At 51.1% G+C, this 134064-nt stretch overlaps 10 protein-coding genes across 19 annotated transcripts in view; 6 read left to right on the forward strand and 4 right to left on the reverse strand.

Annotated features, from left to right (window-relative positions):
- GMIP (GEM interacting protein) overlaps nt 1–24681 on the forward strand; it is a 25315-nt gene extending 634 nt beyond the window's left edge. Inside the window, exons 2-22 of one of the 5 annotated variants that reach the window (XM_074810736.1) lie at nt 918–1055; nt 10812–10905; nt 10991–11066; nt 11928–11991; nt 12623–12748; nt 13015–13079; nt 14162–14272; nt 14519–14599; nt 16418–16606; nt 16725–16862; nt 17304–17494; nt 18057–18178; nt 18424–18510; nt 18624–18722; nt 18808–18947; nt 19218–19406; nt 19488–19625; nt 19733–19929; nt 20458–20752; nt 22267–22387; nt 22847–24681. In XM_074810736.1, the coding sequence (XP_074666837.1) occupies nt 918–1055; nt 10812–10905; nt 10991–11066; nt 11928–11991; nt 12623–12748; nt 13015–13079; nt 14162–14272; nt 14519–14599; nt 16418–16606; nt 16725–16862; nt 17304–17494; nt 18057–18178; nt 18424–18510; nt 18624–18722; nt 18808–18947; nt 19218–19406; nt 19488–19625; nt 19733–19929; nt 20458–20752; nt 22267–22387; nt 22847–23343 (3158 nt within the window). In that variant the 3' untranslated portion in view covers nt 23344–24681. Of the gene's footprint in view, nt 1–917; nt 1056–2462; nt 4261–10811; nt 10906–10990; nt 11067–11927; nt 11992–12622; nt 12749–13014; nt 13080–14161; nt 14273–14518; nt 14600–16417; nt 16607–16724; nt 16863–17303; nt 17495–18056; nt 18179–18423; nt 18511–18623; nt 18723–18807; nt 18948–19217; nt 19407–19487; nt 19626–19732; nt 19930–20457; nt 20753–22266; nt 22388–22846 lie in introns of those variants that run through there. The other 4 variants (XM_074810738.1, XM_074810737.1, XM_074810739.1 and 1 more) reach the window with 4 other exon arrangements.
- A 9010-nt stretch (nt 24682–33691) lies between these two features.
- LPAR2 (lysophosphatidic acid receptor 2) lies at nt 33692–44977 on the forward strand. Of its 2 annotated transcripts, none has more exons than XM_074810683.1 (3): nt 33692–33705; nt 37789–38531; nt 43165–44977. In XM_074810683.1, the coding sequence occupies exons 2-3, from the start codon at nt 37799–37801 to the stop codon at nt 43464–43466; spliced, it is 1035 nt and encodes a 344-aa protein (XP_074666784.1). In that variant the 5' UTR covers nt 33692–33705; nt 37789–37798; the 3' UTR covers nt 43467–44977. The 2 variants fall into 2 exon arrangements, with proteins under 2 accessions (XP_074666784.1, XP_074666785.1); XM_074810684.1 differs by having other exon boundaries at nt 43316–44977.
- Nucleotides 44978–53925: 8948 nt separating this feature from the next.
- On the forward strand, nt 53926–68621 carry PBX4 (PBX homeobox 4). Of its 2 annotated transcripts, XM_074810767.1 has the most exons (10): nt 53926–54252; nt 57636–57709; nt 57853–57891; nt 63985–64226; nt 64584–64774; nt 65030–65165; nt 65419–65575; nt 65785–65891; nt 67252–67338; nt 67786–68621. In XM_074810767.1, exons 1-10 carry the CDS (start codon nt 54044–54046, stop codon nt 67876–67878), a joined length of 1335 nt encoding a protein of 444 aa, XP_074666868.1. In that variant the 5' UTR covers nt 53926–54043; the 3' UTR covers nt 67879–68621. The 2 variants fall into 2 exon arrangements, with proteins under 2 accessions (XP_074666868.1, XP_074666869.1); XM_074810768.1 differs by lacking the exon at nt 57853–57891.
- Nucleotides 68622–68760: 139 nt separating this feature from the next.
- Nucleotides 68761–73068, forward strand: DSN1 (DSN1 component of MIS12 kinetochore complex). Of its 3 annotated transcripts, XM_074810770.1 has the most exons (11): nt 68761–68893; nt 68969–69014; nt 69342–69671; nt 70111–70184; nt 70379–70451; nt 70815–70902; nt 71797–71856; nt 72293–72364; nt 72445–72592; nt 72695–72782; nt 72876–73068. In XM_074810770.1, exons 1-11 carry the CDS (start codon nt 68801–68803, stop codon nt 72962–72964), a joined length of 1161 nt encoding a protein of 386 aa, XP_074666871.1. In that variant the 5' UTR covers nt 68761–68800; the 3' UTR covers nt 72965–73068. The 3 variants fall into 3 exon arrangements, with proteins under 3 accessions (XP_074666871.1, XP_074666870.1, XP_074666872.1); XM_074810769.1 differs by having other exon boundaries at nt 68786–69014; XM_074810771.1 differs by lacking the exons at nt 68761–68893; nt 68969–69014 and adding an exon at nt 69068–69236.
- A 22-nt stretch (nt 73069–73090) lies between these two features.
- Nucleotides 73091–75184, forward strand: MVB12A (multivesicular body subunit 12A). Its single transcript, XM_074810772.1, has 9 exons — nt 73091–73304; nt 73399–73494; nt 73600–73687; nt 73782–73908; nt 73995–74129; nt 74280–74362; nt 74701–74765; nt 74842–74892; nt 74982–75184. Exons 1-9 carry the CDS (start codon nt 73227–73229, stop codon nt 75042–75044), a joined length of 786 nt encoding a protein of 261 aa, XP_074666873.1. The 5' UTR covers nt 73091–73226; the 3' UTR covers nt 75045–75184.
- A 272-nt stretch (nt 75185–75456) lies between these two features.
- ATP13A1 (ATPase 13A1) lies at nt 75457–91455 on the reverse strand. Its single transcript, XM_074810773.1, has 26 exons — nt 91086–91455; nt 90259–90348; nt 89760–89950; nt 89333–89405; nt 88858–89013; nt 88638–88707; nt 87884–87990; nt 87127–87256; nt 86790–86845; nt 86051–86177; nt 85640–85777; nt 85039–85159; nt 84262–84419; nt 83311–83486; nt 82805–82915; nt 82098–82223; nt 81671–81779; nt 80949–81148; nt 80330–80426; nt 79171–79352; nt 78764–78878; nt 78279–78475; nt 77720–77862; nt 77062–77173; nt 76696–76839; nt 75457–75864 (listed from the first exon to the last, which is right to left on the reverse strand). Exons 1-26 carry the CDS (start codon nt 91434–91436, stop codon nt 75754–75756), a joined length of 3591 nt encoding a protein of 1196 aa, XP_074666874.1. The 5' UTR covers nt 91437–91455; the 3' UTR covers nt 75457–75753.
- On the forward strand, nt 90914–95812 carry CHCHD5 (coiled-coil-helix-coiled-coil-helix domain containing 5). 2 transcript variants are annotated; one of them, XM_074810774.1, is made up of 4 exons: nt 90914–91095; nt 91724–91864; nt 91996–92147; nt 92824–95812. In XM_074810774.1, the coding sequence occupies exons 1-3, from the start codon at nt 90929–90931 to the stop codon at nt 92144–92146; spliced, it is 459 nt and encodes a 152-aa protein (XP_074666875.1). In that variant the 5' UTR covers nt 90914–90928; the 3' UTR covers nt 92147; nt 92824–95812. The 2 variants fall into 2 exon arrangements, with proteins under 2 accessions (XP_074666875.1, XP_074666876.1); XM_074810775.1 differs by lacking the exon at nt 90914–91095 and adding an exon at nt 91608–91653.
- Nucleotides 95813–100700: 4888 nt separating this feature from the next.
- On the reverse strand, nt 100701–126451 carry LOC141917461 (LIM homeobox transcription factor 1-alpha-like). Its single transcript, XM_074810662.1, has 9 exons — nt 126256–126451; nt 125718–125795; nt 122033–122219; nt 103628–103860; nt 102993–103150; nt 102834–102911; nt 101947–102079; nt 101433–101591; nt 100701–100855 (listed from the first exon to the last, which is right to left on the reverse strand). The coding sequence occupies exons 1-9, from the start codon at nt 126449–126451 to the stop codon at nt 100701–100703; spliced, it is 1377 nt and encodes a 458-aa protein (XP_074666763.1).
- Nucleotides 126452–128092: 1641 nt separating this feature from the next.
- On the reverse strand, nt 128093–131400 carry LOC141917470 (hepatic lectin-like). Its single transcript, XM_074810672.1, has 7 exons — nt 131393–131400; nt 131253–131310; nt 130212–130319; nt 129812–129886; nt 129270–129421; nt 128772–128884; nt 128093–128452 (listed from the first exon to the last, which is right to left on the reverse strand). The coding sequence occupies exons 2-7, from the start codon at nt 131293–131295 to the stop codon at nt 128317–128319; spliced, it is 627 nt and encodes a 208-aa protein (XP_074666773.1). The 5' UTR covers nt 131296–131310; nt 131393–131400; the 3' UTR covers nt 128093–128316.
- A 2023-nt stretch (nt 131401–133423) lies between these two features.
- Nucleotides 133424–134064, reverse strand: part of FBXL12 (F-box and leucine rich repeat protein 12) — a 2612-nt gene continuing 1971 nt past the window's right edge. Inside the window, exon 3 of the mRNA XM_074810669.1 lies at nt 133424–134064. This exon is cut by the window's right edge and continues 1043 nt beyond it. The gene's annotated coding sequence lies outside the window, so the exon portion shown is untranslated.

The raw sequence follows: 134064 nt of genomic DNA on the forward strand, positions 1-134064 counted from the left end.
CTCGAGCTGGCGGTGGGAGCCCAGGCGTGTGTCACAGCCTGGGAACGGGCTCCAGAAGTGCTGTGCCTCCCGGGCGCCGGCGCTTTCCCTTTCTCCTCGTTTTTCCCAGGATAATCTCTGTACTCGCAGGACGCTCTCCAGGCTGGAGCCCAAGTCAATAGACCTGAGAATTAAGACAATGGTTGTCACAGGCTCGGTGCTGCTCTAGAAACCCTGTCCAGCATGGCAGCGTTAACAAAATCCCTTCAGCTACTTGCTGGAACAAGGAAGCTCCTGGAGGAGTGCCACCCTCTCCACCAAGGCACCCGGAGTTCCCTGCGATCCCAGTCTCCCCACCCACGGCCGCAAGCTGTAGCTCCAGGTGACGGCGACTGCCCTACCCCAGGCACGCCGGACGGGTTGGGTCGGCCACGCTTCCGGAGCAAACTCCTGACTGCGGCGGTGCTCTTCGCTTTTAACAGCCCCCAAACAATGCTGGCTGCTCACGGAAATTAGACCTGCCCAAGCTGGTTCTTTTGCCAAGCATCTTTCCAAGCGCTCAGCATAAGGCAGCGTCTTGCTCTTGGAGGTTGGCCTTTGGGTGTAAAGACACAAAGATACACGATGCCGCTGCAGCTGGAATTGCAACGTTCATCGCTTGGGCTCATGGAGTAAAACCTGGACAAAAAGCAGCAGGGAGCCTCATCAAGGGCCCTGGCAACTAAGGACTGGGAATTTCCACGGCCATCCCATCACTGCTTGAGGGTTTTTTGGTTGCTTCCGTCTTCAGCGTTTGTTGTTTTCTGTTTTGTGCAGAACATGAGTAGGAACAGCCGGGTACGTGTGCGGCTGTGCTGAAGCGAGTTCATCGTGGGAAAGGTGAGGAGGAGAGTTTATGCATGCAAAAAAATGGTAATTTTTCTCCTTCTTAATTTTAGGAGAAGTTATTTCAGCTTCTGCTGAAGCCAAGCTGGCAGATTTACAGCAAGCCATCTCCTCCTTCCTGAACACCTACCCTGCTCTGACCGGGGATGCCATCCAGCCTGCGGTAGCGACCCTTGTCGCCAATATCAATGGTAAATCCATAACCTTAGAGAAGGTAACGAGCGCTGTAGTTATTGCCCTCTGCTCAGTGGGGGCGGAAAAGCTTTCAGCCGGGCTCAGCACAGACACACACGAGTGTCCATGTGCACAGAAAGCACCCGTCGCTACCGAAGCTGAGCAGAAGTCAGTGACCATCAAGGCTTATTCGTACCCAGCTCCCAGCGTTAGGGAAGATGGTGCTTTTAGAATGCGTGAGAGCAAGATAAAGGCTCAGACGTGAGAGCTTTTCTGTTTAGGTTGGCATCGTGCTGGCAAACGGCACCTATCTGTGTGTTTTCCACTTGTGAAGACACACGTTCGGATGGTCAAACCAAAGAAGGGAAACGCACGGCTCCGGGGAGCTGTTCTTGGCTTGGTTCTGTTTGTCGGAGCGAGCAGACACGTGCCGGGACGTCTCTCAGCGCCGAATTCCTGCGTAACCCTCTGCAAAATGTTTTCAGGTGTTGGCTAGTCCGTGCGTGGCAGGGAGGTAGAACTCGACTGACCCACAGGATGTTGCTTTACAGAGCCCTTGGAGGTTAAGGTAGTGCCCCGCGCCACGCTGACCCTGGCTGGGGGGTGGTTAATGCTCTTTCTATCCCTGTTTTGCACGTTGGTTTCTTGGGAGCTCAGATACCCTTAAATCTAGTGGAAAATCCTCACCTGAAAGCTGGTCTCAGCCTCTCCAGAAGAAAGGCACAGTGGTTCCTGGCCTTTGTTCTGGGAGTCTGATGAGCTTCGAGAGGAAGCACTGAATGTCCTGTCCCGATATTGGGTGTGTGAGCAGAGCCAGGGCTGGCACGAGGCTCTCAGCAGGGGCTGGAAGGAAGGAAAGTGCCCCAACCACGCCGCTGCTATCGCTCCCGGTTTCTTTCCTCCCCTGCCTTCAAAAGACTTACCGATGTGGAAAGATATTTGCCTTGTAAAATAGCAGCGGTGACGTAAAGGCGAGTTTAACGAGACCTCGTAGGGGGCTGCTCCTGTGTATTGTCTGCAGTAACTTGCCATTGTGCTTGTTCTAAAATAGTCATTAAAAAAAAATTCACCTGTTGGAAATGCAGGAGGAGTTTGCAGGCTGCGCCGGAGGAGCTCAGAGTCAGGGGAGCAGCCCTGTGCCCAGCACCCAGCCGGCTGCAGCCTCTCGTTAGAGGACCTCGTTACTGCCCTGTGTCACCTTGGAAAATGGGCCGTTTCTCAAGAATTCCCGTTACTTCCCCTTTGTGAGCCTCTGATCTTCAAAACAAAGTTTAGGGTTTTACCATCTCGGCTTTTACCAAAAAAAAAAATAACCAAACCCCAACCAAAAAAGGGCACAGTCATTCCCCAAGAACGTCGAGGAAACTGCTCGAGACTGGGAATTGGGATCCTGAGTGATGTTTCTGGTAAATAAGGAGCCCCACCCCTTGTTCTATGTTGGCTTTTATTAGCTTTTTTTTAAAAAAAATTAATTAGAGGGTGTTGCTGTACTATGTTGCAATCCTTTTGTCTATAAATGCCTTTACACTAGAAAAACCCTTTTTATAGCGCTTCTCTGGGAATAAAGCCCTTTGCAGCAGGGTATGACAATTACACCGGCACTAAACACCCCTGGAATTATACTGCTTGATCATAAGAAACCGAGACGCAGACTGGGGAAGATCTGCCTGGAGGATGTCCCCGGGCTGGCCCCTCGCCGATCCCAGCAGCGCTTTGCCATGGGGTTTTTCATCCCGAGTCTCCTGCTCCCTTCTGAAAGTCACCCGTTCCCTCCAGAGTCGGGGCACAAACTCTCCCACGTGCCACGTTCGCTTGAGCCTGAAACATTCGACGCTGAAGCGGTAACTCTGAGAGTCTAGGATTATTTAATTTTTTTTTAATTAAGCGTTGATGATAGAAAGCTCAGCTGACTTAGCTCTGGCCCGGGTCTGGCTGCAGTCGGAGGGACAGAGGAGCCTGTAGCTCTGCCACCGAGTCTGCGCCGCGACCGCAGGCAGAAATTTCGCAGAAGAAACGTAGCGGCATTACTTGAGTCTCCAGCAGATGCTGAGGAAAGAGAAACTGTGGGTTTTGGGAGTCCAGGGCCACAAACGTATTTTTTCATTGCATGAGAAAGCATAGATTTTTAAATTATTCATTATTTAGTGAAGAAAAATGAATAGCTTGGCTGCTGAGCATGTTTGTTTGTTGACTGTCACATTTTTGCTGTTGGTTTCTCTAATATTTGCAGAAGGAAAAAACTTCAGTTTCTGCTCACTTTGGTCTCTAATCTTTGAATAAATGCTTTCCAGTTCCCACAGCAGAGTTTCATCGCTAAATCACCACCAGTATTCCTCAACTGAAGGCAAAATTCACCAATTTTGAAGCCGGCAAGGCCAGCTCTGCGCTTGAAGCCAGTAAATCAGTCGCTTGTGGGCGGGAGAGCATCATCCGGCATGGGTGGGCGTTGGGATTTAAAGGTCTGCACCCCGGCCCACCATCTGGAGAGCACTCCCAGGCTGAGAAATATCTTGACGCGAGCAAAAGCTTTTTTCCTAGCTCATCAAAAACGTATAAAATCAGGTTTTGCTGAGCAGAGGTCGAGCAGGGCTGCGAGCTCCCAGGAGGCTCCGTCACACTCACGCACCGGCGAGGAGAGCAGAGGGCCAGGGGTCAGGCAAGGGCGGCTGCTGGCCCCTCCCTGCCCCAGGGGCTCATCCTCGCCCTTCTCCTGTCCCCTCTTTTAACCAAACAGCCCTTTCCCCTCCCCACCGGCAGTTTCTTGGCGGTTTGTTCGGTCTATTTGGAGGCACGGGTGTTTCTCGGGAGGCAGAATGTGCTCCCCGGGTAGAACAACTGTGGCTGCTGCGATAGCGACACGCGCTGAAGGCCAGGAGGACTCAGAAACGGTCCCTTTGCTATTTACCACGACACATCTGAGTTATGCAAATTGCACCATCAAACCAGCGCGGGCTGCGCAGTTCCCCTGCGCGGAAGAGTGTCTGCAGGAAGCAGATTTGGCTCCCGCGGCCGCGCTCACCGACAGCCACTTCTGCCAGTGATGTCGGGCAGGTCGTCTTCACACACAGCTCCCATGGGCTTCTGGATAATTCCTTCACGTCTGATCTGATCAAGGAGTCGTGTTTTTACTCAATTTGGCCGTGATTCAAAGCGGGGTAATTTGGGATTCTGCTGCTGACCAAAATACTGAAGATTCAGCCATGGGAGAGCCAGAACCAAGTGGTATGTGACGGCGTTTGAAATGAGCTTTTATCCTGTTTGTAATGTCAGCTTTTGGGGCTTGGTGTGATGTGTGAAGCAGATCAGCCTGAGCCACCTAGGAAATACGGGTGCTAGAAAACAGCCCTAAGTTCCTCTAACTGGGGTTGCCATGAAGATCCCACCTGCTCAGTTCTTTAAGTCTTTCTCTGCCAGATGCAGTTCTGGGATGCATTTGTACTGGGCATTGACTTTTGTAAGAGGAAAGGATGCAACCCCCTTCTTCAGGAGGTGGAATGTGCAACATTTTCTCTTAAGAGATCAGAAGTACATAATGCTGGTACTTGTACACCCTCTGCTCAAGTCCCTCGGATAAAAATTTGCTCTAAGTCCTTGTTCTCAAAGGCGACAACCTTAATTAAGAACATAATCCGTTTGAGTCCGAGTAACACCAACCGAGCATCTGAGAGGTCTCTGTGCCACCCGAGAGCACAAATCCCCTCCTGCCAGAGCCCCACGTTCCACAGGGGCCAGTCCCTGGTGCTTCAGAGAGAGGAGGGAAAAAAAAATCTCACTGGCTCAAGGAAATGTGGAAAGGAACACGAGTCCTTTCCCTGCTGTCACATTCAAAGGCATCGTTATCCCTGTAGCTAGAAAACTTTATTTCAGCTTGACTTTAGGCAGCTGGATCTTGTCATGGCTTTGTCACGAAAATCAACAAAACAGTAGTTAACAGTTTCTGTAGCTCACAGTCATACTTGGGGATAGTTCAAGGACGGCTCCATGTCTTTGATAAGCTGAATAAACTGAGCTTGTTTAGAAATGAGACGAGTTTTCTACCCCCCCCCCCCCTTGCCCTACAGAGTGTTTCTGTGCCTTCAGCAACGTCTGCACAACCCCCTGTCAGCACCGACACCCAACGTGCTCCTCGTCCAGCGTTGCTGGAGCCTCTTTCTGCTCCCTGTTCCCCTTTTGCCCGTACCCAGGGCTTGCAGCCGGCTCTTTCCGCGGCATTGCGTGTGAAGCTCGTGTTAGGCGACTACCCCTTGTGTCCAGCTCTGCTTTTCAGGGCAGAGGCTTCCAGCCTCCCTCTACAGCTACCTGAAAGGAGGGTGCAGACAGCTGGGGATGAGTCTCTTGAGCCAAGGGACCAGCGGCAGGACAAGAGGGAATGGCCTCAAGCTGCGCCAGGGCAGGGTCAGACTGGCTCTTAGGAAGGATTTCTTTGCAGAAGGGGTTGTTGGGCGTTGGAATGGGCTGCCCAGGGCAGGGGGGGAGTCCCCGTCCCTGGAGGGGTTGAAGAGCAAGGTTGACTTAGCGCTGAGGGATATGGTAGAGTTGGGAATGGTCAGTGTTGGGTCAATGGTTGGACTAGAGGATCTTCAAGGTCTTTTCCAACCTGGACGATTCTGTGATTCTGTGAAATAGCTGCACCTGATTTGTGGATGTTCAGCTCTGCGCCGCCGTGGAAGCAAAACCGTTTCTGAAGGCACTTAAAGACCAATAAACAGCTCTCTGCCGGAGTGTTGGCCGACGCTCTTGGTCTCATCAAGCACTTTGGCAGGAGAGATGATGACGATACAAATCTGATCCTTTAATAAACCCACCAAAGAGCAGGAATCTGTTTCTGAGATCCCACTAGAAACAACAAATACATCGATTTAAGAGGTATTTTTAGGTTTGTCTGTGAAACTGTTTTTAACATGTGACCAAGGGTACCATCCAGAACGTGACATGACTGGAAAAGGCAAATGCCCCCAAGAAATCCAAGTGTGCCATCTCCACAGCGTGCCTTTTGTCAACAAAATCTCTCTGTTAAGGAGGTTTATCTGGCAGCTCTTTTGAAAAACCGAGATGACTGGTGTAAATTATTTTGTTCAGACTTGGTTTTTAGCCACTCATGTCCTAGATTCATCCTTCGGTCGCTAACTGGGAGGTCCTTTTACTGCCTTCCAGGACTGGAAGCATCTGCTGTGCTTCACTGTCAGTTTAAATTCTTCTTACCATCGCTAACACTTCCTTATTCTTAATGTTGAACTAACAAACCACCAGAAGTTTAATGTAGTTGTACTTTTCTTACTTAAAAAGCAAGGTTTGTTAACTAAGAACTGCAAGGGGCTGCCAGCTATCAAGTCTGTTTTACTAATATTTTCCTCTAAAGCTGGCGATCACCTCATTTTTTTTTGGCAAACTAACGCACCTGTGCTCAGTTTCTGCTGGCAGACATCTCAAACATTTGCCATGTGCACACTTTCTTTTTCTAATGAATTGATGTACAAAGTGGAAATTCTCCACACGCACACACCCCCCCCCCATCCTGCCCTGGAATGTTTAATTAATCCCCTCGTTAATACAATGCTATTTAGGACGCCTGACCTTGCTGTATTTCCTGTCAGTTGTGGGCGATCGCCCTGCTCGGCAGCAGTTCCAACCTCCTCAAAAACGAGCTGATTTGTAAATGCCGTTTTTGCCAGGGCCTTTGTTCCACTGAAGGAGGAAGAGGAGAAATCAGAGTGACAGATGGGAAGTGGGTCTTGGTTTTGCAAAACCGTTGTCAAGGAACTTGGATTATTTTGTTCCAAACCTGTTATTGCTCAGGCAGAGAGAGGTGCTGCCCTGGGCAGCGGGCGTCCCTCGCTGCCAGCCGTACCCGCAGCCTCACGGAGGGACGACGTGGTTCGAGAGGGAGGATTTTGTGCAGGAGTGGCAGACGACAATTTGAGAGTTCTCAGACTTGTTTGGCCCAATTTGCTTCGAACTGTGTTGCGGGTTAGCGAGCGGGGGAGTTTCCGCTAAGAAGCGTGAGCCCTTTTATGCAGAAATGGGAGATTTTCTCCAGTGGAAAAATTCAGATGTTGTGTTGTAAAGCGCAAGACTGAGCGCAGAGAAGGGGAAGGTGGTAGCGAGGAACAGACTCGTGATACTGAGGTTTAGCAAGGGTGCCACACCGAATGAGGGGTTTAGACATTTACCTCATTTCACGGTAACTGCAGCAGAAAGGGAAGCGACGCTTCTGCTGAACGGCAGAACAAGAGCTTCTCCTGCTAAAAATATCCTCAGCGCTCCGCACACCTACCGCTGGGGGAGTGCGCCCTCCCCGTCACGGCGGAAAAAGGCAGCGAGAAGCCGTGAGCTTCCCTGAAGGTCGATGATGGAGATGAGATGAGTCTTGGCCACCCAAGGAGGGGTAGAACTCTGCTCCGGTGCGAGCGCTGCCTGGACAGGGTGCTCGCCTCGGGGATGCGGGTCTAGTGCCGACGCTGGAAAGGGTTTCTGCTGGAATTGTCTAAGATAAGAAGAATAAGGATACTCTGTCCTTCAAGAAACAGATGGGTTTTAATCTCCAGAAGAGTGAGTTTCTAGATCAACCTTCCAGTTGTCGTCAGGTTGTCCAGTGAGATAACTGGTTTGGAATGGCAGCACCTGTGTGGCAATGAGGCTGCAGAGTTGTAGTGACCAGACAAAGGGCTGAGCCCGAGTCTCTCCAAGTCTGCAGTCCCACATCCCAGCGCCGCGGCGGATGCTCTGCTCCCTCATCCTCACCGGCCAAGGCTCTGAGCGGGATCTGAAAGATGAATTAGTTTATGGATATTTACGGGAGCCTCTGCAAACCTGCCAGGGGCTCCATTTTCCTTCTTGTACAGGAAAGTGGATACAGATGTTTATGGATTTCGCACGTGGGCAATCAGGAGCGCATGGCTCATCAGGAAGGGACACCCTGAAGCTGTCCCGACGGCAGCTGTGACAGCGAAGAGCAATACATTCGAGGCGATTCCTTTCCTTCATGATACACGCACGAGGCACGTGAATCATTTGGCCCAGACCTGCACATGTCAAAAAAGATTTCAAATAGATGGGACAAACTGGCACAGCTCCCGAATGACAAAGGGGCTGCGTAGAGGGAAGCGCGTGTTTAAACTTGTGGGAATGCAGCTAACAACATCAGCTGCAAGGCCAGGGAAAGTTTTCATGTCCAATTTTTCCTCCGTCCTACTTTTATAGTGTTACATATAACAGTATCTTAGCGAGATGAAGCAAAAGACTTGCAAGAACCCGAGGTTCTTGCTTATCTTACGGTGCCTCAAGAGCTGCTTTCAAAAGCAGAATGTTTCATTTCGCCCATCACCAGCGCTGCTCAAGTTGAGTCACTTCTTCCTGTTGTACAATCCTCTGCTAGTGGTAAACAAGAGCAATTAAAGCTGTCCATCTGCTCACACAAAGTAACGAGAGTAGCTAGGATTCACATTAAATTAGTAAGCCTTGGATTTGTTACATCTTGGATTGTGAACAATTTGGGCCCCTTACAGAAAAACCAGGCTGAGATGTTTGGTAAACTGCCTGCCCCAGGTCAGCCACGGAACGGGGGTTTCTCAGGATGAGGCAGGGCAGGCGCTGGGCACAGTTTGCAGCTCTCCGTGAGCAGCATCGGTGCTTTTCCGTCCCTGCCCCGGGTGCCCCACGCGTGGGGTCTGGCGGTTCCCCGCAGCTCCTTCAGACCTCGGTGGTTTAGTGTAAAAAACCCAAGGGCGTCTTCACACATTTTCAGCGTCTCCTTTTGCTTTGGAGTAAAACATTCAGAAAACTTTTAAAGAACGAGGGCCAGCCTAAATCCAAATTATTCACTCAGCAAAGGCAAGTGAGCCCGGAGCGTTCCCAGCTCGTTTGGTGATGCAGAAGGGACGCAGCCCCCAGCCCGTGCTGCCCAGTGCCACCGCAGTGTCCCACCCGCCTCCTTCACACCTATTTCTGTTTTTAAGGTGGTGATGGGGTTAGATCGGTTGATGTTCATCGCTTGAACACTGTTACTATGTGACTGTCAGAGAGCACTTTTATTTGACACCAAACAAGGAGATTTGTGGGAAAAGATCCCTAATCCTTCCCAGTCTTTCTCTTAATTGCAGATTCAAATACTTTCTCTGCATTGTTTGATATCATTCTGTAGTTAAACCCCACATGCTCCCTGAGTACAGACGAGCCAGTCTTGTGCTTTTCTGCACCGTTTCGGCTGGAAGGGTGGACGATGACCTAATCAAAACCTGACTTGAAAAAAAAATCTGTATGTTGCAGGAGTGAGACAAGGCCCAGGAGTAGCTCGAACTGAGACACAAACTGACTTTTCTACCGAGCATCATTTGAGCAACATTTACAAATACTTGCTCACTGTCAAAAACTCGACTATCAGTGAAGCAACTCTAGATTTAGGTCAACCACATCCTGTTTCCTGGAATGTCAAAAGGACAAAGAAGAGTGAAGTTTGCTTTTGTTTTTAACAATTGTGCCCAGTTTCATATTTTAAAACATTTTTCCTTTGTTTTGTTTTTTTTTTTTGCAGCAACTTTCAGCCTGAGTCAATTTTAGTTTCAGCCCTCAGTGACAAACACATGACAGAGCGGAAAGTGAGATTAACGGCATGAATGGCCCCGTGCAAGATGCGTGTGCTCACCTGCACCCTGCTACACGTGCAGCTGCGGGCAGAACACGCTTCGACCCGACAGACGCGTGGCAGGAGCGTGTTGCCCCTCAAGCAGGGCCAAGCCCATTTTATATTTCACACGCCCAACAATTTGTACCTGCTGGGGACTGAATGAGGTGCAGGGTTTCGTAATGGAGGTTATCACCATAAATAAGCACGGAGAATATTGAGAAACGGTCCCTGCACATAAAATATTGCGACACACACACACGCGTGCGATGCACAAGGAACAGGCAACTTCTGCACCAGCGGGGTGCAGCGCTGCCTGATGCTCTCTGCACCCCCCACTCTGCCCCACGGGCTGCGCAGCGCACGCCCGGGTTTTTTTGGGGTGCCAGGCACGCTGCTGCACCCCGTGAACCCCCCCAGCGGGGCTGCCAGCGCTGAGCTAAGGACAGTGGCACGACTTCAGCTCGGTGGCTACCATAAAGGTCTCCACGGCTGATTGCAAGCCCTAAAATCAGCTTAGATGTCTCCCCTGGACATCTGCAGACTCGTTTTCTGGGGGTTCTGCCCCAGGAACCTCGATGAATCCTCTGGAGAGGAGGAGGCTGAGGGGAGACCTCATTACCCTCTACAGCTGTCTGAAAGGAGGTTGCGGAGAGCTGGGGATGAGCCTCTTTAACCAAGTAATAAGCGATAGGACAAGAGGGAATGGCCTCAAGTTGCGCCAGGGAAGGTTTAGACTAGATGTCAGGAAGTATTTCTTTACAGAACGGGTTATTAGGCAGTGGAATGGGCTGCCCAGGGAGGTGGTGGAGTCCCCATCCCTGGAGGTGTTTAAGAGTAGGGTCGACATAGCGCTGAGAGATATGGTGTAGATGGGAACTGGCAGTGCTAGGTTAATGGTTGGACTAGATGATCTTCAAGGTCCTTTCCAACCTAGTTGATTCTGTGATTCTGTGAATTTGTCATTCCCAGAGTTTCCTTTGGAATCCCGTCTCACCCTCCCCTCACTGCGCTTTGCCAGGCCATCGCCCTTTGTCGCTCCCCTGTGGATCTGCGCGGGGCTCAGCCGCGCTCCCCTGCACCTCTAGAAACCATCCCGCTGACCTCGGGGAGCTTTTGGGTTTCAGTGACATGATTTCTTCTCCAACTCCAGGTCTTGACAATCAAGAGAGGACCCCTGAAAACAGGAAGCGGTACAGTGAGATATTCCGGAGCCTGGATGCCATCGAAATCTCAATTGGAAACGCGTACGTAGAGAAAATGGGGCTGAACCCGTTTTCTGGGTCTTTGGAACCGCAATTTATTTTATTGCCTTTTTATTTTATTATACAGGACCGTTGATATGTTCATCGGTGATGCTGACAGCACTGACGACACCGACCTGAGCGCAGAGAAAGAGGTCGTTCCGGTAGGCAAAGAATGAGATCCATTTTATTAAAGCAATTATCCATGTCCATTGCCAAAGTGCATGATTCTATCTTATTAAATTCTATGTCACTAAAATTGTTTTTTGGATGATCATCCCCCTAAAAAAAAAAACCAGCTACAGCTTACTTGAATAGCCAGAACTGTACACCCCTTGGTTCTACCAGTGATGGATAATAACAGAGCTGATAATATTTAGTGGAAACATTCAGGTATTTACTGTTTGGATTTATATTTTTCTGAAAAACAAGATGTAGAAATTGCTGGTTTAAGTTCTGCATGCTAAGAAAAAGATCAGACAAGACAGCAAACCCAGAATACATTCGAGAGTCATGCTTCAAAAATCTCTAAAATTTTGGTCTCAAGAAACAAAAGACCCTCAAAATAGAACTTAATGTTTTTTCACTTGCTTTGGGCACTATGGGACTTTTGGGGATAATCAGCCTCATTTCATGCTTTTCTGTATGAACAAAGGGGCTAGAACTTTGTTTTTCTCTGACAGCGATTGTGCTCATGTAATCATATTATCCCATGAGCTAAACTTGAAAATAAAAATCAAATATTTTGTGATTTATAGGATGATTTATAGTAAAATAAGAGCTGCCCTTTGGAGCCCTCTTCCAGCCTTCATCTCTCTGCCGTAGCCGCGTGTTTCCTCCCTGTTTCTGCCTGTGGCAGACTTTTACCTTCCCTCTGACAAATCTCAGGCTACTATTTGAGCTGCACTGGGATGCTTAGCTAAGCCAAATCAGCACCCCAGCTGGCCTTTTTTGAAAAATCCTCCACATTCCTGAATACTCATTTTTCTTTCACCATTTTCTTTTTTTCTTTCCCCTCCCTACAGCTGAGTGAAAGTTTCTGCAAGAGCAAAACCAGTTCAGAGAGGCAAGTGCAGGCAGACATAACAGGTAACATTGCTAAATAAAAAAAAAAAAAAATCAAAGAGGTGACATGAGAACACTTGGTCACTCACCTGGCGACAGTCCTGGCAGCCTGATGACACGGGTGGAGAATGCCGGTGTCTCTGCCGGCGTCGGTCTCACCAGCTCCGTACTTGTCGCATAAAACACAACGTAAAATTGTTTTTCTTCATCTAAAGTCCCCGTGAAGCAAAACCCATAAAATTCTAAGCTGCTTTCTCACAGATTTCAGCCTGAAATGGTTTTAGATTTGCTCGCTGCAGTATGATAAACCTGTATTAGGTTCTACCCAGGAACAAGAACACTTCCTGCAACTCCCCGGTAACCCCTTAGGTCCTTCACTTTTGGATTTCAAAACAAATTAAAGAAAAATATTTAATTAGAAGTGGAGGGCAGAGGAATATATATGTCTAAATTACCTGGAACTTGCGTGGTTCCATGGGCAGGGCTTCATGGGGTCACTGTGAGTAGATCACATTGTTCAGTGAAAAACCTTTCTTATGGCTGATATTTGAGTATTTTGCAGCACCAACTCTTAAGACTCCAATTTTGCCACTCTTGGGGGGAGCCTCTGTCCACCAGCCAGAGCCATTCTGAACCCGGTTTTATTCTGTTGCAGTTCAGGAGGCAGATGAGATGCTGATTAAATGTGAAGGTGGCATTGACGCAGCCCTCGAGTACGCCAAAATGTGGTGCAAATACGTCAAAGAGCTTCTCAGCTGGATTGAAAAACGTCTGAGTTACGGTGAGTCTGTGCACGGAGCCAGCTGGGAGTCTGTAGACTTTTCGATAGCTTTTTTTGAAAAGCTAAAACCACACAGTTGCAAGCAGAATTACAGCAGCGAGAACCCGGCCAAAGACGAGCCCTTTTAGATGCTTTTTGCATAAAGACATAGAGTCAGAATTTCTTCTTCCCTGCATGATCCTAACTGACTGGAATGGCCTCTGGCTTTGACAAACCCACCCCTGCCACCGTGAACCTGGTGATTAACCTGCTCTGCCCTTTTACAGAGACAGAGTTTGCCAAAGGGATGGTGAAGATCGCAGAGTCGGGACGAAACGCCATCGTCCAACAGGTACGGGACCTCACAATGTCCCTGCTTCGCTGCGCGGGGTCCCTGAGGAGGGGGAGGAGGACGGGAGCCCTGCGCGGAGCAAACGGGAGGCTGTCCCCACACAGGTGGCCAAGAAGGCCAATGGCATCCTGGCTTGTATCAGCACCAGCGTGGCCAGCAGGGACAGGGAAGGGATCTGACCCCTGTGCTCGGCACTGGTGCGGCCGCCCCTCGGTGAGTGGGTTCAGTTTTGGGCCCCTCACTCCAAAAAGGCCATTGAATGACTCGAGCGTGGCCAGAGAAGGGCAACGGAGCTGGTGCAGGGTCTGGAGCACAGGTCTGATGGGGAGCGGCTGAGGGAACTGGGGGGGTTTAGTCTGGAGAAGAGGAGGCTGAGGGGAGACCTCCTGGCCCTCTGCAACTCCCTGAAAGGAGGGTGCAGAGAGGGGGGAGGAGTCTCTTGAGCCAAGGACCCAGCGGCAGGCCAAGAGGGAATGGCCTCAAGCTGCGCCAGGGCAGGGTCAGACTGGCTCTTAGGAAGGATTTCTGTCCAGAAGGGACTATTGGGCGTTGGAATGGGCTGCCCAGGGCAGGGGGGGAGTCCCCATCCCTGGAGGGGTTGAAGAGTCGGGTTGACCCAGCGCTGAGGGATCTGGTAGAGTTGGGAATGGTCAGTGTTGGGTCAATGGTTGGACTGGAGGATCTTCAAGGTCTTTTCCAACCTGGACGATTCTGTGATGAACCAGCTGGAGTGAACTCCAGCTTCAATCCAACAGCAAATATCCCTCCAAAACCGTTCCTAAACCTCTCAGTATTGGAGTAGTTCCTTTTTTTTTTTCCCCAAGGACTTATAACATGGAGTTATTGTTTGGAAAATTAGAGGATTCAGCAAAGCAAGGGATGGAGTCAGCACAACACTGCCCAGCATAAAACTCTTCTGCCTCCAGCATCCTGCTGTGTTGTCTGAAAAAAAAAAAACAACCAGTGTAGACACTCTCACCTTTCTGTAACAGATCTTGGCCATAGCTACCAAAAGCTCTTAAATTTAGGAAAGCTGCAGTGATTATCCATCATTTTATAATTGCTTTTTTTGGTTTTTGCAGTACAACATGCCTCTCCGGGCGCTCTATACGATGGTCCTGGAACACGACATAAAGATTGGAAATTCGGCTAGTGAGACTGCAGGATTGCTCCAACACAAGGAGTTCTACCAGGTACTTTATTTCTCCGTGGATTAAGACAAATTTGCTGAAAGATTAGATGGGAGCATCACAGAGACCTAACGAAGGGATTTATGCTGGTCTGAGGGGGTGGAAGGGAAGAGAGAAGGAAATGCTCACCAAGTTTAAGGGAAAAAGAGGCACCTTGCAAGGCTTGCTCTAATGTCACGCCCTCGGCTGTCAGATACTTTTCCTGCCTCGTGAGGAACTGTTGCCATCCTGACTATTATTCCTCTGCAGCCTCTGTCAGCCAAGAAGAATGAAATTGAGAAGTGGAGGAAAGAATTCAAAGATCAGTGGACAAAGGAGCAAAAGAGAATGGTAAGAGGCTGATAGATGGGCATAAACCACTAAACCCAAACATTTACAAATAAGCAGTAACTAAATAATGTAATATGCATCCTGCTATTGAATAAAAGGACTTTTTTAACGAGTACAGGGAGGGGAGCGCTTGCAGCGTTCCTGTGCCGTCCTGGCCGTGCTCCCTGCTGGACCCCGTCACCCCCTGGCGACTGCGGAGGCCGCAGAGCGAGGGCACAGCTTGGGTTTGCACACGCTGGCACCCGGCTGCCTTCAGCCAAGGGGGATCCCCTGCAAGGGGGGGGCTCTGTGCCTGTGGCCCCTCCCCAAACCCCACCTGCACACGCTCTGCTAGAACTTCACCAACAGCCCTTTTCGCCAGGGATTCCTGCTGGGAGGAGGGTGCTCCTGGGCACCTTCATCCAGGACAGCCGGGTCTCTACTCAGCTGTAGAGGAAACCCAGGGGCTCCCTTAGAGCTCCTGAACTTTGGGAGGAGAGGGACAGAGAATCACAGACTGGTTTGGGTTGGAGGGACCTCAAAGATCATTTAGTCCCACCCACCCTGCCATGGGCAGGGCCACCTTCCACCAGCCCAGGTTGCCCAAAGCCCCGTCCAACCCGGCCTTGAACCCTTCCAGGGAGGGGACAGCCACAGCTTCTCTGGGCAGCCTGTGCCAGGGCCTCACCCCCCTCACAGCAAAGAATTTCTTCCTTAGATCTAGCCTAAATCTACCCTCTTTCAGTTTAAAACCTGTTAACCCCTCATCCTATCCATACACCCCTGATGACAAGTCCCTCCCCCCTTTCCTGTGGCCCCTCTCAGTCCTGGGAGGCCACTCTAAGGTCTCCCCGGAGCCTTCTCCAGCTGAACCCCCCAACTCTCTCTGCCTGTCCTCACAGGGGGGTGCTCCAGCCCCCCGAGCATCTTCGTGGCCTCCTCTGGCCCCGCTCGAGCAGGTCCGTGTCCTGATGTTGGTGCCCCCAGAGCTGGACCCAGCACTGCAGGGGGGTCTCCCGAGAGCGGAGCAGAGGGGGAGAATCCCCCCGCCTCGCCCTGCTGCCCACACTGCTCTGGGTGCAGCCCAGCACACGGGTGGCTTTCTGGGCTGCGGGCGCACGTTGCTGGCTCACAGTCAGTTTTCCACCCACCAACACCCCCAAGTCCTCCTTGGGGCTGCTCTCCAGCCACTCCTCGCCCAGCCTGGATTTGTGCTTGGGATTGCCCCAACCCATGGGCAGGACCTTGCACTTGACCTTGTTGAACTCCACAAGGTTGGCATGTCCCACCTCTCCAGCCTGTCCAGGTCCCTCTGGCTGGATCCCTTCCCTCCAGCGTGTGACCGCACCACACAGCTCGGTGTCTTTGACAAACTCACTGAGAGTGCCTCAATCCCGCTGTCCATGTCCCCAACAAAGTTGTTAAACAGCGCCGGTCCCAACCCCTGAGGACGCCACTCTCCATCGGACATCGAGCCACTGACCCCAACTCTTTGAGTGCCACCACCCAGCCAATCCCTGACCCACCGAGTGGCCCGTCCGCCAAATCCACGTCTCTCCAATTTAGAGACAAGGATGTCATGCGGGACAGCGTCAGATGCTTTGCACGAGTCCAGGTAGATGACACCAGTTGCTCTCCCCTTATCCGCCAACGCTGTAACCCCGTTGTAGAAGGCCACCAAATTTCTCAGGGCTGATTTGCCCTTCGCGAAGCCGTTTGAATGACAATATCCACGGGAACCCAGAGACAGGCACTATCCTTGTAAGCGGAGCACTGCTGTGACTTGTTCCTCCCACTGCCTCGCCAGCCTTCCTAAACCTGTTCCTTTTCCTATTCCAGAACGAATCCTTGTCATCCCTGCGCAAGTCCCGCCTGCAGTACCTACAGCGCTGCGAGGAGCTGGAGAAAGCAAAGCACCTGAGCGCCAAGGCGGAGGACGAATACCAGAGTGCAGCCGCCGCCAACCCCGGCAGCGCCAACAAGCAGCTGGAGAAGCGGCGCCGTTCCTGCGAGGAGGCACAAGCCAAGGTGAGGAGTTCAGACCAGGCTGCTGGCGTTTCGAGCCATCCCACACGCCCTCTGACGGCATCTTCCCACCCACCCCGGTGACTTTCTCCTCCTTTGCTCCGTTTCTGGTCGCGCACAGGTTCAGGAGACAGAAGCTTTGTACAAGATGTGCATCAGCGATGCCAACTTTCGGCGACAAGAGCTGGAGAAAGTGCGAGCGCGGATCGTCTCCCATATCCGGAAGCTCATTTACCAAGGGGACGAGGTGCTGACGTGGGTACGTGTAGTCTTAAAATTTCTCCTCTAATCCTCGTTTTGGGGAAACTGCTCTTTGGGATAAGACCTCTAGGCTCTTCACTGCTGAACCACCCTATAACTGACCATTCTCAAGTAGTTGAAGTCAGGGGAGTGCTCTGGACATTGCTACCAACCTGCTACTAAAACATCTCAGATATATAATCACATTTTCAATTACTAATGCTTTGAGAACACAAATATCCATGGAAAAAGTCTAGGGGGGAAAAAAATCCTAGAACAAGAAACAGTGACATAATTTTTATCTGACCTGTTAAGTAAAATTATCAATAAGCAGAAGTGCAGGTAATTGAGTTTGGGTAATGAAAAACTGAAAAGTAGTGAATGACTGAGATCCAGGGGAGGAAAAAGCACCTGAGCTTTCACTAGCACTGAAGGTTTTTTTGGTTTCTTTCCCCGTAAGGTCACGTTAAGGATGTTCAAGCAGCGGCAGACTCAGTCAGAACAGATTCCAGTGGGATACCAGTACCTGTCCGAGGTCTGCAAGCCGTACAAAGCGGGTGAGAAATACCTGGAATTCATTCAGGCTCTGCAGAAGAAAGACATTCCTATGGAATTGTTTGAATTCGAACCACTCACTTCCGGAGGGCAGAGGTAAAAAAAAAAGTGGAAAACTCACATCCTAGCTGAAAGGTCAGAAATATATAGTGCACAGAGCAAAAAAGTGTTTAAAACATGTTTATGAAGTCCCCAGCAAGGCTGCAGTGGGCAGTTGCTGAGCACAGAAAAGCCACAGGCTCAGCTCTTAGGGCCTTCTCCGTGCACGGCTCCGCTAACGAAGGACAGATCTCTAGAGATGCGCTTGGGTCCTTCTGCTGAGCACGGGACCAACATCACTGAAAGGAGGGCGGCACTTTCCTACCACGTCCCTTCAGCTACTTCTATCATTTGCCAAAGATTCAGATCGCTCCTTTCTCACACGGGTGCTGTCTGATTTCTAAATTTTCCCTGCAGGTAGAAGAGGTGAAATTGTATTGAACAGATTTGTTTCCCTAGTTTTGTGCACGTGGTTATTGTAGTCTCCTGGAGAACTCGGCTTACACCTGTGAGCTGCCCGAAACAGATGCTTTGCCTCAGGTACCCATGAGGCACCTCGGTGATGCAGTGTTGTCCCTTACTCTTCACTGCTGGAAAATTGTTTGCAATCCCTTCTCAGGTCCCCTCCCAGCAGCAAAAAGAAGATGGTGCTGCATTCCACAGGACCCTCCTCTGCAGCAAAGGACGCGAGCACGCCAGAAGATACGTCCAGAAAGCAGTTCTCCCCAAACGGCGAACAGAGTAGGTTGAATTTAATAAGGACGACCCCATCTTCTCTCGAGCCGCTGTAGTTTAATTTAGATTAGTAGCCAGAGGTGGGATAGGTCTCAAACTGTTAGGGCAGTGCTTAAAGCTTTGCTCAGACTGGGAGAAAATATTGACAAGTTTTTACGGATGTTCTTGGGAGCTTGGTTTGGACTTCAACCCTGTGCTGAAGTGTCCCAAGAGCGCTCGGGCTGGTCTGTCACCGTATCCACCTTCCGCAGGTGCGAACAAATCCCTCTGCAGCGACACAGAAAGCCTGGGTGGGAGTTGTGAATCCCGGTCCCTGGACTCCCCCAATTCCAGCCCAGGTGAGAGCCGCAGAAATTCTTCCCTAATATTGCCCCAAACCCTAAAAATGGGAATGAAGTCTACACTGAACCACTTTGTGCATCATGAGGACGAGATTTTCTCTCTTCTCAAGGAAACTCTAACAGGAAATTGTTGAAAGCTTCATCCACCGGCACCATGTCGTCCTCAGATGATTTTGAAGAGAGAGACTCCTTGCAAACTTTTGAAAATGGTGAGACACACACACATTTGACTCGCTAGGTGGAAACCACGCGCACGTATCTGCTCCTTTTCACGCTTTAATGCTCTTTCTGCAGAAAACGGTACATCCCAGCAGCAGTTTAAGAACATCCTCCTCTCCAGTGCAGCGCAGACCCACCGGCTCCGGAAGCTGCGGGGACCGTCCAAGTGCAGGGAGTGTGACACCTTCATGGTCAGCGGCTTCGAGTGCGAGGAGGTGAGGGCTGGGACGGCACTGTAGACCCCCTGCGCGGGAGCCTGGGGCGACCGTCGTCTCGCTGAAGGTCTGCGGGAACCAGGGGGCCCCTCTGCAAAGTTCTGTGCTTTTTCTTCCTCTGCATTACACAACGTGTGGTTTTCTGTCTTTGAGCACCCACTTGCCCAAAACACCCCCCCTGGGCTTGGTGGGACTCTGGGCGTTGAGGGAACAGGAGTTGTTCGGCCTGTGCTGGACCACAACCAGACCGTAACTTGGGTTATTTTTCAGTGCTGCCTGGCCTGCCACAAGAAGTGTCTCGAGAACCTGCTCATCACCTGCGGCCACAAGAAGCTGCCCAACCGAGTACCTCTTTTTGGCATTGACTTCACGCAGGTTCCTCGGGATTTCCCGGAGGAAGTTCCCTTCATAGTGGTGAAATGCACCTCAGAAATTGAAGCCCGTGCCCTTGGGGTGCAGGTGAGTAGTTGGTTGTTCTTGCTTTGATCTTCTCTTCTCTGTATCCAAAACTCCTGACCTCTCCCGCTCTGAACCACGCAGGGCATCTATCGGATAAGCGGCTCCAAAGCCCGGGTGGAGAAGCTGTGCCAGGCGTTTGAGAACGGACGGGGCCTGGTGGAGCTCTCCGAGCACTCCCCCCACGACATCACTGGGGTCCTGAAGCATTTCCTGAAGGAAGTGGGTACCAAACCTCTGTCGGGAGGGCAGGTCTCAGCCCACCTCGTTCCTCGGCGCCAGAGCAGCAGGATGAAGTAACACGCTGTTTTCCTCTCCTCTCGCCGCAGCTTTCGGCACCGGTGCTGCTGTCCCAGCTCTATAACGATCTCATTGCACTCGCCAAAGATTTGCAAAAACCTGGGGAAGAAAAATTGGACTGCGCCGGCTTCCCTTCCGATCCCATCCAGAGCATGAAGGACTTGCTGAGCAAATTGCCTGGAAGCAACTACAACACTCTGCGGCACCTCGTGGCGCACTTGTACAGGTGAGGAGCGTGCTGGCTGTGCCGCTGGTTAGCGCCGGGGCCGGCCGCAGGAGAGCCCTGCCGAGACCTCGCGGCCAGAGGAGCGGCTGGCACAGCACCAAAGAGCATCCGGGCTTCCTTGACCTGGGAGAGCCAAGCAGTTGAGGAGGGTAAACAAATTCATTCATGGAAAGGATCATCTTGCAGCAATTAAAGTCTTAATGACTAAGAAGGACCAGAAGGTCCTTAGTGATAACGCTTCATAAAGCGCAGAGCGAGAGGGCAAGGAACAACGTGGCTCAAGCCCTCTTTCACCCGGCTCTGAGCGCAGGTCACAAGAAACAGCCACTCTCGTTAGGGCTGCACCATCCAGACAGACCCAGGCAGCTTCTGAGATTTTCCTCCGGAGTTTCTCTGCACAGACCAGAGCTCTGTCCCCCATAAAAAGATGGGGGTTCTCTCTCTACTAGGAAATGGGGGTTTTGGTGCACTCAGTGCATTCGGGTTGCGAGCTGGGAAGCCCCTAACAGTCCTGTTTCCCTTCCCCAGGGTGGCAGAGAAATACGAAGAGAACAAGATGTCCCCAAACAACCTGGGCATAGTATTTGGGCCAACCCTGATCCGGCCAGGCTCAGGGAGCGATGTCTCAATGTCGTGCCTTGTTGACTCTGGGTATCAAGCCCAGATTGTGGAGTTTCTCATTCAGAACTACGAAAGGGTGTTTGGGATGGATGACCTGCCTTCATCCTTATCCCTCGGATGTGAAAACCCTTCGCAAGAAGCATCGACAGAAAAGGATGAAGGACCTCAGAGCCCAAACACAGTCCAGAATATAACTCTAGAGGTAGAGCTCCCAGACACTGAGCTGGGCTTACTGACCCTGCTGTAGAGACTGACCCTAGTGATTAAAGAGAACTTTTTTCACAGATAACAAAACCATTTCCTATCAGAGGGTTATTCCGAGAGGAAGGAGCAGAGAGCCTGTTGCACGTGGAGTGGGAGAAACAGCAAAACCTATAAGCTACAGATCACTCAGCACCTTCTCAGACCGATCTGGATGATGGTTTTGCTCCATGTTTTAGATCCCAGTCAGTCTGCAAAATTGGGGGGGTTCTCCATGTTAAACTGCTTCTACAACTTTGGAAGCAGCTACGTGCACTTCAGACCCCACAGATCCCCCCGTGCAGCCCCGCGGGGCTCTGCTGCATCCCCAAGCAGTGGCCACAGGCCCTGTTTTTTCCTTGCCTTGCTACTGAGTGTTCTGCATCCTTCCCAGGCTCCACGGCTCTTTCCTCACAATATTTCACAACCTATTTCACACCACTTTAAGAACAAAAACGGGCATGGCATCCCTGAGCTGGGACATGGGGTTTTTTTTCCTTTTCACAGCAGGTTTGATGAGTGAGAAAGAAGAAATTACTCTCCTAAAGTTAAGCCAAAGGGAGGGAGATCCGGGTTCGGGGATTCTCTGCCTCCTGATTTTGAGTCACGGGTGCTTATGTGCAAGACCAAGTGTCTGTGATGACCCCACCCATGTCTGACACAGAGTAACACTGCTTCCTCTACAGGGCCTGCTCTCTGAGGAAGCAGAAATTAGAATAACTATGGTTACAGATGAAACAAAATCACCAGGGTAGACACAGTTAACTTCTTGCCTGCAGAAACCCTAGAGGATGAATGAACCTTCACAGAAAGCACTTGGAGATATACACAACTCTTGCCTTTGACTATTTCCAAAGCCATTTTTACCTGCTTCTGCAGCACGACTGAATTCTGCAGAAGGGGTCGCAAACCCTTAAAAAAGCGAGTTGCTTCTAAGGGCACTTTTGTTTTGCCGTTAATAAAACCACTCTTGAGCCTCTGCCCAGGTGACCTTGTGCACACTCACACGAGTTCCAAACCAGCTACAACTCCCAGGCACTCCCATGTCCTCCACTCATCCTCCCATTCGCATTTGACCATAATGACCGTGCTCCACTTAACAGCTCGGTTTCTGACTTTTCCCCTTTTTGTTCTGAAATGGGCTCCCTCAGCATCCCGCGGGACACAGGAACCCGCAGAGAGCAGCTGCTGCTTTCTGGGGCAAGTTTTGTGGCAGCTGTGGTCTGCCAGCATGGATGCTGGAGCCGGCAGGTCTTGAACTGTAATTTTCCTCTCACGGCCCTGCCCTGGGACTTCCTGCAAGCTCCTTCCTTACTCCCCGCAGTACAGACGATCTAAGGGAAATCAAGGCATTTTCAGCCCAAGCTGTTGCCTTCATTCACTCGGCTCTAACAGCAGTTGGGGTGAAGTGGGAGTTGACAGTATCTTCATGACAAATAGGAGTCCTGTATAAACACTCATGGCTTTTTCCAACAGAATTTCCCCTCCAAGCACAGTTTAAGTGTGGACTGTGTGTCTGATAACCCGTCTTCCAGGGAAGCCATCAATGAGCTGACTCTGGAGGGAGCCCACAGTCCGTTAAGCGCGGATGCCCCAGGTAAATGAAGCGGGTGATCGTGATGCTGTTACAGGTTGTCTTGTACCACGCTTGCAGGTTCTCACTCCTCCTGCCTGCCTCAGTAAGCCGGGCCCTCCTCGGCGTCGCCGGTCAGTCTTTGTGCAGAGGAGCTGCTGCAGAGCGACTGCCACGTAGCTCGTGTGAAATCCCAAGCGCATTTTCCACAGCTCAGGAAGGGCTTTTCCCCACTGCGGCCTCAGCTCTCGAGCCCGCAGTCACCTGCCAGCTCGCCCAGCTTTAAGAATATAAACCTGACTCATATCTTACACCTCTTTCAAAAGTGTATCTTGCGATTGCTCCTGATTAATGACGCTGTTAGAGGGAGGTGTTTTAGCCTGCTAATTTCTTCCTAACAGGAAAAGCAGTCATCAGCCAAAGTTGTTTGTCGGAGTAACCTTGTCTCACTGTTCTAAGATAACTGTCTAATTTTTTGTTCAGAGATGAATGCAAGTGTTGGCTCTGAGCTGGAGGACCTGGAGGACTCTGTGCAGGAAAAGACAGACAGTGACTCGGACACGGTCCTGGGGACCCAACCCAGGTGCCATTTCAGCCGACAACCTGTAAAATATATTCGAGCACAGGCAAAAACAAAACCGGTCATTCCCAAGTCTTCCAGTTTGCCCTTGAGGACTACCACATTAGTCAACATGGCAATGGAGTCTGGTGCAGAAGGCAATCCTGCTGACAGCAGCTCCATGACAAAGGACGTCCCGGAGGAGAGCACGAGGAGAGGGAACAGCTCGACCGACACAAGCACACTCAAGCACCGCTCAGGAGGGAGACAGCAGCTCAAACATTTTGAGATCACGCAAGAAACCGCCAGGATTGTCTCAAAGTTTAACCTCGATGACACTTCTGCATCCCCTGAGCCTTCTCTGGAGAGCGTGGGGTCAACTGAGAAAGCAGAGGACCTCAACCCAGGGACATACCTGTAGAAAAGCCCCAAGGGGTAACAGATGATAGCAACGGGAAAGGAGAGGGGACTGAAGCCCCACACCTGCTGAAGGAAGGAACGGCAAGGGGGTAAGAAGAACGTCCTGTTTGTATTTACCGTGCAGGCTGAGAAAAGATATCTGCTGTGAACTACCTGGCAGGCTTTCAGCTAAGCCAGGATTTGCTCTTTATTTGTTAACGAACCCACAGAAGCAACAAGAAGCAAGCCCGATGGGTCACTCTCTGCTGAGCATGAAGGACAACGTGAGAAGCAGAGGAACCACAGACTGCAAGGCTAGAAAGATGTAGCCAGGAAGGAGGCAACGGAAATGTAGGACAGTAGACAGAAAACGTTCCCAAAGGGTCATTTTCTGGCAGCTGTAACAAGCACTGATTTTTGTCATTTTTATTTCACAGCATTTTTGAGTGTAACAGAACAGAGTAACGGGCAAAGCTCATCTACTCTGGATCCTTCTGCTTCTGTTACTGGAGCTTCAACTTGCTCATCAGCACAAAACCATTCTGTAAAGGGAAGAGACACTGCCCTACTCTGAGCCGGGCCCCATTTCTCCAAAACATTAATTCTATTTCCCTCAAAGCACATTGAGCTTCTGCAATACTCCCACGGGAAGCTGCTGCCGTCGTGCAGGCGGCAAAGCCCTGAACTCCCAGCGGATACGAAGATTTCTTGGGTCTAAGCCCAGCTTGCCCTGACTTGCTGGGTCTCCGCCTCACCTGCCCGTGGGTTACCCCAATGCTCCTCTGTGCCTCCCGGCAGCGGATTTTCTGTCCAAATTTTAGCATGAGGACGGGGAGAATTTTGTCCTATAGTGCCATCTCGTGACACACGCGTGGGGAAGGCAGGGCCTCCCGTGCTGCTCGCTCCTGGGGACACCTCTGCGTTCTAGCACGGGCAGTGCTCCAGATTGCCTTGGCCACTGGTTGTGTACAGAGCGTGAAATTCAGACAACAACGGAAAAACCTCTGCACAGGGGCAGATTTCTGTGCGCACCATCCGCTGCAGAGGCACAGGGAGGTGCATAGAGACACCAGAGCTAAACCCTAAAGGAAAACATTACACTTCCCCCAGAGAGCTCGGGACCTTAAGCAATCTGCTTCACAAATTTCTTTCGTCTCATCAACAGACTGTGTTTTGTCTTGTTTCTTACCAAGGCTGTAAAAGAAATGCTAAGCATCTATTGTTTGTGTTTGTACAGTTCAGGCTAAAGAGAGCTTGCATCTCTGGAGCAATGTATATTTGTTAATATAGTGCTTGGAATTCTTGAATACTAAATTATCTTTTACTGTAGAACTTCGGTAATAAATTACTGGCTGTTTTATTATAAGCTTATCCTGTATTTGTTAAATGTGAATAGGGAAGCCTTGAGTAAACACTTACTGGACTATTATTAACAGTGCCAAGTTCACTCTGGTCTCTCTAAAACCAAGGTAATGCTTGCCCACAGGAATTTATAATTTGAGGAACCAGCAGAGCTAGAATAATACCCCTGGTAAAACCCCTCGTTTCCTTTTCCTGGTGCACGCTTAACTTAGAGATTCACTCCGGGCAGAAGTGCTGGGGTTTGTACAGTGCAACTCCTGCCATCCACCTCTGCCCTCCGCTTCTCCTTCCAGCGGGCCAATACATACAAAAATGCTATTAGAGAAAACAGGCTCGCTCTTACCCCGTAACTCCTCATTACTCACTGCTTTCCACAGAGCTGGTAATTTGTTGAGGGAAGGAGCTGCCAAAGCAGCGCTTCCAGCCGGAGCTGCGCGACCGCCAGGTCCCACTCGCGCCGGGAGAGCTCGGGCGCGGAGTCTGAAACATCCCTCCTCCCGCTCGGGATGGGGATTTTGTGTCACCCAGCCACAGCCAAGATGGTTTGATTTGGAAACCGAGATGCTGAATTTCAGAAGAAACTTGGCAGAGAGGGCAGCATCATTTCCTTAATTCCTCTCACCTCCCTGAGGCTGCATCGTCACTTCAAAGGACCAGACCTGGCTCTATTTACCTACAGCAAGGGAGAGGCAACAGTCCTGTGAAGCGCTAACGAGGAATAACCTCATTTCCCAGTTCAAAGTAGGAGCAGAGACCTTACAAATATCTTATTTTCACAGCAGCACCTTACACCAGTAACCGCCTGACCCCCCAACGCAGAGCCACACCACAGAGGATGGCAGCGCTGCCCCGTAACTGCTACACAAACCCAGAGCAACCCTCCCACCAAACCTTTATGAGCCAAACAACCAATAAACCGATTTCTTACTCCAAGCATTTTGTTTTGGTTTTTTAAATCAGCCAATGTGAACTCAGAGCACAAAGCACCCAGCTCATCAGCCAGTCAACATGCTTCTGAGCATCGATCACTCCTCATCAAGTAAAATAAAAGCCCCAGGTCTTCACAAACACAGGTCTCAGCTGGGCTGCATTAGCCGGACTCGGAATTGAATGAGGGAAGTTCAAGCACCTGATAATTTTAGGCAGGGACCAGAAGATTCCTTTTTCTTGGAAAAACTAGAGTTTGTAATTTGCTAATCAGTGTTTAATTGCAACCAGGCTAGTAACAATTCTGCCCCAAATTTCCTGCCCTCAAAAAAAAGGAGCTCTTTAGTTTGCCTTTATCCTTCTGAAAACAACCAAAGCAGGTGGATCTGCAGGTATCAGGAGTCTTGAGGAGAAAACCTGCCAGGTATTTCCAGCAGAGACTGCTGAGCGATCACGTTTTCAATGTTCCAACAAAGCACAAAAGAGCAAGGTAAGAGGCATTACATTTTTTTTAAGGACCCCGAGGCTTTGGTTGGATTCTTGATCCCATCCTTCTCTTTTTTTCCTTTTTTTTTCTCCCAATTTTTCAGTTTTGTGCTGTTGTTATTATCTCCTTGGAGAAGCTAAGTGGAGATTAAAACACACCTGTCAGATATTTCTTAAAATTACCTCCAGAAGGAGAGTCTTTGTGAAAAAACAGACAGTTCAGGCCATTTCTTAGCTGGGAACAGGCTCCATCCACAGGCGTTTCCTTCTGAACCATTAGTGCTGCCTCACCTTTGACCCAGCACCCCTAGAATATAAAGGCAGAGACCTCAGGTCTGCTCTTGGCCTGGGGCTTTGATGGAGGAACATGGGAGTTCAGTGGGTTTTATTTCTGCTTTCCCAGGAGCAGGTGCTTCCTAGGAGATCTTATGCTTTGTAGTATCTCTTCTTCAAGGGTAAGAAATACTCAGTTCTTAGGGTGTGCCTCTCAAAGTGTGATAGAGGGGTTGTTATTTGTTAAAACCAATCCAAGTACTGGGGAGCATCCCAAGAAGCTGGTGTCCCTTTGGAGGTTATCTGCTGCCTGCCCCGAGGGGTCAGGGGGTGTATGTGCTCCCAGAGAGCCAGATCTCTGGGTAGTGTGTATGTATGTGCACCCCTTGAGTATGTGGAGTGAACGCTTGCAGGGAGGTGGAAGCATTTTTTTACAGAAGGGGTTGTTGGGTGTTGGAATGGGCTGCGCAGGGAGGTGGTGGAGTCCCCATCCCTGGAGGTATTTCAGAGTTGGGTTGACCCAGCACTGAGGGATCTGGTGTAGTTGGGAACTGTCAATGTTAGGTTGATCGTTGGACTGGGTGATCTTCAAGGTCTTTTCCAACCTGGACGATTCTGTGAGGTGAGTGGCTGCTGGATGTCACTGTGAGCAGGTAGGAAAGGCCTTTCCTTGAGCGTGAGAAGCTATTTATGGATTATATACAGTTATAAAACAACAAGTGCTGTCATCCAGCAGCCAGCTTGGGCACAACTCGGGCTTGGCTTTGGGTGGGAGGTTTAATTCCTCACGAGTGAGCAGCGTTCACGTTACCCTCGTGCAGGGTGCTTCCTCGCTCGGTTATCGCTGAAGGTCAGCGTAGGCCGTTACGTGCTGCCTCGCTGCTCTAGCAGTTACCAGGAGGTACCACATTTACTCTTATTCCTCCTAAACTGTTTCGTTGTCCCACCCTATAGCAGCAGGAGTTGCTGTGTATATTGTTGTTTAGCAGCAAATGGGATTATTCCTATCTATACCTTGGCTGTTAACACATCTGGAATACTGTGGTGTATCAAATAAGTCAGTAATATTGCATTCTTGTTTTATTTTACTGTGGAAGCTGTCGCCAACAGGCAATTAGCAGAGTGGATGAGGTAGTGAAAAGTGAGCTCCTCTGCATGTCTTGCTGGGAGTTCACGCTGCTGCAGACAAACAGCTGTTGTTTTCCTCTTCTCTCCCCATCCTGCCCCAGTATGTTTTGCAATATTCTTGGTTTTGTGAATTTAGAGAGTAACGGTACCTATAACATATGGGAGAGCAAGTAAACCAGGCAGGCAGGTTTCTGATCAGCCAAAACTCCCACATCTGAAATTTAGAAAACGCTCTGCTCGGGGGATTTCTGCTGAAGATGCCTGGTGACAATGTGCTCCCGTCCCCTCCTTTGTGTCACAGCAGGCGTGCCCGCAGGCGTCCTACACCTCGGGGCATCCAGGAAGAGCATGTGCGAAGGAAGGTCTGGAACGAACCAAATCAAATATGCATGTCTACCCATCCAGGCCCACAGCTTGGGGCTGGAATCCTTTCAGGGCACTGGCTGCTCTCCTCTATCATTTATTTTAAAAAAAAGCTGTGTAGAGCTGTAATTCAAGCTTTGCTTAGACAGCGAGTTTCAGATACTTGGCATCCAGGGCTCTGGAGAACAGTCAGTTTTGTAGGTATCTTATAAACGGGTTTCAAGGGAGTTGTATTTTTCAGTATAAATCTGTTTAATAAATGAATGTGTAGACTTCCTATGCCCTCTGCAAGAATGACTTAGCTCTTGCTACTTCTTAGAAAAATATTCCCTTAACTTTCTTCTTGCTTTGCAACAGAAGGCGGCATCTGAAGTAATTCGTTTTTTCCACTAGAAATGTGCCTAAAAGCTGAAGGCGTTACGAAGTTAGTAAAGCATCACCAAAAATGATCAGAAGTTCAGGAATTAAGCAAACAAAAGTAGAAAAGCCCGTTTCATTTGTAATGGAAACCTTGAATGTTACGGGCCAGACTGTGGCATGAATACATCAAAATTATTTCGTTACCTCACACTTACTAACAGGCAAAGGGCAAAGAGAACCCAGGCTCTGGTGGGGACGGCAACAAAAACTGGGTGGTTTGGGCTGCTGAGCGGGCAGCTGGGTCTGCCTAGGAGAGCCTGTTGTTAGGCCAGGCCTGCAGGACCAAGGTAGAACAGGGATGGTTTGATAGTTGTTGCTGGAATGTGTTTGGGGGGGAAAGGTCTGTAAAGGAAGGCTTGTGCTGAATGTAACTTTTGCTCATTTAAAGTGGGGGGGGTGTGTCATTTTTTTTCCCTGTGACCTCACTCATGTGGGAGCTGATTCTTGAGGAAAAAAATTTAAAACTTGATTCAGTCCATTGATGAAGCAGTTGTGGGTATAATGAAACATTCCCAGAGTGAGCTGAAATCTTCACCTAACTGGGGAAAAAGCCACGTTGCTGAGGATTTGCCTTGACCGAGACTGCCCCGGGGTCACCTCTCTGGAGGAAGTCACCTTTCTTAGAAGGGCCAGATATTCCCTTTTCTTCCTCGGAGCAGCTGTGCGTCAGTCCCTGATGCTCTTGTTCAAGATAAAGCTGCCGTTGTGCTGCATCTGCTTCTTCTGTAGCTGGAGGCTTTTCTGAATTGGTTTTGTTTTTTCTTTCTAGACTTAAGCAGAAAGGCATGTTAAATGCTTTTTATGACTCTCCAGCCATAAGCTGCAGGCATCTGACATTAAACCCAATGGAGACACGGGGGAAGTGGGTTTTCAGAAATAATCCCTGTAAAAGCAAAGGCTGAGGCACGCGGAGCGCGAGTGCCTGTAAAGTTCCCCGACTTTCCAGCGAGTGCCAGCTAAAGAGGGAGACTTCATCTCGCTGGGTGCCAGCCAAGATCAGGGGAGTTCGGAGCGAGGCAGCGTGCGGCCGCCTTGCAACCGGAGCCTGAGCCCAGGGCTGCCGGCATGTGGTTCACAGGAAGGGAATTTCCACCCGGTTTTGTTTTTATTGACAATAGTGTGAAGTGCCAGATGAAATTATCTTTGGGTGAAGATGAGGCTGAGTCCTCCTTCAAAAACACAGCATCCCGACTTGATTTTAACCTCGCTGTGGCTTCTAATAATGTGACATCATTCAGGGGCCAAGCTAGTCTTTCTCTGAACTGCTGCTTCTGCCTTCAGCGCTGCTTGTCTCGAGTAGGATAATCTCCTTCTTCCTGTGTGAATTAGGAGGAGCAGCAGCAGAGGGGCCCCTAGACCATCCCGACTCCAAACAAAACACCGCTGCAAATAACCCTCTTCCCTCCCCTACTCTGTTTTCTCTCCACTGCTGCAGAACAAATGTTTTCATCTTGGGGTAACTGTGCAGAGGAAGTCAGCCCACCAAAATCCCTCTCCAGGGTGGTTGTTACCTGGGGAAGGTCAAAGTGCTGTTTGCCAGGACCGGAGTGTGTTGAGGGAATATCCCGGCTGTTCTCTCTCAGCTGTTTTCCCATCTTGTCTGATAAGGCAAAGGTGACAAGCACAATGTTCTGTTTTGCTTCAGCGGTCTCCCCACTTCAGTTTAAGGTGTTGTCTACAATATGGAAATACTTTTAATTCAAAGTGTCCAAACACAGCCAGAGCAAACCTCGGGAAGGTGAAAGGGGGAGAGGAATTTTCCAGGTTCTTTGTGATTTATTCTGGAGCAATTGATTGTAAATGGTCGCGAGCTTGTTGGAGGAAAAGAAAATGCCTGTTGTAGACAAGGCTGCAGCGGGCATGGATTTCTTCCTTACCTCTTTGTTGAAAAGTATTCTTTGATGCTGGAGGCTTGCAAACAACAGCTCTGCTCCACCTCGGAGCTGGCTGCGTTTCAGCAGCAGTGGGTGTTATGAAATTCCTGCATTTTTAACGCTGATGTATACGCTGCTTCCCATCGAAAGCTCTGGTGGTTCGCTGGAGCTGGAAGAGCGGTGTTGTTGGTTTGTTGTACTCCAGGGAGTGCTCCTCACTGAGGGACTGGGAATCTCTGGGCCAGTTGGGACTTGGGAAGTATTAATTTGAGCAACTGGTTCTCTGCAGAGATCTGCTGGGGGGAGACGATGACATGACTCCTTCCAGAAGGTTTTTAACATTCCTGGGATTCCAGGAGAGGGGTCTTGGGGAAGAAAAAAAACCCTTCAGATTGTCATCTGCAGGAACAGTCACAGCTATGAGCCTTAAAGAAAAATATTGGCTTTAGGCTTGTTTGAAAATGCAAAATCTACTAAAACAATTAACTTCACTTTGAAAAATAGAAGTGTAATAAAGGGGAGGGAACCATCTGTTGTCTTTGGAAATGTTTCTCTACCAATTCTCTGCTGGGCACCAGAATGTCATCAGATCTGCCGGCTGCATCAAGATCAGGTTACCGGGGGCTCTGAGCAGCCTTTTCTGCTTGGGGGGACAACACTGCACAACACCCTACGAGCCCCTTCGGAACTGGTGGAAGTGGGGAAACTCACAGAGTGACTGGAGGGGAAGGGGGGAGACAGAGGGGCTGGACACGATGGGTGTGTGGTCTCCTTGGTCCTGCCTGTGGCTGGTACTTGATCCCAGGAATATCGTTGTGGGAAGATACCTGAGCTCAGTCTGTAGGAAATCACTCCATGGTGGCAAAAGCTGATGTGAGGCTTTCAGGTGGAATGATTTTTGACTTTGCTGGTAGCACCCTGACAGGGTGTGCCGGGCCCAAACTCCCGCAGATCATATGGCTAGAGATGAGCTAAATGGGTCTTGGTTCTTTCAAATATCCCCAAAACCTGAAAATACACAGAATCCCAAACTTCTGTTATGTAGAGGGGTAAAGTTTTTTTTTCTAGACAAAGGGATTAGAAAAACTGATGTTAACATCAGGACGTTGAAACCTGAAATATTCTCTCACCCCCATACGCAAGCAGATACCGTTTGTGACAGGTTTATGTGAGCCCCGGCCTGATCCAGTCTGACAGTTCTTGTACCCCCTTTGTCCCCACTCCGGTGTGTGGGGACTGAGTTGCAAAAGTGCTTCTGACCCTTCGTCAGCGCCGGGTGCTCGAACTCGCTGGGTCTGTCTGACGTGCTGAGCTATTGTGATGGACTGTTGACACTTCAGCTGAAACCAGTTACGCTGGGCTGTTTCCCTGATTGCTCTGGGTGTTTCTTTATGAAACCATCGCCTCTAAAGCACTTGCTCAGTGCTGCTTTGGAACCTTAAAGAAACGAGTAAATCAAAAGTATTTTTAGACTGCTGTCATCCCAAACTGCACGTGCAGCTTCCTAACTGCCCAAAGCCTATCGAAGCCAGTGCTGCAGCCAAATGGTTGCTCTGACCTGGGTTTGGCTTCTCGTGCACAGGCGTGGAGCGTTGGCTCAGCGACTTAAAACCATTGCTGGCAGCACAAGTGCTGGAGCAGACCAAAAGCGGGGCTGGAAAAGTGTGTGGGGGGCTGTTTTATTGCAGCTTGGACTTGGGTCTCTTTGGTCTTAATAATGTAACCAAAAGGATAATAAATACCTCGTGGGAAGGTGAAGGATCTGCCCTGTGTCACTTTAAGATGCTTCGGATTTGAAATGGCTTCTTGTACCTGTAATATTGTTGTAAATCTGTCGAGCTCAGTAAGAACTTCTGGCTCGCTGTGTTACGACCGGACTTCTTGGTAACTTGGTTGTTTTCTGAGAAAGCAAGCTTGTTAACTATAGATTTATATTTTTTTTCCAAGAAAAGATACTCTGGGATACCTGTTAGTACAACTTTTTTTGCTGCTTCTAAAAACACATACAGAAGTCTTGGGAAAGGCCCCTGTGTCTTGTGGGTGGCATCATCAGTCTGAAGGTGTGCAATTTGTAAGCGGGTGGCAACGATGGGCTCTTTCTGAGTTTTTGGAGCCCTCATGAGCTTTCTGGCACGACTCTGCCCTTTGGAGGCTGCAGGGGGTAGGGGCAGAGTTTAGGGAGCCTGGTGCAATTTTCAGTTTTTGCAGGACTCGGTAGTTGCCCCCCTGCTATCTCAGCCTGGCCTAGTGACCCGTCTTGTCTTCTGGCGGTGTCACTGCTGCTCTGCTTCCCCTGACTGGCTGCCCTGCTCTGTTAATGTGTCCTTGGCTCCTCGGGCCTATCTCCTTCCCCTTTGTGCTGGGCTCTTTGTAAATCCCCTGCCTGTTTTACATAACACTGCCGGGCTCTGCCAGGCTCTACGGTGGATCTGACTGGCAGCAGATTAGGGTGGTGCTTGGTGATAACATTGTTCCTTGGGAAACCCATGATGGTAGGAGGAGGGTGGGAGAGTAGGAAATTGGAGTGGAATGGGAATTGCTGGGGCCTTTGCAAGAGCAGCAGGCATAAATCAAAATGAAGGGATGCTGTGAACTTGGTGGGATTTTTTCCTTCATAACTTATACAGCTCTGGTTCGTTAGCCCTAAATGTGCTGCTGGTGTTTGCACAGTACTCAGCAGGTGAGATCATCTCAGATGTGTCAAGGACTAGCTAGACTGCCATATCATAAACATGAGCTCTCTTTCTAGCAGTGATATATTTTTGCCACGTTATAGCAGGAAAATCCTTTCCACTCTGTGCCTCAGTTTCCCTTGTGTCTCACGACATCATCTCCTCCTCCCAGCTTCTTCCCCATTTCAGGGTTTTTTGCGTTGCTTGGGGCAAGCGTGGCTGCTGTCGTGGCTGTGGGGGGCCGGATCCTGACCTGCCAGCCCACTTGAGGTGTGGGTGCTGTAGCTGGAGGCTACGAACCAGCCTTCTGGTGCCAAGGCACGACAGCTCCTCCAGCATGGGATCAAACCTGGTCGGTGGGAAGATCTGTGCCCCTCCTGCGGTGGGACGAAGGCTCTGGGGCAGCAGGTGAGCGTGGGAGAACCAGTACGGCAGGAGCACTGGGACCAGAGGGTGCCAGTTCCCACAGAGCAGCACCTTGCCCGTGGGATCGGAGCTAACTCGTTCCGGCCAGAACCGGAGATGCTCGGAAAGAGGCTTTGGCCTCCATGAAGGCGGCAAGGACTCGGGTTACAGCTCCTGGGTCTCCTGGAAGGACCCGCCTAGGGGAGGACCCAAGGAGGGACGGGCTCATCAGAGCTCTTGCAAACTTGCCTCCCAGGAGCCAGTGTTTCCGAGCGGTCCGTGATGGATTCTGGGGCTGGAAGGCTTGTGTGAAACTTTCCTGTAAGGCACTTGGCTTTTTTTTTTTTTTCTTGCTTGGAAAGCACCTCTGCGCTCCAGAGATGGGGATCTCCTCGCTGGATAGCTGCGCTGGTGTCCTGTGGCGGGGAGACCAGCGCTGAGTGTCAGGTTTGGATGCGGTGGTTGTGCTTTCAGGTAGGATCCCTGTTCTTTGGAGTCAAAGCTTGTACTGTTTGTGGCTTAAAAATACAGCGGTGGGTTGAATGTTTGGCCATGTAAATCCGTGCGCGGTGGACGTGGGGAGAACAGGTTGGATTTGAGTCCCTGTGAGCCTTCACAGAGCCATTGTTCTGTCTTGATTGACGCTGATTGTGGTTATTAGTGGGAGCATAAATTCAGCCATTCATCCCCGCTCACCTCCACACTACCCTGGCTGGCGGTTGTTAACAAGTGTTGAATGTCTTCCCAGCTCTCGAGGAGCTGACTAGCATTTTCCACTTTTGCAAGCAAGAGGAAATGGAGAAGGGAGGACACTTACACCTTTACTTTCTGTGTTAAAGGACTCTGAACTTGTGAACCTGGGGCAGTAATTAACTGAGTAAGAAGGGAGACGGCGCGTGCAGACGAGAAAAGGTTCATTCTGCGCTGATTTTGTGTGGTGCTTCCGACCAAACTGCAAAAGCTGTACTCGGTTTTAAGGGGGAGAGACTTGGGCAGAGTTTGAGGTAGCGTGATTAGAGAAGAGGCTGTGTTTGTGTATTGCTCAAGGAAAGGGGCTGCCGAATTGTTGCAGCACGTAACTAGAGTCTTGTTTTACTGAGTAAACAATGCTGGTAGGGAAAAATCTTGTCAGATCCTGCTGGGGAGTGTAAGGCCACGGAAGGGGGTTGCTCGGACACTGAACAATAGACTCATCCAGCTCCTTTGTGCATCATGGCACCAGCCTGACTTTCTATCTGCTGGCTGCTGTGGGCAGGGTGTTCCTCCTTCCCCGGCACTGCCTGGTAAATTCTGATTTGTGGCGTTGTCTGCCCTTGATGCCAAGCTCCAAGGTCGGTTTTCTAATTGCAGGGTAGCAGTGAAGTGGCGCAGGAGCTCCCAGAGCCAGTCACCAGCATTAACCTGTCAGTCCCTCCTGGACCCCACCCAGCTCAGGGTATTGCACGGGTTTAGGTTGTAACCTACGCGCGTTTCGGAGGGATTTGCAACTCTCAAACTTCTCCCTGGGCTCTGATCGGGTCTTGCCTAAAGAAGCATTTCAGACGTTGTCATTAGGACGAATGCTGAGGGACTCTTTCTCTAGATCAGTGTTACCCGTGCAGAACACAGCTCCTTTGTGGGTCCACCCAGCTCTAATCCCCATCCCAGTAAACTCCCATTGAACCAGTACTTGCATAATGCTCTGAAAAAAGTTTGCTGTTTGCCAGGAGGAAGTTTATGGGGCCTGTCATAGCTGTGGAATCTTTAATATTTGCAACAAAATAAGATTGGTCTCCATAACTTCATGGCAATTTTAAAGCTAGTCTTACCTGGATTAAATTTGTCTTGGTGTCAGCTCAGAAATTGGTGAGGATAAGATATATAGATCCATTCACACATTATTTCACTGTAGTATTTTAATGTTCCTGAAAAATTAAATCATAGTGTGAGCTTTGTGCTACATTTTAGTTGTGTTATGATCTTCATTGTAGCAGTAGAACTTTGATAACTGAGGGGGGAACACTTGTGCTACTCCACAGCAAAAATGTGAATGGGATTAAATGGCATTTGAAATCTGCTTGTTCAGAGGCTGGACAGTATTTAGAGCTCTCTGAACCCTGATACCACTTCAGATTCTCTCCTTCCTCCCCTTTCTTCCCTGGGCATCCACAGGTGTAATCTTAAAAAGGCGATTTACCTAACTTCAGCAGCAATTTCCTTATTGCTTTGGGATTAAAGCTTTCAAAAATGTTTAGAGGAAACTGTTTTGCATAAGAAAGGCCTGACCTTGGATTTGGTGCCTGCCCAGATACACCCTGTGAAGGTGGGCACTACTTGCCTGTGATTCACAGCCACGTTTGGGCTGTTCTGGGCTTGTTTCCCTTCCTCGTTCCTCCACTGTTTTCCCCTGTTTGAGCCAAACACTCCCCAGTTACCTGCCGGGTCACCACACGGTATCTCTGCGGACCCCACTCGGGTGCTTTCGGCGCCTGCGCTGTGCTTGGACCTCACGACTCCGGAGCAGCCCTAAGCTCGGGATCCACAAACATCCCAGGAGCTGAAAAGAGAGGAAAGATGGACTTGTTACATAGCACTAGCCTGCGACTCCATCCCCTGGGGCAGCATCTGCTGCCTCCTTTTCCTTTTTTCCCCACCAATATTTGTAAAAATAATAATTCCTTATTCAGCAGAGCTTTAAGGCGCATTAGTTCAGCTGTAGAGCTTTCTCGCTTCGCTGTCGAGACAGCCGCAGGCCGATGCAGAGCCCATTAGGCAGCGGAGATCAAAAGTTCAGCTGCAGGTACAATCGGGTTTCCCGGCACAACCCCCTTGTTTGCCCAACTTGGCGTGTGCGCGGGCAGCCGTGGGCGCGGCGCAGGTGAGGATAAGCCTGCCCGCGTCGACGCGCCTCCCTGGTACCAACAGCAGCCTCGAGAGCTCCTGCTGCAGCGTCCTGGAAAACTCTGCTGCCTCCAGAGTGGAGGAACACGCAGCTAATGAAGGCCCCCGAGCTGTGTTTTGGTTTCGGGAGGGGATTAAAGTGAATTGTGAGTCAGGCATTTGGGGTTTTCTCCCTGTCTGAAGAGGACTGCACTCTTGCTGTGTGGTCTGCGTTAAGCTTTCTCTAAAATGACGGTCGAGCTGGTGAGAGGACAGGGAGAACCAGGGACTCCATGTGCAGAACACACCAGGGTAAGGAAAAACTGTGTCATTTTTCAGCACCTCAGTGTCGCAGGGAAGGAGGCTCCAAACTGGGTTTGCCCATCCCGGCGGGGACCGCAGCCAGCCCTGACCAGAGGTTTCCAAGCTCTTGGTTAGGAAAGGAACACGAACATCTGCTGTGGGGTGTAACGATCGGGCTGCTGCTTGTCCCTCCAGTTTGTTTGTGGTGCTGTAATTTTTTTTTTTCACTTTGTCATTTATTTCATGGGCAAGTAACACGAGTCAATTACCAGGTTTAAATTCTGACTCTGTAAGGTAAAATATCCTTTAACTTAACGTGCTGCTGCATGCTTGGCTGGCTGTAGGACAGGAAGTCGGATTACCAGAGGTGCTTTGCTAATTAATACTTCACATTATGATCCAGATGAACGGCTTGTCTGGTCTTGCTCCCAGCAATGCCCAGTGTGTCAAAGAAATGTAAAAAGTCCTTCTTGAGACATAAAGATGTCTTCCTGTCAAGTTTTTCTGCTGAGTTCAGGCAGTTTTTGAATTGCAGCCTTGTTCCAGACCTGCAAGGGAAGAAGGGAGTTGCTTCCCTTGTTGCACAGGTGACTTACTGGGTGACACTCTGGGTGCTGACTCGCCGGTGGTTGTGTAGCCTGGAAGTGCTGCCGGACTTCCAGGTGATCCTGCTCTTCCAGAGATCCAGCCCCGGGGTTGTATGTGCTGACTTTGTGCTGCTGTTGACTTGTCTGGGCTGAGGAGTCTGTTTCTGCCCAGCTCTACGTGCTCTTTGTCTCTCGGCAAAGTTTGGGGAGTGCTCCCCTGTTCTGGAAGGATTGGGAAGCGCTGCCTTCGGAGCGGTGTTCGGAAGCAGCTCTGCATTACCCTGAGCAATAAAACTACTGGGGAAGGATGACCTGCGTGTGCTCGCTGAACCAGGAGCTGGAGTCCTGGGGACTGCAACAGCTGCAGAGGCTCCCAGTCTTCATCAGAGCCTTGTTTAGTGACTGACTGATAAACCCTCTTTGCTGCCGCTTTGTTTTTACATTTCTGAAGTAGGACATCTGGGACAACAAGAATAGTTTTGTCTGTTGTCCCCATGAAGCTGCGTGGGCTGGACAGGGAGAATCTCTTATCAGATCTGGCAAACCTTATCTCTTCCCATGAACATTCAAGGCTTTGCTGCATCCTCACTACAGCTTTGAGGACAGATGAGGACTCAGCCTGCGAGACGTGTAGTTCTGTCTTTGAGTCCAGAAGTGGTTTCCTGTTGCTTGTGTGGTTGTTCATGTGTTTCAAGCTCTTCCCCGCCTCCATCTGTGTCAAGGGTATTATCATAAGGCTCAGCATCTCCCTGGTTTGTAGTAGTTGTGTGTGCAGGCACGAGCTAACACCACTCTCGTCCCTCTTTAGGACAGCAGCGATGAAGCACTGTTTTTACAATGAGACTGTGGGGTTCTTCTACAACAACAGCCGCAAAGAGCTGACCACGTACTGGAGGACGAAGGATGTGCTGGTGGTGGCCCTGGGCCTGACAGTGAGTGTCATCGTGCTCCTGACCAACCTGCTGGTCATCACCGCTATCATCATCAACCGCCGTTTCCACTACCCCATCTACTACCTGCTGGGGAACTTGGCAGCTGCCGACCTCTTCGCTGGCATCGCGTACATGTTCCTCATGTTCCACACGGGGCCCAGGACAGCAGAGCTATCCCTGAAGACCTGGTTCATCCGTCAGAGTCTGCTGGACACCAGCTTGACAGCCTCTGTGGTGAACCTGCTGGCAATTGCTGTAGAAAGGCACCAGACTGTGTTCACCATGCAGTTACACAGCAAAATGTCCAACCAGCGGGTGATGATCCTCATCTTCTGTATTTGGGTCACGGCCCTGCTCCTGGGGCTCATCCCGTCCTACGGCTGGCACTGCCTCTGTGCCCTGGACAAGTGCTCCAGCATGGCACCGCTCTACAGCAGGAGCTACCTGACCTTCTGGGCCATTTCCAACCTGGTCATCTTCCTCATCATGGTGGTCGTCTACACGCACATCTTCATCTATGTCAAAAGGAAGATGACACGGATGTCCAAGCACACCAGCTTCCACCCCCGCTACAAGGAGACCATGATCAGCCTTGTCAAGACGGTCACTATTATCCTAAGTAAGTCCCCTTGCTCTTATCAAATCTAAACGATGCTTTGGGCTGCATGGGGTTGGCGAGGGACGACGGGGAGCGCTGGGAAGTGACGTTCTGCTGCCCTGGTCTCTGAAGCTGCTGGGGCAATGGTTGGGTTTGGCTGCTGAGGAGCTCGGCAGTTTCAGGACTCTGCATGAATTCCGAGTGAGCTGTAATGGGAGTGACCTGGCAGAGGGGAGACCTCTCCTGAGTCTCTTGCCCTCTGAGATGGCCACTCCTCCGCTTAGCAGAGACTAGAGGATCTGTTAGTAGTGGGACGTGGTAATACCCAACTGCTGCAAGTGCAGGTGCTTTGGGCACAGAAGCGGCTCTTTTATCTGCTCAACTCCAGTCTGCTTCCTTCATGGAAGGGTGGCATGGAATTAGGAGCTGTAACTGGGCCTTAATCCAGCAGCAGCACTTGGTACATCCTTTATTAAAGGACTGAGAGATTTGGGGCAGATATTACAAGGAGATGAGGAAAGAATGAAGGAGTTGCCTCCAAATTCCGTACTGTTGACTGGAACAAAGCGCTGAACTGTGTTCAGATTTTTTTTTTTGAGCAGCTCAGTACCAGGGCACAATCTGCTCGGATAAATACACCCCTGGAAGCTCTCAGCTCTTAGCTCGAGCTGCTCTCCGTGAGCACGGGATCTCCAGCAGAGCGCTAACTGTCAGGCTGTCTGCATCCACAGTCTGTCGTGCAAATAGGAGCAGATCAGTAACTGGAAGTGGTCGGCGCTGAGGCTCTGCCTCTCCAGAATATTTAACTTTATTTGGTTAAGTGCATCTAACAGCGGAGGCTGCTGTGTCCATTGTGCTTCCAACAGTTGATCGCTCCACGATTTCTTTAATCTGTTTTTGCCTCGTGCTTTAATGGTCTAACAACCTTCCTTTAAAGTGAAATAAATCAACATGCTCAGATCTTCCGCAACTCAGCTCAACTCTGGGTTTACGGTCACAACCTCTTGCAAATCTTTCCTGATAAGCACAGAATTTGCTCTGTCAGGGAAACCTTGTAGCTGCAAACAAAGGCTACTCCCTTGTGAACTGGCGCTGGCGGAGTGGGGCTCAGCAGGGGAGGGGAGCAGCGGGGTGGGAGCAGGATGGGGGGGCTGGCGGGCTGCTTGGTGTGTCCCTGCTCCGGGGTGCGCTGGCTTGCCGGCTCCTGTTGCAACTTGTGAGCATCGAAACCGGAGTTTTCTGCCTGTTCCTGCCTTTCCTGTGATGTCTTCCCCGCCTCGCAATCTCTCCATCTCCTGTGTGCAGCTGGGAGTTCGTTACTGCCTTGGAGCTGGTCAGATGCTGCACAGAGTCAGCGGGGCTGAAGAATGATTTACTTCATGTATTTTGCACGGTCCTCGGTGGAGAGAAAAGTTTTGTTCCCTTTTTCTTCCCCTTTTCTATCAGAGGATCACCCCATGGTGTCGACAGGATTGTTTAATTTTATGGGGCTTCACACCATCAACTGGAAGAGGGTTGGCGGGGTGGGGGTGCTGCTGAGGAGGACAGTTGTTTTGGGAGATCCCTTTCCTCTCAGTGTCCCCCCTCCTGGCTTGGCCTGCCTGCCTTTGTCCTCTGCCTTGGGTGAGGGAAGAGCTTGGCTCCGAGGAGGCTCTGAAGAGCTGCTGTGGTTTTGCAGGGAGTTGGGACTGGTGTCTGGGGACGGACAGAGTGGGGAGGAGCCCAGTGTGGGGGCTTAAGGGAGGATGAGGACTCATCAGGCCTCTGGGACTCTTGGAACCGGAGGGTTTTCCCCTTCCTCTGCGGGGCAGTGCCGGAGGGAAGCAGCGGTCAGTTCTGTACAGGTCCCTTGTGTGGGAGGGAATTGCTCAACTCGGGGAAAATACCTTTCCATTCAGACTCAGTGTACAGAGAGTTGAGTCTGCAGAGGGTTTTCTCCCTCCCTGTGAAAGTCCGGGTGTAATTCCTTCTCCACCCTTGTTCTCTAGCCTTCTGCAAACTTGGACTCTGCACAGAGGAATATTTTGCGCCTTATGCATCCGAGGGTGTAGCTGGTGAGTGTGCGAGGAAGTGGAGGGCGCGGTAGGAGCTGTCTGTGGGTGCCGCTTCGTCGCAAGGCCAGCCTGGCTGGGGTTGATAATCCTGCAGGTCTTGGGCATTAAGAACAGGTCTAGGACCTGACCTGGAAACCAACAGTCAGTCCAAGGTACATTTGGAAACTAGTAGCAGATTTTCCCACAGACCAGCTGAGTGACACAGGATGTGATGGTGACCAAACCGCAGGGCAGAGTTGTCAGTGACCATGTGGTGCTGGATTATTAAGAGTTCAGGCGGTTTCCTGAATACTTTAGCTTCTATTAAGGAGCAAGAAATCAGGTGGATTTGCAGGTGAAAGCCCAGAAATTTTAGGTACCTCTTTTTGTTTTTCCCCTCTCATGTTCAGTCTGCCTCTGGCTTTACTTAGTGCTGCTGGGAGCCAGACTCTAGAGGATCTGGCTTGCCTTGTGGTTGCTGAAAACCTGGCTTAAAAAAAATTACATCACTAAAGAAGGGAGTCCCTTTCCCACAGGCTCACTCAAAATAGAAGTATTGGACCTTCCTTCGTGACAGCCAGGAATCTGTTTTGTATATGTGCTAAATTTAAAGGGGGCAGAGCTGTGTCTGCAAGTGTGGGGAAAGCTGCCTGGCCCCGATGTAGTGGCTGTGCTGACCACCTGGGAGCAGGATTCGCTTAAACAAAAAGGGTTACGCGGTGCAGTGGCCTGAAATCAGCAGGGAGCCCTCCTGGAAACCCAGGAGATCCCTCCCACGTGTCCCTTTGACTTTTCCCCCATGCAGCATTTCACTCAGTGACAGCTTTAAATTCAGCCTCTCGGTTTTGGTGCAGCTCTTCTGGCTGTTGTTCTTTCCTGAGGGATGTATTTCAGTAAAGGGTGTAGCTGCGAAGTTCCCAGCAAGTCTTGTTCTTTTCCAGCCTTTCCCAGAAGACACAGCGGGGCGCAGCTCCTGTGCGTTAAGACACAACCCTACGCGTGACCTCCAGGAGCACTGTTGGGCGAGTGTTCCGTTTACGTCAGCCTTCAAATCATGTCTGTAAAAAGGGGTTTAGGAGCCGCGGGCACCTCCCACTCCGTCATGCAAAACAGCAATTACTCTTTTGCCAAGGAGCTTTGCAGGTGGTGGCAAGAATGTAGTGTGAGCCCGAGTGAATCAGTGGTGGACTCCGTCCAGCTCAGGCCTGCTGTTGGCCAGCCCATTGCTCAGCTATTTTCTGCTCAGCGTTTAGTTGTGTGAGAGACTTCACCAGCCTGCCCGAAGTGTTGGCCAGGACTCTAAACTCACGCTGTTAACTAAACCCCCATAAACTCTATGGGCGGTGGAGATTATTTAGTTCAAGATGTATCACTCTGACTCTTCCCTAATTTTTATGGCCTGTTCCCCTTTTTGGAAGGAATGGCACATAAATAGGAAACATGGACATTTTATTTTTGCTCTGTAAATGCAACGATGGGATGAGGGGGGGTAAGTGAAAGTATTGGAAGTGGTGTTCTGAGGGAACGGGGTGGGGGGAAGCCGTTGGCTCCGTTTTTAGTATTTTCTGGTTGGATCCTTGGTCTTCCTCCAAAGCAAAAATACAGAGTGAAACTAGTTGTTTTTCTTTCCCCCCCGTCGTGGATGAAAGTACTAACACGGTGATGGTTTAGCAGGAAATCCAGCTTTATTAATAACTAACAGCAATTTATTATTACAAAATAATTCAGAAATGTTGAAAGAAAGAAAAGCGACTTATTTACAGATTCTAAAATGACAAGATTCACACTAATTTAATGGTGCCTTAACTTATACATATGTACATGCACATACACAAAACATACAAACACACACACAGAGACAGAAGTGTTTGGATCCAGTGGAATAAGTCCGTACCCACACACCAATGAGCAGAGAAAGAGCGGGTGAAAGAGAAGCGAGCTCAAAGGAAAACTTCCCTCTCGCGTTTAGAGTAAATACTCCCAATGCCTTGGCATTCCTCAACGGGTGATAACTGAGACTCGAGCGGGTGGACTTCGCCCCGGCCTGCCCTCAGCTCTGGCAGCAGATGACACCTGAAGGGTTTGGTACCTGAGAGGCTCCCAGCTCAGGGGAGATGCTGGTCACAGGCCGCTGGGATCCAGGAGAGCTCCAAGCGTCTCCCTTGTGGTCGCCATTTATAGGGTTCAAGATAATTGACTTTTGTCAGATCCCTTCTGGGCCTTCCAGCAGTGGCACAAGAACTTGATGAATGTGCAACTCTGTTCTTGTTCCCATTTGACCCCACCCCAGGCACAGGTGTGCCAGGCCCTTAGGAGATGATGGGCTGTTATAACTGTTTCGGAGCAAGGAGGGGCAGGAGCAAGGCTCGTTAAGGGGGTGCCTTAATGTTAGCAGTTAGCAGTCCTTATCTCCACAGATTGGTGTACAGCTCGGGGGATGTGGGTGGAATCACACCAAGCAGCCCAACAAGGAGGGGCGGGGAGGGGTAAGAATTGCACCACCACACCCCCATTTAACTTTTTTTCACAAGATGAACCACCAGTGATCCCATCTTGCTGGTGAGTGACTGGGCAGGGCCAGCAACCTGCTTTTTCTCTAACAGGGGTTCTTCTCTCCCCAGGTGCTTTTGTTATCTGCTGGACTCCAGGACAAGTTGTGCTCCTCCTGGATGGCTTGGGCTGCAAGAGCTGCAACGTTCTAGCGGTGGAGAAATACGTCCTTTTGCTGGCAGAGATCAATTCGTTGATAAACGCTATTGTCTACTCTTACAGGGACAACGAGATGCGTAGCACCTTCCGGAGGATCCTCTGCTTTGTCTGTTACAGGAATTCTAAATACACCCCCACGGTGGTGAAGTTAAACACCACAGACCGCAGGACACTTTCTCAGAACGGGCACTTTACCGTGGATTCCTCCATTTAGCTCTTGATCGGCGAGACCAGCACGGCGCTGAGCAGCGGCCGCTTGGGGTGAAAGAGGAGAGGCCGGGAGCGACCTGCTTCTAAAGCAGTAGAGACTTCTTTTATGTGCTCAAGCATCAATATTTCTCTAGAATACCTGTCATCGATGAAGGACAAGATGCTTTTAAGGAACTGCTGGATGGTGCGTTATTTAGGCCAAACATACTTTGAGTAGCGTTCTTATTAAAGACTGCTATTTCTAATGCAAAGTTGATTTAATTTGGCAGCATCTAGGAGCATGCAATGCGCAACAGGAGTCTCACGTGATCTCTCAACGAGCAAAGTATTTTCTCGGTACTTCAGTATTACTGCCTTCAGAAAGAGTCGTTCCAGCGGTAGCGTACTCCAAAGAGCTCTTCAGCTTTACGCGTTGCTTCCTAAACAGAGCTGCTTAGTGCTTCCCCAGAGAGCCTTATTCAGGTCGTGTTCCACGCGCTTCGGAAGGCACATTCTTCTTAAGGCCTCTTCCGAGAGGAATCTGTTTGAATTGCTTCCTGAGAAGCAGATTCCCACTTTCCTAAGTGTCTGTTGCTGAATTTTAAAGTATTCCGGGCTTTTGGAGGATGCCTTAGGAGCACCTAATTCTTTCCTAAAATGGAGAGTGGTGCTGTAACTAACTGCAGTTGTGTTTGTGTTCTGCTAAGTGATACCATGTGGCGTTCACAAGTTCATTGCCTATTCATAAACGCGGAGTGAGTCATGCTCCCATTAAACCATCCCTCCACTCACTGAAAGCCCTTGGGGACAGGTTTAGGTTAGATTCCAAGGCGATCAGTATTTTGCCTTGGGTTTTAATGTGCAGTTTGTACCTTAATACTCGACTGCCCAAATAATGTGTTAACCGTCTGTTTGAATGTAGTCTTGCTCTCAGCAAAGCACCATAAGAAATTAGCAGTATTAATTAATATTAGTGCACGTAGGAGCTAGTTTTCTGAGTAAGTCCACTTGCTGCATCTGACACGGTGTCAACTGTCACCCTGGATTGGGAGGCCACGGCTGGAGGGCAAAGGCTCTGCTGGTGGAAGAATATTCACAGCTGAGAAACTGGAAGTACTTCTCCAGGTTTCCTTCTCCTTCACGCTGTTAAACTTTAACAGTGTGAACGTGCCTGTGACAGTCCAAAATCCGGAGTTAGTTGTTTATCTTGGGCTTCTGTGAGAGCAGGGAGAGGCCAACAGAAGGCAGGTTTTGGAATATTGTCTAAATTTTTAATTTCAGAAGTTTTTAATAAAAGGGCACTGTTCTGTCTGATGATCAGCTTCCTGGCTGATCCCCTCGGCTGGCTCTGCAGAGGAGACAACGTGCTGGAGGCATTGTAACTCAAATCTGTGCGGATGGACTTTTTCTGGAAAAAATGGTCAGGAAGTGAGTGTTAAGGTGACAGTCTCCTGGACTGACTAACACAGTCTTGGAATATGGTTCCTGTCTCCGTGTCCCAGAGACTTTTTGAATAAATACTTTGTCCTGGGTTTTAGAAAAGACGACTTGGAATTTTTTCCCCTATTTCCCCATTCGGAAGCCCTGGGAAGTGCCATCCTCCAGAGGCGTGTGGCGACGTTGGGAGGGAGGGAGGGATCCCGGCCTTGGTGCTTGTGGCCGCTGTGACTCGCGGTGCAGTGGCCCTGCTGCTGATCTGCCTTCTAGGTGGGTTGTCTCCGAGGCGCTTGTAGGGCTCTGCGGGTCTGGCTGGGGGGGCTGTAGCCTCCGGAAAGGCCGTGAAGAGAACTGGAGGAAGTAATTTTGAGCCAAAGCAGGGGGTGAGACTACAGCCTTGGTCTGTTGCTGGCAAACGGCAGACGTGGTTGGTGTGGGGACCTTTCACACCATTAAAGCGTACCAGGTGGTAGGGCTAAGAGAAGGCATAACTTTATTGCCAAAGACAACTTCTAGTTTTCCCTGGAAAATATTGTTGGGACACAGGTACACCCTGCAGTGGGAGCAGGAGGTGGATTAGCAGTAGCTGAAGGAAGACTGGAAAGGTGTTACAGGGAGTGATGGAGGGGACAGAACACGCTTGAACTTTCCTTTCTGCTTTCCTGAACATCCCCAGAGCAGGAGGTGCACGAGTCCTACTTCATACAAAGCTACTCTGACAATTCAATACATGCCAAGCTCTGCTTTTATTAACAAAAGGGGAAGGAGGAAATATAAAAGTTCACACCGCTTATGGTGTGTGATTAGTGCTGGTCTGATTTAACCGGGGGGGTGTGGGTCAAGAATTGTCTGTGCTCATTCACACTGGGTGTGAATGAGTCTTTGTAGTGGGCGAGGTGACACTTGGCTCCCAAAAGAACTGCAGTTGGCTTTCAGGCCCAATTGGGGCTTTAATAAGCTGTCCACGTTCTTCCTGGAGGGCTCTGGTAACAGCCTGACCTCAGCCCTCTGCCCCTGCTTCTCCAGCTGCCTCTCAGCAGAGCTGTCCCGCTCAGACAGGCGCTTCCATGTAAGTACCTGCCACAGGCAGACGTCAAGTCACTGACAACAAACTCTGGCTGCTTTATGATCACCGGATAGAGAGGATTGTCTGAGGGTTTTTTCAGTGTTTTAAATGACTTATTTAAGTTTAGACTAACTGCAAAACCATTGTACGCAACACTGATGGGAAGCGTATCAAGGACTTGAGCAGTTTGTGCCAGGCAGAACATCCTCACTCCCCAGAGGCTGTCGACACTTTCCGTATAAAAACAGCCTCTGGATAACGGTAACAATGTCCAGATGCAGCTTATGGGCTTCAAAACGCCTGATTTCACAAAGGTGAATAGCAACTGATTAGTGTAAGGAGAAGAAAAAAAAAAAGTCCCAAACCCTTAATGGAGCTTGTCTGGGTGAGGGCTGGCACCCGTTGGGGGTGGAGGTGGGTCGCCTGGAATTCTTCAGGGGATTTCTCTTCCCAAGTGACTGGGGACCTGCAGATTTCTAGTTGTTTCCAACTGGCTGCAACAGAGGAGAAAGCAGGAAATGAGGAGTCATCAAAACTAGCCCAGAAAGTGCTGTTTTCAGTGAGATTTGAAAAGAAACGGTGAATCAACGAGGCAGAAGAGAGAGGAGGGGGAATTTAACAGCCTCCCTGGCGATGAAGATGGGAGAGGGGGAGACATAAATGGTGTTACATAGAACGTGCATCACAAAAAAGAGGGGTTTAGGCTGTGCAGTATCCCACATGACTTTACTTTTAGTTTTATTTGGAAACACAAAGCCTTGTCTAACTACATGGAGGCAGGAACCACATCACACTGTTTTCCACTTGCTGTGGCCTAAACAAGATGCTGCCGAAAAGGGTGTGGTGTTACCTGATTACATGTTCGTTTTCCAAAGCTGCTCCAAAGCCTTTAAATATAACTTTTAATATTGTATACAGAGCTGGATGCTGCCAGGCTCTTGGGATAGCTTGCTTTTTTTAAATTCATGATCCATAACCTATGGTGTGTCCAGTTTAAATGTGGCAATATCCCTCTTTCCAGTTTGAGAAGACCCCCTGCTTTTTTTTTTTTTTAAATCACAGTATGAAACTGCCTTTGAAGGGTCATTGCTTGTTTCATCAAGCTTTTATTTTTAGGAGGAAATCTCCCTGAAATTAGTGTGTGTGGGTTTTTGTGGTGGGTTGTTTTTTTGGTGGTTTTTTTTTTTTTTTTGAGGCATGTGAGACTGTTCTAGACTTATTGTGTGTTGGGTGGGAGGAAGGAAGAGACACCTAGGAACTATTTTAAAGGGATCAAATGTGGGACAAGGGAGAACACACAACTTGATCAAAGATCGGCCGTATGGCTCCAGGAATGAAGGGTCATGCCTTGCTGACTGGTTGGAATTCCTTAAGCAAGCTGCTGCCAAAAGTAATATGGATTTTGGTGTGTTCTTCGGGGAGGGTAGAACTGGAGACTAATACTGTAGGGACTGATGGACTCCGAAGGTTTATTTTATCGAAGAAAAAGAATCCAGCAAAACCAACCTGCAGGAAGGGGAAAGACAGAATAAGGGGGAAAGTGAGATTAATAAGGGGAGGCTGGTGATGGTTTTTCTTTGTTTTTAAACTTCAGTTTGTCATCCCTCTGACCTACTGAGACATGGAAAACGAAAATCAAAGTTTCTGCTAGACTGTAAGTGCAGCCAATTCAAAAGTTAAACTTTTTGGAGTCAGTTATGCTTTTCTGTCTCGGGCATGAGTGGAATATCCAGGCTGAGAGCTTATTTTTCATGTGCAAGGATGAGTGGTGTGGCACCCGGGGCCCTGGTCTGCGTGATGGTGGTAGTTTAGGGCCCACCCCTATGTTTGCGTTGTGCTCCCCCAGCCGAAGGCCGGTGAGGAGACAGCGAGCACCCGGAAGCTTTTATGGGGTGAGTTCTCCTTGGCTTAGGCCACCAGCAGGGCAGTTGTGAAGTGAAGCCCGATATCTCTCTGCAGCGGGTTGGCACGCGTGTAGCCAAGGTAATGTAAGAAAGGTCACGCTGGTGGTGTAATAATGAGTTCCCATGGTATTTCTGTGCAAAGCTTTTCTATAAAAGGCACGATGTTTAGCAGCAGTGGTTGGGTTTCCCAAGTCCCTGCTCCCACACGGTGTGGGAGTGTAACTTCTGTGAGCAGAAGGGAGAAGCAGCCTTGTCCCGTCTCATCCAAAAGCTCTTACAGCCCCAAGTCTAGCTTCAAGCAGAGTTTCTGGAAGATGTTTCTTTTTTCAAGCTTGGTCTTGCCCAGGTTTTGTCCTTACGCTGTGGCTGTCCCAGAGAACAGAGCGGGCGCCAGAAGGAAGAGGTAAGGAGGGGATCTGACTTGCCTGCATTTCCCAGCAGGGAAAATAAAACTATCCTTCAGTTGCTTGCGCTCATTTCCCAATAAATCTCACCTCAGGCTCTCCTGTAGTGGTGACAGAGCATTCACCTGGCTTCTGCTTGGCTTGCATCTGGAAAGGAGCATTTGCTTCAGTTGTGTTGACCCTTTTCAGCCTTACTCTGTAGGCTTTTCTTTGCTCACCGAAAGCAAGGAATACAAACTGGAAAAAATGCGCCTAGGACTTCCCAGAAAGATTTTTTTTTTTTTTTTTTTTTTTAAAAATCTGCCTGTAGATACCAATAAAGCTGCAAAGTGTCCTGAGCACTACACGGGGAGAAAGCCCCAAGGCAGCAGGAGAAGATCTTCCTCCAAAGTTTCATAATCATGGGCTCATCCAGATTTTGGTGCCACCAGCCAGAAGTAAGAGGAGCTCGCACACTGGATTTTGTTCTGCTATAGTCATTTTTCACAAAATTATTTTTTTGGTGCTACCCACCTCTGATTTTTAGCACTTAGCACCCACTTTTGTCTCGGTAGGAGTAACGCAGCGTGGTAGAGCAGAGGGCTGTGGAGACAGCGATGGCTAATTTGCTGCTGGGGTGTATGGTGGCAGGGAAACAGAAATGCTTTTGGCACTGCTGCTTTTCTCTTCTTGCTGTCTCTGTGCCTTGGGGACCTTCACTGAACTGGTGCCTGCTCTTATTTTCTCTCTGGCTGTCAGGGAAATCACACTTTTTATTGTAAATAGAGATCAAAGATGCATCTTTATATCTTGATGTTTTCTGGCAGGGGCTGCTGTGAGTGTAATGCAGCTTTTGGTGCTTGATCAGTTTTATTTTACTCTTTGTTTGATCTGGCTGTAACGAGCAACTTCATTCACAGCCCAAATCAAAGTAAAACCCATCAGTGTTTGGAAATGACAGAAACCAAAAAGTCTCCAAGAGCCACTTGACAAAGCTGAAGGCCAAAGCCAGAGCGTCCCAGCTGAGCACGGGTGGGGTGTCCTCGGGGTAGCGATGGTGACCTGTGTCACCCGGTGCTGCGCGTGCTCCGAGGCACAGACTGTGCGGTGGTTTCATCCGTCGTGGCAGCACCCTGACGTTCCTCAGGCCGTCGCAGCGGCGGCCAAGGGATACGTGAGCAACTGGCGGTTGGAGCTGCGGGAATAACCCCAAGCAGAAGGCGGGAGCAGTACGGCTGCGCACACGATGGGATGCAGCTCTCCAGAGCCCACGGAGATCTCTGCGAGTGCTGCTTGGAAATGGCGCGTGGATGATTCTCCTTGGAAGTAGCTCACGAGTCCCCTTACTGGCAGGAAAACCTCGGCAGCTGCTGCGGGGATGAGGGTGGCTGTGGGGCGGCGTGCTGGAGCCTTCCTCCGCCGGGAGGCAATGTAAGCCAAGCTTTTCTTTCCCTGCACGTTTTCCTGGTCTCTGCCTGACGCTCAGTGGCCCCTTGTCCCATCAGCCAGCTGTCCCAGTGGCACTTTTTAACGCTCTCATTGGCACCGTTCAGTGCTCTGTGGAGGGGCTGTGCCCCCCGTGCTCTCACCAGTACACGAATCCAGGAGTTTGGTGACGTTAGTCGTGGCCTTGGAGCCTGTTTCCCACAGCTTCCCTGTTAGTTTGGGGCTGAGCAAAGCCTCCGACTGATCTGAGAAACCCATTTCACATGCTCCAACTGCCAGGACACCGACAGCAAGCAGTAGTCGCAGATGCAAGAGCAAGGCAAGTGCTTCTGCCCCGATGAACAGCACGCAGGTATTTTCCCACATGTACCTACAAATTAATTATCTTATGAGCAGAGGCACTGACAAATAAGTCTGGCCCCGATGAGCTCTGAAATACAGCAGGGGAGCAGGCAGGCTTCTTGCCTGGGAGATCATCATTTCTGTGCCGCTGCCTCCCCCGCAAAAGCAGCGATGCTGGGTCTAGTGGTTAATTAATCCCATCATAACACCAACACCGGTTTGAGCTGTAGCTCTTGCTGTGGAAATGCCTAGAGCTAAGGCAGAGCCTACAGTGGGGGTGAACCTCCCTGGGAATTTATGCTCTGTGGGCTTCAGGCTCAGTTTATAACTTGTCAGTTGGCATCTGAAGTCCTGGGTTTAGTTTTAAAATGAACTCTTCCCCCTCACCCCCCTCCTTTTTTGTGCTGACAGGAGAGAATTCACTTGCTAATTATACCCCAGTCCATTTCCAATCGAAATGCAGAGGGCGATTTATCAGAGAGCTGGAGACAGCTCTCCACGTTCCCTTGGCTGCATCAGCAAGAACTTTTGCAAGACAATTTAATTTCTTGTCATCTTCTAATCCAGCTCCCTTTCCCCCTATAGTCAGCCTGTGAATGAGAAAAGATAGTTTATTAATCATTTTAGCAAAAGGCTGAGAAATACAGCGTTTCTTCAGTGGTGCTTGCTCTGTATCTCATCAGTCAGCATTCCCCGAGCCACAGGGTCATAAACATTCAGTCCTGTGACATGGGAAAATTAGTTCCCTCGTTGTGAAAACCTGACACGTGTGAACACAGGGAGCCAGGTTTTGCTGTCTTTGGGGTCTTAAAGGCTCTTACTCAGAATTGCATTTGGGCCCAGCCTTTTTATGCCAGAACCTGCTTAAAATAAAGCCTGAAAAAGCCATGTCTGTGTTATCGATGTTCCAAAGTGGGGATCGCTGGGTTGAGGGGGAGCTTATAGCTCCTAAAGCCAGGCATGTGCCCAAATCAAGGTGTTACGTTGGAATAAAGGGAAGACTGCTGGATGCTGCAGAACTTTTCCACTAAGACCTGAGGTGCTCTAATCTCTCTAAAGCTGCAGGATAAATACCACTGTCATTATCACTTAGGGGGGAGCTAGGATAACACAGGAGGAGCGGGGATTGTTTGGAGCCAAGGCACAACCCTGGGACTTGCAATGTTTCTGGTTCCTCTGTCACTGTCGTGTTCTTCCCTGTCTCTCCTGGCTCTGTCCTCACCCTGCTTCTGCTCTGATGCATTTCCAGAGTTGTCCCTTCCTTGGGACGCTTTCTGTATTATTCCACAGGAGTTTCAGCTAAGATTTCTTACCTCAAAGGCAAAGCATCTAAACCTACAAGTCCAGAACCAGAATAGATCTTGGTTTTCATTATATATAAATGTTAGAGCTCAGTTTGAATTACTCATGTTTGGAAATTTTAACAAATAAGCTGCAGTTTGCTGGCCAATCCCCTAATGTGGTAGTAACGGTGGAAAGTATTAGCGTGAGCAAATGTGTGGCTTGGCCCTGCAGGTGTTGTCCCTCTAGAGCCAAAGGCAGGGAGTTGGAAAGCCAGGGTTGCTCTAGCACCGAAGCTTCATGATAACCCTAAATACACACACACACACACAAATATATATGTATACATAAAAATAAAACAGTAAGAAGCTGTTCTGTTTCTGGGCATTAATGCTGCTTCTGCTTCAAGTGCTGCCCAATGATTAAAAAAAAAAAAAAGGTAAATATACCAAGATTGGGTCGATTGAGAGTGTTACTGTGGTTATTGTTTTCCCCTCTGATTTAAAGCTTTGGTCGGTTCAATCAATAAATGCACCAGTACTAAGAGAATAGTAATGCTCTGCCTGGAAACCATATCTCATGATCTGGATGGAGGCGAGGGGAGTTCTGGGAACTCGGTACTTACATGTTTGTGTTCACAGATAACACCAGTTTCTTGGACATTTTCTAATGTAACAAAATTTTGTCTTTTTTTCTTAACACAACAATTACCCCCCAAGCTAAGACTTCTGACCGTGACTCTGCGCTGATTATGGTTGTAGCAGAGCCTGGAATGTCAGTGGGTTTAAGAGGTACATGGTGTTACAGGGGAGAGAGAAGCTAAATGGGGTGGAGAAGGAGGTTTCCCTGCTTTGTATTTGGAGAGGGGCCCTTGTCCAAGCTTCGCTGGGACCCCCGAGGGGCCCTGCTGTCTTCCAGAGTCACGAGGACCCCTCCACGTTACCATAATTGATGCTTTTAGTAAACTTTTTTTTTGCAAAAGCGTCAATGCGTTTGCTGCAGAGGAACAAAAAAGGTGTTTTAACTTTGTAAGAGCCCAGCAACGGCCCAATACGCTGCACTCGCTCTGCTGGGAACCCCCTTGGAGGGGAAGCTCCGGGTCAGTTTGCAGCACTTTCATCATTCATCGTGTTGTCTAGCAGGGAATATTTTCTTTACAGAGATTTTGCTGAGCAGCGGGAGAAGCTGACGGGCCCGGCTGACACCGAGCCCTGGCCACCCGGCGTCTGAGAGAGGGATCAAACCCGGATTTTGTGTTCCGAAGCAGAAGATGAATGTCACCCACCTGCTTTGGAGGAGAAAAGCAACATTTCGTATTTGCAGAACTGATATTGTTATTTTAAACAGCACTAAAACTGCAGCACTGAATGTTAAATTACCCTTGCCTACGAGGTGACGGTTCAAGCGTTGGGGCGGTAGCAATCAGGAGCGCGGAAGATGCTTCTACTTGAAATGCAGCTGTAAAAGCACGTAAATCCTGGAAGCACGTTACGCTGCTGGACTGCAAAACGCTGAAGGAGGTGGAGAATGATGACTGATGCTGGCAGCTCTGTGCTTGCACAGAAGCATTTAAATACAGAATCTAAATTTGAGTTTTTCTCCTTTTTTAACTTTTTTAGGCAACCCTAGGTCTAGCTGTAGCGCTGTAACTTTCAAGCAGCAGCTCAGGAATATACCCAAACTCCTTGCAAAGCTGTCTGGGTGACCCTCTAGAAAAAGCAACTTTTTCTGCTCCGCTTTGGACCCACAAACGTTTTTCAGCTGCAAACACGCGAGACGCGCAGCAGCTTCGCTGTTGAGGCCTCTGCACGCTCAGAGCCACCCACGGTGACATTAAAGCATCTTTCCAAGGTGACAAAGCAGTGAGTGAAGAGGAGCTGAGCCCGGGCAGGCGCCCGTGCTGCCCGCTGATGGCAGAAGGCCGTTCTGGCACCGCTTGGCACTCGTGGTGGTGGTGTTTCAGGTCCGTAGCTGGGCAGAATAAATCGCTTTAGAGGTGACAGTTTCCTCAGGTTGCTCATAAACGCGAACAGTTTTAGCAACAAAGAAAAAAGATACAGTCTCATTCTTCCTTCAGTTGTTTCTTACTAATGAAACCCCCTTAGCACCAATCTGAATAATTCTGCGCTCTTTGAGTATAAAAAGCAGAGAATCGAGATGAAAAATGGTGTTTGTTCGTTTGATGCTTGGCCTGACATCAGGTACATACGATGAAGAACGGAATCTTTGCACCGATTTAAATGCGTATTTGCATGTTCAGATTGTTTATTGTCTGCCTTGACAAAACAGAGGTCAACCAGGCGGGGAACCCCAAAGCTCATCTGAAGATAGTTTTATGAAATGGCCGATGAAATGTTATGGCGCGGATTTGATCCGGTCGGTTCCTTGGGAACCGCCGGCGATAATCGGAGCGAACGGGGCCGCCGGTTGTGCCCGGCGAACCACGGGGCAGCAACCGGGAGGCGGCGGCGGCGGCACTAAGACCCCGGGCGGGCGGTGTTGGGACCCGGGGCGGGCGGCGCTAGGACCCAGCGCGAGGCTCCCGGCGGCCCCGCCCCCAGCGCGTGTGGGCGGGCCCTGCGGGGGGCGGGGCACGTCGCGGCGTGCGGGGCGGGGCGGGCCGGGACCGGCGGCGGCGGCGGCGGCGGCGGGGGGGGCTGCGGGCGCTGGGCCCTGTTGTGTGGGAACCGCTGGGGCCGCGGCGCTGCCCGTCCGCGGCGGACCGGCCCCGCCGCCCCCCGCCATGGAGGACCCGTCGCGGCTGCTGGCGGCGGCGCACGGCGCCGGGGTGACCCTACCCGGTGGAATCCCGCCGCCCCCTCCGCCCACCGCCGGGGATCCGGCCGCCGCGCCCGCACCGGGGCCGCCACCGCCCGCGCACCACGACACGGGCGACGTCCTGCAGCAGATCATGGCCATCACCGACCAGAGCCTGGACGAGGCCCAGGCCAGGTACCGGCGGGCCCGGCCGCCGGGCGGGGAGGGGGCTCGGCGCGGCGGGGCTGCTCGGTACCGGCCGCCTTCCCGCGCAGCTCGGCGCCGTGACTCAGCTCGGCGCGGCGGGACACACACACACACACGCACACGGTCGTTCCCGGGGCCGTGGCGGGGGGAGGCGGAGCGTCCGGCGAGGAAACGGGGTGTTTCGGTGGGAAATCGCCCTCCGGAGGCGGAAAGTTCCCCGTCCGGTCCCCGGTGATTCCGTGTCTTCCCCTCAGTACCGGCCTCCCGCACCGGGAGGGTCCCCCCCGGTTCCTCGTCATTAATTTCCCGACTCTCTGTCCTTCTCGCCGCCCGGGTGATGTCAACACACTGAAATTGCAGCCGTCATCCCCGGTGGAAACGGGATTATCCTGCCCGATGTCACCGGGAACGGGCAAACCGGAGCGGCGGTTTCCGCTGAGGGCCCGAGTTTGCTCGGGAGGGGAAGCGAGAGGAGCTGGGGGGTTCTCGGGGCACCCCCAGGCGCGGGCGCGAGGGGATCTGAGGGGTTTTTGCCGCCATCAAGAAGTTTCTAATCACATTTAACAGCAAAAAAAATTACATTCGGGCTTTCCCTGGCCTGTTGACTTCGGTGGGGTGTAAATAATTACATGGCAAAATCAACCCAATTCAGCATCTTCTGGTGCGTTTTTTGCCCCCGAGCTGCGTCCGGCCCTGATTGGCACGGTGTAATTACACGTAATTACACGCTTCGCTCCCTTGGCGTGCGCCAGGTGGGCAGCCCCCGCCACGAGGCGGTTGGGAAGAAGGTGCAGATTTACGGAGTGGGTTTATAAAAAACCACAAAATGGGGTTCTGGCCTTTTTTCTTTTTTTTTCCCCCCTCCTCGGTAGGGTGTTGCGTGTGGTCGCCCCTCCCTGCCCGCGCCCCGATTTCCCTATCGCGGCGATGGCGGCAGTGCCGATAAAACTGTGTTGGGTTTTTTTTTTTTAATCTCTGCCCTAAAGTTTTGCCAGTTTTGGGTACGCCTGTTGCTATCGCGCGCTGACAGCGAGCGGCGCACCGAGGCGGCGGTGTTCCTGGGGCCAGGTACCGGATTCCTGACGGTTGAGCGGATTCTATGAATATGAGGAGAAACTGGGCATTCTAAGAATGTCATAATTTGGGTTTAAAGTCGACTCTTTCAGGTAACTGAGCTGCAGCCTGGAGGGCAGTGAAGTCCGTGTGCGCTGTGGGCCACGTGTAGGACTGTTGCTCCTTCCCCAAAACTTCAGTTTTTCTCTCCTACCGGGCGCTGTATCGCAGAAACCGCCCGCAGCTCCGAGGGATTCTGTAGGCGTGGATTTGGCTCTGTGGCATTAGGCCTGCAGTTTTCTCTCACAACGTCCTATTTAAGATAATCTCGAGCAGGATAAATTTGGCGGGAACTTTAGTTTCAAGTAAGAGTTGAGGAATGGGCTTTGAAAAATGGCCTGACCATTGTTTAAATTATTTTAACATTGTCTTAGAAACGCAGTCAGACTCCAGCTGGAGCACAGCAGGCTTTGAAGGCCCCCACATTTTAAAAGCACTTTTGGTGTATTTTCACGTATTTATGCATAAAAGAGGCTTTTGTTTTCTGGACAAGAAGTTTGTGGGGTTTTCTTAGACCTCCCTAAGAGGGCGTGCTGCTGAGGAAGTAAAACTCAGGCCTGGTTAAACCCATCGCACAGGTGATGTGGGGACGTGGATGGGGGGCCGGGACGTCTCGCACCTCAGGAACACAGCGTTGAGTGCTGTATTTGGGGATTTCTTTTATTCTTTTGTATTAAAAATTGCATGTTGCTGTGGTTTTCGTGTATTATTTTAATGCTGAGTGAACGTGGAGGGTTCTTTCGGTGCAGGCAACGAGAATTTTTAAAATCTAAGTTGAAAACTTGGGTGAAAGTTTCATTGAAAGGAAATTAATCTGCCAAGGATGAGTTTAGCGCTGCTGTTAAACATGTTACGTTATACCTTAGTCTTCTTCACGAGAGTTCATGGCCATGTTAATTATGCAATTATCCCTGGGTCTGGTATTCACTGCCCTGTACCTAAACACTGCTTTTCAGACCCGGGTGGAGAGTACAGTCTGAAGGCTTGGGATTCATTTTCTCTCTCCCTCTCTCCCCCCGTTTTTTCCCTCATCAGGCAAGGACAATAGGCTGCACTAGGCTGTCTCCTCAGCTGCCTTTGTTCTCAGGCTGTTTGTCTTGGGCTTGATCTTATCAAACATCTCCGTAGGCGAATGGGTTTTACACTTCTTGTGGCCATGTCATGCAGGAGAGTGGCCCATCGACTTCAGCTTGTGGGATTTTTGTTAAAAGCTTGCGTTCTGATATTCGCTGGCAGCTCAGCAGTAGCTGGGAGGAAGCCGAGCACCTGTATTTGCGCCGTTCCCAATAGCTGGAGAAGTGCCTGGCATGCAAGGAGGAAGGCCAATTTGTATTTATATAAAAACCGTGTTGAAACCCAGCTATCACGGCGATTTAAATATTATTTCTGAATTACAAAAGCGGTCACAAGCAGCAAAAGAGACTTTCTTGGCGGCATGTGTTGCAGCTAGATCCTTCTTTCCACTGGAAGTCAGTGGAAGTTCAGCACCTGACTGCTGCCTGCCCCTGAAAATCGGCGGCGGTTGGGTGAAACACCGCCCGCCCGCTGGCGAAACCTCGGCTCCCGCGGTGCTCACCACCCTTCGGATGTGTTTTCAACTCAGAAAAAGATGTAATTCTCTGTTTTGATTAGACATTAGGATGGATTCTGTGTTAATGGTGTAATTAACATTGTCTCTGCCTGGAGAGAAGGGGGAAAACGAAGCAGCAAACACCAGAAGAGCTTCAAAAAGGCAAAATTAGGATGTGTGGTAAAACTTGTACTAAAATGCTGTTAAATACAATGTGCTTTTCCTTTGAACCATGGCCACTCATGTGAGCTGGGTGAGTCAGGGAGGGGCACTTGGATTCCATGTTGTTCCCACTGTTCAGGATCTATATGCTCCAAAACAACTGGTTTTTTTCTAAGTTTTGGAGGGATTCCATGATTAGATTTTATAGAAGCGTACTAACTCAAAAAGGAACTTTTTATCCCCGCGTATAAAATAGGCTTTTGGTAGAACCGAAGGTGCTCACGGTTCCTATAAGCGAGGCAGAATTTTCAGTTTTAAGGCCTGCATGTTTTTACAACCATTTTCTCCTAGTGATGGCAGAGCGTGGCACTTAAATGAAATATATCACCAGAATCTGCACATTTCTGTCTTAATCTTATGCGCTAACCTGCGATTACTGAAGCGCGATCCAAGATCTCGGTAGGTCTTGGCGTCTTTCGCCGCCTCTCCTGGTGGCGTTCACTCATTCTTCCTTCTTCCGTTTCAGAAAACATGCCTTGAACTGCCACAGAATGAAGCCTGCTCTTTTCAGCGTGCTGTGTGAGATCAAGGAGAAAACAGGTGCGTTGGTGTCTTTTCTGGCCTCAGCTTCCCCAAACCCCCCCCAGTCACTCATCAGCTTGGCTCTCCTTTAACGTGGCCCCTATTTTCCCTGATAGACTCTACAACTTAAAGCTATTTTTGGTTTTTTTGCTTAATCACAGAATCATTTAGGATGGAAAAGACCTTTAAGATCATCTTCTGTAAGCTGGAAATTGCTTTGATGTGTTTTTTACAATGCTGTCTGCGTGCAGGTTTGGCGAAAACTGCTGCTTATTTGAAGGAGTGTTGTGGTTGTGTGTGTGTAAAGAATCTATAGGTGGGGGGGTGATGTCTCTAGATACCTAGAGAATCCTGAATAATCCTGCTGTTATGCTCTTTTTTCCTTTAAGGAATCAGTACCCAAATTGTGGTGGTAGTAAGAGTTCAAAGTTGACAAATAACTGTATTATGGAGAAAAAGAGACAGTAAGGCAGAACGGTGGCGGTACTGGGAAACCCAGAAGTAGCAGGAAATGGAGTTGGTGCTCACGCAGCTTTTTTTGAGGAGCAGAAGCACTGGGATTTCCATTTTGAATTACCCAGTATATGCTCATACATGGACGCTTAAGCAGTGTTGTTTGAATATCTAATTTCTATAAACTCTAGTGAATTTTGATGGGGTTTTTTTAGAGAATAACTACTTTCATTATATGTAACTAAAATGGTGGCGTGTTTGTTTTTTTTTTTTAACTCACAGCTATATTAACGTTTAACATCGTAAACCTACCTTTGTAGTATTTTTTTTTTTTTCTAAAACACGGAACCTTGCAGTGCTCCTCACTGTGCTGCCAAATGAGGGACCGGAGAGGTCCGTCCTCCACGGTGCCCTTGTCACGGGAGGCAGCTTGGAGGCAGACATTACATGTTCATTTCAGGAGAGTTTGGTTGCATATACTGCCTTCTCGTGAGAGCACTTTGCTCCTGAAGAAAAATGTTGTGGTAGTAAGTGCTGTCTGGGTGTGTTTTTATGTCTGTCTGTCTGTCCTTGGAGGATTGCTGTCCTTAAAGAGGGTCTTTCGTCTGTTTTTCTACACCGAAAGCTGCCTTCTGCCTTTTATTGATTGAAACTGTGACTTCTCGGAGCTAAATACACTTGCAGGAACAGACCCTGGCATGGCGTTATGCTGGATTTGTTTTGGTCTCATAGGTTTTTGAATGTCTGATGGTCTGTCTATTCCTTATTTAAATTATGGGGAGCAGATGTTATGGCTTCAAGCAAACAAAAGCCTGGACATACTGTAGCACAAGGTTTTGGGCTTTCTTTGTGACCCAGGCACACAAGCTTCTTTTTCTAGCTCGGAAATCAGTTTCAAACATGTTCCTCCCCCCCCATCTTTCTTTCGTTCTTTGTTGGAGCGCCAGTATCATTCACAATAGCTCAGGATAAGCCGTGCGCTTTGCAACGGGCAGCCAGCTGAAGGGTGCCGAGAAATTCTCCCCACTAGTGTTTATCAATTAAAAAGAAATGACAAAATGATTCTGTAGTTTAAATAGATTTGGCCACATTTAATATTTTGTTCAAGCCCTGGGTTCCGCCCCCCTCCCAAAAAAGGTGGGTTTTTTTAATTTATTTTAAACCGGTTATGGGAAAAACAGGTATTTTATTTTCAAGTCTTAAATACCTGCCTGGAGCATATGTTGCTGTTTGAAGAGGCATCTAATCCAGGAAAGCCTACTTAGGGTTTTTTGAGAACCCTCGGAAGCATTTGGAGCATTTTTCATGTATGCAGCAGATAAGGGTTGTGCTGGTTGGGTTACACTTCAGATCCGACTCAAACATGGCATGATTCTATCTTAAAATCAGAATTAAACATCTGTCACGTTAAAAATGCACGCTTTTGGTGCTGAATATTAAATTTCCGAGTTTTTCTTCTCGGCTGATTATACCGAGCTAGGAAGATGCTTGTCTGTGATGGGCTCCAGGCCCCTTGGGGCAGGGAAAGTGTATTTCTACAGCACTTCTGTGGAACGCGCTGCACAGTGGGACTCTGATTCTGCATTTCTGGCCTGGGGTAGGGAACGTGTTTGTTGCAGCTTTGTAACATGAAGTACCATTTCTGATTGTTTTCGTGGCGTTGCTAGCTGCGAGCCTCTGTCCTTCCTCAAATGTGCTGGCACTCGGCTGGGTTAATTCAATGGGCACCTTTTCATTCGGTTATAAAACTTGGCAAGCGGCGTGGCGAAGAACACGCTTCCTCTTTGTTGGGGAGTTTGTTGACATTCTTATGTAGCCGAGTCGTGTTCCTCAGCGCTCGGAGCCCCGAGGGCTTTTGTCTTCTGTTTCCATTCGCTCCCCGAATGTGCAAAACCATCTCGGATCTGGAGATCGTGCTCTCCGGTGACGGTGCTTTGAGACCGGCTGAGCCAGTGGCGGTGTGGGGCTCTGGAGTGGGGTGCTCGGGGGGCTGCTGTCCCCACGGAGAAATGGGGGTGCAGAATCTGCTTGGTACTACACGAGGGGTGCGTGGGGTATTTGGGTAGTGTTCAGAAGGGGTTTGTGATTGGTTTACATGACCTGCTATTAAAAAAATAGACTCCTGCCTTCTCACCCAACAGTGGGATTTGGGGACTGCCAAATCCAGTCAGACTTCTGTCTGACTAAAACATCAGGAGTCGGTATTTAGCGGGAGTTCTAGGATAAATATTTGCCCGTGTAACATAGGGGACAGGATCATCTGGGAAAAACTGAGATGTGGATGAGGAGGGGTGCAGGTCCACCCCCCAAGCACCTACTTCTACTCTCCACAGGTATTTTATACATTACACAGTATGGGCTGTTCATTTCTGGGCCTAATACAGCAGGTTTTGGTTCTCATTTTGTGTATTCCGGACCCAAGAGACACATTTATCGTGCTGTTCTCCCTCTGTCAGTGGTGTCGTGTGTTACTTGCTCTACGAAGGAAAATCTGGGAAGGAAAGCAAGTCTAAGCAAAGTGTGCATCACTTATTTTGGTACCAGTGATCTTGTACAGTTCATTACAGAACTGCTAATCTTTAATTAATGAGATGTAAATATATTGTAATGATTGCATTTGCATACTGAGTGAGGCTTCAGCACCTTAGGTTGTGATGTATTTTAATTAAAGATTAATTAGAAATGATGGGAATTTCATTTTGCTTAGTGTAATTATTTTACATATTTGATGAATATCTGGTAGGTGATGTGCCAGAGAATGCACAATATTATATTAGCACAGCTGACGGGAGTGACTCTTCAGTGGGGGGTTTTTCTTAAACATCCATAAAAGTGATGGATTATGAAGGATTGAAGTGTGAAGGATTTTACCGGTTCGCAAGGACTTTCTAAATCATGCTTAAAACACTGACTCTGCCCTAACTCCAGTCTCTCAGCCTCCTCTCTCAGAGTGTTGAGTATTAATGGAGTTGTGATATGTTCTTAAACTATTGTGGGAACTTCCAAAATTTGGTGGCCAAAAGGCTACTGAGAGGGGGAAGCTTTCCAGAGGAGCGTCCTCCTCGGAGTACCGTGAGCCAGTAGGTGATAAGCAGCGTGTAAGGACGGGTGCGTGTAAGAAGTCGGTGTTGACCGAGAGGCTTTTTTTGTTGTGGTAACTTTTTTTCCCCTGTGGAATCCTTGTTGTTTAATGAAATCTAGTTCTTCCAGAAGCCCCCCAGACTGCAAACTCCTGCGGGTGTAATTTTGGCAGAAATGGCTGACGCCTGACCCTCAGAGCGTGCCGAGAGCTCGCAGGGCAGATGCAGCTACCCTGACAAAACTCTTAGTGCTTCTGGAATTGTTTTTACCAGCCCGTCGGAAGAGACTCACAGAGGCTGGCGCGAGCGCAGGGTTCCTGTAGCTGTGATGGTTTTGCTCGCCCGTTGGGCCATCTTTCGAGATCAGCTGCTCTGCAAGGTTGTAGATGAGCAACTGCAGCTCTTCTCCGTGGAAATCGGAACTGGCTGCTGCTTGCAGCAAACGGAGTTATGAATTCACTGAATGGGTAGTTTTGAGTGAATCTGATGTAACTTATTATTATCATTAGGTGAAGATACTAGGAGTAAAAATAAAGTTCAAGCAAAAAATATCCGTTCCAGGAGATGATGGCTTTAATTTAAAGATAATACCTGTGGCACTGATTTCTGTAGAACTTGCGTTCTACATGTATTAAGATGCAAAGAAGTTTAAAATCAGCCTGATGGAGCGGGTCGAACAGATCGAGCTTCTTGCTCTCATCGATCCTTAGGTCCGCTCACCTGTGTGGGAGTTCATGAAATAAAAGTTTGAACTGCTAGGCTGGGAATGTGGTTTACGATACGTTGATGATGGTGAACTCCTTTCTAGTTTCCCGTGACTTACTCGAGCCAGCCAACCAGAGTCTTCCCTCGAGGCTGGGAAGGTGCTTTCTACATGCTTTGCAGCAGTCAACTCAAGATGAGCTTATGTGTAATTGATGATAACTAATGTCTAATTACCATAATTAGACAAGTGACATAAAATTAAGCTGCAGCTGGGAGCTTGACTTCAACATGAGGTGCTCTGATATGCATCATAATGTGCATAAAAAGACGTTTGGCAGAAGCACATTCAGATAAGAAGGTGACACCAAAATATCTGTTCCACTGAATTTACGCTTGCCAGTCCGAGTAGTTTAATGTGAGTTTTCTCAAAAAGACCAGGCAGCAAATGGCCGCTCGCAAGCTCTCTGCTGGGTCTTCTGGAAGAAAGAACTGGCGCTTTTTAAAAACAAAAAAACAACAAATAAAAAAACCCCCTTTTTTCTGTTTGTTTCATTTCTTGTAACGTTGGCTCAGTAAAGGGTGCATGCAGTAGATGCTATTTCTTTAAAAAGGTATTAATTTTAATTCCATAATGAGTTAGAAAAGCCACTAACTTTCAAAATAGTCAACACTTCCCTCATTGCTGTCTTAGCTTGAGTTGAGCAGTTTCCCGTGTGCTACGTTACTCACCTTCTTCCGCTTGCAAAAAGGCTGGGGATGTTCTGGAGGAGGCCTGGATTCCTGTGGCAGCGTGAGGTCGGGTCTGCAGCCACTCCAGAGCACTCTCTTCATCAGAATTGTGTCGTAATTTCTGTATAGCCTGCAAAATATTAAGTTGAGCAATGTGATTGTAAGTTTATGCTGTTTGTGTGTTCAAAATCATTACTGGGTTTTTTTAGATGAGCTATTCGTTTGCCTACAAAATGCTGAAAATGATTACAAATGCTTATGTTTGATGTTTCTACATATTCATTGTTCTCCTGCCCTCACACTAGAATTATTGCATAAGAGATCTTAAGTGTTTATCTTTGGTAGGGAACATAATATCCCGTTAACCTGCCAAGGACAATTTGGAAAAGGTCATTTGAATTTTGTAGCTTCATAAGGTTAAGACCAACTGTTCATCCAACTAAAATTGTCTAAGCAATTAAAATCAAATTAAAAGCCAAAAAGCTGTTGGCATTTTTTGTACTGACTCAGTATCTTGTGAGTTCTTACGCTTTTTAAAAAACGAAGTTCATAATAAATTGCCAAAAGATTTGGGAAATTAAGTTTTTAAAATAAATTTGCTTGGAATCAAACTTGAATAATTTGAGCACGCAGACTGCTGCAGTCTGGGTTTGTTGAACATAAGCTTAAGGAAACCGGCTGCTGGTGTGTTTTTTCACGTTGTTTCACATTTTGATAGATTTTAAATAGATTTGAATGGATTTTAAAATTCAGCACTGTTAAGACTTCAGTTTGTAGCCTGCTGCTGCGGAGCACAGTGGTATCCTGGGCATGTAAAGCAGACAAGATCAGACTCAGGCCTTGGGTACAGATTCCCCCGGGATCTTGCACTAGTGTGGTGCTTGTTTCCGTCCCAGTGGCTCAGGCCTTTTGTCCATCCGCCGTGGTCTGTCTGCACGAGCTGGTGCTGAGCGCTGTGGAGGACGGCGCGAGGAGCCAGGCAGCAGGCTGATACAGGGGCATCTGCTCTCTAAGAACCTCCTTCTGATTTTTACAGACTGCTAAAATACTTTCTATTGTCGTATAAACTAGTACGACCCCGAGGAGTCTTACCACCTCCCTGCATTTGAAAACTTCCCTCCTGTTTTGGTGCTTCTCGATCTGAACGGTGTCCTGTTTGTTTTGATGTGTTGCCTCGTGGCTTCGTTAAACGCTCCCTTTTTTTTTTCTTGAGCTCAAGACCTGCGGAAACCTCTGAAGGGCGTTTAAGTGCTTTGCCAGAATTGAAGTGGATGCTTTTTCCTGTTTCAGAAATAATCTGTTGATTCCCTCTTTATATTTATCTAGTGTTAAGTATTCGTGGTATTCAGGAAGAAGATCCCCCAGATGCTCAACTAATGAGACTAGATAACATGTTGCTGGCAGAGGGTGTCTCCGGGCCCGAGAAAAGAGGAAGAGGAGGACCGATGGCTGTAGCAGCAACATCAGGTGGCTGTCCAAATGACAATAGCATTGAACACTCTGACTACAGGGCCAAGCTGTCACAGATCCGACAGATATACCACTCTGAGCTAGAGAAATATGAACAGGTGATCTTTCTGCATGGAAGAGTTTTTATCATCTCAATTAAAAATAACCGTTTTTTCCTTTGGTGTTGGTTTTAAGAACAGAACAGGAAGTATAATGAATTCAGGTGAACGCGAGGGTATCAAATTCAGTTGAAAACTTATCTCAGTGTTACGGAAGTAAGGCGAAGATAGAGGGACTGGACATCAAACTAAAGATAATAAATGTCTTGTTTATCTTTGTTGCCGTTTTTTAAGAGTAAATAGAGTAAAGCTGAAACATGGAAACTCCTCTAAAGTTTTTTTGGATATATATTCATGTTGGGGAAATGAATTCTGGGGTATTTTATGGTTTGTCGATACAACTGTGTGTATTTTCAGGCCTGCAGTGAGTTCACCACCCACGTCATGAACCTGCTTAGGGAACAGAGTAGAACCAGACCAATTTCGCCAAAAGAAATCGAGCGCATGGTGAACATAATCCACGGCAAATTCAGCACCATCCAGATGCAGCTGAAGCAGAGCACGTGCGAGGCAGTCATGATCCTGCGTTCCCGCTTTCTTGACGCCAGGTACGAGAAAACACAGCGATTGCATAAGAAATCTCGAGTCTGTCATTCCTGGTGTTGATTCAGTTTAAATGTGAAGAATTCGCCACCCATTTTGCTTGCCAGGGTGTACTTTGACATCAGCATCGATTTAATTCCACTTAATTCTTACATTCTGCTTCAAACCAAATGTATTTTAGAGGGGAAAAAGCCAACAGTGTACTCCGTCCGGTCTACTCTGTAACACCATTTAAATAGGAATTACTCATATTTTTATAGGCGTAAACGACGTAACTTCAGCAAACAGGCAACGGAAGTACTGAATGAATATTTTTATTCGCATCTGAGCAATCCTTACCCCAGTGAAGAGGCCAAAGAAGAGCTAGCAAAGAAAGGTGGCATCACGGTTTCACAGGTATGAAGTGTTTTATCTGGAATTAAGCGACTTTTTTTTCCTCGAACAATGGTTTGGTTTTTTTTTTTCCCCACAGTTAGCAACAGACTTCAGTTACTGGTACTTTCAGTAGAATTTAGGTTATTCCGAAGGGTTTAGGAGTGGATATTTTCTGCTTGAAGCCTAGTTTAAAACGTCTCCTTTGCTGGCAACTTCCGAATACAGTGGAAAATAGAATATTTGATCAGATGCTAACAGCGATATGTGTCTCCAGGTTTCCAACTGGTTTGGTAACAAAAGAATTCGATACAAAAAAAACATGGGGAAGTTCCAAGAAGAAGCCAATATTTATGCTGCAAAAACAGCAGTGGATGCAACTAATGTTGTGGCTCAAGGCAACCAGGCAAATTCTCCGTCTACACCAAACTCAGGTGAGTGGGAGCCGGTGAAGAGGCCGTCTGCTTGAAAGTCTTGTAATTATTTCTTGTGACAATTAGTACCACGGACTACTGGTGTTTGAAACAGTCGTAGGATTTCTTTTTCTTTTAAACTTAAATAATGTAATGCTCACTGAAGAACCATTTTTGGTGGGTTTTATTTCTTATTGAAATGTTCTTTTCTTGTTTTGTTTTTTTCCTAGCTTCCTCTGGCTCTTTTAAGATGACAAATTCCGGAGATTCGTTTATAAACTTGCAGTCATTGACTTCCTACCAGAGCTCCCCAGTGGGAGCCAATGTGCAGTCGCAGGTCAGTATGGAAGAAAAAACCCCGTACTTTGGGCAGTGAGGTAAACGTTAAAATCCCATTTCTCTGTCCTTTATACACTGTGGTTGCCCAGGGAGGTTGTGGAGTCTCTGACCTTGGAGATATTCAAAACCCAACCTGCTCTAATTGTCCCTGCTTCAAACAGCAGGGTTGAATTAGACAATCTTGTTTTATTTTTTCTAATTTTTTTTTACCTTAATACCAGATAGGGATGGATTTTTCTGTCTGTAGCCAGCACTGGCTAGGATGCAAGAAACAACTAGAATCAAATTTCTCAAATGAGTCAAGAAACAAACCTGCTTCAGTGTGTATTTTCTCTTGGAACTGGAGTTTTTTCTTAAAGAATTAACTGATAACTAAATTAACCTACTGCTATTCTTCTATCCCTTTAAATTTACAATAGTGAAACAGGGTTTTCTCCTTTTAGAGTCTGTCTTTTTCCATATAAATAGAACTTTGCTTAGGATTTGTGGTTAACAGCACTGTCAAACTCATTTTAAGATTTCTGCTGAATTTCTAAACATATCAACTGCAGAAAAGCTGTTCCTCTGTTAGAAAAGCTGTAGGTGACTGCTCCTCTCTCAGAAAAGCTGTAGGTGACTGCTCCTCTCTCAGAAAAGCTGTAGGTGACTGCTCCTCTCTCAGAAAAGCTGTAGGTGACTGCTCCTCTCTCAGAAAAGCTGTAGGTGGTTGCTCCTCTCTCAGAAAAGCTGTAGGTGACTGCTCCTCTCTCAGAAAAGCTGTAGGTGACTGCTCCTCTCTCAGAAAAGCTGTAGGTGACTGCTCCTCTCTCAGAAAAGCTGTAGGTGACTGCTCCTCTCTCAGAAAAGCTGTAGGTGGTTGCTCCTCTCTCAGAAAAGCTGTAGGTGATTGCTCCTCTCTCAGAAAAGCTGTAGGTGATTGCTCCTCTCTCAGAAAAGCTGTAGGTGATTGCTCCTCTCTCAGAAAAGCTGTAGGTGATTGCTCCTCTCTCAGAAAAGCTGTAGGTGATTGTTCCTCTCTCAGAAAAGCTGTAGGTGATTGTTCCTCTCTCAGAAAAGCTGTAGGTGGTTGCTCCTCTCTTAGAAAAGCTGTAGGTGGTTGTTCCTCTCAGGAAAGCTGTAGGTGGTTGCTCCTCTCTTAGAAAAGCTGTAGGTGATAGGGTGATTCTGCCTGTTAATGAAACAGCTATGGATAGCTCAGTTAATAGCAAGAAGCTGCAAAGAGAACTTGTCTTCTTGCAAGGAAACCTGCCCCTTGTTTAAAGAATTTTTGGCTCAGTACATACATAGCACATACTGCTGTGTTTCTTTAACTTGACTTTTTATCCTTATTGTTCTCGTTGTGTGGGGTCTTGTTCTAGATGGATTCCTTACATCACGTCATACACCAGACGGGAAGATATGACACAATTGTGGGGAATCCTTTGTATACGACGCAGCGCATAGATGTAAGATGTACTGAGGTTTTATTTACTTAGAAGCATAAATTCTGCCTGAGTTTGGTTAATAATCTGTGAATAAGTGTTGACTTTTTAGTCCCTCGATGTGTCTGATGTGGGAATAGGAAAAAGCTGGAAAAGATGTAGTTTAATACACCAGCCTTTCCCTTCCAGAGACTTGATTTAAACTTTTGGCTTTGCTCACCAGAAGATTTGTGCCCTTCAGTTAATTCTTGCCATAAGAGATGGCACTAGGAATAAGAGTAACGTAAAATCTTGGTGGGGGGAGAGGTTTTATGGGATATTCGTGGATTGTGCTTTGCCAGAGCCTATACGTAGTTATTTCCTTTCAAAAGCGCTGTCGCTTGTAAGGTGTAAACATATAAAGGCATAGTTTGTTGTCTGCAAATAGTTGCTTAAACATCTAATGAAACGATACATTTATTCTCCCTTCAGGCTAATGGCAGCTGGCAGGATGCTACCACCCCTTCATCAATCACTTCACCTGCTGGAGACCCTGGAAGTGTTAATTCGGATGCGTCTAATTAAGTTTTTAGGACCTATTGATGAGAGGAAAGAGGTCATTAGTGTAATTTGTCAATGTTGCTCTTTTGCCAATACTATTGTTTATACAACTTGACACACAGCTAATTACCTCAGAAAAAACCCTGGAACCAATAGACGATTGTGATTACAATGATACCTCTCTACCTCTCAGCCTCACGCAGTTGAGTTCTTTTTACTTATGCCCATTGGGATGTGAAATTGTTTTAAAAGAACTTGCTTCATTTTCCTAACCAAATTCATTTTTTTAAATATGGATTTTATGGTAAGAATCTGAAAGTGTCTCTTCTAGAACTTGGCGTTTGTCTCAAGTTTTACAGCTTAAGAAAACTGACTTATTTTAATTTCCATAAAGTTTTTTACTATGAAATTTCTGTTCTAGTTGATAGCTACTACCAGTTAACCCCCCTGTATTGTAATTGTATGCGTTCTCTGTATTGTAATTTTGTATAGGAAAATAAGCTTTTCTTAACTAGAATTCATTCTGAGCTAATTAATCAGAACGTTGCTTTACCAAAACTCTCACTGGACTTTGCTCTCGGGTAGGACCTTCCATTCTGTATCATTCCACCTAATTCTAATTTAATGTCTAGTAAAAAAAAAAACAACACAAACCCACCTGACTTCCCCCATGGATAATAGGTTTTTGTGCATTTCCGCAGCTGTTAACACAGAGTCCACCCCTTTCAGTTGAGATTTTATCAAAGATAATAAACTTCCAAAGCCTTTTTTTTTATTTTTCTTTTTTATTTCTTGCCGCCTTTCCTCCCCGTTTTCCTCACCTGGGCTCCGAGGCGGCGGGGCTCCCTCAGGGGAGGGCGGGAGGGGCGCGGCGGGCTCTGCGCATGCGCCGGCCTGAGGGCGCCTTCCCGCCATTCCGCGCGCCTGCGCCCGCTGCGGGCCCGTCATGGCGGAGCGACCGGCGAGGGGCTGCGGGGCGGCGGGGAGCTGCGGGCCGGCCGCCGCCCCACCGGGGCCGTCTGGCGGGTCGGAGGAGGAGGTGAGCGCTGTGGGGAGGGCCCGGCTCGGCGGAGGGGGCCGCGCTGCCAGCCTCGTAACCGTTTTTCCCCCTCAGCGTTCCTCCGGGGGAGCCTGTCCCGCGGCTGAAGGTGGAGTGTCAGGTAAGGGCGGGCAGCGAGGGGCGGCGGGTCTGGGAGCGGGGAGGGCTGGGGAGTGCCGGGCAGAACCTCCCCCAGCTGTGCCCTGCCCCGGTGGGGGCCGGCCCGGGGCCCGGGTGGAGGATCTCCGTGCTGGAAGGGAGAACCGGAGGCACCGGCGGTCTTAGGAGGCTGCGAAGCTGCGATCCAGCCATCGCACCTCAGCGCTGCTGTGGCTCCGAGCTAGTAAGCAAAGCGCAAAGACCAGGTTCAGTGCTTTGAAATCCCTGGAAAACGCCCTTTCCTTTCTTTTTACCCTGCTAAGGGGTCGATTATATCTGTTTTTCTCAGATCTTGACCCTGGAGAGAAAAAAGCGGATCGTGAGCAGTTCCTAAAGCCACCTGGCGTACCTCCTGTTAGCAAGAATAGTCCCCCAGCAGCTATGAGGAAAAGATCCCAGGAAAGTCCCAACCTTAGGAAAAGCCCCCTCAGACCTAGTCCCAAGAGGCTGTCCCCCTGGAGAAGCAGTCCCAGGAAAGACCGTACCCCGAGTTCCTTTACCTTGTCCCCGACACTGCTCAGCAGCACTCCTCAAGACAAGCGTCGCTCTTGGTGTCGTTCCAGCCTGAAGGGGACAAAACAGCGAAAATCTCTGCCTCCCTTTCACCAGGATGTCACCGGTACGTGCTCCGCTTCTCCCCTTTATCAAGCTCTCCTGAGAAACTTGTCGGGCAGCCTGCAGCAAGTTGAAATTTAATTTTGTTTGTGCCACCTTGAGGGTGGTTGCAGCATCATTGTGTTATTCCAAACACCGCTGACATCCGTGTTGGTGGTGGCCTCAGAGGTCCAGGTACTTGAAGTTAGAAGGAGATGCTGCACTAACGGCTTCTGCAGACCAGTGGTTTGTTGTCTCTGCCTTTTTATTTCTACAGTTGAGCCTTAAGCGTGACTTTTCCTTGGTAGGAACTTTGTTTCTTCCTCTTTCCCTTGCTCCTTCCATACTCTGCAAACTGCACTCCTGTACAACAACAGCTTTTAGTGTCTTTCCAGAACATTTCAGCTGTTTGTAGCTTGGTGTGAATGTAATTGTTCTTAAACAATTTTGTTCTGTTTTTTCAGAATTAAGCAAATCAATTAGCCTGGATCTGCCAGAGACTGACCGGCTTTCTGTGCTGTTGTTGTCCAGTTTCCAGGTAAGATCCTCTCTTTTAGTGAATTGTTCTCTTGCCTTCCTTCTGCCACTAAACATGTGTTCTGATTTGTATAACTGAGCTGTGGAATACGGGCTGGGGAAGGAAGGACTCCTCGTTCTGTAACAAATCCTCCCACAAGCTTTGTCACAAGCTCAGGAAAGGGTGCTAAGACCTTTTTTTCCATCTTCTTTTAGTTTTCTGCACAGAAGCTTGAACACGTCTTGAAGCAGACGGAGGGCTTTAGCCCCGAGGCTTTCAAAGCTAACGGTAAGGTGTGGTCTGTGTGTCAGCAAGGGTAATCCTCAACTTAAAAATACCTGTTCTTCCCTATTATCCTCAAAATGGAACAAACTGTTTTCTAGAAGGGGTGGGTGCAGGTAAAAATACACGAGTGATGTTTTTAAGATGCTGCACGTGACCACAGTTTCTGTGAGGGAAGGCAAATGGGTAAAGTAAACCGTGGCCACGGAGATGAGATTATTCCTTTAGAAAGAGTCTAAGCAGTAACTAGGACACCATCCGATAAGGAATCGGAGCAGTATCTGCAGGTCAGGGAACAGCTTCGTTTCTCAGTATTACTAATTTTCCAAGTGGTGTTTTAATCCCACTTTATTTTGTCTTCATCTCCAGCACGCTTGCTTTCAGAAGACCTGAAGCGATACCTGCAGAAGTTGAAAAGAGATGGAACGCTGAAGAGCTGCGTAGAAGACCCTAACGGGTAAGGACTGGCTGAGCTCGTCCCTCGTGGAGCGTAAGCAGGGAGTCGTCTCGCTTTTGGGGGAGAAAGGGGTCGCCTGGACACTAAATTCATCTCCTGCCACGTACAAGGAGCCCTCTGCCAGCATAAACCCTCCTACCCCAGCAGTGCCAAAATGCTCTGGGTTTTTCTGAAGATTTGAGTGAGCTGGCTTCCCTCTTCCAGGCAACTACAGCAGAAGTGGTGAGGAAAGGCTGACGGGCAGGTGTGCCGGAGATTTTAGCGGGGTGAAACTTTGAAATGGGAAAGAAGTGATGGTATTGTAGAACGATGGAACGGTTGGGGTGGGGGTGTTCAGCCGGCGGAGGAGAAGGCTCTGGGGACACCTTAGAGTGGCCTCCCAGTGCTGCAGGGGGCTACAGGAAAGAGGGGGAGGGACTCTTGATCAGAGATAGGGTGAGGAGGAATGGATTTAAGCTAAAAAAAGAGAGATTTAGACTAGATCTGAGGAGGAAATTCTTCGCGCTGAGGGCGGGAGCCCCTGGCACAGGCTGCCCAGAGCAGCGGGCAATGCCCCGAGGCCATTCAGGGGGCTCTGAGCACCATCTTTAAGGTCCTCCCCAACGCCACCCCATCCCATGATTCTGTTTTTCTGGTTTTGCTTTATGACCTGCCCAGTCTAAATTTGCAGAGAAACCCCGTTGCTGGTGGCTACAAGGATTTTTGGGGCTGGGGTCACTGGACCAGCAGCACAGTGAATGCTCAGAGGGGTGTTACCGTTATGGAGGAGACTTTTGTACATCCTGCAGTTCTAAACACTTACACACTGAGCAGCTCGTGTGAGCCACCTGTGGAACGTGTGGAGACGTGGTATGTATGTCCCTGCGCCGTGCTGAGGCTGGGTCTGTGCTTCAGGGCTCTACTGGACGCGGCTTTGGAAGACTCAGTGGCCCAAGTGAAGGAATACAGCGCCAGGTAGGAGCGGCCGCCGGCGCGGCCCGAGGGGCAACCCCGCCACGGGCGTGGACACCTCTTCCTAGAGGTGGGGGGTGGTATTTAATTCTCGGGGGGGGTGTGGTTCAATTCTTGGAGAGGTTATTTAATTCTTGGGGGGGGTATCTAATTCTGGGGGCGGTATTCTTGGGGGGGGTGTATTTAATTCTTTGGGGGTATTTAATTCTTTGGGGGGGTTATTTAATTCTTGGGGGGGTATTCTTTGGGGTTATTTAATTCTGGGGAGGGGTATTTAATTCTTGGGAGGGGTGTATTTAATTCGGGGGGGTATTTAAATCTGGGGGGGTATTTAATTCTTTTGGGGGAGCATTTAATTGGGGGGTATTTAATTCTTTTGAGGGGTTATTTAATTCTTTCGCTCTGGGCTTACAGCCCCCTCCCCACTCCCACTCTGCAGGTTCGCTGCCGAATGTCAGGCCTGGGATCGGCTCTTGCTGCACCACCAGGAAAGTGCTGAAGAAATGGCCAGGTTGGGATTGTTCCTCCCCCCTTTTCCTACTGTTTGGTGGTTAAAAAAGCCGATTTAAGGGCTCCCTGACGGTCTTGCAGGCGGCTGGAGGAGGGCAGGCGGACTCAGGGCCAGGCCGAGCCCCTCAGCGACCTCCAGACGTCCCAGGCCCACGTCCTGGGCACCAAACCCAACTACCAGCAGATCCTGGACGAGCAGGGGCAGGTTTTGAGGTGCCTGGAGCTTGTGGTGAGCTGGGGAAAATATTCTCCCCTGTAGGGATTGAGCGATTTTTGGTCTTTTTTTTTTTTTAAATTTTTGGAGATTGAATGCTTTGCTTTGGTTTTGCAGCTGGACGAGCTCCAGCAAGCGGTGAAGCTGCTGCAGACCTTCAGCGAGGACAGCCGGCAGTACCTGCGGCGCCTGTCAGAGCAGCTCGGTAAGCGGGAGGCCCTCGGGGGGGGGGGGGTGGGTCGAAGCCTCTGTGGGGGTCGTTAACGGGGATTAACGGGTGTTTTCTCCCCCGTTGCAGCCGCCAGGAGCTTCCAGCGGCTGGAGAACTCCCCTGTGCGCAAGCTCCTCGCCGCTCCGCCGAGGAAGATGCCGCCGCCGGAGGGCTGAGCGGGGCGGGGGGTGCGGGCCGCGCCGCCGGTGCTCTCACAATAAAGGCGGGAGGAGCCCGGTACCGGCCCGGCGCCCGGTTCCCCCGCGCTTCCGCCTTTGAATCCCCCCCTGGGGGTTTATCGCCGCTTATTGGTTGCCGCGCCCATCGCTCAGAACGCGCCAGCCAATCATCGCCGCCCGTCGCTTGCGCCGTCCAATCGTTGCGCAGCAACGGGGAGGGGGCGGGGCTCCGCTACTTCCGGGGCCGGAAGCGGCGGCCATGGCGGCGGAGGAGACGCCGCTCACCGGGGTGGGCTTGGCCGCCGCGCCCGAGGCGGCCCCCGCCGGCTGGACCGTGGTAGGCGTTGAGGGGGGGGGGGGGACCGCGGCGGAGGGAGGAGGCGCCGCCGCCCGGTCCCGCCGCCGCCGCCTGACGCTCTCCGTGCCCGCAGATCACCGTTACCGTGGAGGGCGCGGCCGCCAACCTGGGCAAAGGCTTCGGGCACAAGGGCGGCGGGTACCTGTGCGTGAGCCGCGGCGGAGCCCAGGTGCGGGGCGGGGGGGGGGGGGGAACACACACCCCCACCGGGGGTTACCGAAGGGGGGGGCCCGTGCCCCGTCCCGGTGCCGAGGTCCCGCCCCGTCCCCTCCAGGCGCCCGTGGTGACCGACGTGCAGGTGTTGAGCGACCGGAGCCCTCAGCCCGCCGGCTACACCCGCGCCTCAGAGTTCCCGGAGCCTCGTAAGTGCCCCCCCAATTCCTTCCCGGGGCGGCAGGGGAGACCAGCCGGGCGCCGTTACGGTGCCCGGTCCTGCCGCCCGCCTCCCCCCCGCAGGGCCCGGTCTCTCCCGGAAGAAGCGGGTGTACGTGAAGCTGGTGCCGCCGGAGGCCGCCGGGATGGCCCTGCTCGCCCTCCAGCTGAGCAGCAAGAGCAGAGCCCTCCCCCAGCACCTGAAAATAGGGTAGGGGGCCCTGCCCGCCCCCCAGCGCTCGCCGCTGCCCTGCGCACCCAAACCCCCTCCAGTTCTTTATTGGTTTTTTTTTCCAGGGAAATAGGGAATTTCGCCCTCTGGTGTAAAAAAGGGCCAGTTCTGCACTCCAGCCCCCAGCCCGTCCCCAGGCCGCGGACGATCAGCGCTGGCCTGAAGCAGCTCTCGCTCCAGGCCCCCGACTCAGACCCCAGGTACAAACACACTCAATGATTATTTTTCTTCCTCACAGTCTTACCTGAACTGGGACTAAACCCCCGTGAGCGCTGGGGCTGCCTCCTGCTTCCCCTTCCCCTGGCCTGGGGCTCATTAGGGGCTGCATTAATTACTCTGCTCTGCTCCAGGTCACCCGGCCCCCGCTGCAGCGTCAGACGTGCTGCTCAGCACGAAGCTCTCTACGACGCCACCAACATCTACGGCCTCTCGGGTAAATTGTTTCTCCATCTCCCATCAAATGCACAAAGCGAGGCCCACCCTACTTGAGGGGAACTTTCGAAATAAAAATAAGCTCAGAGCTGGTTCCTACACAACTGTTTCTGCAGTTTTTCCCCTTGAAAGACTCAAGCTGAATTCTGAGAGGAGGGGTTTCTTAAAGACTTCTGAAAGTTATCCCTTGCTTGAGTTAAACCAGCACTGACCTCTTGCTCAAACTCTTCTCTGGGGGCTAAGGTGGCTTATCTGCTTTAGGCAGCAATTATTAAATAATTGTGTGTTTTCAGAGCAGCTCCTGGCTCTTCCTAAAGCCTCTCCCCCTTCTCTTCCCAGCCATGGACGGAGTGCCTTTCACCCTACACCCCAGATTTGAAAGCAAGCTCAGTTCTGGCAGTAACGTGAGTCTTCCTTTAAGCTGCTGTTCCAGTCCTACCTCCTAACTAGTCTTAACTAGAAATATTTGTCTTTTTTTAGGCTATCCTTGCCAACCTGAACGTTAAGTCACTTGCTGACATCGAGGAGGAGGTAAGCGGGCTGCTTTGGTCAGGCTTTTGGGGCACAGAGCGGTCGTGTTCTGCCTCCCTGTGTCCTGACCACTTCTGTTTTGTTTTCAGTACAATTACGCTTTTGTAGTCGAAAGGACGGCGGCTGCCAGGCTCCCGCCCGGTGTTTGTTAGCGCCGGAGTCTACCTTGAGGACGTAAACTGCGGCGGGGCCAAGCTCCTCTCTCTCTCTCTGATTAAACTGCAATCGATATCTGATTACAGAAACTGCTTAAGGAGAAAAATAAATGTGTTTCTCTTCTCAGCTGCCAAAATATTTTTGTAATGGTTTTGAAATACAGGGCTCGAGGGTTGGTATGTGCAGCAGCACAATGAAGTTCTTGGCAGGGGGTGTTCTCCCACGCTTCGTCAACGCTACAACTCTTTATTCTGAGCGTAACCTCCTGCGAGGGTGTTTCTGGGGTGTAGGAACTCCCCCCTCGGCCTCACCTCTCGGGTGTTGCTGTTCTTACTCCTGCACTTGGTCCCCCTGTCTTATTAAAAACACCACAAAGCTTTCAGCCCCACAAAGGAAGTTCCAAACACCTTTCAAAATACATCGATTCTGATTTTAGTTACCAAATTCTGTAAACGTTTCCTGAAACGTGAGGGCAGTACAAAACTCCTGCCGGTTGGTGGTACGTCCTGGAAACATTAAAAAGTCAGGTCTTGTTTCACAGAGGTGATTTCCACATGTTTGGAACAAAGCTTCCCCACGCCCGTTTCGGAACGGGATCAGAGTTACTGTCAGAAGAATTAAGGATGGTTCTTGTGATGGCAGAACGCGGCGCTGGGTGCTCTCCTTCGTGTAGCGCTGCCGGGGGCGAGGACCTCGCACTCCGTTTCAGGAAGGCACTTTAAGTTTTGCACTGCCCAGCAGAAACTGAAGAACTCGGTCCACTAACAAGGCGAGGAAGAAGTCAGCCAGCAACACTTCCGTGATCACCATCTTGAACTAGGAAGAGACACACAACCCATTAGTCCCTCTCCTTCCCCTCTTCAGTCACTCTGTCCCCACCAAAAAGCCTCTTGTCGGCCTCTGCAGCAACTCCTGAACTAGACCTTGAACTTCCTTTCACAGTGTGCTGTAACAATTGCTAAATGTAAGAAAATCATGGAAGCAGAGGCTGGGTTGGGTTGGAGGGACTTTTAAAGATTATCTACCCCAATCCTGCCCCACACAGGGACCCCTTCCCCCCGCCCAGGGTGCTCACGGGGCCGGGGCATCACCCGCTGCTCTGGGCAGCCTGTGCCAGGGGCTCCCGCCCTCAGCACGGAGAATTCCTTCCTTAGATCTAGTCTAAATCTCCCCTTTTTTTAGTTTAAACCCATCCCCCTTGTCCCACGGCTCCAGGTCCAGTGGAAAAGTCTGTCCCTGTCTTCATTATAAGCCCCCTTTAAGTCCTGGGAGGCCGCTCTGAGGTCTCCCCGGAGCCTGCTCTTCTCCAGGCTGAACACCCTCAGCCCATCCTCACAGCAGAGGTGTCCATCCTCTGACCATTTTTGGGGCCTGCTCAAGCAGGTCCATGTCATAGAATCACAGAACAGTTTGGGTTGGAAGGACCTTAAAGCACATCCAGTGCCACCCCCTTGCCCCAGGCACAGCCACCTTCCACCAGCCCAGTTGCCCAAAGCCCCATCCAACCTGGCCTTGAACCCTGCCAGGGCCAGGGCAGCCCATCCTGCCTAACATTCTGCTAAAAACCTTAAGATTCCTCCAGGAGAGGCTCAGACTCTTCTCCCTGCGTGCAGAATCCAGTGGGCGTGGGAAGCGCTGCCTGCTCACCTCAGCGGGGATTTCGACCAAGCCAAACTGTTCGTTGAATTCCGGTGAAGAGCCCGTGAGAAGGCCCACGATGGCCAGGCCTGAGAGGACAATGCTCCACAGCAACGGCTTGTTCTCCCGTAGACTCTCCATGAAAGGATGGCCCTGAAACACAGCAGGAGAAACTGTGAGCAGAGGTTCCGACTAGGGGACAATTCCTGACACGCTTTGGGACACTCAGCTCAGTCCAACTTGGTGCAAAAAGAGGGAGTTTTTCCCCGCCGAGCACTGACAAAATGCAGTTTGTGATTAGAGAACATCTTGGTTGGAATTATTGCATCTTAATTACAAAACCGCCGCAGGAGATGCGACTTAAACACGGCTTGCCTTGTAGTTGATGACAAAGGTGGCCATCTGCATTGCCATTGACATGATGTAGACGGTGCTGTTCACAAGGCTGGGCTCAAACTCCTTGTACAGATCCACAAACTCCTCCTGCCTAAAAGAGAACAAAGCCGGAGATCAGCGGGGCCAACGCAGAACCACCAGGAAGGTTCAGCTGCCCTCACGCGGCCCCGCTGCCCCCACTTTATTTAAGTTTTGTTGGGCAGTAACAGTTTGTTCTCGAACAAACGTGCTTGCACAGCAGCTGCAGACGCTGCAAGCGCAGGTAATCATTGGGTTCTTTTTCACAAAAGTGGAAAAAAATCAGTTTTGGTGCGTTTTTTCTTTCTAACTTCCCACTAATCCACTTCATTGGTGTTACTTCTATCGCCCTTTTCCCTCCCAGCGTGGGGAGAGCAGACACGGGAAGCACAACGTTTCACAGACCATATTCCCACCGGTTCCATCACATCCCCGACGCGCTCCAGGTACAACTCAAGCCTGGTTTTTGGACACATCTAACACATTTAACTCCTCACGCTTGGCGTGCTCGATAAAGCATTCACAGAAAGAGCGCTGTGGCGAGGGAGGCCTCTCTCCACCCTCCTGCTCAGCAGTAACTGGGAGAAAACATTCCGGTATTGGAGGAAGAGACGCTTACTTGGAGTCGCTGCGCGCCTGGGCCCCGCGGTACAGGTACACGAGGCTGAGGAAATGCACCAGGAACTGCAGCAGCACCGTCAGCACCGTGTAGAGGTTAAAGATGTTGGGCAGTGGGCGCTCCTTGGAAAGTGTCTTCAGAGGCTGGGGGAGAAAAATCAGACATAGACTTGAGTTTTAATCAGTTTTCCAGCAGAATCCAACCACTATTTGTGTTTCTCTCAGGAAACAGCCAGAAGAATTCCACTTTGCCCGTACAGGAGACTCGCAGCTCAGCTGCTGTAACGGCCTCAACTGAACCATTTATCTGCATTATCCTTCCCACCAGCTCCTGTCACCGCACCAAGCCGCCACCCTGCCATCACAAGATGCTCCCGTACGCATGCGCTGGCCTCAGGAGCCTCCCAAACCCCGGGGAACACAAACCCCACCCCCTCCAGCACTGTGGACTGTTAACTTCTCAAAATAAACACCTTTTTGGGGGGGAGAGAGGCACTCCAGTAACCCTGATATGACTGATATCAACCAGCCGCCGTGCCAACGCATTTCCCTGCCCTCACCTTCGACCTGGAGATGAAAAGGAAGCAGCCAGCCAACAGCAGACCCTGCAGAGTTGCCTGAAAGTCACTGAACTTCACCCCTTCCAAGTAGAGGACACTCTGGCTGTAAGCAAGGATCAGGGCGTTCAGGGCGAGGATCTTGAACATTTGCAGCGTTGTCACTAGCGTGCAACGACCTTGCTTGATCACGTGGCAGACTGAGGAGCAAGAGGAAGCAGCGTTTGGAAACAAAACAAAGGTTCTGGGGCTTTGTCCCTCAGTCCTCTCCTTTTCTGAGGCAGAACAGAGGGAAGCAAACACACGCACTGCTCGTGTCCCCACCCGAGGAACCCCCGTGGGGCTGCTCCCCCAGAAGAGCTGGCAAAGCCAGGGGTGTGGGGGCACTTCTCCCCAGCCCACCCCCTCAGTTTGGGCTCCTTTCAAATCGAGATTATTACAGCACAGGGAGGTACAGAGCAGCTGCTCAGCTCCTGCCAGGCACTTACTGCACTGAATGGAGGAGAGCTTGGAGGTGAAGGGCGCCGCGATGCTGGCATCCCCCAACTTCACAACCGGTACCCGCTCCTCTTCCAAATCCTTCAGGACCTGACTGATCCGCTCCTGCAGGCAGGAAGAGAAACCTTGTTAGCACAACCCGGATCAAGGATGATCTCCCACAGCCCTGCTCCAAGGTGAGGCTGAGAAGCCTCTGTGCTCGCAGCATGAGCTCGAAGGCCGGCTGGAAAAGAAGCACTTTCTGAAACAGAACGGATTTGGGCAGAGGATAAGCAGCAGAAAAGCTGGTTATTTCCCAGTACATCCTGCCATTTCCAGTCCTCATGAATTAGCAGTAAACCAGAGGAGGAGCAAAGAGCAAGAATAAGTTAACAGGCTTTTAAATTTAGTTACCAACCCTCTGTATGGCCAGCTGTTCCTCTCTCTGGGACATGACCCTGTGCTTGGCACCACGGGAGGTGGGCTTCACGCTCCCGCTCCCCACCGCCGGCAGCGCCGGGCGCCCATCGCCGGGCCCATCGCGAGTTCTCTTCTTCCGTTCGGGCAGTCTCTCGGGAGCGTTTGCCAGCAGTGCCACTCCTGGAAGAGCGTAAAAACAGGGAAAAAGGGCTGTAAATCCCTTTGTCGGCAGAGCATTTCCCCAAAGTAGGAATCCCAATGGTATTTACACCAGGAGTCAGGCGGGCAGGCTAGTTACGCTGGGACTTCAGAGACTGCTGAAGTAAAGCTTAGAAAAAAAAATAATTAGGAAGAATCTTTCTTCCAGGAAAATGTGTTTGCAGCCAATTCCTGATGCCTGCTGGGGCGCGCACAGCGTGTATCCCACGAGCACAGAGATCCTTCTTCTTTACGTTGGTTTATGCCACCAAAGATCATATAGTGTGGCCAGCAGGGACAAGGAAGGGATCTGACCCCTGTGCTTGGCGCTGGTGAGGCCGCCCCTTGATGAGGGGGTTCAGTTTTGGGCCCCTCACCCCAAAAAGGCCATTGAATGACTCGAGTGTGGCCAGAGAAGGGCAACGGAGCTGGTGCAGGGTCTGGAGCACAGGTCTGATGGGGAGCGGCTGAGGGAACTGGGGGGGTTTAGTCTGGAGAAGAGGAGGCTGAGGGGAGACCTCATGGCCCTCTGCAACTCCCTGAAAGGAGGGTGCAGAGAGGGGGGAGGAGTCTCTTGAGCCAAGGGACCAGCGCCAGGACAAGAGGGAATGGCCTCAAGCTGCGCCAGGGCAGGGTCAGACTGGCTCTTCGGAAGGATTTCTGTCCAGAAGGGGCTGTTGGGCGTTGGAATGGGCTGCCCAGGGCAGGGGGGGAGTCCCCATCCCTGGAGGGGTTGAAGAGTCGGGTTGACCCAGCGCTGAGGGATCTGGTGGGGTTGGGAACGGTCAGGGTGAGGTTCATGGTGGGGCTGGAGGAGCTTCAAGGGCTTTTCCAACTGAGATGATTATGTGATTCTGTGAATCCCAGCCCTCAAAAACCAGGGAAACACTGGGTTTGTGTTTCGGAACACCAGCCAAACTCAGACAGGGGAACAGGCGAGAGCCCTGCTGCGGACTCACCCACATCTGCGTGTTTCAGAGCCCCGACGTCGTTGGTCCCATCCCCACACATCAGCGTGACGTAGCCCAGGCTCTTCAAAGTGGTAATGACAAACTCCTGCACAAAGAAAGGCGCCGTGAGAACTGGCGGCCGTCTGCTCTGGGCGACACGGCTCGGCCAAGTGCTTGTCTCCTGCGGGAGCTCGCTGGCATCACCCCCAGACTCCAAAAGCTTCACCTGCGGGATCTGTTTTAGAGCCAGAAGAGGCCAACGGGCTCAGGACACTTTAGAGTAACAACGTGGCACGTCCTGAGCAATAGTTCTTGCTGCCTGCCAGTGCAGGTATCAGAAGAGGCTACACCACTTTGTTGAAAACAGCTTTAGCATTAATTATGTGCTAATTTTTTTTCACAGAAAGAGTGGTGGAGTCACCATCCCTGGATCTGTTTAAGGGTTGTTTAGATGAGATGTTGGGGGGATGTGGTGTAGGGCAGAACTTTGAAGGGTAGGGCCGACGGCTGGACTCGATGACCCCAAGGGTCTTTTCCAACCTGAATGATTCTGGGATTCTGTAATTTCTACATGGCACTACGTGAGCCCTGCTAAAGATAGGGTTTATCAGCAGCTGAAATCTCTCACCTTCTGCTTCGGCACCACTCTGGCGAACACCTGGATGTGCGGAATGAGCTTCAGCAGCTGCTGCCTGTTGGCAGCCTGTAGGTGAGAGAGCCCTTCCCCAGTCACGCACAGGTCGTAGCGCTGCGTCAGCTCTCGCAAGGAGGCTGGTGAGTCTGGGAGCACGACAGCGCCAGCGATCGACTGCCACTGCCAGCTGCAGCCTGCAAAGAGAGGCACGAGCTCAACACGAGCACAGCCGAGGCGTCTGGCTCTCCGCCACGCTCCCAAACACCCAACAGACGCTGCTCCCCGTGTCTGCAGCCCCTCAGCGTTATGGGCACGAGGCTCTCGACTTCTCACAGCGACGTGCCCGCCTCCCGTCTAGGGACAGTCTTTACGTGGATCCTCCCTCCTTCCCCGCAGCCAGCGACACGGCTCCGATTCCCTGGATGGCCTCTGAACCTGCACAGCCAGGAGACCTTCAAGCTGCTGCTGTTTTTTTTTATTTTAGTGCTCAGACACCTTGGTTTCAGAGCAGAGGAATGCACGGAGCTTGCAAAGTACTCCAAGCCCGAGAAGAGAGGGACACCGAACAGCGGGTTATCTAGAAAGTGAGCCGTCCCCATTATCAGCACCAAGCAGCAGCGCTCAGAGCACGTGGCTAACTCCGATACAATGCCCTGGCAGGCCTTCGGCTGTCACCCTCCAAAACCCAGGAGAGTTTCCTGCAAGGGACCACTCACCTTTGCTCACAGGAGGCTGCAGAATGAGGGTGTGCTCTCTCTGGAGGAAGTGCAGCTCCCGGGCCACGTGGCAGGCAGTGAGAGGATTGTCTCCTGTTATCATCACTACCTGAGGAGAAAGTTAGAGGGGTCAAAAATCAGTTGTGGGGAGGCAAGAGGCACTTCGCGGCGAGTCTCCTTTACACCGAGAACGCTCCTGCCTGGCCTGGATGCCAGTGACATTCCCTGGGAGATGCAGCTTGATGCAGCACCCTGCAGAAAGGCTTTTCTCTCTGGGTCAGGGCAAATCCCACCGCAAAAATAACATCATATCCCCAAGGTCTCCCTGCTCCAACCTCGGGGAAGCCTTTGCCCTTGCTCCACAAAGGCTCTCGGTACGAAAACTCCCCACCCCAAGCACCATGGCGAGGCTGCTGCTGACGCTTACGTGGTGTGAAGCATTCTGGATCTCCCTGATGACAGATTTGGAGTCAGCTTTGAGAGGGCAGGAAACCACAATGAATCCAACAAATTTAAGATCACACTCCAAAGCTTCACGCTTCATCTCTCGCACCTGCCAAAGCAAATCAGCACACGGAGTGTTAGCTGCTGCTCTGTAGCAGCAATTCTGTTTTCCAGCGGGTGCTGCCTCACAATCAAAGCATCTCCAGAAACACAACCAGTGCTCTGAGATGCACAGAGCAACCCTGGACCATCCCCAGCTGCTCCAGAGAAGCTTCTTTGGCACAAAGCTCCACAAAACCAGCCCTGAAAAGAATTAAACGTGCCCATCTCCACGTAAAACCAGGTTCAGAGCTATGAAGTTCAGTGCTAAGCCTCTTCAGTTGTTACAAGGAAAGAATTGACCCTGCTTTACAAACAGGGAAACACAAGTTGGACTAGATGGTCTTCAAGGTCTTTTCCAAACTAGATGATTCTGTGATTCTGTGAAGTATTGAGCAATAATGCACAGAAATTCAAAGCTGGGAGCACAAAGCAGCGGCTGTGATCTTCCCAGAAGACCCAGATCATAAAAACAACACGATTACAGCAGCTTTGGGCAACCACATCCCAAAAGAGACCCCCCACTTCCCCAACCCTGCTCTGTTTCCTTTACCAGGAGCTCGATTTCAAGGCTTACGCTGACAGATGTACCTGCTGGTGAGTGAGGTGCCCCAGTTCTTTGTAGCCCAGGGCCAGCACTCTTGCCCCCTCGTGTGAAATTTCCGTGTGGACAGCATGATAGTTGCTTGGGCACTGAGACAACTAGAGAAGGTGTGGGGAAAAGCATCGTATTAACACAGTTTCAAACATAATTCAGTAGCATATTTCAGCATTTCACATGAATTATGCAGACAGGGGAAAAGAGGCACCTTTGGGAGGGTCCCTCACCATCATGGGCAAAATGAGATCCCCCAGATTTAGACCTTGGATTTAGCAACAGGGCCAGGAGTGCGTATGGTGAGATATTCAGATCTCACTGGGATTAGACTGAAACTCCCCAGTGGAGTTTGTTTCCAGGCCTGGGCTCACTGTCCCGTGTTGCAGGATGAAATCCCTACATCATTCATGTTCCAGAGTGGGCAGGGACAAGCAGAGGAGCACAGGGACGAGCACAGGGGCTAGAGAAGGCCCTTCCTCCCCTTGAGAGATGCGCTCACCATTTTGTGCAGCGTCTCTGGGGCCCCTTTCACAGCTGCAATGTAACACAGATCAGTCGAGCCGATCTTCTCGTACGACGCCAAGACAGACATTCTTTTCAGGGCACTGGCAAAATGAAAGCGCTGGTGAATTTTCAGTCCCTGAGTTTTAATACTTCTGGGGAAAACTTTCTCATCTGGAAACAAACAGATCAGGAAATCCTGAAAGGTTTCTCGGTATCAAAAGCAACATCCCGCCCTTCAGGTCCCAGAGGAACCCACAGGTCACCGAGATCATATGAATTTCCTCTCTAGATACAAGCACACAAGCTGGAAAGTCTCATGAATTAAGGGACACAACCGATCAAAACACTTCTGTGTGTTAGTGTGAACAGCTGTGCAGCAGGTTGAAGGTACATTTATAGGATATATTATCATCCCAGGTAAAAATCCAGAAACAAACCCCGCAACAGCGTGGGTTTCAGTGGGATATGTATGCAATATTTCTGGACGATTTCTACTGTAGTTACTTCTGTGTGTGAAAGACAAGAAAGCAGAGCAGAAAGCCTCTGGAGAGACTGCTCTAAAACCCACACTGTGATGTTTTCACTACCACGACCTGCACGAGTCACCCCCTGATTTTACTGCGCCGTCAGAACCAGAAGACGCCAACCGGAGCGTGGCAGCTGCAGAACGCAGCACCCGCCGTCCTGAGAACGGACTCAGCTCCTATTTGTCATCCCTCAAACGTGCAGGACAAGGATTTCCACTGCCCCAAACCAGTTCCTGGGATCACACCAGATGGAATTCACTCCTTGCAGAAAGCTGGCATGAGGCACAGGACATCTCCACAGACTAGAGAACGTCACACTCAGAACTGACAAAACCAGTCTTATCACCGTCACCCCCACAAAGAAAAAAACACTCCCCAGCTCAGGTATCAACCAGGGAGGAGCTGGAAACGAGTTTTACCTTTGGTCAGGGTCCAGTCCACAGCCGTCAGCATCGCCTTCTCCAGGGGGTCTCCCACCAGCGTCCCGTCATCCAGCTGCACAAGTGAGTGGCACGTAGCGATCGCTCGGTGGGTCTCTACAGGAATGTCAGACACGGGTGTCACTTCCTTCCCATCCCTGCAGCATAAAAAAGACTGCCCATGTTAACAGACCCGTTTGCATTATCTCAAGACAAATTCTGGAATTTTTCCCAGCCAAAAATTCCTACTCTAATACAGTAAACAGAAGAGCTTCTCATGGTGAGATCAAAGCCATAGGAAATCTGGCGCTGTCTCAACTGCAAGCGGTGCCAGAGCCCGTCGCTTCTGCCAGTCCCCCAAAGCAAACTCAGTTCAAGCAGAACGCTCGAGGTAGAGGCCTGAACTGACACATCTAAGTAACTGTAGAATCGAAGGACTCGGATGTCTCTCTGCTGCAGGATCAAGCCTCCGCGCGCACTTCGTTATGGCAGCGGAACAAGAAGGCAGGACGCTACTGCGAGGAGCAGCAGCAAAGATCTGTTACACAAAACCCCTATGCAAGAACCCCCCCAGGACAATCAAATTCCCAAATCCTGAGCCCATAGTCGTTGCCAGAGACCAATGACCCTCTCTCCTTTCACTTTTTTCACTCTCTGAATCCCTGATCATCTTCTCTTCCCCACTGGAATGGGATTGCACTCGTGCCTGAGGGGTTCCTGCAGTGCCCGAAGCCCAGACCACAGCAAAGCACATCACAAAAATCACCCAGAACCCACCTGAGCCCAGCTACTCCTCTCACTACAAGGTGGTCGCTGGTTAACGTGCCGGTTTTGTCAAAACAGCAAACTTGAACTTTGCCTGCAAAGGGGATGCGGAAGGGCTCTGTACAGTACACATCTGGAAGAGAGGGGAGGAAATTCTGTGAGCAATCAGCTACAATGAAGCCAGGACATGGTGCTCAGGGGCTTAACCACAAGACAGGAGCTATCGACACGGTGCTCTGATAGTTAATTAACCCAAAACTCCCCATTCTGAATTTCTGGGGCATTTGATACCAGAACAGCCACCGAGCAGCAGTGACGTAGTGCAACGGAGAAGTCACCGACCTCCCTAGTTCCTACAGGAACCTGCTCAGCACAGAACACCAGGAGTGTTGAGCACCCACTTCCCTCCTACACTTGATTTAGGACCCACTTCAAAGCACACAACCCCCAAGTTCTTTGGGGTTTAAATCTCCCTCATACATCAGCTCCAAACCCCACACTGTCACTGTGCAGAAACTGAGGACACTACAGAATTTTCACACTCATTTCCTCACAGTTCCAGGCACAAGAAACTAGTCCTAGTTTTGGTTTTGTGTTTAGGTTTGGTACTTACAGAGCTTGGCCAAGGCGATGAGGGAGGTGTTGACAGCCAGCGAGAGCTCGATGGGAAGTTCAGGCGGAACGACCGAAGTCAGTATTAAGGTACATTCCAGGAAGAGCTTGTAACGGTTCCTGCTGGGATCCTTCGTGCCTAGAAACGAGACAGGAGAGCTGTGTATCTCCTCATCCTCGGACTGCATGCCCCACAGAACTAAGATGAGCACCCCAAAGAAGCTCACCTACCTAGGAAGGGCTGTGGGAGGGCAAGAAAAGCATCCAGAATGCAGTGTGGGCCCCTACACTGAAACACCGGCGCAGCCCAACCCAGCTATTGTAACTCTCAGAAATTACGTCAACTGTCCTTCCCACAAGCTTTGGTACAAGTCCTGTGTAGAGACCTGGAAGAGGCAAGAAGAAATCTCACCTTCGATCCAGACGTATGCTGCAGCAGCAATGGCAAAGACCAGCAGGAACAGGATGAAAATGAAGGTCTCTAAGTTATTGGCTGTCACTCTCTTCACCCCAAAGAGGATTGTACGTAGCAATTTCCCCTGAGAAGAACAGCCTTCAGTGCAAGAAGCCATCTCTGCAGCATGCAGCAGTTTGTTAAAAATACGCATGAAACCCAATTTTAAAATGGCACTCTGGTGTCTTGGTGCCAGAGCCTGAAAATTATTCCATCTTCTGTGATCTTAATAGGCAGCAGCTTACAGTCACCCGCAATTAACTGTTAAAAGCCCCAAACTCATTGCTAAGCCGCTTAAGTTGATGATTTCTTTGAAGCAGTCTTCAATTTGCAATTGAAAAAGCTCATGTTCACATCTCCAGTCTCTACAAAGACCTTCAAATGCCCCTTCCCAACAATTATCTTTACAGAAACGGGGATAACCAGGAGCTGTAGTATACACATCGTGCGGGCAGCCACAACAGGAACCCCAAATCCTGACTCCGGGCTTCTGCATCAAACATCAGACTGCTTATCTCACACCCGGAGAAGAGACCAACCTTATTTATTCCTCTTCCAGACACACAAGTCATTCTAACGCCCTGATTTCTATTTTCCCACGGCTGTACTTCCCAAGGATTTCCCTCCAGCGAAGCGCTGAGCAACACAACCAACACCACCAACACGACAGAGGTGAGAAGTCACATTCACACCTTACCTGGGAGGTGTTGAAGCCGGTTCTCAGAGCATACGCCACACACCCGTTATCCACAGCTGCAACAGGAGCAGGAATGAAGACAATAAGCTTACTGGAAATCTTTTACAGGCTTTTCACAGACAGAAAACACTTGAAGCTACACCCTCCTCTCACTTACAAGGGGACACAGTCAACTTTAATAGAATATCACAGAAGTCTAATAATGACAGTAAATCATTAGCGACAGGGCCAAGGAGAATTAACTCAACAAATCCTCCAAAAGTCACATCGAGCTGTTTGAAATAAACCCGTGAGCGCACGACACGCCCTCGCCGAGGGCATCTGTGCAGGTACCTACGTTTCAGTCCCGTGCTGGCTTTTTGGGGCGGGATGTGCTGCACCACTTTGGTTCCCCCGAAGATGATGTGTAACCGGGAGTCGGTCTGCATGTCCAAGACGTGCTCGGGACTGAGATCCTCCACGGGCTCCTGCGGGACAACGGCCAGGTCTCAGACTCCCACCTATCAACAAGTAACCTCCAAGCGCTCCTCTCTGTTCTTAGCCCACGAGATGCTCTCAGCTTCACTTCACCCACAGGTGGCCTGCACTGAATCTAGACCTCAACACACCATTCGGCTCCCGATCAGCCTCAGTTTAGAGCCTGCCATCTGTGGAAATTCTGCTTTCAGGGGACTAGTTCACCCTTGGCACACCGAATTCAGTGAGGGAGGCTCTGCAAGCATTACTTTATCATTTTTAAGTCATCCACTGGCACAAAAAAAAAGGAAGATTCAGGCTTTTGAAGTGCTTTACACTTGTTCCTCCTCCCACCTCAACCCGGCCAAAGGAATCCAGACTGGGGAATGTGTAGGAGGGTGATGCCAGGCCCACACAGCGGAGTTCAGACCCAAAGGCTGGAGCCCTCGCCAGACAAAACAGACATTTCTGTTTCTCATTTACCAGAGACCATCAATCACTGAGAGGGAGCCGGTAACAGAGAGACCAGGTTGCCCAGGCCAGTGTTCACACAAAGAGACTAATTTGCTGCAGTGCTTCCAATGTTTTAACTTTTCCAGGTTGCAACAAAGGGACAGCAGAGGACATTTTACACAGACCTTCATCTGTGGCACAGACTCTCCGGTCAGCATGGCTTCATCCACAATACACCTTCCACGTAACAGCAGCACATCACACGGCACTAGATTTTCATGAGGAGATCGGCCTGTAATTAATACATTAAACCTGAGAAGCTCCTCAAAGGCAGGAGTGACTATTCTGTGGCTATTTTCTGGCACCCAGCTCTCCTTCAGTTTGGCTGAGGTACAGGAGACTCCTAAAGCTTCAAACCGACTGTGGGGTGCCAAGCCCAGCCCAGCACATACCCACTCAGCACTGCTGAGAACTAAAGGGTTTGAAGGTTATTAGGTCTCTACTGAGACCAGGAAAGTTTAAAATCAAGTCACTCAGTTCTTATTGCCATTCAGGCTTCAAAGAGTGGCACCACATCCTGGGGTAATACAACCTTAAAAAGGAGAGCAGGGTTGAAAAGAGGTATCTGCCCTTCCCCCTTCCATTCTAGGAAGATATTGTCAGGAGGAAGGGAACTCTTTGTCTTCATAATCTGAAGAATCTGAGGGCAATTTATTTAAGTATTTAGCTTTCCTCCAGACAGCTATCAGGTCCAAGAGATCCAGGCCAAGATTAATCTCTTGGACCCTTGAATTGTGACAAAGGCAGATCAAAGTCCTCAAAAGCACCCAACCAAAACCGTGAGATTTTTAGGTCTAATTCTCACTGCACAACTTAACGGACCGGAAGGAATCTGATTTTAAACAAGCTTTTGATTACAACCATCACGCAAGTCATTACCAATGGAAACGATATCCCCTGGAATAATCTCATCACTGGAAATGGGGCGCCACTTGCGGTTTCTGTAAACCTGTAGAATAAAAAAAACAACACTTTGAGAAGCCCTGCATGTGCCAGAAAAGGATCAGAGAAAAAGGATGGGAAAAAGGAACAAGACCAGGTCAACTAAAGAACAGCTACATCGAAAACTTCATGCGCAACTCTCTCTGGTTCCGATTACCTGGATCATATATGGCTTGTTCCCCATTTTTCGAATCTCCGACATGTTCCTCATTTGCTGCTGGACCAGAGAAGCTTCAAACGCGACCAACATGGAGAGGGTGAAAACACTGTAATACCAGTATTCATCCAGGCACCACAAACCCACACAGAACACCTGTGAGGAGAACATGACAGCAACGTCGTTCTCATCTCCCTTGAAAAACAAAAGCCTTCAAGTTCTAGGAATTATGATTTTTTAAAGCTAACTTGGTACACTTTTAATTGTAGGAAGTCAGAAAAACAGAAAATCACAGTAAGTCTTTAGAGAGAGGCAGGGTCACTCCCAGAAGTAAAATCAATACTACAGTGTAAGAACAGCACCTACTCCTGATTTCAGAAAGCTGCTTTGTGGCTCTCAAGCCAGGACTGTAAGGAATTCTGTCATTTATTAACAGGGAGAAGTATTTACAGCTCTTTTCCTTTGTTCATTTTACCTGAAAGACGAAGAATGGAGCTGTAGCTCTTTCTTTAAAGAGTTCCAAGAACTCTGGTACCACCATCTCAGCCCTGGGAAAGAAATGAATCCTTATGAACCTCAACATTCCAGATTCTCAGCAAAAGCCCAACCCAAAAGCCACCTGCAGCCTCTGGTGTCAGATCAGGCTGTACTCCAGAATGTCCACATACTCTCTCCCTCTTTTCAATCCCTTTGTTACACTTAATTTCTTAAATGCAATTTATTTCCATCTGTAGCCCACCCTGGAGAAAACCCCTTGGTCCAATACTGTTCCCTGTCTTTAAAGGAATTTGAATCAAGTGCCACGAGTAATTGAAATGTAAAAAACAGGACTAGGACTGTGGTTCAACACTGTTGTTCCTGACACACTTCAGCAGAGAGAGACCTGCACCTGGAAAACTTACTTGTTTGTACCGTATTTCTTCTCAGCAGCTCGGATATCTTTGTCCTCCTGATAGCCTCGGGCATTCTGGTAGTAACAAAGGGGATGTTCCACTGGAAAAGCTACAGGAAGAAACTGTTTCTTGCCATCTATCTCATATGAGTATTTGATTTTTTGAAACTCAAAGGAAAGAGCCTCCTGCCCATCCTCACCCTGCAGAGAGGGGGATAAAAAACAATCAACTAAATACATGCCAAAGGCTTCACTCCACACATAATGTAGCTTGAAGAAGGAAAGAAACCCCAGCCCCTTATATCTCTAGCTATTGTACGATTCTGCTTGTGGTAAACACCCCAGGAAACACCATGCCACCTTTAACATCCCCATTTTTGACCGACCACAGCTGATTTTTCCCTAATTATTTAAGTTAAAAGCTAATAAACTGCAGGCTGACAGCACGATGTGGCAGCTCCCTGGCACATGACAAATGCCAGTTCTGCTCCCGACAGCCGTATCCTTACCTGGTCTCTGTGGAGTGGCACCAATTCTACTGATCCGTTATTTGGGGTTGGCACAACTTTAGCCAATGTGGCTTTCTTAGGACAAGGTTCCTGAAACACAAACAAGATACACTAAGTAACGCGGATCACAGACCCTGAATTTCGTAAGTCGGGAGAAATCCTTGCTGGATCGCTCTAAAACACGTGGAAGGTGCGGCCAGGTGCTTTTGTGGAGTCGTTGTGAGAATCAAAGACATTCCAATTATCACAATCCAGCCCCTAAATCCTACCCTGCCACCAAAGAAAGTATATTCAGTACCACACTTGCAGTTAAGATATATATATATACCTGTCAGTAAGACACAGTTACAACAGTGACTGCAAAAGTGGCAACCGGCTGGTCCATTATCAAAAGACAAATGATCGACACTAGCAAAGGCGGTTGGCCCCCACCCTGAACTCATCCCAGGCTGTCTCCCTGCACACACATGGCTGGGCTCCCCACCACTGCTTCAGGGCTGGGGCCTGCCGGATGCACACACCTCTCCTTCCCCACTGCCAGCAGCCACTGCCCAAGCCCAGCTAAAGGGCAACGAGTTTCCGCGCAAAGCGCCTCCTCGCGCCCCTCACCCTCTCCCTCATCGCGCCCGCAAAGCTTCCTGACGTGGCTGATGCGGCTCTGCCACGTCGCATGAAACACCCACACCCAGGAAACCGAACGCCCCCGCGCCTTCACACGACAGGAGAGCCCGCGGGGAGCGGCGGGAGCCTCCCCGCGCTGCTCGGGGCAGCACCGGAGGACGCTCCAGCGCAGGCGGCTCTGCGGTACCGGCAGCCTCGGGACTCACCCGGACGCAGGTGAGGGCACAGTGAGCGTGCACCGACCACAGCCCCGAGAGCGCCGTCAGCAGATGGACGACACCGATGGCGGCGAGAGCCAACAACGCGGCCTCGGGGGGCGCGGGGCCCGGGCCCGCTCTTGAGCCCTCCTCCTCCGACGTTGTCGTTGCCGCCGCCGCTGCCGCCGCCTCCCCCCATGCCGCCCACACGCGCGGTCCCCACAGCCACAACCAGGCCGGGTAGAGTCCCGCCACGAAGGGCAGCATGGTGCCGTGGAGGAGCCGCGGCCGCCGGCGGTAAAGCGTCACCGACGAGACCAGCTCGTCCACGGGACCCGGAGCCGGACCGGCCGCCGCCATCTTCTGAGAAACCGCAACTCCCCACTTCCGCTTCCGGCGGGGGCGACGCGCACCTGCGCAGTGACACCGCGAGCGCCGCGTTTGGCAGCTGCGCATGCGCCGGGTGCGGCTCGACGCGTGCGCACAGCGGCCTGAGCGTGGTCACGCACGCGCACAGCGGCCCAGCGGCGGCCGCGCACGCGCACAGCGGCGGCTCCGGCAGCGGCGGCGGCGGCATGTGAGTGGGGGGCGGCGGGGCACCGGGCCGCTCTGTCCCCCCCCGTGTTAACCCCGCCGTCTCCCCGCAGGCAGGCGGCCCTGGAGATCACGGCACGTTACTGCCGCAGCGAGATGGAGCAGTACGGGCGGTGCGTGGCCGCCAGCCCGGCCTCCTGGCAGCGCGACTGTCACGGCCTCCGCCTCAGCATGTCCCGCTGCGCCGCCGCGCAGTGAGTGCGGGAGGGGCGGGATGGGGCCGGGGCCGGGGCTGGGCCTACCGGGTTGGATCTGAGGCCGGTTGGGCCTGGCGGGCTCGGGCCGTGCGGCTCCCGGGAGCTGAGGGCCCGGTGTTGTCTCGCAGCCCGATCGTGCAGCAGATCCGCCGGGACTGCGCGGAGCCATTTGCCGCCTTCGAGCAGTGCCTGAAGGAGAACCAGGCCTCCGTCGTGAACTGCAGCGACCACGTCAACGCCTTCCTGCTCTGCGCTGACCAGGTGAAGCTTTCCACGTGAGGTGAGTGTTGGGCTGCAGAGGGGTCGCTTTCCCTCCAGACCTGCGGTCCGGAGCCCTCCCACTCACAGCCACTCCCCACGTCTGCTTGGTGAAACAGCTGGAGTGGAATAGCGCACCCCAGAATACACATAAACCTATATTTTTCTCCCACCCACCTTCCCTTCCTGTCTCAGAAAACTACACAGCACAGCCAGGAAGTTTCTCTAAGCTAAAAGTGCGGTAATTCGTTGGCGTGGATTGTCGGGGGCTGTAAGTGATGTGTGTGTGGCCACTACGGGTGTGAATGCAACAGCACATTTCTCCAAATGGGTTGGTCATTCTCAGTGTCAGGCCAAGCCGATACCCTGTGGCAAAAGGCTGTGGGAGGAAAGCAATCCTGCTGAGGTAAAGTCATGATTTTTGTCCAAATGTATTAACCTGGTCATCGGTTTTGTACAGAAATATATACAGAATGGATATATTGGGGTAGGTCAGCTTGCAGCGCTCTGCTAAAGACCTTATAAACATCTGTGGAGCAACGTTCAAGTAAATAACATGTTACTAAGCACATAGAAATCACCTGAATGTGACAAGTACTCCCATGACTTGATGTGGTAATCTGCTGTACATCATAACCAGGGTGCTGCATACACATGGAGCCTCCCTGATGCTTATATTTGTGCTGTTTTTTTCATAGGGGAGCCTTGGAATTAAAATTCATCTCGAGGAGCAAATGAAAAGTCTCTCTGGAGTATCGTTCCAACGCTTGGTTGGGTTGGTTTTTCCCCTCTGAAAAACGAAGCGCAGCCCTGCGATGTGGTTTTCTCAGCCCTGGTCACGCTACGCTTGTCCCCAGCAGACAGCTGAACTCTGACCGGGATGTCAGAGCGTTCCTGATCCATCAGCGCTCATGTGCTGATAACGCTGGGTTTTGTCTGCTGAGTTATCTCTAAAAACTTTATAAAGTAAATAAACTACAGAGCTGTGTTGAAGCGACACCAAAGGATCAGCAGCAACCTGCAGATGTGCTTGAATAGGAACCGAAAGCTAAAATCAGCCCTTACCTCTTTTTCTGCAGTCTGTATTCTTTGACGGCTCCTTTGATAATTAAGCACAATATTTTCTTTCATCCCAATAAAAAAAAAAATCAACACCACTTTTCAAGATCCAAAGCCAGCTCTGGCTTTTCCCACTGATGATGGAAGCTGCTCTCTGAGCTGGACCGACTACAGGGACATTTCTTTGACTGTGAAGGTCAGCTTGACCCACTTGAAAACATCCTGTGCAGCTCCCAACTTTGGGGGTGCTGTGAGGGGTTGTCGCCCCGGGCCTTCTGCTGGTTTAGAACAGCAGAGGGAGTCTTCCCACCGGCAGAGACGGCAGAACTGCGGATTTCAGAGCACTGACTGCTCTACCGACAGCGCAACAGGGATCTGCCAGTGCAAGGAGAGGGCACCTTTTGTTCTTACACAGGGGAACAAAGAGCCCAGCTCTAAGGAGAGGTTGTTTCTGGGCTGTAACTAGTGGGGAAAAAAATTAATACAGGGAACAGTAGATGGTCTTATGAGGAGTGGGATTGAGACCCAGGGTCATGAGGCGTGAGCACGTCTGCGGAGAGCAAGTCTTGGGGCGCTGTGAGCTGGGGCTCTTGGGTCTACTCCAGTGTGCCGTGTCTGAAAATCACTGTAGGTCTGTTTAATTGGGCCTGAGAATCTCTCCCAGCAAAAGTTTACACCTTGGAAAGTCCTTTGGGGTACTCGAGAGCAGGTTTGAGGAAGGAGAAATGAGCTGCTACAACCTAATTAGACAAACGCAGCTTCAGAGCAGCAGCTTTGCTGCTGTCCGGAGCAGGAACTTGGTCTTCCAGAAGAGTTACAGGGAACCATAAACCAAAATTTTCCCGAAGTGCGCAGGGAGCAGGTGACATGCAGAAACTATTGTGTACGGCGCCAGCAGAGGCTTTGTCTGAAAGTACAGCCCAGCTTTGCTGGGTTTGTGAGGGCTTTTTTGTACCTCTAAGAGAGGGTGAGGCATGGACTGGGAAACTTGGCTTTGCCCTGGTTCCCAGGGGTTCATACCCCCTTCCTGGGACACATTAATCCTCATTCGTGTTTCAGCCAGGCGTAAGTCCAAGCGTTCGCCTTTGAGCCTGTGGTGGTTGGCAGACATCACTTGGCATTTTCCAGTTGGGCAGAGTTTAACTCCTTTGGGGAGAGGGACAGCAGATTTAAGTTGAGCTGTTCCAGCATCAAGCAGAGCCCAGATCAGAAAGCTGGCTGGCGGCGTTGCTGTCTGTCTCACAGAGGTGGCTGCCTTTCAGCAGTGAGGGGGAGATGGGACGATGCTGGGCTCATGTCTGAAAACATGCACATACGCTTGCAGAAAACTCCTTGTTTCCTTTTATCGAATGCCGTGCATTTGAAACGCAAAGAGCCGTTTTATCTTCTGGCAGAAAAGTTGGGAGAAAAAGGTGACGGTAGCTTTGCTTCAAAGTGAATTTAGAGAGGGGGCAAGTGCTACCAGAAAAGGAGGAGAAATCTATTTTTAGTGAGTCTTTGGAGTTTTATTTATCCCAGGCAGCACCCCATTAGTCAGAAGTGTCTGTGGTGTGAATAGCTTTATTAAGGATGCCGTTACACGGGAGCGAAGGTGCTTTACATGTTGTTGACATTGTATTGAAATGTCAGCCTGTCAGCAGAAAAGCCATTTTTCATTACGTTTAAGGTGCGCTGGGCCCCCTCTTAAGCCCAGTTATGCCTCCTCCTTCTCAGGAGCCAGAGCCACTCTATTATTACTTGCTCTAACGCGTTAACCACTGAGCTGCCGGGCACTTGGTGCTGTCACCGATGAGCCAAACTCCCACGGGGGTCAGTTCGCTGGTTACTGTGGAGAGGGGGAAGAGGAAGGTGCTGCCCCATCCTGTTTCTGTGTGCAGTCGAGGAGAGAAGTGCTTTCTGAGAAAATACTAGGCAGCTGCAAGTTTTATTCTGAATAAAGAATGCACATCTTTCACTGCATGTGTGATGTAAATGGAAAATAACTTCATGTAGCTGAGAGTGGCGGAACCTTCCCATGGAGGGAAGTGTAATGGTGATGGTCACTACCTGAAATTGTTGCCTTCCTCAGTTTACCAGCTCCCTTGGGGAAGTTTCTATGTTAAATCAACTTGTAGCCCTGGCAGATTTGGCAAATTGCTTTGTGAAAAGTGAAAGGAATACCAGTAATTCTCTTTTCTTCAACTGGACGTGCTAGAAGAAGCCAGGGAGTATTCTCTTGCTTTCCTCTTAGCCTTGAAGGAATCTGTAGCTAAATGTGCATGATTAATCAGTTTAATTCTCATTTAGGCAGAGGGGCCTAACACCTCTTTAAGTGAGAAGCCTGGAGCAGTTTTGCAGCTCTTTCTCCTCTTCTTTTGAACTGCATGGGCTACCTGCTCTTGCTGGAATCAGATCGGGGTGGTGGTTATTTCTGTATCGCTGTAATACACGGGGCCAGCACGTGTCCCTGCAAGTGTCATGAAAAGCTGTTCTCTCCAAATGCAGCTGTTGGGTTTTTGGTCCTGTCACTGGAAACATTTAGTAATAAAAGCTAAAAGAAGCATGGCTTCTTCCAGTATCTTTCACAAGGTGTAAACTGGCAAGGGAGACCTGTGAAAACTTGCGAATTAAACAAGATTTAGGAACCCAGCAAGCGTTCTCTTCATTTCGTGTACCACAGGATTGTGATTCCGCCTTGCACCTCTTGGTTTGATTAGGACGGGCTCATGGAAGCAAGTGCAGGAAGCCGTTAGGACAGTTACCAGCATAAAGCTGAACAAGGGGAAAAAGTCCTCAGGCAGTCAATCAAACTGGTAGGTTCAGCTTGATCTCCGAAGGCTGCAAAGAGACTCAGCTAAATTAATGCCAAGTGGCTGCAATCAATAAGTGAATAAGCCTGTATTTCCCAGAGTGGGAGACTCAGGGGAAAAAAAAAAATATTTAGAGCAGGATTTGGATAGGTTGTTCCTCTCGCATCCTCCCAAACACAAACCAGAGCAGAAATAAACACTAAAGTCCTGCAGTACCAAGGAGAAGAACCCAAAGGAGTGTTCTAAGATGGGTGAGAGCTGGTAAGAAAGCAGGGTCAGACCTGGGTAGGCATTCTTGCTTCGGGGCTGATTAATGCAAAGGATCCTTCATTCACACAAGTCCTTCTGTGTCACTATAGTCCTTCTGTTTCTTGTCTTCTGGCATGGGCTCTGCCATTCTCTACTTGGTTTCCATCTCCTGGTTGTGTGTTTTATCCACTTTTAATTATTCTCGACCCTTGTTTACAGGCCAATGTGCATTTTGGCTGGTAGTCAAGCAAACTGGATGTCAGGTTTTTTCTGTTTTAACCTACCCCCTGTTTCTGTGTGGCCTTGGAAGCTACTTGTGACATGTTCTATGTCTGTTTACTCACCTCTGAAATAAATAACACCTACTGGGCTGGGGAATAATGAGGGATAATTAATTAATTAATGCATGCAAGGAGTTCTGAGGTCCTTAACTAAGAGAAAGCCAAGGATCATTAGGTTGGTTAATCCTCTGCTTTGTTTTTCCTCCATTTCTTTTTGGTTTAGATCTCTCAGAATGTGAAGTAAAGTGTGTTGGGACTTTTTTCAGCCTGTTGCTTTAACTCCTGTTGATGTCACTTTTCCTTTCAAGTGGAACTTTAAAACCAATAAGGTAAATTACACATGATCCTAGAATGAGGAACTAACAAAAACATCTCTTTAATTTTTCATCCAGAAAATATTCTCGTTTTACACTCTGCTTCTCTTACTTAAAGGAACCATAAATCAGTGTGTTCCTTTGGTGTTTGCAGTCACAGGGAGAGATTTAGTGCTGCTGGCAGGCCCGGGTCTGAAATGGGCAACTGTCGAGGGCAGAGAGCTCTGTGGAGCCACATTCCATTCACACACACATTTGCTTTACTTGGCTGTCATCCAGATGATTTTTTGAGTCACTCAGGAGCACGAGGGAAATTGTGTGGGCAGAGGGGAGCGTTTTTCATCTCGTGGTCAGTCTGTCACCTCGACTGGCTTTTATTCACCTTTATTTTCCTGTCTGCAAAGACAGGGGAGAAACACATCGGGGCGTTTCGGAGAGCAGTGGGCATTCCCAAACCCTCCTCAGCAAACACGTTGGTGTGTCTCAGCCGAGGATCTGCACCTCCCTGCTTGATGAGAGCAATTGTTCTCTCTCTTGGCCATGCAGAGCAAAAAGGGAAAGCCAAAATTGTGGGTGTTACCCCAGGTGTGTGTGATTCTATTCTTCACTCTGCCGCAGAGCGAGCTTCGCCTCTTTCTGCTGTTTCCTCTCAAGTACACGTTTCCCAAGTCCTACGATAGCCGTGAGACTTAATTCACGGGTGTCCATAGGTGCTTTGGGGTGCACATTGATACCCCTCGGTTGCCAGAGGGTCAGATCCCTTCTGCATATGTACACGAAGCTACTTCTGCCTCTTCCCAGTTGCTGCTCGCCGGCACTGCTGCCGCTGTCACCCCGAGCCTCTTGTCACTGCAAGACAACTTCCAGCGGTGAGATGTGGTTGGGAGTAAATTCACCTGCAGTCACCGAGCTCTGATAAAGAACAGGTACCTGCTAAGCTCTTGGTGCTAAAAGCAGTTCTGTCCTTTGGTAAGAGAAGCAGCAGGACTTGCTGGGCCAGCCTGAGAGCTTCTGGGCTCTCAGCTACGGTGCTGGTGTCCACCTTCCTGATTTCTGCTCATTTCAGGCAGAATCTGGACTCGAAATTGGAGAGCACTTACAACCTAGCAGGTAGCCGTTTCTCTCCTTAGCTATAGGGTGTGGATCTCATCACTGGCTCTTGTACTGGAACTCTCTTGTCACCATCAGGCTCCTTTGCATCAGTAGCTCCCGGTCTAGCGTAGCTCTTTCGCCATATTTATTTATTCACGCTGGGATTCCAGTTCTGCTTGCAACTAACCATGACTACAGCGTGTGCTGACTCCGTTAGGGGACGAACAGCTGCCAGCGCTGCTGCTCCTTTGCTCCAGGATACCCAGTTCCTGGGAAAGGTAACGGACGGGCCATCCTCCTGAGAAGCCCAGGCCAACCTTTGTGGGTCTGCAGGGAGCCAGCAGCCTGCTCGTGCGGGCAGTTTGTCTGACCGTGCTGAGGCAAGCTTCAGATTTCCACTTACAGTTTGCTTTTTTTTTTTTTTTTTTTTTATTTTCAAACGTACATGCAAAAAAACATCGGCACATCACAGCACTAGATCACAAGGAAGAGAGGGTGGGGTTTCAGTGGGTGAAGCTGGCTCTGGTATTTGGGAGAAACATCGATTTGCACATAGTTCACTGTAACATTCTCTTAAAACTTAATCTAAACTGAGACTGTTTCTAGTGCAAGAGCCTCTAAAAGTAACATACAGCTTTAGGAGTTTTTCTGCTTCGTTTCTTAGGGGCGGATGACCACACAACAAAGGTGGAAGTCACCCAACTGCAGCAGCTTGGTCTAGAACTTGTCTATCCTGGCAAAGATACGTCATAAATAGCTGTTTCTGCGAAAGGCTCCCCCTTCCCTCATAAAAAATGTCAAAGTGTCTGTAAACTATGTACACGGCTGCCTTCTGGGGAGGGACACCCATACTGAGAGCAAAGGCAAGTCCAGCGACCAAACCTGGCACTGGAAACGCAACGGGAAGGGACTGCACATCAGCACGTGTCACGTTCACACAGCTTTATTGAAGGTGAAGCAACGGCGGAGCCATCTAAGGGCTGTGGTTCTGTTACACGTCGTTCTTTATGTCAGTTCTCTGTAAGTAGTCGAGAAGGTGAAAAGGTCCTGATAAAAAGCAAAATGCATCAGGACTGCATCTCCTTTCATCCCCAAATCCTGCATTTTTTAGTTCCTGGGAATCTTCCTCCATAACTGCAGACAACAAAAATTAACCTTTTCTTATTTTTTTTTCTCATTTGAGAGGCTACACACCTTTAAAATCAGACCGACAAGCCTGTGGAGGCTTAGAAGTAAAACACCACCTACAGACACATCAGTCAGCCAGGTTCTCGGGTTGCACCGCTAGACTCACAACTCTGGAGATCCAAGATTTAAAAATAAGTCATTATTTCCTTTTGGAGTTGTCCGCCAGTTGTTCCGTTCAAATAGACGAGGGAAGGTTAGTTCTGGAGGACCGTATTCCTTCAGCAAGCAGGCTCGTGGGAAAACCTGACCTTTCCAGGAACACCGGCTATCCTTCATGTATATAAAGAATGAAATCCCAGACTTGGGTCCTAGGCAGGAGAATAAAGAATTTCCCTTTGGTAATAATTCAGACTTTCATTCTCTGCTCTCTCTTTCTTGCCCTTTGTGTGGGTACACACGTTGGTGCCCACCTGCTTCTCATAACTCGCCTCGTGGCGTGATGATGGATGGAGAAAACGAATTATTCCTTTCCATCCGCAGCGGAGACGTGCTTTTCTCTTGGCTGAGTTCTGATACCACCCCCGGGTTCCCTCAAAGGGAAAACCGAGCGAGGCCTCTTGGAGTTAAGTGGCTCGGCACGGCCACGTCGCGGGACGATGCAACCCGGTTTCTTTCTCTCGTTGCTCGTTGGAGGGAAGTGAGGTGCCAGGATGCCCTGAGCAAACTGCGAGCGCAGTCGGGGTGGGACATCCCTCTGTGGACAGACCTGCAGGGGAAGGGCTCTCTAGCGGGAATATTTTTAGAGTAGAATTGTTTCACCTTGCTGTTTTAAAAAAGAAACCAACAGAAATTAGTGTGGCTGGCAGCTGTCATTTTGTGAAAGTCTTTGTCCATAAAGGGAGTAAAACTGCTCTTTTAGAGACAGACAGACATAAAGGCGATAGGGAACTCACTGTGGGGGTGTTAAACTTCTCTTGGCATCCTGGGACATGACAGAGGATAAATATTCTGTTTTCTTGTAGCAGATACCCGAGCATAGCCGTTCCAATCAGGAGCCAAACTACTGTGCATTCCTGAAATGTCAAACGTTAAAAAACTGTCCTGGGCCAACTGATTGATGACCACGTAGAAAATCTCTGCAGCACCAGTGGCATTCTTTAGAGGTGCCTCTGGGCCTTGGATTTTACTGTTGAAAATTAACCTTGTCCCATGAAGTCTGCATCTGGATTGGGAAATGAGGCAAATCAGCACAGCGAGAGCTGAGCTGCAACCAAGACTTCAATAAACTGAGTTCTTGTGGGAAGGGCATCTCCTGCTTCAAGGGGCAGCTCTGGGTAGCTTGGCCAGTCTTTGTTTGCAGGACATAATGCTCAAAAGCTTAAACACTGGACAAACTGCTAAAGTTACAGCTAAACAACGTCATACCATCGATCTACTCGTGGCTAGGAAAAAGGAGAGAGGCGATCCAAAGTCCTTCAGGCTGTGGAAGGTCTCCATGAGTTAGTGCTTATATGTGTGGCGGACCTCGTTGCCTCCTCCGTTGTGCAGTGCTCAAGGAAAGTCTCTGAAGGTCTCAGTCTTGTTTCTTCTCCCTCGCCCTCATTCTGAATTTGAAGCAGCATCCATCCGAGATACTTGTGAAGAGTCAGGAGCTTTTCTATGGTCAGGATGTGAAGTAGGAGCTCTGCATGGAGTAGAGTCGGTCAATGGGGTTGCCCACGCGGGCTTGGAGGAGGTTGGCTTCAGCTGTGGACAGCAGGCAGTCTCCCAGGTGGCTGATGCTCTCACTGTCCATATCGTGAAAAACTCCTTCAGAGTCTAGAGGAGGAAGGAAAAGGAAATGAGTGGGAACATGGCGTGTGAGGGTGACAGCAGGGCCGTGTTTCACCCAGAGCAATGGTCAGCAGGGCTGGTATGAGGTGAACCCCTCACACAGGACCAGCTTTAGGTGTAACTCTTTCCTGCCTCACTCAAATCACAGAATCCCAGAATCATTCAGGTTGGAAGAGACCCTTGGGATCATTGAATCCAACCATCAGCCCGACTCTGCAAAGTTCTCCCCTACACCACATCCCCCAATATCTCATCTAAACGACCCTTAAACCCCTCCAGGGATGGTGACCCCACCCCCTCCCCGGGCAGCCTATTCCACTGTCTGAGTTGGATTTCACATTGGATGGAGTGAAGACCCCAGCCCGCTCCCTGGCCCCTAGCAGAGCTCAGTCTGAGGCTCTGGCCTCTACAAACTGCTGAGAAAGACTCAGCCCAAAGTCCAGGTCCTGCGGAGTGCTCACTGCTGCTGGGCTGTGTCACAGCAGAGTTGGCTTTTCATGACTTGGAGTGCTCCGTGCAGCTTTGACACAGAGACAGGACAATCTCCCCACCGCTCTCCTACCGTAGGGGTGCAGATGGTCCCCTGGCAGCTGGGGCGGTGTCAGCCCTTGTCTGTACAAGTCTGTGCTGTAGCCGTTCTGGTCCAGGGGCAGCAGCTGCTGCTGGGGGATCCTGGGGTAGGGGACCATGAGCCCATCCAGGCCGTGAACACTCGCGCCGTCTAAAGACACAACCGGTGGGATGGGTTGAAGCAAAGGGTGTGCAGCACGCGCTGGGGCAGAGCACTGTCACAAGAACATTATTGACGTTGCTGCAGCGGTATTTGGTGCATACATGCAACAGAAAAGCCCCGTCGTCTTCTCAAAAAGAGGAGGTACGTGCTGCGTCACGAGTGCCCGGGAGTCTGGCTGGACATTACCAAGTTATTCCAGCTTGTACGTACCAATTCAGTTACAACCCGCCTGCTTTTTGCTAATCTCTTCCTGTGCCCGTTCTCGCTCAAATCCATCCGAGTCAATCCCCTCCGTCCCAGCCTGTGGCCCCCAGAGCTGTCACCGTGTGCCGTGGCTCCTCACCTTCGCTGTCATCGTTGCTCTGCCGGCTGTTGCGGCCGGTCCCGCGGCCGGTCCCTAAGCGAGGGTTGCCCAGCTGGTCTTGCTCCTGCTGTTGCTGCTGCTGCTGTTGTTGCCTGCGGGCAATCTTCTTCATCTGCAGGGAGACGGAGACCCCGCGTTTGAGGGTTTGACTGAGAGAGGAGGGGAAAGGGTCACGTTTAACACAGCAGCGGCCACGGCCACCTGCCTTGCACAGAGACCGAGCCCGGCCGCGGCACAGCCCTGCTCAGGCTCCTCGCGGTGACTCCTCTGCAGTCTCCCCTGCCTGAGAAACAGGGCTGGCAGGAAAGGCTGTATTACCTCTGTGGGAGATGCCATTTGCAGTTTAAAAAACAAACAGGTTTGTTTTATGACAAAGTGAGGTTTTCAAAGCCACGTATTTTCTGGTTTCGCCCTTTAAATTCTGCAAAATTAGAAATGTTTCAACTTCTAGTAGAAAGAAGTGGGAAATCCTTCTAGTCTTTCTATAGTGAGGGGGGAAAAAGCAAGTAGAAAAAGAGTAATAAAACCCACAACATGGAAAACCACAGAACCACAGAATCATCAAGGTTGGAAAAGACCTTGAAGATCACCTAGTCCAACCACTAACCTAACACTGACCGTTCTCAAAATGTTAAACCCTGCAAACATCTATAATTAATTGATTTTTATATTTCTCTTTAAGCTTGTGCTACTACTAGATAGTGGCCTGTAGGACCAGGGGGACCTGTGGTTTGGTCCTGCAGAGCTGTTCTTCTAATAATTTTTTCTTTTTCTAAGCTATTCTACGTTTCCTTTTACCTGAACGAGCATGTGGGATATCCCACAGGCAGGCAGAACGCAGCTGTGGCCCAGGAACCGACACTCACCTTGGCTCTTTGGTTCTGGAACCAGACCTGAACCACCCGCACAGTCAAGCCCGTCTCGGCTGCCAGGGTCTCTCTCACCTGTCCACAAAACCCGGAGAGCTGAATCAGAACTTAAGTTGCACTTAAAAGGATCCAAGCCAAGGAGTGGCCTCCTTATACCTTTCTGCAGGGTTTTGAGGAAACCTCGAAGGAGGCCTTGAACGCCCGCCGCTGCTGCGTGGTGAGGATGGTGCGCGGGCGCTTGGAGCGCTTGTGGTCTTTGCTCTCCTCGCCGCCTTTGCCGTGAGAGTGGCTGCCGTCCTCGTCCTCGCTTTTCACTGCAACGGAAGATCAGTAGCAGGGATTCAGCAGAGAGCCACCTTCCTGAGCCATCTCCCAGGGCAAGGATCCAGAGAAACTTTGACCTTCCAATAACTTTGACCTTCCAATCGCACCTTCTAAGGTGCGATTTGGAGCAGAAGTGTGGAGTGAAGCCAGGAAAGCTCATGGACCGAGCTGGGGCTCAGGGGAACGCTGTCAATTCTGAGACATCGCTGAAGGGCTGGCCTGGCCCCGTTTGTCCCTTCTGCTACATCTCAGCTCATCCAGACCTCTCCAGATTGGCCGAGTGGATCTCGGCAGCCTGGTACCCCCTTGGCTGCCTATCACCAGGGGGAAGAGATGCTAAAACCTCCACCTACCTCCATCTCCTCCCTCCGCATCCTTCCCCGTAGCTAATTAAGGCCTAAGCAGTACCTGCCCTCTGCAAGGCTCGCCCCGGTTCCCCACCCTTGGCTCCAGCCTTGGCCCCTCACCAGACTCAGTGGGCGCAGGGCTGATAGCGCTCAGCATTTCCTTCTCCTTCTCGTAGTCGCTGCGGCACAGCAGCTGCCCCTCTTTGAGCACAAACTCGTCTCCCCGCTGCAGGCGCCGCTCGCACTCACAGCAGTAGAAGCAGTGAACGTGGTAGACGTTCTCCAGCACCCGCATGATGAGCTCGGAGGGGGCGATCGCCTTCAGGCAGCTGCTGCACTTGGTCTGGAACAACCTGCAAAGAAGGTCCCGGCGGTTGGATGTCGGGCAGGGAAGATCAGCCCTGGGTTGGGGCTCAGGAAGCCAAGGGAGGAAGGGGGTGGGTGTTTGGAGCTGTGCTAGCACATCCCAGCAAGGAGCGGACATCCCAGTTGTGTTTTGGGGCTTTCTGACCCTCTGTGGGACCAGGGAAGAACACGAACTTGCCTGGCCCATCAGGACAGAGATCCATGTCCCCTCTTCCTCTCCAGGGCTGTTCACTGCCTGGCTTTGTTAGGTTGCTCCTAGTGAGAGGACTTTACGGACCCAGGGCCTGGAGGAGCCTTACGCAGGGAGTCCCACGGGAGAGGCTGTTTGTGCCCCACGCCGTGTCCAGAGAGAGAAATAAACAACTGCTGAGCGCCCCGCGTACAGAGCAGATGGTTCTGATGAAGTAATTTGGGATCTAAACAAATGTGAGCGGTGGTGGCTGCCGGCTGACAGCTTCTATTTAGCCACTTGACAAGAGAAAGTAATAAAATAGGGATTAATTAGGCTGTTGTTTAAACACACAGGATCTTCCCCACCAGCAGGGAACTCATAAACTGGGATTGAGAACAAGACTGGGTTAATCCTCCTGGCAAACTCTGCGGAGCAGGATGAAGAGGCTTACAGGGGTGGGCTCATCCCTTCCAAATACCACCCTGGATTTGTGCTGTGCGGTGGCTTTCGGCTGAAGTGTCTGGGACATTCCAACTGGAATGGTGTGGGATTTCTCTCTCCTTTGTGTGAGTGTGTTTGTGTGCATGTTCCCCTCTCCTTCCCTGTCTCTCTCTCCCCTCTTCCTCTTTGTCTTTCTGTAATTCACACTTGAAAAATAATAGTCGAATTTGAGTTGAAAAAGCTGGGAGTAAAGAGCAGCCTTTTAACCACAACCTCGCACTGTCTTAACGAAGGAGCAAACCAGGACTGTGTTCCAGGCACAATCCCAGTCCGAATCTGGGCTGAGTCCAAATCTGTCCCTTTCCTAACACCAACGTCCTTCTGTTACAGCAGAAATGAAATAGTAAAAAGAATAAAAAAGACCCAACAATAGAGCCAGCCCACAATCATGGCTATCTGGGATCAGTCGGGACCATGTGACATAAACATTAAGTTATTTACGTTCCTGGACTTTAAGCCCAGATGGAAGATAACGGTGATCTAGTCCAACCCAGAGACTCTCGCCCAGGGATTCCCACCTCGGGCCTGGATGTGCGGCGAAGGGCAGCCAGCCACGCTCTGGGGGCTCCGAGGCAAGGAGGATCTTCCGCATCCATTTGGAAGAGGTTCCAGAGGCCAACTAACTCCTCATTCCTTATTTCCACTTGGAATCTTACTTTATTCCATGCCCAGCAACTAGACTTTGTCATGTCTTTATCTTCTTGAGAACCGCTTATAATTAGTTATGCTGATTGTGGGTTCTTCCTGCCAGGTCTCTGTCCCTCGTCCTTCAAACAACTGGTTTAGAAGTGAGTGCTGACTTTTCTTTGCATCTCAGCTGGGAGAATTACTGTCCCTGAAGAAAGATCTGCCTGCCTTTGCTGTATGCTGTTGTGTAGCTGAATCTAGTGGCGCAAATATCACTTGACTTTGAGACAAGCCCCATGCTCCCGTCTGGTCTTACCGTACCTTTCAGAGACAGGTTTACACCCAGGCCAAGCTGGTTCTGCCCCAGAGCCCCAAAGCCAGGGACAGACACAGTAAGAACGTAGACCGGACAAACAGAAGCTTTACTTCAATATCCCGACCTGACTCCGAGTAAGGAAGAGGATAGTTTAGGAAAACACTGGTGGAAAACTCCCTGTCTTGTTTCACACTTGTGTTTTCTTAATTATTTTTATCCATATAGATTCTGGACATTCCCTGGGTCCTTTTATATTTCCAGCCTCAGTGATATCACCGGTTGCTTGTGGAAAGTGTCCAGAATTTTTTTCTTTTTGCTTAGCCAAGGTAGGTAGAGGAAAGCTTTGAGCGTGATGTGCTCCTGACTGCGAGCAGGCTGACAGCGAGAGGGATGGAGCAGAACAAGGAAACGTGGAGACAGATGTCGGAGCCGGGAAAGGAGACCTATTCACCTGCAAGGCACCAAGCCGATTCCTCCCGCTGCTGTTGGGACGAGGCAGTTAGCAAGCCTTATTTAAAGATGCTGTCATGTGCCAGATTTCCATGAAAAGGGCTTTTTTGCAGCTATCAGGTGAGGGAAGCGCCGTTACTGCAGCGTAACTCAATAACGCTTTTGGCAGCGCAAGGCCTGCACCCTCCCATCTCCCAGCTAAGCCCTGAAAACAAATCCGCTCTGCTTTGTACTAATTGAAGAAAACATTCAGCAAGCAGCTCATAAACACGGTGTCAGCTCGCATTACACAAAATTAAAATTCTCAGCCCCTCCAACACCAGGAATTCCTAAAGAGGCTGGTTTTAATATTGCCTGAATCCGTTTAAGTCAAGGTAATATTGTTTGGGTTGCCATAGGAACAAAATACATCTCCGTTGCTGGCAGTGGGTTACAAGGAGGCTTGGGAGGCTGTGCTGCGGACGCGGCTACACGGTGTCTAGAAGCAGCTGCCTGGAGAAACTATGCTGAGGGACAGTCCCAAAAATAAGCAGGTTCCCAGGTTCATAACGAAAAGTGCATTTAGGCACAGCAGTGACACGAGCAAGACCTCTGTGTGCTCCCGGAGAAGAGCAGAGCCTCAGCGGCAGTGGCAGGACCACTTCGAAGTGCCTGTGACTCACAACAGCTATATCCCACGTCGTTTGGAAAGACCCTTACGCCTCCTGAGCCTCATAGTCCACGTGCCTCCACTTGTATTTTGACCAGGTCTCCCCACATCCTTACTTAACACCCTGGTTTCCTCAAAATCCCAGCTGAGTTTGATTTCTGTTCAAGATTTCCTTACAGGAGATATAAGGCTATCAGCTTTTATTCCTGGGAATGTTCAGAAGCCGTCCAGTGAGGAGAGGCAGGTGCATTCACGCAGGTACATATCCCATGTCCTTCTTACCAGCTTGCCGCTAATTACCTTTGCAAAGGTAATTAGGTAGAACGATAGAATTTGATTTTCCTGCCAGGGGAGGGCTCACCTTGATGGAAAAAGTGTCAGTAGCAGGAAGGCAGATGGGCTTATAAGCGGGAACATCTCTGGGATTTGCAAAGGCGGCGGCTCTGGAGCAAGAGGAGCAGTTACTCACAAGTCAGCTTCATGAGAGAGGCTTGGGGTGACAGGGACAGGGTTTGGCAGCCGGTTCGTCACCCTGACGGACACTCGAGGCACGAGGACCAGCGCTGGGGGCAGAAGCAGCCTGGCAGCTGCCTGACGGAGGACAAGCACATCTGTACCGTTTGCCAACTCAGAGGCAGCACGTGTCACCCAGGCGGGGATGAAGACACAGGGCACCCTCAGAGAGCTCTGGCGCTGGGCCGGAGGCCAAATCCGCCGCCTGCCCACGCTCTTCCTGCCGGGAGGTACTTGGGGCCGGCTCTGGGGCCGCACGGCTGCCACATCTGCCGAAAAGGCTGAGCGCTGCCGGCCTGCGGGACGCGGGCAGCAACGCCCTGGAAGCCCCAACGCTATTTCTCTTTTTCTCTTTTACGCCTGGACGCTGCGGCAGCACCCAGAATCTTCTTGATGCTTCCTGAAATCTTGGTCCCAACAGCATCCTGCAGCAAGGAGTTACATACTCTGTGAAAACCAATTCCTTGATTTGATCCCCTCACCCTACCTACAGCATCACCGTCTCGTTTTTACCATTAACAATCCACCTTTCCTTTAATTACAAAACAGTTGGGGAGGGCTCAGCGTGTAAATTCAGTTCAATAAAGTTTCAAAGCGTGGAGCAGCGGGAAGAGGAATCACAGCGCAGCGACCACGTGCATCTGTCCGGCTTTTGCACCCAGCTGAGGAGCCTGGAGATCTTTCTACATTTTTTCAGACATTTCATGGACTTCATTTATCAGACTTTAGTGCTGGTAAAACACCCCAGCGCCCAACTCTCCGTTAATCCTTGCTGATCATCCCTGTCACCGCTCGGGGCACCGCTGGCTCTGCCGATGGCTCTGGAGGAGAAGCAGCCCAGCTCCCAGCTCTCCAGATGGGGATGAGCGGAGCAGCAAGTTATTTGAGAACCTCTCTGACCTGCCATGGCCCAGAGAAGACGCTGACCCAGGCCTGGGAAGGGTAATTTGGGGGGCACACGATGGTCTCGACGGGATTAAAAGGTGTTAATGAAGCAAGGAATAAGCTGGGAGGCCTGTGCTTCATGAAACTAGCTTATTTAGTTAGGGTTTAGTCAAAATGAAGCAGTCCAGGCTTAAGCAAGGTCTGTTTACTTAACATTGAGCTGCAAAATCCATTGTAGCCGTCTGAAATATTGAAGTGGAACTTGCAAAGCCTCTTTCCAGATTTCGGGCTGGGGGCTGAGGGCGTGATGGGGAAGGGGACACGCAAGGGAAACGAGGAGGCAGCAGCAGCACAATATGCTCTTTCATTCCCTACCACAACAGCCATTTCCCCCAATTCAGCGATACAGAGTGGCACCAGGGGATTAAGGGGGGAAAATTTCCTTCTGCTTAATTTCTGACTTCTTCCAGCAACGTCTGGGTCAGAGAGAGAAGGAGTAATTTGGGGGCAACAGTTACCTTTGCTCTCCATTCCCTCCAGAGCTCTTCATAGGTTACATGAATAGATTTACCCCCAGAAAGGAACTTTGTAAGTGTGTAATTATGCAATTGTGCCTCTTGTCAGAAATGGCCAAGACTCAAACATTCTCAATCTTCCTCTAATGTGAGCGTGTACACCGGAAAAGAAGTCTTCAGAAGTCAAAGCTTACCAAAGCCAAACTGCCTGCTGCGTGCAAAGCTCTGCCCCGAGGAGCGGAAAAAACAAATTTAAAGTAACAGGTGTTATCATTGCACTTAAATGTTTCACTAAAAGGCAGAAGGATGGGGAAGGAGTCGAAGAGCCACTGTGGCACTATTGCTGTTGCATCTTCACGGTCGCACAGAGGGAATGACCCGACCTTCTCCATCCAGCGCTGGAAATGGAAGGGTGAGGGCAGCACCACAGTCACGTAGGACAGAAGGATTTTGGGTCGGAGCAAAGAGATCTCCCCAGAGCTTTGCATCTAGCACCACGAGCAGCATTTAATGTAATTGCGCTCGGTTATAAAAAGTAGCCAAAAAAACTTCATCTCGTAAGTGTGGTCCTGCTTGGCTGGACCCTGTAAATGCCCTTGGCACCCACCCAGAAGGTAAGAGGTGTTACAAGCTCCGCTCCCTGGGCTTGATTCTGTTCATGTCAGCGATGAAAACTGAGGCTGAAACGCCCCCCAACCACTACCACTGCCGAAAACCTAAACCACAAGCAAAACAGAAAAGCAAAACAACACCAAAGAGGTTCCCAAAGCCAGAGAGATTCATAAATATTAAAGTGACACGAGTGAAATGCTACTGAAAGATTTAATACTGTGCTGCTGCTCTGTCCCTCAAGGGGTTAAACCCCCCACTGCGAGGATATTACTGCCAGCACGGTGGCACTGAGCCATCACCATATAATCTGATGAACTCTTTTATTAAATTTCACAGGCCTGTCTTCTTTATTAAAATCTCCCAGAATTCATAGGGCGCCTGTCATATCACTGCTGAATGCTAACAAAAAATGTGGGTTGGTTGTTTTTTTTTCCCCCCTTTTCCCTGAGTACTGCCAGGGAGGGATTGTGTTGCGGTGAGTGGCTCTGTCAGGTGAAGGAGAGGTGGGAGGGATGGTGCTACCGGCTAAAGTACAGTGGGAAAAGGGGGCTGCGTGCTTTTGCAAGCATGTACCCCCCCAAACCATCCCCCTCCACACCCCACAGCCGTTCCCTGCAGACAGAGCTCCGTGGCGAGGAAAATGGGTCGTAAAACTGAGTTTTACCTGTCTCCGTGCTTTCTTTCCTGGAGGGGCAGCTCGCAGCGCGCAGCCCTTCCCAAAGCCCGCTGTGAGTTTGCAGGGAGGGATCAGCGTGGCAGGACCACACTCTCCCCAGGAGCCAGTGTGAACCGCTGCTTCCGAGGAGGAAAAGGAGCAGACTCCTTCCAAACCCACCCAGGGCGGCGGGTGACAGCTCAGGGTGTACCCTGAGCCATTCGCCCCCACCCTTGGCTTGGAGCTGCTGACACCCCATTTCACATCCAAGCTGCCCTGCGCTCCCAGCCCCGCAAGAGCCCTCCTAAACTGAAAATACTCTGTCACTGGGGCTGTGCCACGGAGGGGAATCCAGCGCCTGCCATCACCCTCACCGCTGCGAAGCCGAGGCAAAAACGCTCCTGCTCTGCTTTAATCCCACATGAGGCTGCCTCTGAGCTGTAGGAAGGTGGGATTCAGCTGTTGAATCTCTACAGACTGGAACTAGGCTGCAGCTTTGGTTTTATGTTCTTTAGAGTATACTCTAAATGCTTTTTTTTTTTAATATTTCCAACAGGAGACCGTGGGAGTCCTACCCCAAGCTGAGCGGGGCACAGCAGACTGCGGGAGGCCCGGAGCTGCGCTGAGCAAGTGCAGCATTTATTTCTCTGGAGCCCGTGCAAAGTTCCCACCATAATTCGGAAGCTCTTGTGGGCTCCTGCTCTTGCTGTTTTTTCAAGGATATTCTGCAAGGTGTCCGGAATGACGGAGCAAAGCTAGTGCAGGGTAGAGGAGGTGGGTCCTGCCCCAAGCCAGCCACCCCTGGAGAGCAGCATTGCCCTCTTCTTTTTGGAATTATTTTCTTTTTCAAGTGCAGACAGTAGTGCCTTGGCGAGCTGCCCCACTTTAGGGCTCAGGCTGGTTCTTGCTCCACACAGAGCTCTTAGGAAGCTCCAATCCCTAGTTCAAAAAAAATGGGAACAGCATTGCTATGGGGATTCCACCTTTTTGGGAAGAGACAAAGTACCTCCCTGTTGTCCCCTGGGAAGGGAACCATCAGCTCCTTTCTCTCTCCTCTTGTTTTCCCCCTCCCCGCTCAACAAGACACAAACCAAAAAACTCGCTCCAGGTCCACAGGTTTAAAGTTGGGAGTTATCAATTCATATTGATTTTGTCCTGCCTTATTGCATGGCTCCGGGAAGCCTCCGCATCTCCATTAGTATGCCTGGCAGGAGAAGGGTTCCTTCGCTTAGTAGCTAGGGGTGATATTACCGATCCAGATAGTATCCAAACTCAATATCCTGTTTCTCCTTTTCTCATTTCCTGTTTGCAGGTCTGAATGCTGGCGTTGTCACAGCGAGACGGGGGAAGGCAGGGAAAAAGAGAGACAGCAGGACAGTGTGTGCACGGGAGAGGGAGGGCTGGCGGTGGGGGTATTAATGGGGGAAGTGAGGGGGAGGGAGGTAGAAGGGCTGCAGACACTTTTATTACAGATTTAATAATGACAAAAGAACATCATTAAACATTCATTAGAATTATTTAATTAAATTTTACTTTGGAAGGGGGGAAAAAAAAGAGATTAGATATGATGTAAAAAGCAATATTGATTGAGAAAAGAACAAGCTTGGGAGATGTGATTTAAATTAAACTCTGCGCTCGCTCCCTCTCCTCTCTGTTTTAAACGAGGAATGGGGCGTGTGGTGGCACAGGGGACGGCTCGGTAGCACACAGCAGTAACGGGGCACCGTGGCTGGGCAGGGCTGCTGCCTGCCACCAGGAATGACATTTCCCTCATCCCATCCTAACGTGGCGACCGGAGCCAACTTTTCCTGGCAAAATGCCCCCGGTGCCTTGGGAAGGGTTTCAGAGCTCCGCGCCCTGGGCTGAGCTGGGCAGGTGACAAGCTGGAGGTGGGCACTTGGCAACTGGAAACTGTAGTCCCTGGCCGTGTCCTGCTAGAGTTTTTCATAGCTCTGGGCATTTCCTCTCGGCGCTGTGAGGGTGAGGAGTCACAGAGCAGCCTCACTGCAAGGGCTGAGAATAAGTCCTTTAAAGTCCTTTAAAGCAGGACTCGGTTTAGAAAGAATTAACGTGCTCATACAAGACAGCCGTGGCCCAAGACATGGCTGGGACAATATTTCAGCAAAAAGCCAAGCCTGTGTTAAGGATTGGGAAGAGGAGAGGTACGCTTCTAAGACCTCAGGAAAAAAAATGGAGTGTAAAGTTGCCTTAATGAGTGATCTGCTCCAGAGAGAGCACGCCAAGCTAACGCAGTCAGCTTCTGAATCCCTCTGCATGGATGCTCGTAAGGCAGATACCAGTTAAACATAATCCAGATTTTAAAAATCTAAAGAGATTTTTTTTTAAACCATGAAAGCTGTTAAACTGTCACTTAACAGGAACCCACTTGTTTAACTCAAGAAACTGGCTGACTTAACAGTGAGGGAGATCTCCGTCTACAGACCAGCCCGCCTTGTGATGGAGGGGTAGGAATAAAGAGAAGGGAAGTTAAAAGTGAGAAGAAAGAAAAGAAGAGAATAAAAAAAAGGCAAGCCAAAGCCTCAGGGCCCAGGTGACAAACTGCAGCGTAGACTCTCCCAGTCCACAAAGCCACCAGCAAGTTGTACACAGGCGGTCTGTGACCCAAAGCAGCGCGGTAGGTTTGCTGCACCTCCAAGACGAACCGGGATTACTAGTTTAAACCCGAGTCTAGATTAACAAGGCAGCTTCCATTTTGGCAGTAGCTGAGAAAAGGCTGCCTGGTCGTGCACAAGCCCATTAAACGGGTGCGGTGCTGCGTGGCTGCTTGTTTCTCTGCTTAAACTGTGACCCTAAATTTACCTAAAGCCCTAATTTTAAAAGCACCAAAAGTGAATGACACAGCTTTTTGTGATTAATGTAACCAGTTTAACAGCATATTGTTAATTAACCTGTGTATCTTTTTTTTTTACAGCCTGAGCTTCTTTCTAGCTACAACTTTCTCCTGGCACCAGCAAAACCACATCCAGGAATCAGCAAAGGGATTTAGGTGCTGCTTCTCCTCACAAGCTGACCGGCTCCGATACACCGCGGCTGTATCGGCGGGACCCCAACAGTGGAAAAAACCTCCCTGAGCAGTCAAAGATGTGTGAAGCTGCCACCGAGATAGTTAGGATAAACTGTAATTAACCAAATCTAAGCTTAATTGCATTAAGGGTGAGAGAGAAATGAAAGCTGGAAGCAGATTATGGATCTGGCTTATAATTCAATTTGTGCAACAGCTAGGAAGGAGGGGGGCACATTCTCCAGCAGCGTGTTAGCAACGCGGGAGGAGGCGTGGGGCTACCCGGGCTCTCGAGCCCCTCGGTGAGTGGGAACAGCAGAGGGAAAGAGAGGGGGACTGGGGAGCAGAAGGTAGGAAAATACCTTGGGAGAAAAAGGGAGAAAGAGCAACTTAACCCCTCCCAGATGGCTGGGGGGACAGGTCAGAGGGTCTCATTTTTGGGGTGCTGAGTGCCACCAACAGCACTCGTTCAACATTGTCACCTTTAGTGCCCAGGCTTCTCAAAGGAAACGGAGGACGAAGAAACTGGGTGATGGATTGTCAGTGCAACACTTGCAGTGTTAGACAAGTTTAGAAATAAAAGAAATGTGATAATATGGGGATGGCAGCACCTCTCTGATAAATCACTTTCCCCTAAATCCTCACAATCAGCCCCACCAGCTGTGGGGTCTCCACGTTAGTGCAAACTCTTTGCTGAGACCGAGTGCCTCTAAAAACCTTCTAGTGGCCCCTCTCTAAAGGATCTAGAAGAGAGAAGAACCGGGTCTGGGCTCCCCTTGTGCTCCAGCAATCTCCTAGTCTGGGAGAAAACTGGTTTCTTAAAGCATTAACAGTTGAGGATGCCTGGTCGGGATGGTTGTGCTGGATGGGAGCCTCTCCTGCCTGCCTGCCTGCCTGCCTGCCCGCCTGCCTGCCTGCCCGCCTGCCTGCCTGCCTGCCCTCCTGCCTGCCCTCCTGCCTGCCTGCCCTCCTGCCTGCCCTCCTGCCTGCCTGCCCGCCTGCCTGCCCTCCTGCCTGCCTGCCTGCCTGCCTGCCTGCCTGCCCTCCTGCCTGCCCTCCTGCCTGCCTGCTGTCTCCAGCGCTGCAGCCCCTGGCACTGCTGGAAGCTGCCTCTCAGGAGTTTATTTCTGGCACCTTTGCCTTCGCGGCTGCCCTCTTGTGGTCCCTGGTCCTGGACTGAGAGAGATGCTGCGGCCAGAAGCAGGAGCATGGGACAGCCTCCAACCCTTGGGCGCTTTCAAAACTCAGAAATTGTTGTCCCAGAGCCCTCCCCGGTGGGCTGCTTTAGGAGCTGGCGCTGGGAGAGTTGACAGAGCAGCGTGTCGGCTTTCCTGCAAGCAAGCTGCAGTGCTCGGTGCGTGCAGGAAACATCCAGCCCCCCCAGGTGCGAGGGGTCCACGGTATTCCAGGCGGTATTCCAGGCACGGAGAGGGGAATGGAGGTGCTGGGATGAGAACTGCACCAGCACCCGGAGCTCTAACCCTGGTCCTTGCCTGCTAGCCCAGCCTTGCAGCAAGCCCTGCTCCTCGCCCAGACACCAGCTCTCTCAGGGCAGGAACCCACAAACTGGAGTTGTGCTGGGTCTAAACCGAATTAACCTGGGGGAAATACTGCCAGCCACGCTGTCCGAACCCAGCCAGGCCTTGCGTCTAGTGCAAACCCTCACAGCCACCCCTGACCTGAGCGAGACCTCCCTCCTCCTTCCCCAGCCCCACGTGCTGCAGCCAAGCCCGGAGCGAGCCCGGGGAGCTCTGCAAGCCGGGCTGGGAGCAAGGCAAGGTAGAGCTGTAGCCCGTCTATCAGCACCACGTTAATAAGCTCAGCCCTGAAGAGCTGGCTGTCGAAGCCTGTGCCGCTCTGAGACTGCTGGACCATGTCCACCTCCCCAGCCCCAGGTGGTGGCATCCTCGATATCTGCTTCGTGCCCGAAAAGTCACCTGCAGCCTGAAAGGGATAAGAAACATCTTTCACTGGAAGCGCCGAGGATCCAAAACCTTTACAACCACTCGATTGTTAAGGTACATCTGTGTCCTCTGGTTGGGGGGAGACGGTACCGTGAATTATGGCTGTTTACTTTGATATCTAAGTCTTTTTTGGGGTCATATTTTCCTTTTCCTCATCGTAAGAGAAAGCAAATTTTTTTTTGCAGGCAGGCATAACTGACATTAGACTATGGTCACAGGGCTCCAGGAGCTGGGTGGTTAAGAAAACTCTGCCCAGTAATAGTATGAAAGTTGGTGACATGGGGTCTGGGAGACACTCAAAGCCATGGGACACAAAACAAGGAAGGAAAAAAACAGCCCAAAAGAGGAAGAGTATCTATCAAAGTAAATTACATTTAATTAAACTAGAAAAATAATGTGCCACACAGAGAAAAAAGTTCTTCCTCCCCCAGGTATTCCCCCCATTAGAAAAACAATCCAACAGCGATGGGGAACAGACAGCACGTGGTGGCTGGTCTCTTAATCGCGCTCAAGGCGCATCTGCATATTTCTTTCATTTCGCAGTGATTATAGAGTTAGTGTTTAATTTCCTGGGCCCTGCGAACAAACCAATGCAAGGGAACAGTGAGAACTGGGGTAGGAACAGCTTTGTGTAATTAACGTCATTAATCATCAGACGGGCTTCGTTCTCAGTGGGAGACGGGGCTCAACCACCCACCCGGCGAGGCAGGAGGAAATATTTGGGATGGGGGAAAAAGGCACGAGATTTTGTGATTGGGTTGTTCACCGAAGCTTTGGGGAGCTGGTCCTGCTCCACGGCAGCGCTCATGCCGTGTCCAACAGACGTACGGCTGCAAACCCACCGTGGCTGTCCTAAAAACAGGCCCCCAAGCTCTATCCCAGGTTCAAGCTGCCCAATTTCTGCGCTACTGAGGCCCTACTGGTCCTCTCTGGTGGAGCAGGGATGGCTGCAGTGACCTCCCCAGTTTGGAGGAGCAAAGTATCTCAAGGTACCAGCTGTGGGTGCTCCTCGGAGGACCAGCGACAACTCGCCCTGCTAATGGGTGCTACCGAAGGGTGACGGGACTTGGTCCCATCACCCAGCCCAGGGGAGCTGGGAGGAGCTGCCGGCTCGTTCCTTCCCACCTCCTTCGTCCCCTCGGCTCCCGTTGTGCTACTCATGGAGGTACCCGCAGGGTCTGTTAGCCGGGCACGCGGGCTCCATTCATCACTGCCTTGTCAAGGGTGCTCATTATCTCATTTATTTGCTCACTTCTCAGAGCGCTGTCACTTTTCATTACCTCCCTCCAGCCGGATGGAGAGGGAGGGCCAGGAGAAGACATGACTTGGGGGGACCCCGTTGCTCAGCAGACGGAGGAGCCCCGTGGCCGAGCGGAGCAGGAGGGATGGATTGGTAAAGCAAGGTGGGACGGGCAACCAGAAGCCCCTTTTTAAGAGTAGTAGCTTTCATCAGCCCTTGCAATCCGTCACATTTTGGCACCGTTTTGCCCTCAAGTCCCTGTTTTTTGGGTTATAAATACACCTCAAGCACCATTTTTTAATATCATCATGCCTAGGAAACACTCTGATAATTTCTGAGCTGACCAAATGTCCCAAACGCCGCAAAGGGGAAGGCGAAGCTTTTATACTTAAAAGCCAAAACAATCCCACCACAAGAAGAAAAAAAACCCAACAAATCCTTCTGGTTTCAACACCAGTTTCATCATTTTTAAGGCCTGACTTCTGCTTCTGGAATGCAATGGGGTTTGCACACAGCGCCTGGGCTCATTCTTGTCCTGTCCCAACTGCTCCTACCCGGGAGATCTTTGCTCGGAGGGGAGCCCTCCCACATGGTTTTAAACATTAACCAGCTTGCTCAGAAGAGTTGCCAAGTGCTCGGTCGGGGTCAGTCCCCGATATTCAGGCAGGGAGGGTCACTGCCTGGTTGGCAGGGAGAAGCAGGGCTGCTGCCTACTCCTCGGCTGTTCTCTGGATGTACAAGAGACTTTTGGTCCCCTTTACCCTCCCTCCACATCCCAGCCATCGCCTGAGCCCACATCTTTAACCTGCTTACTCCGCCCGATGAAAAAAGTCAGCTCCTATTTCCTGTTTTTCAAGCAACTCCATTCGTATCACTGCGCTCGCCTTCTCCTAACCTGCACAGCCCAGAAAATTGGCCAAAGTGGTTAAAGGTCCCCAAAGGACAATGCTGGATGTCACCCCAGGGTACCAAAATACCTATCTGGCAGCTGTGCACCAAACTTGGAGCCCAAGTTTCCCGTCTCTGCTCTCTGAACACCCTTGCTCGGCAGGCAGGGGCAGCTGAGGTGGGTTTTTAAGGCAGATGAGCTTCTCCTGGTTCAGAAGGATCTCCCTAAACCTTGGCCACCCTTTCGTGGGCTTTCAAAACCCTCATGGCTGGGAATATTATCTCAGCTTCATGTGCAGCGCTAGAATCTGCCCCTCTCACCCAGCCTAGCTCCGAGAGGACCCCAGAACGGATGGAGGCAACGCCGATGGCTGCGATGTGCTGGTCAACCCCTCCTCAACCCTCTTGCCTCTACAACCAGATGGAGAAACCGCGTGATTCGGGCAAAGACCGGGGACCATGAGGGCACTGGCGAGGACTTGGTCTGTGCTCAGCTGTGCCGGTCACGTGCCAGCAGCCGCTCGGCAATGGAGAAGCTGCAAGTCAGGTTCGAGCCGAGTTCACCCCGTATCTCTACAGAGGACGAGCAAATCATCTCCACATGGGCAAAAGGAGAGTGTGGAGGAGAGGGGGAAGGCTGCCAGCGCAAGGCTGCGGTTCAGATCCCTCTTGACAGCTCCCCAGCAGCCCCCACATCGCCTGTCATTCCACAAAACAAACTTCAAAGTAAACAAGGCGCCCAGGACTGGGCCGTTGCAGCCACTCTATCATCGTTCAGGAGTATTTTTCCTTCCTTCCCCGCCTCCTCCTGAGCCATTGCATTTACACGAGCTGCCCGGAGCTGGATTTACAGGGCAGGTGCCTGAGCAAAGCGCAGGAGAGCTGGCTGGGCCCCAGGCAAGAGGGGAAGAGGAGAGTTTCACAAAAGCCTTCAGATTGTGGTTTTATATGATAGGGACTGCAGAACAACATCCATCTTCAGGCTTAACATTTCATCTCTAGATCAACAGTCCGTTCCTTCCCCCACGTTCAGCTGCAGCTGCTGGCTTATCTCTCCATTAAAGCATTTTCCTCTTATTGCACAGTTTCACATGAGAAGGAATAAATGCCAGATGGGTCTCCCCTCCAGGTCACCACGCTGCAAGCCCTGGTCTACGCCGCAGCCCAGGGCGACACTGGATTCTGCAGTCTGGGATTCATCGCTGGCCAAAACCACGAACTTTGGAAAGTCAAGGCCAAGAATGAATCCTCTGGAGGACAAGATTTCCAAACAGGAGGACTGAGAGTTTGCCTCCCTGGAAATTCCCATGCTGGAAGCACAAAGGTGCTGAGCAGAGACGCCTTCAAAAGTGCCTGAAGCACCAACTTTCAAAAGCATTTAAGGAGTTGGAGACCCTAAGGGGTGTTTTTGAAACTGGCCGAGATACTTTGGCGCACAGAAGCGGGATGGAGCAGACCGTGCCAGGGGTCTGCAGCCCTGCAGCTGCAGCCGAATGCAGCACGGCGCTAGGAAAACCAGCGTGGCCACGCTATCCTGCCCAAAAATCAAAGCAAAAAAGCAACGTTGGAGGCTGAGGTCTCTCCACGTGGAAATGCCGTCACTGGCCTCGGGTCAGGCCCCCAATTGCCTGGAGGAGGAGACGATGCTCCTTACAGACCGGTCTTGCAAACATGTTTTTATCTGGTTATTCTTAACCACAGTGGACAAACCCACTCCAGCGCCTGGCTCCTGTCTACCTGCAACACAGCCAAAGCCACGACCTTACAGACTTCCACCTCCCTTGGGTCAAAGCATCCTGGGACCCTCACCCTTTGCCGGGACGGTGTGGGTGCTGCTGTGCTCGTGCAACCTGTCCTTCCTCTCCACGTCAAGCTGTGGCTGTGCCTGCCAGCTCCTTGTCCCTGCCTCTCCCAGCCACCCTGGGGAAGCGGGCAAGCCCCCATATTTTTATTACCATTCCCATCGCTGCCAAGCGCTTGCGTCAGTGGCTGGGAGGAGGCTGCACCCTCCTTTATGAAGCACAGGGAAGATAAGATTGAACTGTTCAGTCTTTAAGAGGATGCTGCCAAACTTCAGGGCATTGATGGAGCATCTTCCTGGCAGCATCCTTGGATGTTTGTGTGTCCCATCACCAGCTCTCCCCAGCGGCACCAGCTGCAGGACATCACAACCAGAGACAAGTTTTCCGGGCAGCAGCACTGTCCCCCCACTAATATTTCAGTGGAAGTCTCGATACAGGAGGGATGAGCTGGGAGGGAGCATGTGGGAGCACTTTGTGCTGTGCCCACAGGAGATGCTTATTTGGCAGAGGAGAACCAAGGAACCACCACCGTCAGCATGAGCCACGAACCGAGCCTGACCCATTGCCCTGGTGCCATGGCATTAATGGCATTGCCAGCAGCCTTGGTGACAAGCAGCAACGTCAGGGAGCTGCTGAGCTCTGAGGAGCTCCCTATCCCAGGGAGGGAGAAGCTCACAGTGTTTCCTGATGTAGCTGAAGTTTGCTGGAGTGTCACCAGGGTTGTTTAGCTCTCTTGCGAGAGGCAGAAGGAAAGGCAGCAGCCTTCAAGCCATCCCCTGCCTTCGAGCCATCCCCTGCCCTGCTGCAGGGTGGACGGAGCCAGCAGCCGGTGTGGAAGCGGCTCCGTTTATTTACAGCCATGATCAAAGTGCTCTGTGCCAAGAGATAACCGCCGGCCGACTCGACCCTGCCCCGGCTCTGTGGAGTGATGCCGCTCGGTTGGTGCATCCAGGCAGGAGGCTGCGGCGTTGGCTCATCCTTCACTGCCAGGAGCAGGTCCCGCACTCCCGTCAGGCTCTTCCAGCTTATCTCTTGTTCCCGAGATGCTGAAGGAAAGGGGGTGGCCAGCAGACGGGCTCTCACCACTCAGAGCTCAGGGATCAGCCTTCGGGGAAACGAGTGGCTTGTGCCACATCACCCCCCCGCCTAAAAAAATGCCATCTGGGGGTCGTTGGGGCTGCCAGGGGAGGGCAGAACTGAGGACATGAGGCTGTCCTGAGAGGGCAGCCCCTTTCCCTGTCCTCCCGGACTCATTTCCAGCAGCTGCTCTGCTGCAAAATGCTTCCAGGCTGCAAAAAATGGGGGTGCACAAATAGGCTCCCTGGGCTTCCCGGTGCCCTTTGGAAAGGGACGTCACCAGAGTCTGAAGGAAAGCGAAGGGTGAAGGCTCCAGTTTCCAACCAGAGCGGGTCAGAGTGAAGGGGAAAGGATTTCCCTGTGACCACAGAGCCAAAGAGTGGCAGAGGGAGGAGATTCTCCATCCCGTGTTCACCTCCCAACAGTGTGAGAAGTGCTAACAGAAGCACCTGAGTGGCCGTGTTAAAAAAAGTGTTTACAGAATCCCAGAATCCCAGAATCCAGTTTATGACCACTAAAGGCAAAAAACCCTTCACTGCTTTAGTGCTGGGGCAGGATGCGGCCACTCCGCCAGCTCAGGCGCGGCCGCAATTCGGGGACGTGCTGCGGGAGATGCTGCTCTTTGAGTTTTGCAGACAAGGCTGAGTTTGGGATAAATCTAAAAACCCGATTTTTTCCGAGGATTTCACATGCAGCAATGGTTATATTTATCAAATCACGCAGCGCAGAGCAGGTGTCTCCTCCCCCCGCGGTCCCACAGCCCCTCCAGGTACCTGCCACGCGTTCGTTTTAGGGCTGTCTCCCTCCATATCCACCACCACAACCCAGCTTGCACTTACAAAATGCCCTCAGCCCCTCCGGCTCCGCGGGCCGCTTCGCTCTGTTCAGCTCCCTCTGGACTCGCTAACGCTCAGACACCTCATTTGACGCGCAATTAAAATTATACAACAAGCAGAGGAGTGCGACAGCCCTGTCTTCTCCTGGAAGCCTTGGCAAGGTGGTCAAAAGCAAATGAAGTTGGACTAGATGATTGTTGTAGGTCCCTTCCAACAAATTATTCTGTTCTATTCTATTCTATTCTATTCTATTCTATTCTATTCTATTCTATTCTATTCTATTCTATTCTATTCTATTCTATTCTATTCTATTCTTTTTTTATTTCTTTTCCATTCTATTCTATTCTTTTTCTATTTCTCTTTTATCTCTCCTCTCCTCTCCTCTCCTCTCCTCTCCTCTCCTCTCCTCTCCTCTCCTCTCCTCTCCTCTCCTCTCCTCTCCTCTCCTCTCCTCTCCTCTCCTCTCCTCTCCTCTCCTCTCCTCTCCTCTCCTCTCCTCTCCTCTCCTCTCCTCTCCTCTCCTCTCCTCTCCTCTCCTCTCCTCTCCCCTCCCCTCCCCTCCCCTCCCCTCCCCTCCCCTCCCCTCCCCTCCCCTCCCCTCCCCTCCCTTTCCCTTTCCCTTTCCCTTTCCCTTTCCCTTTCCCTTTCCCTTTCCCTTTCCCTTTCCCTTTCCCTTTCCCTTTCCCTTTCCCTTTCCCTTTCCCTTTCCCTTTCCCTTTCCCTTTCCCTTTCCCTTCTACACACGTGGTGGTGTTGGCCCTCCCGAGGGGACAGCGTTGCCACCACGAGCAGAGCCGAGCCCAGCCCCTGCCCACGGCACAGACAGGCACAACCACGCGGTGTAACCACAGACGGGGGCTCCCACCACCCCAGGAGCGGGTCCCCCCTCGCCCCCAGGAGCAGGTGCCCCACTGCAGGAGCGCGCCGGGCTCCCAGCGTAAGGGGAAGGGGACATCCCACCCCGTCCTTGCCCGAGCTGCTCCTCGCCCCGGGAGCAGGACCTCTGCTGCAAAGCGAAGCTCTGTGAGTTAAACCTGCCAGCCCACGTGTCGCAGGAGGACGAGGCACGGAGCGCTGTCACCTCCTGGGCGGCCTTCGCTTCTTGAAAAGCATCGCGCCAGCCCACAGCTCATCCTTTCTGCCTCCTCAGCCAACAGCTCATCCCTTCCTCCTCCTCCTCCCTGCCATGTCACCATGGTAAATCAAAGCCAAACACCGTCCCTCTCTTTGGCAACACCCCTCTGCAGGACACCTCTGTGTCCTTATCACCCCCCACCGGTCCTCGCCAGCTGACCTGACCCCGACACCACGATGCCTGTTCCCAACCCACCCTCCCAGAACCCCACCTCCTGCCCAAACCCACCCTGCCTCCAGCACAGCCACGACAGAGCCAAGAGGGAAGGAAAAAAAATCAGAGAAACTCAGCGGCACTTACTTCTCGTAGTCGTGTTTGCAGTAGAGCTGCCGGTTGCGGCAGTAGCAGGTCCCGGAGAGCGGCTGCAGGCAGACGGTGCATTTCACGCAGCCTTCGTGCCACGAGCGCTCGTTGACGCGCAGGAGGAACCGGTCGGAGATGGGGGTGTCGCAGCCGGCGCACACCTCCCGCATCTTGGAGTCTGAACCTGGGCAGCGGGGAAAAGGCGGCGTGAAAAGGAGGATCACGTCCTGCAGTAACAGTGTGTGTCTTTTGGGAGGGGGTGATGCTTAGCCTCACATAACTCCTTGCAATCATCCACTGTTGGGTTTTGCTTTGTTTTCTTAGAGCCACGTGGCATTAGTGTAGGAGAGGGAGAAGGGAGGCTCAGCATAGAGTTTTTTTGTGACAACCTTGGAAATAAATGTCAAAGTTGGCTCTGCAAAAGCAGCAGGTTTTGGGTTTCTCCGCAGGTGGTAAATTCCTGGTGAACCCCAAGCCCACGGCTCTGGCACTGTATAAATCACAGAGGACACACATTTGGGAACGGGAGAGCAAATATATGTGTGTCTCGATGGGAGACAGTGGGTGCTGAGCTTGTTGGAAACCTTGGTCAGGGTCAGAGGACAGACCTGCATCTGAATTTCATCCAGTTTCACCCCAGATTTGGTGCTAAGAGCTGCTTAAAAAGGCTCCAGAGCTTTGGCATTTTTTTCCTCCTCGGTGTTATCAACATGTAAATCTATGGCTGCTCTTCAAAGGCTTCATCAGGAGAACTTCAAGGTAAAGGAGGGAGCAATAAATACGCTATCTGGTGCGCTGGATCTGGGCTGCGGGCTGAGCCAGGCAGCGGCACCCTCTCCGATGTCCACAACCTCCACCCTGCCAAGCTCCTTGGCTTTTACGAGCACTTATCTCTGTCCTCTCCAGACTCTTGATGCTTTTACCCTCCTGTCAGCTTGTGGATCCTGGGGTAACACCCGCCCAAGCCCCCTCGGAGGGTTGGGAGGTTGATGGTGTCCCATGGACGACACAGTGAGCTGCCAAGGGCTGCTGCACCTTGGAGGAACGTGGGGTTGAAGGGGAACACTAAGCCCAGCTCTAATTTGGGCACCATCCCAGGGCAAAGAGACAAAGCCAACCAGTAGCGCTGGCAAATGGCAGGAGACGCGTTCCAGTGGAGAGCGCGCGCCTCTGCACCAGGCTGCGAGACCCAGAGGAGCATCTCCAGCAAAAGGGGATTTTCTGCTTCTCCGGGAAGGTGCCGAGACCTTCCCAGCCCCACAGATCTTCTCTCCCAGGCTCTGGGAAGCAGCGCTTACACCTGCCCACACTCCTCCGCTGGGGAAGATCCCGGCCAGGACCCTGAATCAGCCCATCAGCAACTTGTTTTCCAGCTCCTTGGTCTCCTCCGGCCCAAATGGGTGGCAGGAGGATGGATGAGCGGGGCATGGAGCAGACAGGACCGCCACGGTGGAGGCAAAATGCCAGCAGACAGAAAGTATCCGCGAGCAGGAAGCTTTCAGAACACTTTTTCTGTCGAGCTTTAGCTTTCCCGAAGTCCTGAAATCATTTGAAGCCGCGGCAAATGCTCTCTGCTGTGAAGGGCGCTGCTGCTGTTACACCAGCACAGGAGGGATTGTTTGCAGGGAGCAAATCGGGCTAATTTGGGCTTTCTAGGCACCCAAAAATGGGGGTGTCTTGTGCTAAAGCAGCTTCTGCCCCACTTTATTGCGGTGTTTGGGTTTGGGTCCTGCATCTCCAGCATCCCAGCCGGCGCCGCAGCCAGCTGAGCCTGCAGACGTGCCCGGGCGATGCCGGACGTTGCGGCAAGCCGAGTCCTTTGCAGCTCCCAGACTCGGCACAGCTCGTTAATTAAGTGCTGGGACCTGGAAATCGGGTGACAGCATCAGCTGGAGAGGGGACCAGACCCTGCCAGCCCTCCTTGCGGATCGGGATCCAGCAGATCAGGAGTGGAAATGAGGATTTTAGCCCAAGAAGAGGAAAAATGAATGTCTGCCGCGCTGCTGGTGGTGCGGGAGCAGCAGCACGAGAGTTGTCAGGGTGCAGCTCCATAACGCCAGGAGTGGCCAAGGCAACAAGCAACCACGTCCCAGGGGCTGCAGGCACGTGCAGGGGTTTGCTGCAAATATTTATCCCACGTCAAGCCTCCACACCTCACTTTTTTCTCCCTTATTAATGGCTGGAGTCACATATTTTCAGCCTTCTTGACTTTGACCCCACGGGCTGCATGTCACTGCGGGATCAGCCAAAGCTCCAGTGGGTTAGAGGCATCTGGGACTAAAAATCCCCAACTCCTCTTTAATTTAGGGGGAAGAAGCAGGGAATAATCTAACAGTAAATTAGTCTGAGAGCAGATAGTTAAATTGCCAGGGAGCTCCAGGAATGTGGGATCAGTTTAAAAGGGAGAGACACAAAACTTCAGCCCGGGGATGTTTGTCCCTCCCTCTGGCTCCGTGAGCAGGCAGGAGGATGCCAGAGATTTGGGATGGCAGGAGGCAGCAAAATCCTGCCTGCTGCCTGCTGCCTGCCTGTGCCGTGGCTCGGGATGCACGGGCAGGGCCCGGAGAGGAGGTTTCTGCCCAGAGATAAGTCACAGCTGAGTCTCGCTCGGCACAAGGCCACGAACACAGCGATGCCGTAACACAACGGGAGAGGAGCGAGCGATCCCGAGCTCCGGGGGGAAGAGGGGACATGAAAAATCCTGGGAAAACTGTCGGCCTGCCTGAAACCCCCACAGCCAGCCCGGGAGAAAGAGGCAAAACTGAAAGTAAAGGAGATTCTGCCCTAAAGACCATCAGGCTTCTAAAAACGCAACAGTTTGGGCTTGCAAATATGTTAAGGAAGAGGAACCCCGGCCCACCATGTTGTGTCTCTCTGCGAAAGGGAAAAGGGACGACGAGGGGGACACGACCCGGCAGGGACGCGCGGGGAGGCAGCTCTGGGTGCCTCGGCCAGAATTAACCCCCCGCATCCAGACACCCCCCCACGGCCTGTGAACCCCCCGCCGGCTCCGGGGGGCAGACATCCTCACTGTCGGCAAAACTTGGGGTCGGCAAAGGCAGCGCTGGCCGGCGGCTGGGCTGGGCGAGGGCCGCGGCGCCGCGGCGGGGCCCTGCACGAGCTGCTCCCCCAAACCACCGGGGCACCGGGATCAACTGAGGCTCCGGTGGGGTTTATCCGGGGGGGTCGGGGCGGGCAAGGGATGGATGTTCGCGGTGTCCCCGGCCCTTCCGGGCTCTGCGCCCTGGGCCGGTGCCGTTTGCCGTTAAGGACAAGCTCAGCTGCTTTGGGGTTGCCCGATGGCATTTTGCAGCGTGCCAACATCTCGCCGTGGCTTTTGCCTCCTCCAAATTGGCAAACCCCAAAGCCAGGCTGAGCGAGGGGGGTGCTCCCCCCTTCGCCAGGTCACCCCGACAATGCCAGGGGGGACGGAATCTCCTTCCCGAGCGGGGACTAAACGCCGCAGAGGAGCGGGAGATGCCGTTGACGGCCGAGGGGATGATGCGGTTGGGAGAAAACGGGCAGGGCCGGCGGGTCCAGCTGCAACTTGCGGCCACGCCGAGACCCCCGGAGCGGCCCGGGGAGGAGGAGGAGGATGGGGCGGGCAGCTGGGGGGGCTGAGGGGGTCCCCGCTCCCCACTCCCCGGTGTGTGACCCCGCTCCCGGTCTCTCCGGCACTCACCGAAGCCCAGGACCGGCGTTGCCTGCTGCAGGCAGGACGGAGCCTCTTCCGTCTTCATGCCGGCGGCCAGCGCGGGGGCTGCGGGCGGAGAGGAGCCGTAAGAACCGGGACCGGTCACCCCCCCTCCCGGTGCGTCGGGGGCTCCCCGGTGCCTCCCGGTCGTTTGCCACCTCCCGGAGCTCCGCTTAACGAACGGCAACGAAATCCCGGCGGCGGCGGCGGCCACCCGACCCGCTCCTCCCGGTCCCGTTGGGGTTAAGCCCGACCTTGCCCCCGGCATCCCCGGAGCCCGCACCGGGGGCTGCGCCGGGGGCTGCGGCCGCGGGGCTTCCCCCCCCCCTTCCCTATCCCGTCCTGTCGGGACACGGCGGCCCGACGGGTCCCTGCGCTGCCAGTGCCGGTGCCGGTGCCGGTGTCTCCGGTCACGGATGGGGCGCACCCCCGTGTCACCCCCTCCCCCGCCCTCCACGGGGCATCCCCCGCCGGTCGGTTACCGGCATCACATCCCCGCCCGTCCCGTCTACGCGCGGGCACTTACCGGGATAACGATACCGGCAGCGGTACCGGCAGCGGTACCGGCAGGGAGGGGAAGGGAGAGGAGCGGAGCGGGGCGCGATCGTGCGCGGGGCAGAGCGCGCAGCCCCCGCCCGTGTCCGCGCCCGCGCCCGTGAGCGCCGCCGCCCCCCGCCTCCCCCGGGAGCGCGCCTGAGCCGGGAGCGCGTCGGGGGCCCCATCAAGGCGGGGACCCCCCCCGCTCCGGTCTGGACACCCCCTGCCCCCCCGCTCCCCGCTCCCCCCGGGGGGTTGATGCCGGCAGAGCCCGGTGCGCCCAAAAGGCGATACCGACGGCGTCCCCGGCGGCGGGTGTCGTGACAGAGGCCGCGCTGCTCACGACAGGGACTGTCGCAGGCAACGGGGGAGACTCCGCGGGGTCCGGACCGTCGCGAGGCGGGGGTGAGGGGGGGAGCGGGGGGCTCCGCGCCGCCGGTCTCGTTAATCCGCCGCCGCTCACCGCGGGGCCGCCGGGGTCTCTCACGACAGCGCTGTCGGCGACAGGGCAGGCGGCGGCGCGTCCTCCCGCCGTCGGGGCGGGCGCGGGGGGCGGCGGAGGGGGGGCCGGGGCTCCGCCGGGTCCGTGACCCTCCCGCGACTCCTCGAACGAATCCGCCGCCGGTATCGTCCGGGGAACCGGCGCGAGGAGGGGGGACGGGGCCAACCGGGACCGAGCGGCGGGGCCGAGCCCTGGAACCGGGCACCGGGCGGGACCCCGGGGCTGCCGCCGGGGTGGGGTGTCCCGGGAGCTGCCTTCGGGTTGGGGGGGGGGGCACGGCCGGGGACCCCCGGCACCGGGCGGCTGAGAGCGGCTCCCGGCCGCTCCCTGCAGCGCACACGTGTGGGCACAACCGCACCTGGCAGGGCACGGACAGCCCGGAGTGTGCACACACACACACACACACGCGTGTGCACACCCGCTCCTGCAGCACACACACCCTCTAATGTGCACACACACGTGCACACATGTGTGCACACTCTCTCCTGCAGCACGCACCCCCCCGTAGTGCACACATACACACACACACGTGCACACACCCACTCCCTGCACAACACACACCCTGTAGTGCTCACACACACACATGCGTGTGCACACCCCCTCCCATAGCACATGCACACCCTATAGTGTTCACACACACACACACGTGTGCACACACCCACACCCTACATGACACACACCCTATAGTGCTCACACACACACACGTGTGCACACCCGCTCCCTACACCACACGCACCCTGTAGTGCTCACACACACACACACGCGTTGCACACCTGGTCTCCACAGCACACCGCACACCCTGTAGTGCACACACACACACACGCGTGTACACACCCACTCCCACAGCACCCACACACCCACACACCTCGCAGTGCACACACACGTGCAAGAACAGGCTGTTGCCAGCAGCTCTTGCACGGGCTGAGGGGTGTGGGACACGTGGAACCAGCGTGGGAGCTCGAGATCTCCCAGTCTGGCCCCAAACACGCTGGTTTTCATGGAAAAGGCGGGAGGGGGCCCGATCCTGGCGGGGTCCTGGAGCCCAGGGCCCCATCGGTGACCCAAGTGACGCGGAGCTGAACCACGATTGAGTTTCACGCAAGTACCGGCCAATTTTGTCATGTGGAATCCAAATTGAAACAGCAACAAAAAAGGAAAAGTTGTGAAAACGATGCTTTTTTTTCCCCTTGGGAGGAAAACCTGGGCAGCAAATCTCATATTTTGTCCCGTTTAGCCCCAGCCCGCTCCCGGCGTTGCTGCTGACCTGCAGGATGTTTGGCTGCAGCCCCAGCTCACCCCCACCCCGAGAAACAGAGAAGCTTCGTTAACTGGAGCAATAATCGTCCTTTATTAGGCTGAGCTCCCCACGGAGCACCCGGATTCCTGCGTATATTGCTTAGGACCATCAAAACCCATCCCTGCTCTTCCTCGGGACAGCACAGTGGAGAGGAAGAGTGGGGAGCGGGCGCTCGGATAGTATAAATTAAGAAGAAAAAGGAACATTTGTGGTGCCAGAGCATCGGCCGTCGCCTCCGCGCGTGGCCTCGCTCAGTTGGGCAGAGGCTTTTCGCAGACGTAGTAGCACTCGTAGGTGCAGTAGACATCGTTCCACTTCCCGGAGATCCAGACGTGGGCACAATCTTCGTTGTTGCCGCTGTTGTTGGGCTCCCCCTCCTTCCAAAATCTGGGCAGAGAAGGATCAAACTGAGAGAGGTCCAAAATCTGGGCAGAGCGGGCTCAAAATGAGGGAGGGCAGCAGGGGCAGGCAGCTGAGCGGAGCAGCTTTCCCGCGGGCTGGGAGAAGGGCAGGGATTAGCTAAACCTGTCTGGTTTTAGATGGTTTTAGATGCTAATTCTTGCCTGTGCTGCTGTGTCAGACCTCGTGTGAGCGTCCGTCCCGGGGCAGGGTGAAGAAAGGGGCTGAGATGGGAGCGTGCAGGCAGGGCAGCTGCCTGCTCTTTGGGGGTGATGGGCACAAAACCGCAGGGCAGGCCAGCACTCACGTGAACGTGGTTCTGTAGTCGGTCCCGTCGATCCATTCCCATTCCCCTTCGGAATTCTCATCCGTGAGCCCGATCCAGAAACGCTCATTCCTTGTCCTGAACATGACAAAATTCTGCAGCGGGGAGAAGGATCAGGAGGGAAAAGCACCAGGAAAGGGGCAAGCTCAGCTCCGCGTTGGCACCGTGGAGGAGCCGGAGAGGCTCAGCTCTGGGCGCTTATTTACGAGGTGGAGGCGCAGGATCGGTGCCGGTGCTGAGCCTAAGCATCCCGCACACACGGAGAAGCCCTGGATGCAGGCAGCGGGCAGGCAGAGCAGGTCCTGCCTGCTCTCTGCTGGCTGATGCAAAGGATAACAGCACCAGCTCTCAGCTGCCCAGCGAGGTTGGGGTGAGCAGTGGGGAGCCAGGGGGGTACAGGGGGGGCTCTGCAGGAGGTAGGGGACTGCAGGCAGGGTTTGGGCAAGCCTGGGCTTTCCTGCCTAGAGCTGGGCTCCGTACCTGCTTGGCGTAGCTGTTAATGACAGCCAGCTGCGAGCGCATCTCCTCGCACTGAGCCTTCGCCTTGTACCAGCTCGTTCTGGTCAGGGAGAAGTAGTAACATTTCCCATCAAAGTATTCCCACTCCCTGGATCCGGGTCCGCAGGGAAACACTGGTGAGAGAAGGATGGGGGGGGGATATCAGGGAGATCGTGGGCCATCAAGCTGGGCCTTGCCAGGCTCGTCCCAGCAAGAGGGTTTTCCCAGCAGCGCTCCAGTGGCAAACTGGTACAGAAACAGCACGGCCCTGAAGCTTGCTGTACATTGAGTTGCCACAAAGGCGGCAGCAACTGGCCCCTGAAAAAGCCTCTACCACAAGGAAAAATTGTTTTTTTCTAAGATATTAAAGTGTTTGCTGCTGGCAGGGCAGCAAACCCAGAAGGGGATGGATGCCCTGCACCACCTCAGCGAAGCAATCCAGAGCAGGAACGCTTCAGGGACAACTTCGGGAAACTTCAGAGGGGAAGAAAAGCTTGTGGGTTTGGGCAGCAGCCAAAACTTACAGAGAAAATCCCTGCCAGAAAAGTTCTGTTTCCGTTCCAGGCGCACCTCGTTGAGTTTAGAAGAAACGGCTGAAACTATTGAGAGAGGGAGAGATGCTGCGTTATCGGTTGGGTTGCTACACATGCGCCGACCGCCTGCAAGCACCTCACCCCGTCCAGGCTAAAGGCATGTTTTATTTTTCCATCAGCCTCCGGGGCAAAGAAATCCCAGGAAATTTAAAATACTGGTTTATAGCTTGGATTAGGCAGAGCCGGGTGTGGACGTCAGCGGTCACTACACTGGGAGCTCCTCTGGTCCTGTGAAATTAGGACCTATAGAATCCTTCAGCACACGAGCTCAGACCTCATCCATCTCCTGGTCCTACCTGCCTAATTAATTAGGTCAAAGATGTCCCAGTACCTCTGGAGAGCGACACAGCAAACAGGGTGATGATCAGCAAAAAGGAGAGGGCCAGGAGCAAATATACCGTGAAAAAGGATTGCAGCTTCTGCCGGAAGAAGTTTCTGTCTTTAAAACAAAACAAAAGAGATGTGAAAATATTCCTCTGGGATCACCGGGATTTTGTCATAGCTCTTCTGGTTCCATTTATAGAAGGGTTAATAAATAACCCGGAATAGTTAACTATTTGCTACAGAAGCCAAAATTTTGATGATAATTCCTGCTCAGACCCACCTGGGGGGCTGAAAGCTCCCCAAAACAGGCGCTGTCAGGCAGTGCATTGTGTTGGCACTGGAGTGGCCTTGCCAAAGGGCAGGGCTGGTGATCTCAGGTACCAGATAAGCGAAATAAAAAGAAATTCTAAGCTTACACCATGTATTTTGGGCTGTGACATGTTTTTAAACCCTCCTGGCTGTCTAGGAACCCTTTTCAGAAGGGGAATGGTTCCCCCGGTGACAGTCCATGGTCTGGAGGGCTCTTTGCTGTCCCAAGCTGGCTTCAGGTGCCCTCCTCGGAGGGGCTGAGCTTGGAAACACCGTGGGGTCCATGGCTCGACTTTGGGAGGTTTGTGAGGGCGCTGGGCCACTCGAGTTGGGGAGCTTGACTTGGGAAAGCTTCACAAAGAGCCTAATTTTACTCTGGTCCAGGACACTTCCAACGCTGGACGCTCTCAGGTGTTGCTGGTTGGGCACCACCAGCTTCCCAACACCCGCAGACCTTCACCTCAGCCCACACCCACAGCAAAGTCCCTTTTCCCCCCATCTACCCAGGGACAAGCTCATCAGGGGGAGTTCCCCATCTCAACCGATTAACCCCGTTAGAGCTGATTAGCCAAGAGGCCTAAGCAGAGGAGGAAGGAGAGCACAGACCTTCCTCTCCCTCACAAACCAAGCACGCTGGGGGAGAAAGACTACGCTACAAGATGCGGTCTTGTTACCCTCTTTGCTCCTGCCTGGCTCCTCGAGGTGGTGGGCTGAAGGGCTGGCGTGGCTGAAGTTTTACCTTTAAAAACGTGCAGATCGTCGTGAAGATGTTCCTCGTCCATCCTGGTAAGTTGTGGCTGGGAGAGGGGGGGTGAAGCTTAGGACCAAGTAGGCAGAGGCTTTTTCACCAGGTTTTCTGGACTAGAGACCTTGCAGCACCTGCAGGGATGTTCAGTCCAAAGGTTATAATTTAACCAGCAGTTTTTCAGGCTGTGTCCTATTGGTTTGTCCTCTCAAAATAGCAGCTTGGATTGTGTCCACTTCCAATAATTCAGCTGTCTGGAGGTTTTTCCTCCAGCCAAGCAGGGTGCCCCTTTTTATTTGTCACTCTCTTCACCCCTTTGGAGTAAAAAAAGGGCAAATTCTCAAGTTTCTGAAGGTGTTTCCTCTAAGTGTGGAAATGAGAGGGTCTGAGAAATAGGAAATAGCCTTTGGTTTGGAAACCAAACCTGAAGGGCCAAGCGGTGCCCCAACAGATGCGTTTCCCCAAGAAAATAAACCAGATCTGGGTCTGATAAAGCACCTGGAGGAATGTGCCGTATAAATCTATGTGTGATGGAGGCGTAGGAGCAGCTTGGGGATTACGGGTCAATCCCTGCACTAATTGGTGACCCAGGAAGTTTAGGGGCTCTCTGAGGTTTTTTTTCACTTTGGTGGGTGTGGACTTTTGGTCCTCTTGACCCTGACAGGACTCTGCGAGCTGCTTTGTGCACTGGCTGTGCTGAGGGTTTAGCTGCCTCTCTGTACATCTTTTATTCTGTGTTTTTAAAAAAGTTGGGCTTTGATGGTGTGATGTGCGTATAGACAGCTGTAAGGCAGGGTTGGGGGAAGAACTGTTAAAGGCTGGCAAAAGGAGAAATGGAGATAAACAGAGTAGAAACCCCCTGAATTTGGAAATTAGAAGCAGTAAGGGTCTGGAAGAGCCCTCCCAGAGCTTCAGTAGATGTGTGAGCAGGGTGAGCTGCTGCTCTCCACAGACACAAACTGATGATTCGAGAAGACCCTTTCAGTCCTTTATTCCTGTAATTTGCCCATGGTCACCCGGTATTTACAGCTCCCCTCCTGCTTCCAGACCCGAAAAACCCACTTTGCACCACAGAAACTTGTAATTGCTGTTCCGTGCTACTCCGTGTTCAGCAATTATGCGCTCTGCAGAGATGATGGAGAACTGGCAAGTTGGGACTCTCGGATATTAAATTACGTCGTTCGGAGCGCAGCGCCGTCAGCCTCGTCGACGTCCCACTGCAAACGTTGAGAACATTTAAGTTCTCACTGCATCGAGCTGTGCCTTGACTGATTGACGGATTTTTACTGGCTTTAATTTTCCCTTTTGCTGTTTTACCTTCACTCACCGAGCCCAGAGAGTGCTGGGACAGATAGTGCTTGAAGTTTTAATAACGCTAATTACTCCAGCGTAAATCTCTGGGCCTGTGATAAACACGTAGTGGTAGTTATTAAGCCGGCAGCCTTGGGATGCTTTCCAAAACAGAGCTGGGGCGTTTTACCGCCGTTTATTTGCCCCAAAGCTACACTGAGATTGTGTATAGGACCAGAAAGGAGGCCAGGGCACAAAGACCGGCTGTTGAGATGCGCAGCAACGAGGATTTCGTCACCGGGGGGTCACTGCCATCCAGGGCTGCCCAAAACCAAAGCGCTTATTGCACAAGCTGCAGCTGAATGGAGGGCAGGGGTGTGTGGGGTGAAACCAGCTCGATCCCGAGGCTCAGCTCGGGCATTAATCCTCCTGCTGTGCTTCCCAGGAGAAAGCTCTTGTCCTAAGGGAGGTTAAAAAAAAAATAATAAAAAAAGGAGTAATTGTAGGAAACATCAGTTGACGTTCCTGTCAGCCTGGATCAGGGAGGACACGAACAACACAGCGGAATCTCTCAGGGAGGGGATCGGGGTGTTAAGAGGATCCAGGATTTGGGTGTTTGTTTGAGCTCGTTGTAATTCCCCGCTGTAAGGGAAAAGCTTTGCCAGGACTGAAGGGTTGGTAAATCCGGGGACAAATCGATGGGTGTCCCCGAGGGCCTCCTGTGGCACAGCTGTGCTGGCCCCGCTTGTACCTTCATCCCAGGGCAGCAGCTCTGCAGCTGGTCACACCCCAGGACGCTGCTGAGTGGCCAAAGCTGCCCAACTTCTTCATTTTAACAAAGACATTCAGTTAAAACCTTGCAGCACAAGAAAACATAAATCAAAAGCATTTTTATTAATACAGTAAAATCCAATTAAATACAATATTGGATTTAAAACCATCCTTGGGTGGCTCGAGGACCTCAGACGGGCGCTGTCACAACGCTCAGCGTTGGTGATCCGGTGGTACGACGTTGCGGGGAGGAGGAGAACACCGACGATAAAAGGTGAGGGGGAAACGTGGCTGCTCCAGCAAAACCCAGAGGCAACAGCTGCCCCAGCCCGACCGCTGCGCAAACGGGACACACGGCTCTTAGGACCAAGCGGTCAGGAAGCCCCATGACCAAAAGCTTTCTGAGGAGTAACTCAAAGAACTGAATTTTGTGGAAAATAGAAGGAAGACGACATCCTCGGCTTGCAAACATTCACTGTCTTGGCAGGTCGCCTGAGGTCTTCCAAAAAAACAGCAGCTCTGGCACGTGTGGCTGAGGTATTTTGTCCCTGGCTGGGTTTGGAGGGTACGTGCGGGGCGGTTAAGCAACCAGAGTTAGATATTAACTGGGAGTTTGGGGTTTGGGCTGCCAGAGCTTTTTTTTGGTGGCAGGAGGGTGCCTCGCTTCACTCCTCGAATTCTGCGCTCGTTAGGCCGCTGCCTGATGTTCAGCAGTGGGGGAAGAGGAGCGGACAGAGGTTAAACT

This window comes from Strix aluco, chromosome 38 (genome assembly GCF_031877795.1).
Source record: "Strix aluco isolate bStrAlu1 chromosome 38, bStrAlu1.hap1, whole genome shotgun sequence".
Taxonomy (NCBI): domain Eukaryota; kingdom Metazoa; phylum Chordata; class Aves; order Strigiformes; family Strigidae; genus Strix; species Strix aluco.

Excerpts from the sequence above, each read along its gene's own strand:
- LOC141917470 (XM_074810672.1), bottom strand. The coding sequence starts at position 131,295 with ATGGACGAGGAACATCTTCACGACGATCTGCACGTTTTTAAAG. Across the intron at positions 129,422-129,811 it reads TTCTGGCAGGGATTTTCTCT|TGTTTCCCTGCGGACCCGGA; the intron begins GTAAGTTTTGGC and ends TTCTCTCACCAG. Across the intron at positions 128,885-129,269 it reads TTAACAGCTACGCCAAGCAG|AATTTTGTCATGTTCAGGAC; the intron begins GTACGGAGCCCA and ends TCCCCGCTGCAG.
- CHCHD5 (XM_074810774.1), top strand. The coding sequence starts at position 90,929 with ATGAAACACCCACACCCAGGAAACCGAACGCCCCCGCGCCTTCACACG. Across the intron at positions 91,096-91,723 it reads CGGGACTCACCCGGACGCAG|GCAGGCGGCCCTGGAGATCA; the intron begins GTGAGGGCACAG and ends GTCTCCCCGCAG. Across the intron at positions 91,865-91,995 it reads TCCCGCTGCGCCGCCGCGCA|CCCGATCGTGCAGCAGATCC; the intron begins GTGAGTGCGGGA and ends GTTGTCTCGCAG.
- PBX4 (XM_074810767.1), top strand. The coding sequence starts at position 54,044 with ATGGAGGACCCGTCGCGGCTGCTGGCGGCGGCGCACGGCGCCGGGGTG. Across the intron at positions 57,892-63,984 it reads GACCTTTAAGATCATCTTCT|TGTTAAGTATTCGTGGTATT; the intron begins GTAAGCTGGAAA and ends ATATTTATCTAG. Across the intron at positions 64,227-64,583 it reads AGCTAGAGAAATATGAACAG|GCCTGCAGTGAGTTCACCAC; the intron begins GTGATCTTTCTG and ends GTGTATTTTCAG.
- LOC141917461 (XM_074810662.1), bottom strand. The coding sequence starts at position 126,451 with ATGGGGCCCCCGACGCGCTCCCGGCTCAGGCGCGCTCCCGGGGGAGGC. Across the intron at positions 122,220-125,717 it reads AACGCCGGTCCTGGGCTTCG|GTTCAGACTCCAAGATGCGG; the intron begins GTGAGTGCCGGA and ends CCCGCTGCCCAG. Across the intron at positions 102,912-102,992 it reads CCTCAAAACCCTGCAGAAAG|GTGAGAGAGACCCTGGCAGC; the intron begins GTATAAGGAGGC and ends TTTTGTGGACAG.
- MVB12A (XM_074810772.1), top strand. The coding sequence starts at position 73,227 with ATGGCGGCGGAGGAGACGCCGCTCACCGGGGTGGGCTTGGCCGCCGCG. Across the intron at positions 73,909-73,994 it reads CCCCAGCACCTGAAAATAGG|GGAAATAGGGAATTTCGCCC; the intron begins GTAGGGGGCCCT and ends TTTTTTTTCCAG. Across the intron at positions 74,893-74,981 it reads TTGCTGACATCGAGGAGGAG|TACAATTACGCTTTTGTAGT; the intron begins GTAAGCGGGCTG and ends TTTTGTTTTCAG.
- LPAR2 (XM_074810683.1), top strand. The coding sequence starts at position 37,799 with ATGAAGCACTGTTTTTACAATGAGACTGTGGGGTTCTTCTACAACAAC. Across the intron at positions 38,532-43,164 it reads GACGGTCACTATTATCCTAA|GTGCTTTTGTTATCTGCTGG; the intron begins GTAAGTCCCCTT and ends TTCTCTCCCCAG.
- DSN1 (XM_074810769.1), top strand. The coding sequence starts at position 68,801 with ATGGCGGAGCGACCGGCGAGGGGCTGCGGGGCGGCGGGGAGCTGCGGG. Across the intron at positions 72,593-72,694 it reads TGAGGTGCCTGGAGCTTGTG|CTGGACGAGCTCCAGCAAGC; the intron begins GTGAGCTGGGGA and ends TTGGTTTTGCAG. Across the intron at positions 72,783-72,875 it reads GCGCCTGTCAGAGCAGCTCG|CCGCCAGGAGCTTCCAGCGG; the intron begins GTAAGCGGGAGG and ends CCCCCGTTGCAG.
- ATP13A1 (XM_074810773.1), bottom strand. The coding sequence starts at position 91,436 with ATGGCGGCGGCCGGTCCGGCTCCGGGTCCCGTGGACGAGCTGGTCTCG. Across the intron at positions 85,160-85,639 it reads CATCGCCTTGGCCAAGCTCT|ATGTGTACTGTACAGAGCCC; the intron begins GTAAGTACCAAA and ends CCTCTCTTCCAG. Across the intron at positions 80,427-80,948 it reads GAGTGGTGCCGAAGCAGAAG|GAGTTTGTCATTACCACTTT; the intron begins GTGAGAGATTTC and ends TTCTTTGTGCAG.